The 144,179-nt window shown below is 39.6% G+C and overlaps 4 protein-coding genes and 1 long non-coding RNA gene across 8 annotated transcripts; 2 read left to right on the forward strand and 3 right to left on the reverse strand.

The window, feature by feature from the left end:
* Positions 1-2,982: 2,982 nt before the first annotated feature.
* Positions 2,983-12,576, reverse strand: zgc:113279 (uncharacterized protein LOC553749 homolog). The gene is made up of 11 exons (XM_035384547.1): positions 12,136-12,576; positions 11,554-11,675; positions 11,435-11,465; positions 10,957-11,003; positions 9,805-10,394; positions 8,654-8,759; positions 8,254-8,400; positions 7,163-7,223; positions 6,766-6,929; positions 4,177-4,290; positions 2,983-4,072 (listed from the first exon to the last, which is right to left on the reverse strand). Exons 1-10 carry the CDS (start codon positions 12,320-12,322, stop codon positions 4,192-4,194), a joined length of 1,554 nt encoding a protein of 517 aa, XP_035240438.1. The 5' UTR covers positions 12,323-12,576; the 3' UTR covers positions 2,983-4,072; positions 4,177-4,191.
* Positions 12,577-37,184: 24,608 nt separating this feature from the next.
* LOC118210048 (NF-kappa-B inhibitor delta-like) lies at positions 37,185-75,283 on the forward strand. Of its 3 annotated transcripts, XM_035385873.1 has the most exons (13): positions 40,721-40,909; positions 49,050-49,174; positions 56,435-56,477; positions 57,047-57,318; positions 58,888-59,162; positions 63,612-63,726; positions 66,476-66,622; positions 71,094-71,145; positions 71,294-71,463; positions 71,701-71,817; positions 73,042-73,206; positions 73,534-73,661; positions 74,835-75,283. In XM_035385873.1, the coding sequence occupies exons 1-12, from the start codon at positions 40,894-40,896 to the stop codon at positions 73,621-73,623; spliced, it is 1,587 nt and encodes a 528-aa protein (XP_035241764.1). In that variant the 5' UTR covers positions 40,721-40,893; the 3' UTR covers positions 73,624-73,661; positions 74,835-75,283. The 3 variants fall into 3 exon arrangements, with proteins under 3 accessions (XP_035241765.1, XP_035241764.1, XP_035241763.1); XM_035385874.1 differs by lacking the exons at positions 40,721-40,909; positions 74,835-75,283 and adding an exon at positions 37,185-37,280 and having other exon boundaries at positions 73,534-73,819; XM_035385872.1 differs by lacking the exon at positions 74,835-75,283 and having other exon boundaries at positions 73,534-73,818.
* Positions 75,284-75,475: 192 nt separating this feature from the next.
* Positions 75,476-79,369, reverse strand: colca2 (colorectal cancer associated 2). Its single transcript, XM_035385875.1, has 4 exons — positions 79,172-79,369; positions 77,544-77,592; positions 76,426-76,670; positions 75,476-76,109 (listed from the first exon to the last, which is right to left on the reverse strand). Exons 1-4 carry the CDS (start codon positions 79,367-79,369, stop codon positions 75,774-75,776), a joined length of 828 nt encoding a protein of 275 aa, XP_035241766.1. The 3' UTR covers positions 75,476-75,773.
* Positions 79,370-80,075: 706 nt separating this feature from the next.
* LOC118210032 lies at positions 80,076-82,080 on the forward strand. Its single transcript, XR_004761794.1, has 2 exons — positions 80,076-80,425; positions 81,595-82,080. It is a non-coding gene; the product is annotated as an uncharacterized LOC118210032 (long non-coding RNA).
* Positions 82,081-86,068: 3,988 nt separating this feature from the next.
* Positions 86,069-105,403, reverse strand: LOC118210072 (uncharacterized protein C11orf53 homolog). Of its 2 annotated transcripts, none has more exons than XM_035385921.1 (5): positions 105,320-105,403; positions 95,269-95,369; positions 89,396-89,438; positions 88,113-88,411; positions 86,069-87,030 (listed from the first exon to the last, which is right to left on the reverse strand). In XM_035385921.1, exons 1-5 carry the CDS (start codon positions 105,321-105,323, stop codon positions 86,629-86,631), a joined length of 849 nt encoding a protein of 282 aa, XP_035241812.1. In that variant the 5' UTR covers positions 105,324-105,403; the 3' UTR covers positions 86,069-86,628. The 2 variants fall into 2 exon arrangements, with proteins under 2 accessions (XP_035241812.1, XP_035241811.1); XM_035385920.1 differs by lacking the exon at positions 105,320-105,403 and adding an exon at positions 102,395-102,515.
* Positions 105,404-144,179: the final 38,776 nt, after the last annotated feature.

Genomic DNA, 144,179 nt, shown 5'->3' on the forward strand with positions numbered 1-144,179 from the left:
AAATTACTATAGCACCATAAATTTTGATGTATAGTACTTTAAGTTAGGACCATCCCTTTCAACTGTTTTTTTAAACTTCAGACAAGTTGACATTAAGACATGAGAACATTTCTGTCATTTAAACTGGGGAAAACCTTTACAATGCAAAACTTTGACTGAAACTGATGCAAATTCAAAAGCAATATTCTTTATGTGCGACATCAATGTATTACAATTTACACTTTGTAAAATATATTTGAAAACAGTAACAATTGAGGATTTACGAGTTTGAAATTTGAACAAAAAAGAAACTATGAAGAATATATTAAAAAGAGTGAGAGGCATAAATTAAATATTATGTTGCAAAATGTATGCAAAGATTATTAAAGAAGAAAAGCATAGTTTGTCAGATCTTATCTAGAAAGATGAGTGCAAGTTTTTGTGGTAGCAGAGCATTATGACAGCTGATTTAACTAATTAACTAATCATGGTCTTCAATCAAAACCTTGATAAGTAGAATTTAGTGCCTTAGTGCTGGGCTAAAACAAAAACCAGCACTTACACCAGTCCTTTTCAGATACGACTGGAGACCCCAGGGCTAAAGGTTTGTTGAAATGTAACTGGCTCAAGATACAAAACGTACTGCTAAGTTATTGTTTCTATACTGCCGTAGAAAAAAAAAGCAAAAATAAGAAAGGGGAAAAGTGCATTAACAATAGAGTTTTTTGGTTCAGTAATAAGAAACTTCTTGATGTTTCCACACAGCTGTGGAAAGTGTTTATCAAAATAACTAATAATAATCAATAATTAATCATTTGATTTAGTATAACCAATATAAAGACAACGACAGGAAATAATTGTGTTTGCAAATATAGACGGCAATGCATTTTTTGAAGTTAATCCTTGATTAATTGAAAGGGCAGTGGATAATGCACATTTTAAAAAATACAGATTGTTATTTATTGTGCCAAAAAATATTAGTGCTGTTAAATGTTACTGTCTAATTGTAGTTTGAAGTTGTTTTCTGTTGTCTTTGGGTGTGGTCTAATGGTACATTTCTTGTTCATTCATAGAACATTTTGTTCTTTGTTGAGACGGGAAGAACAAGGAGTATAGACCAAAACTATTTAAAGATAAATTTAAAATTCTAGGGAGTATATAGAGTTATATTGTATGAAGTATATACAGTTCTGTTTTTACATTGAGTTACTGTGAGCTTGACAAGACTATGATCCTTCGGGTGTGGACACAGAGTTAAATTTACTGTAGGCAAAGTGACAAGCCTAGGCAAGCTGAATTGCCAGTTCTTGTCATGAAACTCGTACGCTTGTTATTTTCATGTGATCATATGATCACCTTAAGGATGGAAAACACAGGTTCCCTGTGTCTCATACTTCTCTGTATTTAAAGAATATATATATATATATATATATATATATATATGTTGTGCATGATTGACAAATTCAGCATTGAGTAGTTCGTAGTTGTTAAGATTGACTATTGAAATATTCAACTAACCCCCCTTGCGCACACGCACACACACACACACTCACACACATTCTTCTATAATCTTTGTTCAAAGGAAGATATTAACATTTCTTTAAGTATATGTCAACTATTAACATAATTTGTTTACTTCAACTTGTTTTCTTACTCATGTAAATTGCACGAATTGAAACCGTCTTCAGTTCCGCATGAGTACGATCACTGTAAATTACTAACAAAATATGGGCTTACAGTATGCTAAGAAATGGAATCTGGAAATGAGTAACGCAAATGAGACCATCTGAATTGGCGACATACCAAATAGCTCTCCAGCAATTTGACAGGGTGCATCAAAGCCGCCGGTGAAATAAAAAATTCTGGTTTTGCAAAGAGAATAAGAGATATTTACCTTTTCAGCTTTTCATTACTTAGCTTGCAAGCTAACTTGCTGACACAGCTCTCCAAAAGCCAGGCTTCTGAGGCAGCCACACAGCCTGAAAGCCATGCTTGATGACCATACTTCTGCGGTTCCTTTGATATTCCCCCTTTCCCATTCATTTCTCAAATACGGGTGTTCCAATGCTAAAAAAAAAAGGCCATTGATAGAATTTTAGGCTTTGATTTTTCTTCAGTTAATGGGACATTGTTGTCACCCCCATTTACATCTCGGATACAGAGAAGATACAGATGCAATGCAGCCATAATGAATAACTGAATGACAACTTGGGGCGACATAGCTGAGGAGGTAAGAGCGGTTGTCTGGTAGTCAGAGGGTTGCCGGTTCGAGCCCCCCCGGGCATGTCGAAGTGTCCCTGAGCAAGACACCTAACCCCTAATTGCTCTGGTGTATGAGATGCATCAATTGTAAAGTGCTATATAAATGCCGTCCATTTACCATATACAACTTTGATGAATACTGGGTTAAGCAGCTTATGATATCTGGATATGTCAGATCTTCCTCTCAGGGTTTCTAATGTCTCTTACGTAGTTCAGTGCACCACTGGAATATTCTGATTATTGATCATTATTTTCTTAACATCTGCTTTTACTTAGACTTAACTCTCTTCTAAGACATTTAATACCACAATAAACAAACAAATAATGCAACATTATTTCCACTGTTGCAAACAAAACTCAGCTGAAGGGATCATACTCCCTTCAAATTTACAAGCCTGTGGAAATTTCTAAATTAAAAGCCACACAATGCTCTACAGGAGAGCTTGGACAATGGAGAAGTGGTTTATCAGTCACTGATGACTACTACTAACCCAAGTCTTCCACGCTGCATGGCCCTTGTTATAGCACATGCAATATCTTAATGAAAATTACACATTGCTATAGATATTTCTGGAGAAAAACTGTTCTATTCAATCTTTGTCATCTTTTAAAATGCATGTTTCAGCTCAATAAAAAGAGCCTCAAATGCAACGTACCTTTCCTGAAAAGGGTTTCACAGTTTTTTACAACTGTTGTGACATTTGAGAAGTTGAAACATACTGTGTAACAATAGTTTTCCCAAATAGTCCTTTATTTGATTTACATTTTAATGTAGCATAATAAAGAAACATCAAGTCGCCAATACAAGTACATTTACTGTCAAACAATTCCCAGATAATTCATTTCCCTTTGTTGGAATGCATCACACAAAGTATTAATATGGTAAAGTAACTACTTTTAAGTGCAGTTAACAAATATAAGCTTTTATCTTGTCTGAGACAAAAAATACACATCTTATGTTCATCATCCATTAGTAATGTTTATCACCTTAAAATACAGCAACTTTTAAAAAATGTAATTACTGAATATATATCATGTAAATATGTATGTGTCCAACATGCAAGAACACCATATTACTGAGCATTTTTAACAATAAAACAAAGAAACCAGTATCAGAATCAAATGTTTTACATTTTCCATGTGCTGAGAAGTCAATTCCAGTAATACGCACGTCTGCATCTATAGATGTATGTATGTAAAACCAACACCAGATAGTATAAAGTATATAAACACATCAGCAAACTATTTGCATTATTTATTGCACATCCATTCAAATATTGCAATAACACAAAGGCACATACCTATATTGTGAATTCAACACCCGTACCTGCACTCAAACACATAGACCATTAATTTTCTTCGACTCTAGTATTTACAGAACAACATGCTACATTATTGTAGCAAACTTTGGAAGTTTCATAGAAACCAGCTTATGTGGAACCACTGTCTGAAAGCAGGTCAGTTAGACACAGAGGACATTCCTCTGTGTTTGACCTAGCATAGAACTCTGGTTGTTTTACACAAAGTCTCAACCAGCCCTCTAAAAGAAATGTTTTTGTTTTTTTGTTTGTTTTTTTAAATGTATTATTTATGGATTGGAATATCTCTTTTAGTAGCTGGTGATTTGAGTAAGCTTTAACTTGCAAAAGGCCCTCTGTCCCTGGGTATACATTTAAAATTCCAGGAAGGGACACAATTCCGTAACATTTACTGTCGGTTAACAGGACTGCCTTTTCCAGCAGACACACTTTTGACATCACGAAGCCTGGAGATGGTGAACCACTTGGAGACCAGCCTCTTGGGGGCCAACCACTCAGACCATGTAGCTCACCTGCATAAGAGACCGCTTTTAGTCCAGCATTACACAAATCTTCAGGTAAATCGACACGTCCGTACCGAAGAAAGTCAGGAGACTGAACGGTTAGACTGCCTTACCTCTCTGCGGCTCGCTCAGACGAGCGCTTTGCTCTGTGGGACGCTCGCCACTTCTTCCAAATATGAGCTGCACCCATGGCGAAATACATCCCACATCATCTGAGATTCGTAGCTCTGTCAGAAAGGACAAAAAAAAGCACCCATTTGGTTACGAGGGTTGAACACACAGGCACTCTCCTTCCTTGATTACAGCGTAAAGGGGTGACCACGCTCAGGAAGAGGAGCCGTGAAAAGCAAATAGTCTCTGGAAGGACTGACCTTTACTTAGCTCTCTAAGATTATTTTGTTGAAACCCAGCTAACATGTTTATCACGACAAAGCAGAGATAAACGTTATCCACGAGGCTAAGTACGCTGTGTAATTTTTAATAACCCCTTTTTGTGGAAGTTGAAGCTTCAATGAGATCCGCCTGCAGAAAGATGGCAGCTTCTGTCTACATGTTTCCCGATATGGACTGTAGAAGCCTGCCTCACCCTGCTTTTTTCGTTTCTTTTATGATAGATGGTCCATACACGTCCACGCACATGCACACACACTTCTAAGGGGTCTTACTGGAGGGCCATAACTGGAGGGCCATAACTACTCTATATCATTCAGAAAAGGGAGTTCAGTTCAGCACTGCATTCCTTTCATTTCAGTTCACATATTTTGGTTGCTTATAAAGGACACTTGCATTTATCAGCAAGACGTGAATGACCTAAATTCATTTTTAAAAGATTTGCATTTTCAAAGTGGGTGCGCTTGCGTGACTTCATGATGTGCCGGTTTTAGAATTTTCACATGGAAGAGTCTGAATGCCCATGTTCTCCACACTACTAAAAACTGACATTTTACCACGAAGGGCTCAAATAAAGGAATATTAATTGAGGATTTGTTGTCTGATACAGGGGCTTTTGTGGGTTTGTGATCTAAAGCAAGGACATAAACTTCAAGGAACTCCAAAGCAGCTTGTACCGCAAAATGAAGTTTCCACAAGCAGTACATATGAATGCATTCATTTCATAGTGCTTATGCACATTACAAGCAAAATACCAGTTTTTATATCATGTTGGTACTTCTTTCCTTGAGGGCAAAAGTCTCAGGTAGTCTGTGCCATAGGAAAGATTTGAAACCAAAAAATATTAAACATGACTTAAAAAATAATTTTAAAATAATCGGGTAATATACTCATTGACAACGTCTGCAGACAAAACCTTTCTATACAAGCTGTTTGAGAGTAACCAGAAGTGAATTTTCTTGCTTTAAACCACAAGCCCATAAAACCCATTGTTAAGCAGATTATCAAAAACTTCTGTAAGTAGGTAAAATATCCGTTATCGGACACAAAAACTGTATAGAACAATCAAAAAATTGCCAAAATGTTCCAAAATGTATAGGTTGTTTTTAATCCTTTACTATACACATTTTTTGATAGAATTTTTCCCCTTTTTTCTTTAACTTTTCTATCATTCCCCTACTCTAAGAGCACCTTTGAATGTTTTCAACTATGTGAAACCAGCATTTATGAAGTGGCAGAGTGGTCGCACTAACTCTGGTTCTACGTTACGGAAGCTGAACATTCACCATGTCATTTCTTTGCTTGAACAAGCCTACCCGGATGAATCATAGCAATGCATTTTTTCCACGGTAGTTAAAATGTCAGCATAGTCTTAAAGGCAGTAATCGTGTCTAAAACTGACTGAAAGTGCATTCTGTTATCTTTAATGACACCTAAATGCTTTAGCTTCAGGTATTCTTCTCCAAATCCATAACTTCATCAGTCCTAAATCCTAAATCTACACATGCACGTACAGGAAGGCTCTGGAATTGCGCCTCCAGTTATGCACTCCTTCTCCTGAATAAAAAACTTGAAATTGGCCTCAAACACAAATTGAACTTTACAAAGGCATTAAAATTCCTTGACCTAATCCTTTAACCCCTTATGTATTGCCCCCCTTTTTTAGCACAAGCCTAAAAATAACAGACCCTTCTGACTACAGGCTTAATCCTGGTCTCTTATGAAACATATCCCTTGGGAGTTTTCTAAGAGTCAGAATTACTCTAAATTTTACTGAAACAAAGTAACAGAAGCTCAAACACAGTGTAAGTTTTTTTTCTCAACTAAAAGATGTTTTTCTGAGTGAATGCAGATGCTTGAGGCTTTGCCTGGTGGGCTTAGAAACACATTGCATATACAGGCACAACGCTGGACAAATCCTGATTCAAATTGTAATACCATGACAATACCACCAAAAATGATTTTGCAAAAAAATCTGCATTGTTTCTTTCTGAGCTATGTCTAGGCAGGTTTCCAAAAAGCCATTTGGAGACTCCAAAAGGATACTTGGTAACCAAATGTGCTGGTGGAAGAACCAGTGGCTTGCTTTCTCTCTGCCTGTGACCCTCTCCCTCCCTGCCGCTTTTCTTTCTCCCCCTACCCTCCATCTCCCCCTGGTTCCTCTTGCCTTGCCACCTCTAGCAGCAGCAGGTCTGGAAGATTGTAGATAAATACATTAGCTAGTTTACTGATCCATTGATTGAGGTCCTCTGATTGAAGTTTACGTGAAATACCCCACCCCCATCAACATGGGCACTGGGCGTGCTCGTCACCTGTGCGTGTGACGATTGTCCAGTCAGCAGCAGGCAGTCCAGTGTGTCCAGCAGCTGCTCCTTCCTCAGTGTGTGGAAGTGGACCTCACTGGGGCTGCTGTTCATCTCCAGCTCCTGCACCGTCACCTTCAGGGCCAGCGTGGCACACTGCAGCGCGCTGAAGCCTGTTCCAGACGCGTCAAAAGGCTCTGAGAAACGTACGCTTTCTGTCCTTTCACAATGCATGCGCGTCCGCTGATTTATTCCACTGTACTCCATAAAGCTCACTAACTGCTGAGCGCATGTAATGAACAGCCAGTCCAATTTTATCACGTAAAAAAAAAAAATAAATAAATAAAAAACGGTATGGTCAAGTGCCAGATAACCTTTGCAAAGATAAAATGAAAATCAAGCATACCATTTATGTCTCTTGCCTCTACGTCAACATACATCCCAATGTTCATAAAGTTTTTCAGCACCTGCAATAAAGAAGGGATAACCTGAAGAAGGCTTTACATGCAATGATATTATAAAGTGACACTCTAGCCCCGAACTGTCATAGACAACCTGTTATCATATTTGTTACCAAAGTAAGGTTTTCTATCAAAAACTCACAAACATAGCAGTCTATTTACTTAAAATTTCTGTATTTGATCAGCTATGATTATGTATGTTGTGATCATGCAATAAATGTCTAGCATTGACACAATCCTCTGAGATGTGTTGAACTATGCAAACTTATCTAAGTGTTAGCTAAACAGTTTGTTAGCTTTGTGCTTGCCACAATGTTTTGTGATTTACACAGTCATTATCTGCCCCAGCTCGGCATCCAGACAGAAGATGAGTATATTGTCCATGTTTTGTTTCAAAATATTTTATTTTATTGTAGGGAAACCTTACTATGCAGTCATGGTCTAAAATGACTTGCTTTATGTCACATTGGTGACTGATTATTGACCGACAATAGCAACAACTAGCTTGTTATATCTAGCTAGATAGTTAAACTAACAAACCAGCTAACTAGTTGGCAATAAAATAATGCTGCATGCTTTACTGTACTGTATCTTCCTTCTCTTGGCGTAAAAAAGCTCAGTGTGTGGGGACAAATTTCAATGAAACCTAAAATAATTTGCAAACCAACTTCATGTTTCACTACTGTACAGTATGTAACGTTATGAGACAGCATCGTTTACATGTCGTATTAGTCAGCAAAATGAATATTTGTTTAAAATCATTCAAATACCACATCCGTAAAGAAAATGTAGCTTCCACCAACAGTTTCCGGTCTTAACTGCCATAACCTGTCCTGCAGGTTAGGATGGTGTCACATATGAATGGTCATATCCACTGCAATGAACAAAGTCACTAATTGATATTACTGCCATTTCTTATGAGGACTCCATCCATTAACAAACTTAAGATAAAAATGTTTCCTTAAGCAGGAAACCGTAAATGAGCTTTATGGAGCTACAGATTACAGGTAATTTTGTACAGTTTGTCGGCGTTTACCTCCACCACTCTCACATATCCATTTTCTGCGCTGAGGTGAAGGCACGTCTTGCCAAACCTGTCCCTCTCATTCACCCTGGCACCATGCAAGAGCAGGTCTGCCACCATCAAGTGCTGGTTCCTCTGAGCCGCAAGGTGGAGGGCAGTCTGGGGGAAGAAGGCGAGGAGACGCACCATATTAACACAAAGGGGACAACTGCGTCAAAGCATCCACAGCTTGGCTAACTTGGCCTTAACTCCAAACTAACCATCGATTAACATGACAGAAGCTGGTTACAGCTTCCAAAAGTACACCCTGACTCTGACATCACTCGCTGTTGGTGGCATATCTAAACGCATGCACGACCCAAATGAGATGGAAGCGTCTGCGGGTGCTGCACGGTGTCCAGCGGGACCGTACCTTGCCTTCGGCATCCCTGAGGTGGAGCTGGCCCATGGCAGCCATCCGTTTGGCAATGCTGTAAACCGTGGCCCTCTTGCCCTGGCTCACTGCTCTGTGCAGCAGGCTGTAGAGAGATGTTAGAGGTAAATCCCCTTTCCACTGATACAAAGGCTCACAAAGATGGAGGCAAACTGAGAGAGTTTGGAAAAACTTGCAGTGGAAGGAGAGGTCAATCAGAGGTACAAGTGGCACAGTAAAGCAGCATTTCTGTAAAAAAAAAAATCCTTTTTATGTTCTTCTGATGAACATGACTGAAAACCTGCAGCCCTCCATTCAATATTACTGTAAAACCATGATTTTTCCATCTCAAAGCTCAGCAACTAGATGTGAATGGATTACTGCTGTGTTTTGGATTAATGTCAGATAACTTTCAGTGGAAACATTCAGCTATAGCATTTTATCAATCAGGATCTTAATCGTAAAAACCACAGAAAAAGCCGTTTTATTCATTCTTGAGTTAAGTGAGGCATGTTTGTACGTGTGTGTTTGCACATGCGCCATGTTCGTGACGCACTCAGTCAACACTCAGTGGAAGGATATCGGAATCACCCCTGAGTAATACTTCCTTAGAATATAAACATTCTCAGACTACCCTCTTCCCCAACAGTATACATTTCCAAATAATATTTGCTTTGCTATGCTCTTTGCCTGGAAATCAAAACTTCCCTGGAACAGCATTAATATCGAATCACACGATATCTCAACCAGAGACAATTCAAGGCAGGGAAAACAGCTATATCTTCGTTGTATAATATATATTATTATACAACAAACCACCCAAAACATATCCAAAATCCCATAAAGCAAATTCATAAACAAGAACAATGGAGCAAAAAAAAATGCTTCAATTGTCTCCCCCAAATTAAAAAATCTTGAAATCTTCTCAAAATTGCAAATAACTTCTTACTTTATGAAGTTTCTAGCCATTGAATACTCTCTGTTTCCAATTTTTGTCTATATATATCAATGGCTGTGGAAGGATTATGCATTTTTTTGCCATGTCATGCTGTAATGTGATGTGACTGGACACATCCAATTCAGGCCCATTAATATTAATATAACTGATGTCACAAACAGATCTGATGGTCAAGTCTGACGGGGTCACTCACATCCTCCCACTGCTGTCTGAGGCGAGAAGCTGCTCATCAGAGACGGCACTCAGCAGACTGTTCTCCCTCTGTAGCTGAAACCAGAAGAAGGACATGCCGTTCCAGTACTGCCCCAGCTCCCCGAGCCCCTTCGCATGGCCCTCTTTCTCCGAGAGGGGCAGGGGGCTGCGGAAGTGGAGCTTGGGCGGGGACGGGGCCTCGTATTCAGGGCTGCAGGGGGAGTAGGGTGCCTGGGGATGGGGGCCGTTGAACCTCTCGTCTGCCTCGCTGCTGCGATACGCCCCGTGGCTGTTGGACGGGGTGGAGCTGTGGCTGTGTGGCAGGGCTTGGGGCGAGAAGGCGTAGCTCTCTGGGGAGCCGGTGGGGGACAGCTCGGAGGGGTAACCGTACTCCTGAGGTGGGGGTGTCGCGTGACCTTGGGTGGAACAGGGAACGTCGAGATACCAGGGGGTTCCCTGCCAGTCGGGACAGTACTGAGGTGAAGTGCTGTCCTCGCTTTGGGGCTGTTTGTGGAATTCGCTGGCTTTGAGATCCTCCTCAAGAACCTCCACGATGATTGCCAGGTCCTCCAGACTCGTTTGACGTTTATTCTGGAAGAAATTACGTTTGCTTTTATAATTTTTTTCATTTTCAGGACCTGAATCTATTTTAAAAAGGACTGCAGATGTTTCTTCTTAAAACCCTGCTTTAAAAAATATTGTTATTTCCTCATATTGTAATCAAGAATGAAGTAGAGGGAACTAATATTCTGAAAGAAATTCTGGTTTTCAGTTGAGTACTGTAGTTTAGTGGTAGGGTCGGCTGAACTGGGGGGCTTCTGCATGGCTCAGTCCGAAGCCTCCTGCTGCAACAGAAGGTCAGGCCTTTTGGCCTAGATATCCAAGTTCAGAGTTCAGGTGATTCCAGTAGAAAACCGGAAACCGCAAAATGTAATCAAATGGGTTCCACCACCAAGAAATTTGATGTTTATAAACATATCTTCTAATATTTTAATCCCCATTACAGTGGCCAATTGCAAATTAAAATGTAGCTATAATATTTTTAATTAAATACAATGTTTTAATTTAAAAAAATATATTGAGTCCAGGATAATTGAATATATTCTGCAATAATAAATACAATAAAGATGCATTTTGTTCTTTTTAAACTCACCAGCTTCTTTCTGCGATCTCCACTTGATGTTACTCGTTTTTTCTCTCCTGGAACAAATGTTTTATTCTTTACTTCACAAATGATCCCCTCATACAAAAATATAAATTTCTATACACAGAGATCTCCCCATATACAGTGACAAACGTCACAGAAGTCTTTTTGTGACAATGGAAGACTGTACTGCTATTGCCACCTTCAACGACACACTCCAATGATATCAAGACATTACATTATTGAAATTGTAAATTTGTATCGTTAAATAAATATATGTTAAATATATGGAAATATGCTAAATAATATACCACCATGTTCTGCTTTACTTTTAGCAGAACCAATTGAATAAACCAATGATATGCATTTAGCAAAAATGGCAATGTACCAGAAAATTCATTTGGAATTCCTCAAGATATTAAAATGATTACAATATTTTTTTCAGTACATGGTTATATATTTCAGTACATGCAGTGATCATGTTTACCTGTAGCCCTTGATGATTTTCCCTGAGCTCCCTTGAGGAAAAAAAAATAAATACAAAATCAATAAGGGTAACATGTTATGAGGTCAAGCCGGAGCATTAAGACTGAAGTAAAGATATACCTGTATTGGATTGGGATCCAGACCCTTGGCTATTCGTATTTTCCTGAGCATGTCTCTGACTGGCATTCTAACACGCACTCCCAGGTACCGTTTTTCAGATTGAGGATTTGAGAGTTTAGAACCTTTGAAAGTAACAATAAATAAACCAGTTATGTTTCCACAACCGCGTGGTATTCACAAATCAAACTTTTAAATGACAGTAAATGGGTAATACTATTTGTTCTTAGTTCCTTCAAAAAAAAAAAAAAAAAAAGCATCGAATAAAGCATGCTCTACGATGAAGCCTGCCCATTATGATGAACGCTTAATTGCACAAGCACTACTGTTTTGGCCAAGGTTGACATCTAAAGCACATTAAAGTCCAAATGTTTTTCTTGGTAATGAATAAAAAATGCACCTTTCTCTTTAAAAGTGTATTAATTAATTAAACGCAAACAAACAACAGTACAAATCTAGCAAAAAATATTTTAAATAAAATAAAGCAAGTTGGAGAATAATCCTGTTAAACTTGATTAAAATTCATAATTAAAATGAAGTGACGAGGGCTATGAGCAAAGGTTATTTAAACATTACTGGACTAACCAGTGGAAGCCTTTGGTGTTAGCTGCACGTTCCTTTTTGAGATGTCACCTTCTTCTAAACTCTTCGCCTGTGTGAACCCAGAAACAGGCGAATTTGGTTCATGTTGGGGGCTGGCCAGTTCTCCTGGCAACGGTGATCCACTACTGAAGTTAAATCCATCTTCGCTGCAGTTCCTGCTCCGGAACATTTTTTAATTCCAGACAACGGAACAACGAGCAACAATGATGAGCCACTTTAGTTCAGGGACCCCCCCACCCCGAGACGTCTTCGAAGCCAGGTACACGCAAATCCCTTTCTGTGTGCTGTCGAAGTGCATGCAGACGAGAAGGCGCGACTGTAATAAGCAATGCAAAGCAATGCGATTGTGATCTAAAATGAATTGGTAAACAGCCTGCTAGCAACGTACTGTGTAGACAAATTCATCCTGTTATCCTTAAGCCTGGCAAATGCAACTGTTAGCATTTGCAGGAAAATGCGAATTTATGTAGCCCATTGTCTGTGGGCGTGGATTGAAGGCTAAGTGGTGAAAAAAGAAAAAGTATACCTATCCTGTTTTTCACTTGTACTTGGCTCAGGCGTGGATGAACCCCCTGCCATCGCTTCATTATTAAAAATACACCACAAATTTTGTGAGACGTGTTAGATTTGCATAAAAGTTTCAATCTTTTCTTTCTTGAATTAAACTATAATTAAAAAGTGTTAATTGGTAGTATGGAACGATGTGCTTTGCTGTTTCACTTTCGGAGGATTTCGATTTGATGTAGTCTACATATTGAATGTGTGCATATTCGTTCATATTTAATAAACTACTCATTATAGATAGGCCTATTTGTATACACTATATCAATTCGATTCATATAAACATCACAATAATATTATCATTCCCATACGTGTTTGACAGTAACTAATGTTGCCTATTAGAAATATGTAGCAATAGTTTAGATTAGAATATAGTATTTTAATGGCTCATACCTGTTAAATAGAGAGGATTGTGCATATGGGTGTACATAGGGCAATAAGTTACACAACGTTACTTTCGTGCTCATGACACTATGATTGTATTTACGTCAGCATTCCTATGTTATTCCACACCTTGCTGGCTGAACATTTTCTCTCGTCTATAAGGCCTGATATTAGGAGCTGAGGAGAACTTGAAAAGGCAGTTAAGAGCTTTGGAACATATCCACACGACTGAATTTATTTATTTATTTATTTATTTATTTATTTATTTATTTATTTATTTGTTTGTTTATTTTAGTTTGAAAATGTATTCAGTATCTTTAAGAAAGCTGTATTCCAGAATTGCCGAACCATGTTTCACAACGTGAGAGAGTTTTCCCTATTTATAGCCATATAAGCCAAATAAACTCTCAAGAGTTCCTTGGACGTTTAAAAGAAAAAAGAAAGCTAACAGAAACGTTTAAATCACATAATACTCATTTTGTTATTTTACAAAGCGTTTTACAGCGGTTGTTATAAATACAGCCAACGGTTACTGAATACATCTATCTGATTAATACTAGATTAAACATGTTTGTTCAGACAAATAATTTATGTACTGCTGCTGTTCAATTTGAACACATTTGGTGAATAATAATAGTAGTCTTAATCATGACCATGTAGCCACTGCATGGTCTGGATTTTAAACCACACTGTACAGCCCATCCAGGCAAAATACATTTTTAATATATATATATCTATAGCGCCACCATGTGGTCAATTTGCATAATTTCAAACACTGCAACAACAACATCAACATCAATAATAAGAACAATACTAATAATTACTACTCTCTGGGTTTTTCAGTTCATGGTTCACAAAACTGCTTTACAGGCAATAAAAAAATTTGATATTAAATAAATAAATATGCACAGATAAACATTGACAGAACATTCATGTTGCCTTGCCTTCGCACAGTATTTAAAGGGTATACATTTAAAAATGCATGAAGCTGAGTTCATGTTGGGGGAAAAAACCCAAAATATGTTCAGGGAAGATCTGAACAAATTAAAATTTTATTAACCTTTTTTTGCCCCCACTTTGATTAAGAAAATTGTTTAATAAATTGTGATAACTAAAAGCCTTAAACCTCTTCACATTAATTTTTACCCACTTTCAAGTTCAGGCACCTCCAATGAGATTGTTCTCCTGGTTATGAGGCTTGTAGTTATTGTGTAAATTCCAGATACAAATGGAGTAAAATAACTCATGGAGAACATATTTATTTTACTGCCAGCCAGTTAAAAAGGTGCATGTAAATGATCTTGCCATGAGAGGGCTAGTTGACCTGGATATGCTCCCCCCACAGGTGGTAATGCACATGAAGTGGGATTAAAATGCAACTGTGCATTATAAGACTGAGTGCATTGTTTCCTTCAAATAATGAAAATGAAATTCTACTACAGCTAGCCTAGCTAGCTTGCTACGTGCAAGCAAAGGCACTTTTTAACTGAGATCTTCTCCTTAAAGCCTGTTCTCTGATTCGCTCAACTAGGTTCTGGTGTTCCTACCCATGAGACTCGTTTTTGTGAAGGGTAGGTAACTGGAGTGGTTTTTCACCCCAGACCAGGCAAATAAATCCAGCATCGCTCCCTTGAGATGATAGATGTCTGTCACCACCAACCAGTCTGTGCTCATTTTATTGAATGGTTAAAGGGATAGTTCACTTTCTGGAGTATTTAAATATAATATTAGTTGTAGTGTCTGTTTTTTTATTGGCCCGAACAATTTTCTGTGCGATGAAGGGTATTTTAGCTGCTACGGAAGTTGCACAAGTACACATTCGTAAATTAATAAATACACAACATTGAACTTACACATTGGCCACCCATCTTGTAAACCTACTGCTGATTTGCTGCCTCTCATTGACATTTTTATTTAACAACTTAACTTTCCCATGCTAGATCTGGTGCTAACAATTAGCGACCTCCGATCTGATAATTTGGTGCTGTCTGATCCAGGGGGAGTAGGAGTGATTTTGAACCTGAGGGGCACATGTAAGTGGTAGGGAGTTCCGGGGCCATGCTTCATCGGGTTGAAACTTTTTTAAAAAATAAAGCACTTAAATGTTTTTTTTTTATACATCCTCTGACAAGAAGTGACTTCATAATCGCCTCCATTCCTTTCAATGGGAGCTGCGTTTTTGTGTACACAAGGCATTATATCAGTATATCCATCAAATCCTCCATCGCTATACCCCTGGCCACCCTCTACGCTCTTCTGATTCTGACAAACTCACTGTCTCTTCTACCATTCACTACTCAATGGCTGTCCGGGCCTTTTGCTCTGTGGCCCCCAGGCTCTGGGCCCCTTTGCTGTAGAGATCAGGTATCAGGTCTGCTGACTCTCTACATACCTTCTAAGTGAAACTAAAAGCTCATTATTATTATTATTATTATTATTATTATTATTATTATTATAAATAAGGATTACAATAATAGTATTCGCTATACTTCTGGATTTCAAGAAGCAGTGAGTACTCAATCTTCGGTGGAAGGTGGGAAGTGTCTCTGCTGACACTAAATAAAGTGCCAGATTTGGCACATAGACTACTGCTTGCTGATTCCTGTTCTAGACTATGGCCAGAATAACAAGCCTAGGGGGGCTGAACAGTGAGATTGAATTTTTGAAGGAAATGTGGCCTGTAGGCTAGAATCAAACCAGGATGTGATCTTCAAAAACACATTTTAAATCTCACAGAAGGATGTGAAAATTATAAAAAAATTTTAAGCATATTTTTCAAATATTTTGTCTCTTAATGGCATATTTAGAACATCTGTATGATGTTGAATAAACTGATTCCTTTATACTGGAATAAAGAATGTTAAGATGCAGTTGCTCCATTGAAGCATTTCCCACTTAACTGCACTGCCTGGAGATAAAGAAATCCGTTTGGTTATAATTGTCGTAGTCTTCTCTGCATAAATTAAAAATGCAGAATCGTGTGGGAAAATTATGCTTTTTATACCATAGATGCATGAAGGATCCCCAGAATTTTTAAAATACTTAGAGTTGTTCCCCATTTCCTGTAAAATATTGTACCATTTATATTTGAGTGATGCAAATCTCATATTATCGTGTATTTCATATTAATCAAACACAGTGGAGAGGCCAGAGGATGCCTTCTCTGCATTTCAAGGATTGCTTCTTCATTATAGAGGGGAGAATAGTTTCATCCATATTGCTGTTGAACAGTCATATACGTAATTTCATAGCATGACAAACCAAAGAAATTCTGAACAAAAAGTGAAGGAACACAGGCCTGTTTTTGGCTCTAGCAATGGGAAGGCATGGTTTGCTAATGTCTGAGAACTGGGGTATGGTGAATTCTTTGAGAGGTGGATACAGCCTAATCGCTAGTGTGAGTATTTTTATTGTCCAGTAGGTGGCAGTATTGCCTAAAGGAATTAATCCCCAACCCCCCCCGCCCTTTTTCAGTGAAAATGTTAATATGTACCGTACATGTTATATCATGTCTGTGTTAACAATTTGTCACTTACATTTCAAAATTATTATTTATAATGGACAAATCCTCACAAATGTATTTTAGACTTATGTGTCTTTTACTTCCTTTGTGTAATAAAGGTATACAAAGAAACTTTAGGTTTAATATATCATTGTTCCTCTACTGGAAAATATCCCAAGCTGTACAAGCCCTTTTAAAGTGGAAGATAATCCTTGTTTGAAATAAGCATTTTGTTGTATCTTATCTGAAATAAAGTGGACCAGTAGGGTATTACTCTTTGATCTGGACTACCTGTCAGATGGTTCCAAATGTCTGTAGAATTCAGAAGAAGATGGATTCAGACAGTTAAACGGGTTTGGTCAGTACGAGGGAAAACTGAAAAGCTGTGTCTGTCAAACGTTTGAGAGAGAGAGAGAGAGATATGCAGTGTGACACGGTAGTGAGTCAGTGAGAATCACATTGATGGAATGTGTGTGTGAGCCAACAGTGGTGCGTTTTTGGGTCCGTTTTTTGGACGATTTTGAGGAAACTAAAGTGCTGCACAGGCTGGTCCCTGTGACTCAGACCTGTCCACACATGTTAAGAACAGCATGTTTACTGCTAAATAGCAGTTGTTCCCCATCTGCTTGTTTCTATTGCACTAATATGTACAAAGGGAACATAACACGTGTTCTCCTGTCTGTTACAAAATGTGTTCTTTTTCCATTGGGATGACTAATAATAAAGTAATGTTTGATTCATTGCATTATGCATTGCATGCTAATATTCCAAAACCAGATGATATATTTAGTGATTGTAGTGAGAATATCTGTTTGCAAGTGAAGTTAAACTTGCTATAGAACACAACAATTTAGAATTAAGTTAGGAATCGGAGGCCTGCTGTCAGATCAGATCAGTTAATTACTGTCCCAGCATGCACTGGCCTGATGTCGTTTTCATTTCGAATTACTTTCTATTTTCAAAAGCTTGTAAATTATAGCTACTAGCTTTGTAAAGCTCTGAAAATGTGTAGGCTTGGAGCATGCTGTTGTACATTTACTCATGGAAAGATACATATTTTTATTTGCAGCAAACACAACATATGGGCCATAACAGGTCTAATAAGAACAGAAAACAAAATATTGGCTCATCATTCGGCAGTCTTGGCAGCCAGACAAGTCTTGAATACAGAGTAGAAGGGTCGCTGATTCTACAAGGAGTCCCAGAAAACCATTCAGTGTATCTCAATATGTTAAATATGTATGCCTCCTATTTAGAGAATGATCACATCCCACTCTTTTACACATTGAATGCATGAATACATTAACCTGTCTTGGTTTAACATTTGTTTCTGTCTTCTAAAATATTGATGACCTTGGACTCAGTATTTATGACCAATCAGACACTGCTCCACTAGGGCCACGTGCAGTCATTATAGGGATGGACATGCTGCTTACAATGTTGAGTGTTAAGCCGCTTTTGCACCACATGGTACTGGCTCAACTCGACTCGACTCGACTCGACTCTACTCGCTTTTGGTACCAGGTACTTTGTTTTCCACTGCAGATAGTATGCCCGTCAATGTAGTTGGTCGTCATAGCGACGCCGCATGAAACTCCCGTGACGTCATCTTCAACGCGACACACACAGGAACAATGGAGGATATCGAAGGGATGGTGTTCTTGATTCTCGGTATGTGGCTGTTTGTCACAGCAAGGAGACAAATTTTGTTTCAGAAGAGGCTGAAGGCAGCAAGACAAAAGACTGCTGAAAAAACGGAGAGTTTGGGAAATCCTACATTAGAGCTCAGACGACGAGACGACTCTGGTTGCTCAAAGGCGACGCAAGAGGATAAGTGACGGTTCTATCTGACCTATCAGTGGTCTGCAGTGTTTTCACGTCACCTTTTGGTATCGCCTCAGCTCGCTTGAAACCTCAAAGGAGGTGATACAAAAAAAGTACCAGGTACCAGGTACTATCCACAACTTTTGCCCGATGGAAAACCAAAAAAGTAGAGTAGAGTCGAGTCGAGTTGAGCCAGTACCATGCGGTGGAAAAGCGGCTTTACAGTGATGAGGATGTTTGCCAAATTCATAAACTATTCAAAAACTATACATAAACTATACAAAAAAAAATAGTAATTATTACCGTGGAATCCTCAAAATGCTGGTTTTTGTATTAAATTCATACAGGCTAACCATTTACTCTTTCCTGTCTATCCAGAGTGAGAGTTGAAATGTGCTTCAAACTGTTGCCTGTAGGGGCTCAAATGGATTGCACATTAGTGCATGCACATTAAAAAAATGGCTGTTAAAGGTACACCAAGGCTGCATATTCTGCACTGAGACCTGCCAGTTTGCCACAATGAAAATCACTTTTATATTACCTTTTAAATTCAAATGAAGTAATATGAAGAAAGAAATTATGTTACATCCATATGCACCATTGTTCATTTTCTAAACAAATTTAGTTTACCAAATTTACTAGCAGGAATTTTCATTATGTTCTGGTGCTCATTAGAAACTGACTTCCAATGAAAACCTGTTGTTTAACCTAGATAAGGCGAAAAACCCCTGCCAAGATACAATAGATCTTGTTATTGTTCACCCACAAAAAGAGGAACTTTTTTTTTTCCTGTATTTTTTTTTCCCGCAACAAAATAAGTTGGCAACAAGCACCTTTGATTGTACCAAAAGGTTTTTTACATTAATCTATTTTATTGTGCTCATTTTAAAAAACAAAAATGTAAAGGAGATACTGCATTAACTAATAGCAGAAATATGCATATTTTTATGAATAAAAATGACTCATGGCATTGGTAAAATATTAATGACAGAGATCAAGAGGGCAAGTTTGTCACCTGAAGCTAATGAGCAATTAAAAGATAAAGGTTAGCTCAGGTCAGGTGAATGAGGTATTTTATGCAATTCCTGGCCTGAAAACATCAAGTTCCAAAAATGGTGGGAGTGGTGCTGGGGAGTAGGGCTGTGGGACATTAGCAGTGAAAGAGGTGGGGAATTACCTCGCATTGTGTAAGGGCGGACTGAGGCTGACATGTCTCAGCAGGTTGCCAGCTCAATGTAGGTTTCTGCGCGCGTGGTACGGCAGGCAGGAAAACTCCGCGCTGATACAGCAACTGATCCTTTTTCGGGCTCCTGAGATACGACCGTTGCCTCTCTCTGCACGTAACAGTCAGTGACGGCTCCAACATCTCTAGAATAGAAAACCAGCTCACTCGAATATACTTTTTTCTATATTTCTTGGCAGCATGTGTATTTATTTATTTGCATGCTGCCCATAACATAGAGTAAAAAAAAGAAGGTATATTTGAGGGTGCTGGTGTTCTATTCTGGATTGTGCATTTCTAAACCAGGTGATTTGAGCACTCTGCTTTTTAGTCAGCGACTCCAATAACTCTCCCACCCACGTGGAACACCTACTTAATCACTTCCTAATTAAAAAAAATATCGTTCACGGCTAAAGAATCCGACAAGAATTCCGGCAGAACTGTGCGCAGATGCATAATACTGTACAAATAGACCATCATTTAGGCTTTATCACCAGTAGGGGGAACCATAACACGTGTTTTAGACTGTGCCTCACTAACCAGAGTAGTACTTTAACTTCTCTTGTGTTTCTCAACAGGTGTCCACACGCCATTCAGGACTCAGAATTCTATCAGTTCATCATCTTAGCAAATGCAGTCTGCAATTAGTCTATTAATATATTATTAGTATATACAAATTAATAAAGAACATGTATTAATCAATTAATCTAATAGTACACTATGTGACCAAAAGTATCTGGACACTCCTTGGTCGGGGGCTGTTTTTTTGTGGTTTGGAGTCGGCCCCTTACTTCCAGTGAAGGCTAACCACTGGATGTAATGACATTGTGATTCTGTGCTTCCAACTTTGTAGCAACAATTTGGGGAAGGCCCTTTAGCATGTTTCAGCATGACAATATCCCAGGGCACACAGCAAGGTCCATATAGAAATGGTTTTGGTGAGGTTGGTGTGGAAGAACTTGACTGGCCTGCACATAGCCTCAACCTGAACCCCATCCAACACCTTTGGGGTCAATCGGATAGAGGTCCTCCACTAAAGAGGTGACCCCATGCTATGTATTGGCTCTTCAATCCAGCCAAAATAGGAGACAGCATTAACAAATCTACGATCTTCACCTGCCTGTCTTTCACTAGTAAATCAGGGGTGCACAGAAAAGGCTACTGTTCTTTTCATAGATTTCCTGCCAACTTCTGCTCGTAATTATTTAATTATCCCAATAATTTAGTCATCCTTACATTTTGAAAAAGTTATGAGCTACAGCTACAGAATGCACGAATATGCTTGAAGAAAAGGCGAAATTTGTGATTTTGTATTTACCAATGTGATATAGATGAGTCTGTATTTGACAAGGTAACACAGGTGGGTCTGTTTTTGGCAGAGTGATACAGATGAGTCTGTATTTGGCAAGGTGATGCAGGTGGATCTGTATTTGGCAGCGTGACACATGTGAGTCACTATTTGGCAGGGTGAAACAGGTGGGCCACTATTTGGCAAGGTGATGCAGGTGGATCACTATTTGGCGGGGTGATACAAGTGGATCACTATTTAGCAGGGTGATACAAGTGGGTCACTATTTGGCAGGGTGATACAGGTGGGTCACTATTTGGCAGGGTGATACAGGTGGGTCACTATTTGACAGGGTGATACAAGTGGGCCACTATTTGGCAGGGTGATACAGGTGGGTCAGTATTTTTGCAGGGTAATTCAGATGAGGTATTCTTCAAATGACTGTGCAGTAAAACACAGAGAAAAGTATACATACATCTCATAATTTCAGAGCTGAGGTAGAAAGTCCAGGGGTCAGAAAGTCAAAGTTCTGCCATGCTTTTCTGCCAAGCATTAACTCAGCCGGCTGGAGAATTGAGAATTGTGGTAAGAAGCAAATCCAGGTAACTGGATCAAAATACTGGATTTGGAGTTTCTACCTCTGTTTAAAAGTGTATATGTAAATACCAGATTTTCTAATTTTCCTTTTTTTTCTCCTCTCTCTCCCCTGCCACCAGTGACTGTTCTCCCTCAGGGAGGGACCAGAGACACACAACAGTGCATGACCAGTAATCTGCACTAATAAAATGTGCCTTTTCTTGTTTACCTGAGCATTCTGCCTGAATTATGCTATAAGAGGGGGACACAAGGTGGAAATCTTTTGTGTGTTTTGTGTGCGTACCCCGGTCTGGCTTTCTGTGCTGTGTAAATTTTAGATTAGTGGACTAGGCACTGCCCAGACAATTCATTGAAAGCACCAAAGTACATGCGAGGGAATGAAAGATTCGTAAACAGAGGGTCTTTTGAAAAGGTTCAAACAAAAGATTTTACTCTTTTTTTTAAAGAATATGAACATTTACTCTGTGCTTGTATTTTATGCGCAACGTCCGCCGTTTCACGACTTTCAACTGAATTATTTACATGATGATACAAAGTGGTTTTCTCCACATGCAAATATAGGCAGCAATTGAGACCAAATTTTTTAGTTAGCTACTGTAGTACACACTGAAATGCATTGTTTTGTTTATTATAACAGTTCAAGGTAAGAGGAATGGCTTACTTATTTCAGTGATTGCCAAATTAGCCATCACAAGAGAACTGAGAGTATAAGGTTTTCAGATGAGTTCTGGGTCTCCTTCTGTTCTTGTCCTTCATAAATATTATATATATATACAGTATATATACACTCACCGGCCACTTCATTAGGTACTTGCTAGTACCGGGTGTGGTCTTCTGCTGCTGTAGTCCATCTGCTTCAAGGTTTAATGTGTTGTGCGTTCAGAGATGCTCTTCTGCATACCTCATTGTAACGAGTGGTTATTTGAGTTACTGTTGCCTTTCTATCAGCTCGAACCAGTCTGGCCATTCACCTCTGACCTCTGCCATCAACAAGGCATTTTCGCTCAGAGAACTGCCGCACACTGGATATTTTCTCTTTTTCGGACCATTCTCCGTAAACCCTAGAGATGGTTGTGCTTGAAAATCTTAGCAGTTTCTGAAATACTCAAACCAGTCCGTCTGGCACCAACAACCATGCCATGTTCAAAGTCACTTAAATCACCTTTCTTCCCCATTCTGATGCTTGGTTTGAACTTCAGCAGATTGTCTTGGCCATGTCTACATGCCTAAATGCATTGAGTTGCTGCCACGCGATTGGCTGATTAGATATTTGCGTTAATGAGCAGTTGAACAGGTGTACCTAATGAAGTGGCCGGTGAGTTATGTTGGTTGAAAAACCAACATAAAGTATCTTAGTGAGGTGTTGGGCCACTACCAGAACAGCTTCAATGCACCTTGGCATAGATTCTACAATTCTCTGGAACTCTGGAGGGGTGATTGAAACAGCATTTTCCCAAAAGATGTTCCCTCATTTTGTGTTTTGATGGTGGTGGTGGAGAGTGCTGTCTAACATGCCGGTCCAAAATCTCCCATAGGTGTTCAATTGGGTTGATATCTGGTGACTGCAAAGGTCATAGCATATGATTCACATCATTATCACACTCATCAAACCATTCATTCAAAGGTGATCACTCAGAATAACTTTGCATTGATTTTCAGTGACCCTTCCCTCTGAAAGGACAAGTGGACCCTAGCCATGCCAAGAAAATGCCCCCCACAGCATAACAGAGCCACCAGACCTCCTCGCTGTTGGGATCAAGCATTCAGGCCTGTACCATTTTCTTGATGTACACCACACATGCACTCACCCACTTGTCTAGAATATGGCAAAGGATGACTCATCTGACCATATCACTTTTTTGTTTGCACCTCTGAACTCTTAAAAGTGCATTTGTCTTTGTAATGAGAGGTTTATGCACTGCAACCCTACGATAATATCCCTCTCTATGTAGTTGTTGACGGACTGTTCTTGCTGATACAGTCAGATCACATCCTGCACTGGCATTCTGTCACCTGTTTTTCCTGCGACATATCACAGTAATGCACGAGCATCACGGTCATGTAATGTATGCTTTTGATCACTATTTCTGATATCTTTCTTATAGATCTCTCATAGATTTGCAGATGACACTTTAGTCACTGTTTCTATTGAAACACTAGCCTGTTCAGTCTTTGTGATTGAAGCTCCTGCCACCTGTGCCCCGATGATGAACCCTCTTTCATAGATCTTTTCTTCTTACCATCTTTATCCAAAAGTCAACTGGGCCTGCTCAGAATTTGTATACATGCTACAGAGTATGATAGGATGTTAATTGTTTAATTGCATCATGCAGTACACCTGTATGGAAGTGTCTGCTTTCATTATGTTTCTCCACTCATTTATATATACAGTATATGTTTGTATGTGTGTGTGTGTGTGTGTGTGTGTGTGTGTCTGTATACATTTATTTGTTTTTTTAATTATCTTTTTATGGATGCATTTTATGTGTACACTAATGGGAATAGGGTGATCAATATGTCCATATGTAAAATATGTTTTGAAAAATCCCAAAGATTTCCAACCTGAAGTTGAATGACTATGTTCTTTAAAGTTGCTGCCATAGTTTGAATTTCTGTAGTTATATCAGATTGATACAAATAGACTTGTAATTTGATTAGATTTTTCTTTTTTTTTATTTGTTGGCCCTGGTACACCTATGCTCTCTGTTTTTATTTTTTTAAATATCATATTACCATATAAGTGATCATATGACATTTCAGAAAAACACGTTTTTCTGGTATTCGTCTGAACTATGAGTACATAGTACAAGTGAATTCTAGGAGGTGTGTGAGCATGACTTCTCATTTGATAGACAAATAAAAACCCAGGTGTGATCTCCCCTTCCTGTGGGACTGAGCAGGGGAATTCCGCCTCCTGCTTCTTATGAATTTCTGCCAGTATCAACAGTGTGCCCTTTTCTCCCAGTGGGAAATGCCACCTGATCTACCTCACTGTGTTCCAGGGAAAAGTAAATATTTAACTGTATTTTTTACTGGACTGTACTTCACTTGATTCTTTCAAATTTAAACCATTTTTTGAGTTTATCGTGTACGTATTGGATTTTCTATGCTTTCTATCCCTCTTTTTGTTTGGAAAGCCAAATTGTATTTTTGTTTTTAGATCTCAGAATCTCCTCTACCCTTCTAAGCCTAAATTGAAAAAAGTATTGAAAAATTGTTTCTCTATTATTACACTGTAGTTTGCAAGTTGGGCTTGCACAGATATTGTTCCGAGGACACACTTCTTGAGGTCATCCCAGCCAGCCCTAAATTTCAAAGTGTGGTACTTTATCCCTAAATTACACAGTGTAGTATTTATCCCTAAATTACACAGTGTGGTACTCTCACCCCTAATTTACACAGTGTGATACTTAGCCCTAAATTACGCAGTGTGGTACTTAGCCCTAAATTACATAGTGTGGTAATCTCAGCCCTAAATTACACAGTGTGGTACTTTCTGCCCTAAATTACACAGTGTGGTACTTTCTGCCCTAAATTACACAGGGTGGTACTCATCCCTAAATTACAGTGTGGTACTCACAGCCCTAAGTTACACGGTGTGGTACTCAGCCCAAAGTTACACAGTGTAGTACTCACAGCCTGGTTGGTACAAGCTATGCAATTTGCTGAATATTTCAATCCCATGTACAATCCTGTGGCCTTACATTTACCTTTCAGTTTTGTTTGATTTCAACCACAAATAAAAACGATGCATTAAATAGGTATGTGCTGAGCGTTAGAAGGAAGGCTAGCACTGAGCAATCCTTCAGGGCTATGCTGATATTATCCTTCCTAGTATCAGCACATATTTAACTTTGCCCGGCACTGATGACTGAACCCACACTTCACCCCTGTCCATTTGATTTTAGAGACATCCAGGTTACCCTGGGAAAGCCCAGTCTTCCCCACCCCTTGCCCCTGTTTGATGGGGTCTCTTCATTTTTCAGGTCATTCTTAAAACTGTTTTTGTGTTTTATTTGCCAGATAAAATTTGGGAACTATATCTGAAGTAGGCAGCAGTAGTTACCTATGGGTGCCACTAGAGTGCAGTGATTTGTCAGCAGCTGCCACTCCTCCAATGTCCATAAAATGAGGACAGAACCAGGATCCAGGCTCTTGGCTTTGAGGCAGTACCATTCCTTCATTTCCTTAATGAACGTAATGCAATGTAATAGCTTTGGGACGGTCCCAATCTATGGTTAATTTATGGTTGGGGGACTTTTCATGAACAGTTGAGGGACTGAAGGCTGAGGTAAACTGAAGCAAACTTGTAACGGTGCAGCTGTGATACTGCCTAGCTTGTTTCCAGTTTATTACCTGTTTTGATTACACTGGTTTGATAATTAAATGAAATTTCACGGATGAAAGGGGGCACTCAAAGTTCAGGCCAGGTGGTCTCCACAGCACAGAACGACTACCCTTTCCTGAGAGCCAAATGTTGGTTTTGAATTTGTACTGGATCAATCTAAGGTTCAATATTATTTATACTGTACATCTTTTAGTCTCACTCCACATAGTCTCATCTTTCAGATAGTGCTGTTCCTCTAATGGTTTCTATTTCATTAGTAAATTTCAGTTTGGCTCACTTTTTGTGCATTAAACTACATCTATTCACCCCTGTAAATAGCAAACAGTGCTAGCATATAATATGATCTTGTAAGTCTTCCCATTACATGACAGGGATGCCCCTTATTGCCTGGCAAACAAGCTTCTTTTCAATGCTCTGTGCTGTAATTAGCAAACATAAGGTGTTGACTGGAGGAGTATAGAACAATGTGCCTCCCTTATGCAGATGACCTTGTTCTTTACGTACATGTCAGATGCACTCTATTCACTCCCCAATATTTTGTCTATTTTGGATTAGTATGGCAAATTCTCTTGCCAAACTTAAAAAGTTCACTTTCTTAAAACAAAAAAAAAAGTCAGTTTTAGCTCATGTTTGTGATTGGTCCCGGTTTATGAATGTAAGAATAGTTCTTACAGATGTTTCTGATGACCGGCTGGCTTTAAAATGGCTGGTATAGGGGCATTTCAGGGTTTCTAGTCTGAAGTGGAAAAAAAAAATCCTTCAAGTAACACTGAAGCAGCTTCAATAGCACTACACATGAACGGACAAATTATGTAGCATTTATTCGCAATAATAAACAAAAACGACCAGATTTTATATTGTGCTGGTACTTCTTTCTTTGAGTGCAGAGGGCTCAGGTTGTGTGTACCAAAGAAAAAGATTCATTTTTTTTTCATTCAATTGAAACATGCACTACAACTGGGGAAAAAAAGAGTATTTGCGCTGTCATTTTAAACGACGGCAAATTGATCCCAGTGAATGACCACATGTCAACAGGCTCAGGAGTGACTTGGGAAAAGTGTGGAAAATACTAAATTGCCTCTGAAAGGAGTTTTTGATGGTATCATAACTAATAGGACAGGGACAGGGAACCTGCAGGCAGCCTGGGAACTATTTACGTAAATCTGGCAACTCTCAAAGGGCAAGAAAGAAAAGAAAAGAAAAAAAAATAAAAAAATATATATATATATATACTACATGGCCAAATGTATGTGGACACCTGACATCCAACAGCTCATCCAAAATTATGGACATTAATATGGAGTTGGTCCACCCTTGGCTGTTATAACAATCTCCACTCTTCTGGGAAGGCTTTATACTAGATGTTAGAGCATTACTGTATTGGCCTGGCTCTCGGCTTTTGAATTGATCCCAAAGGTGTTGGATAGTATTGAGGTTGGGGCTCTGTGCTGGCCAGTCAAGTTCTTCCTCACCAATCTCGTCAAAACCATTTCTATGTGGTCCTTGCTGTGTGGCCGGGGGAATTCTCATGCTGAAACAGGTAAAGGCCTTCCCCAAATTGTTGGGGAAGCAGAGATTCATCTAGAACATGATTGTATGCTATACCATTAAGTTTTGCCTTCACTGGAACTAAGAGTGTATATAATAACCAGAGATGCCTCCTGGCCTGCAATCACTTCTCAGCCTCAGAGCCCAAACTCCCTACACTCCTACCCTGATGTGCAATCACTGTAGGCCATGCTGTCCTCTAGGACCAGTGTAGGATGTACCTGGCCTACACTGTAACTGATTATACACTGCTACACTGCAAAAAAGAAAGAAAAAAAACCTAAATAGTTAATCTTAAGAAATGTTTTACTCTCATATTTCAAAATTTCAAAATTTGCCATGGGGGTAAGGTAATTTCACTTGTCAAGCAAAAAGTAACCCCAAACAAGTTATTTCCTACTTGAGAGCAAACATAAAACAATATTTTAAGTCTATGATTTTAAGTCTACACTTGTTAAGACTTAATTTTTTTTTGCAGTGTAGGTTTAATAAAAATTTCAGAACAGCTAGATAGCCTGGAGCTTAGAAATCATTGTGACTGTAGTTAGCTACAGTACGCTTTTAGCCTGCGGGACAACAGTGGTGCTATCACAGCGATCACACCCACTCTGCAGGTGTAGCTACCTTTCCTCAAACAGTGACTACACTCACCTGGTATATGTAGCTACTGTTTCTCAAACAGTGACCCCACCCATCTTGATATTTACCCTGTGATTTGTATTGACTTCACTCTGATATTTACCCTGTGATTTATATTGCCTTCAGTCTTACATTTGTCCATTAATTGGTCTGTTTTTGTTCCCAGCTCAACTGCCAGCTCTTCTCGGCCCAGTGATAATCAGAACAGAGGGTCTCTGTTCTTCATACAGGTGAGGTCCCTTGACCAGTGTGAAAAATGTATACGATGTTATATAAAGATAGCAATGAATATCATGCAATGCCCATACTTAATTTAGCTGGGTCAGTCAGTTTGTTTTCTTTCTGCTTTTTTAGATTTGCTGTAGATAAGAAGTAACTTGTTTGACAGAGGCTTGTTATGACAGATGCAGTCCAACTGAAGAATGTGTCCCAGGTGTACTGTGCCTAAGTGGTATTTGAACCATCAACCCCTGAACTTAAATGGAACCCTGACAGCCCAAATTATGACAACGGATAATTCCCCTGGGTGCCTACCCTTATGACCCAGCAGAAAAACCGATTGAAATTGGTTCCGTGCGTTGCAGATGCACTGTAGCCGTTGAGCTGATGTTGTTCGACATGGTTAAGGCATTCAGTTTGACTGCAAACAGCAGAAGGACTACTTTTCCAGTACTCCAGTGATCATCGTCCATGTGCATTTGGACTTAGGAGGAGGGATGTTCAAACGTGAACTACCTCCTTCCTGGCTGCATGCTTGATATAGTACTTGTAGGTGAGTGCTATTTTGAGTGTATGTGTGTTGATGTGTTGTGCTGCGATGTTAATACTCTCTCTCTCTCTTTATCTATCTCTCACCCAGACACGCACACACATGCACAAGCGCACACACACACACGCATTCACACATACACACAAACGCACACACAAATGCATGTGGGCACAAGCTACACAAAAAGCTTCAGGGTCCAAGCAGCGCATAGAGACTTTCATCCCTTCCCTGCATGCTTTTGTGCCTGGACAGTGCTTACAGCCTTGATACCCTTACCCTACACAAGTGTATGCAGTTACGCCTCGCTTCCTATAATTAATTCCGGGCTAGCTACAGTCAGCACTCTTCCCAACACTCCCAGAATAAGAAACCTGAGTCCTGATCAATCATTAACTGTGCCTGAAACACTTTAGCTTATCAACTGTTTTGCAGTACCCATAGAGCAATGATAATTGTTTCAGGAATGCAGTCTGGAAATTCAATTTTTTTTTTCCTTTTCCATTTCTTGCCCTTCACTTGTCCTGTGCAGTTTTACTGTATCTAATATTTTGTTTAAAAGCAGCTCCTCTTGGATTCAAGATCACTTGATGCTTTCACTGTGCTTGTGTCCAGGTCTTCTGTCCAGCAGGAGGCTCTGTTTCCTTGGCATGTCTTTTAGATACAGTGGGAGCCTGGTATTTACAGCAGTGCTTTGACAATCGTTCATGCCTGTCTTACACCCATAAATCTGTCACCAACACAGCAGTGCAACCAAGTTTGCTCTTTCCAGTACACCATCACAAGTAGTTTGTTCTTGTGCTATTAGAGTTCACTTATACCAAAAGATCAGTGTTAAAAGTTCCCCACTAACCCCTATTAATTCAGGCTCTGCCCTTTGAATTCATTACATTACTGGCATTTAGCAACTTACACAACCTTTGAAAAAATTATTTTTATTTTTTAAACATAGCATGCATTTATACAGCTGGATATATACTGAAGCAGTGCTGGTTAACTAACTTGCTCAAGGGTACAGGCAGCAGTGTGGTATAATGGGTAATGAACTGGTCTTGTGACCTAAAGGTCACAGGTTTGATTCCCGGGTAGGACACTGCCGTTGTACCCTTGAGCAACGTACTTAACCTCCATTGCTTCAGTATACATCCAGCTGTATGAATGGATGCTATGTAAAAAAGAAAAAGTTGTAAGTGGCTCTGGATAAAACCGTCTGCTAAACACCTGTAATGTACAACAGGAATTTTGTACCTGGGAATTGAGCCTGTGGCCTCTAGGTTATAAGATCAGTTCCTTACCCATTTTACTACACTGCTGATCAAATTACTCTGCTTTTCATTTGACTCACTGTAAGGACAGCTGTATTTCAGCTTGCTCAGACACCTTTAACAGCCAAGTAGATTTTTTTTTCTCATTTCCTCCTGTTTTGTTCAACATTGTGCTGCTGAGAAACAAGCTTCAGGGCTACGGTCAAACGTGCGTCATTCCAGTTGGGCAGCAAACCCGGAAGACCAAAGTTCACTTTACATTACATTACATTACATTACAGGCATTTGGCAGACGCTCTTATCCAGAGCGACGTACAACAAAGTGTATAACCATAACCAGGAACAAGTATGACGAAACCCCTAGAGAGAAGTACCGGTCCAAGTACAGGGAACAACCGCATAGTTCAACTTGGACCCTGATGGTTAAACTGATTAATGCTAACAACGAGAACAACGCAATCTATGGAAAAAAAAAAAAAAAAAAAAAATACAAGTAGTCGTTAAGACAGGTGCATGAAATAAGTCACCTATGAACCAGCTGTCTAGTTACAACCCTAAGTTTAGTCATTTACAGGGGGGAAGGGAGGGATGGGGAGAGGTGCAGCCTGAAGAGGTGAGTCTTCAGTCGTCGTTTGAAATGGGTCAGTGTCTCAGCTGTTCTGACCTCCACAGGGAGGTCATTCCACCATCGTGGGGCCAGAACAGACAGGAGACGTGTTCTTTAAAGTGCACTTTCATGGATGAGCCTTTAGAATGTCTGGCTCTTTTTGCCAACACAGGCATTTCATGCAACCTGCATGTGTCTGTCATGCTCAGTGGGGTCACCAGTGATTTTGGCAGTTTGGCGGGTGTTAAACCTGAACTGTGGTTCTAGTAGGCCGAATCCGAAATTGGTCCAAATTAGTGCCGCCTTTGTTTTAAATAGGTTAAGATGTATGGGTCCCCAAATGTGCTTGTATCCATCTGTGACAGCTGAATATCAGCAAATTCTATGATTTCTGAACACGACAGTACTAACATATTGACAACAATATTAACATCAATAATATGTGCTATGATTACTGGACACCAGGCTGGACACTATGTCCTGTACCTGTGTGCAGTGTAATTAAATATGATAATAAAAAATGAAGTGCGCAAAGTGTGATTAGTCTAAGATATTGATTCTGTCAACCGCAATGGTCAAAAGGCCATATTTCCTACATTGAAGTAATTTGGTTTGTTGATTCAAATAAAGTATTAAAATGTACATGTCTGTGTATGTACATGAGTGAGCAGGTGTGCATGTATGTATCTACATGTGTATGCGCTGTGTGTGTACGTTTACAGACATGTGCACAGATGTGTGCATGTGTAACAGGAGAGGTACAGGATCAAACAGCTCAGATGTCATTAGGGCTGGGCTGCCAAACCCTGTTCCTGCAGATCCTCTGTCCTGTTGGTTTTCATTTCACCCCTGAATTTGGCACACCTGATTTTACTAATTAGCAGCTCAAGGAGATCTCCAGCTGTTGAGTGAGGTGTGCTTTGTTGGTGAAAACCAAGATGGTACATCTCAAGGAACAGGGTTGGGCAGCCCTGCATTAGTTGTTATGCCGATTAGCCCTTAGCATTTTGGCTTACTGAAAAAAGCAGGAAAGTTGCCATCGTGTGTCATCTCCACAGGCAACGTGTTTCAGAGGATTTGGCTTCCAGTGAAAAAAGCTGTTTGGGTGAAGGTATTAAAGGTATTATATTTTTTAGGCACTGTGTCATGTCATTAGTGCTGTCATTACAGTCACGTTATTATAGTTTTATCTGATTGATTGTTATGTGGCAGACATGCCAGAACAGCAAGCTAGAATTGTCATAATAAAAAAAAACAATGTCTGTTTCTGATTAAACATTTATGCTTTATGCCAAATTAGTCAGGCTTATTAAAGTTATGTAAACCTTGACTATGTGGAAAATTATTAAGATATTTTTTTTTTATTAGCCATCTTTTTTGTTATTAACTTTTGTATTAATATTATAAAAGGCATTTTAAAGCATCTCAGCAAATTTCAAAATGTTTTTCCTTTCACATGTATTTAAATTGAATTAACTTTTTTCTTTGATAAAGATATACTTACAATTTTAGCTGTTTTTTAAGGAGGCATGTACAGCTTAGCTAGTTAAATACACCCAGATTGTTATCTGCTTGCAGAACATGCATGTTGTAGATATTGAATACTACTGTATTACAGACCAGGATTAGATGTAATTGCTAAGCTCAGGGAATGTATTATTTATTCAGTGGTGTTTCTGAAGTATATTCAGATTCCTATTTCTGAGGTCATTTCATGTATGTTAAAGCTTTAGATGCAGTCATGTGGAGTTTACCATTAAAAACAAAATGGATAACAGTATACTGATTTAAACAGTTCAATGGCAACTTGTTATATATTTCTGCTTAAACTGCCCCAAGCACACCTCCATGACATAACATAATAAATATTTCACTTTCTTAGTTGTAACTGTTTAGACTACTATAGCAACTACTGTTAACAGAACTGGGATGTAGTGAGTCACGGCACGTGTTTAAACAAGCCGCGAACCTCTCGGTGACCGTTTTTGCCCGATACTTCCGTTACGACAGGTACAGTTTCTGCGGAGCCTCCGGTGGTAAAGTTTTGGTAACATTACAGTATCTGTCCCTCCAGGCTTCGGTGAGGAATTCGCCTCTTCAGCAAAATGGCGAACGCCGCCCGCAAGCTCCTCCCCCACCGCAGGCCTCCGGTTAGCAGCGCCATGCGGCCGCGACACAAGGCTCCCGCGTCCCTCCCAGATGGCCGCTGGAGGTAACCACGAGGGATAAGAGGCCTTCATTGGGCCAGGTGATTGGCATGTCAGTACACGGACCGACTGTCAAATTGACTGACACACAAAAATGGCCTTTTCTACCGCTTGAAGCTTGATGCTGGAAGCTCAGTTGTAGCCTTCCTCCTTCCTTTCCGAGCCCCCGGGTGCAGAGAGGGTAGAGACCACAGTCAAGGATCTCATTCATGCTCTCGTGAAAGTGGTTGATTTGTGCTTTTATGAATCTGGATCATTCATGCTTCTATTATATTTACAATAAGGACTAAAGGAAAGGTACACATGGCAAGGATTCAATCAACATTTGTCCATAACATTAATGCAAGCACACATTTTGAAAGATTAGTTATCATAAAATAATTTCAAAACTGTTAGTTAAGAAACTGGCTTTTACTTACATACGTTTTCATTTTTTGTTTGCTTGTTTTGGTAAAATTTAATGAGAACTATTAACAATTTTGGCCATTATCTTTGTGAAAATCAAACTGACTATTATGTTTAGAGTTGAAACTGCTTGCCTGCACTAACCTGTCAATCCCATTGCGTTTGTGATCCTGCAGAGTTGTTTTGAACACAGACACAATTACATGAACCAGCGCCAAATAGTTCCGAATAATCTTATAATTACAGCTGCGTATGTCAGATTCGCATTTCTACTTGTGGGCATGTGTCAGGGTGAAGTAATTTAACTAATAACACACGTAATATGTTGAAGTTCACTGAGGGCGGCTGCTACCATAATATTTTTTCATTGGTTACTGGCAAACTCGTATCGCAAGGTTAGCTTGCAATGGCAAATGTTCTTCAAAATCCAAAAATTACACCGGTCGTAGATCACAGGTGCTGACTGAAGTGGTGAGCCTTCAGGAAACTAGACAAACTACAGTACGGTATATAACTTCCAACATTGCGAATGAGTGCACATGTGCATGAAAAATATTCAAAAATGTGAAAGACACAGTTTATAAAATGCCATAAATATATTTATATTTTAACGCCTATCAATAGAGTATTTTTTGTGTTTCTTAAGCTTTTGTTTGAAGTATTTTGTTATAAAAACATAATTAAATGAATACCTTAAAGGGTACATTAACCAATGTGAAATATGATCAGCGGTGAATGGCTGCCAGCAGACAGGCGCGATATGAGGCTGGCTACTCTTGAGTGATAGCTGGTGTGAAATATTGGATTGTTGTCTTTACATCTTTCACATGAGTGCAACTCCATAATAGGCATAAAGCAACGCTGGGCGGAAATACATTTCAGAGTGTCAAAAGTGTCAGCCAAGGAAAACGTATTGCGGTAAATCACAAGATTCCTTTCCTGTGATATTTATCTATTTATTTTTCTGGCATGTCTGCGCTCGCTCGTTTAAGTGCAAGGCTTTTTTTTCTTATTTATTCATTTTGTTCCGTGCAACGATTTCAGGGACCTTTTTCCAAGAAAGCAAGATTGTTACTTTGAGGGAAATGTGCACAGATAATATATTCTTCCTTTGTACCTCACATATGAACAGTATGAACAGTCACATATGAACAAGTATCTTTGCAAATGTGAACTTCCCATGTAACTGTTGCTTTGGTATTCGTCTTTGGAGCATGCCATACAGTGAGTTACAGTGACACTGTGCTCTGCCCTTTCCCCCTTGCTGACTAAGGTTCATTCCAGGTCTTTCTCCTCCTCTTATGCTCTCTCATACCAAAGTCATGGACCCCACAGTATGCTGAATACTGGTATCCTGTCATTTAAAAAAGTTTTTTTTTTTAAAGAAAAGTAACATGCATGCATTCGAGACTTTGGGTGCTGTGTTTTGCATGTAGTGTTCTTCTCTTTCTACAGATATTTCCTCAACCTTTTTCTGACCTTTAAGGATTGCATTGTGCTGTGTTTGGTATTTCATCAGGTCCCGTATGGGTTATTGTGTGGCTCATTGGGATTCTGTGTCTTAAACCTAAAATAGGACTCAGAGGTACATGGGGCTGACTCCTGTCTGTCAGGAGAGGCAGCTGTGTGGGTACAGAGATCACAGATCAAGCAGCCGTGTCTGAATTATCCCCTGTACAACTTCTGTACAGTTTGCCCTTTAGGTTGTGGCAACTGCTAAAATTTCCAAACTGCATATGTGAAGAAAATTATTTACAATACCATTGACTTGTACATGAGTGGTGAAGACAAATCCTGGATGCTGCTTTAATTAATTATTTAATTTATATCTGAAGCGGCAAGGTTAGGGTGTGGGCCCTATGTTAGTTTTATGACTCACCTGCCATTAATCATTAAACATTACCAAAACTTCAAATCAGACTTATTCATGAATACCAGTTTCTGTCAGTTTTTGTCTATGCTACTGTATGCTTCGAAGATTGTAACAGTTATATTATAAGCTTACTATGGCCATAATTTGGATTGTCTCACAACATGTTTTTCGTTCCCTTGATAAAGTGAGAGTGTGTGCAACCTACCAATGGGGAGGCTGTCATAGTCTAGCAGCCTTCTGATGGGGAGAGAGAAACACTTATTTATGTGGCTATGTGGTTTTTAAAATATTTTTATTCATGGGAGGCGGTACGAAACTTAAAGGCTAAAATGTTTAAAGTGTTTAAAGCAGTGTTTAAAATAGAATCATGTGGTGAAATATGTGGCTAAGTGTGTGCACTGCAAAATAAGCAGTGAGATCTCTTTTTTGCTGTTTTAGCAGAATAATGTGAACAAAAGAGGAAGTGACAACCGCTGAAGTGCCTTCCTGGCTTGGGTACAGAAGCACCTGTATTTTGACTGGATTGATTTTAAAAATGCGCATCATTGTGACAGATTTAACCATATGTATAATTCGCTAACCTGGGTTCAGTAAACTAATCATGTATCAGCTGTCGATATTGCATCAATTGAATGAATAATTGACTCCATGCAACAGTTATGGTTCCATAAATACAGGATTAAATACAGCTTAGACAAAGCTCTCTTAGACAGGACCCCTCTCACACAAGTACACGGGTTACCTCCTGCCTACCCTCCCCTTGGGTTTTCACCATGGGCCCACTGACTTCAGTGCCAGAGGGTTTTACAGATGTGTGTTGTGTGTCAAACAGTGAATGAAGGAGGATGTGAATTCAGCAAATAAAATGCAGGAAGGAATTTAATAAGGGGGGTTTGGCACAGCTGTGGTTGTTGACTGCTTAGGTGAAGTCACTTAATTGCATAGGGGTCTATCATCAGTCTTCTTATAAGCTTCAGTTGAACATGGGATGAAATGTGCCTGCTAGAGTTTTTAAGCTCACTGTGACAGAGGTGGTCTTATTTTAATTCCACTGGTTATTTTATTGATGAAAGGTCGGTGTGCAAATGCCTTGATGTGTTTAAGTGTTTAAGACCCTGGGCAATTTGTACTTGCTTTGGCACAAGCAGATGCCTTTCTCATGATTTTTGTTTTCTTTACTGTCACAAACAAACTGATGGCCCACAGTCACTCACCTCATATGCCTCTTATGACAGAGTAATGACTCTAAAGGTGAGCCAGGTTATCTTGATGGAGCTAATTGTAGAGCACAGAGTTTTATCAATATTTGTGGTCAAGAGAGAGAAAAAAATTTGTTTTAAAGTTGTTGAGGCCGGGATTGAATTAGCCCTTATTCTTATTCTTGACTGACAAATAAATACATGCACTTTTTAGAACAGTCATTCTGAAAGTTTTTTGTGAGAAAAAACAAATGTAAAAAGGCACTTTTTTAACAAAGTTAAAGACTAATGTTGGATGAATCCAGATGTAAATGTGATGATGACATGCTGCTGCTACATCTATACAAAATAACAGACATGTTGTGTTTGCTGGGAGCATTTCTGCTTCAGTAGAACAATGATATTATTGTCAGTGTGGTCACAGCTATTTTCCAATCTAAAACTACAGTTTCAAACTATCCATAGTCACACTTGTTAAATAGAAATGGTGAATTTTGACCTTTGTTCTTACTTTCCTTATTTCAATTCAGTTTTTTTAGGTTGCCTCCTTGCCTCCTTTGTGGAGAGAAGAACAGGGAACAGGCCTCCAGTGGAGTTACATAGAAGTGTAAAGGGTAGAGGGTTGATAAAATGTCTGGCGGTTGAATGAGCCATACTGTAATGTATTGCAAGACACGTACTGCTCCAGTGATCTCGATTTGCACATTTTAACAGCTCCACCAGAACGGGGGACTTTTAAAATCTGCCCGGGTAACAGCTCCTTTGCATCTGCCTAATCAAAGCAACCATAGTTTGCATCAGTCAGTAGAGTTGTTGAGATGCTGTGAGGAGTATGGAGTAGGAGACAGAATATGGAACAGGAGACTATGACTCTGCTTCTTGCCATGAAAGAGTAAGTCCTTTACCTTCTATTCTGGACCGTGCCCCACAGGTGATAGTTGAAAGATCTCTGACAGCCATGCTATCCATGCCTTGCATTCAGTAAGGGGAGTACTGACTTTGAAACAACACCAGTGCTGCTCTTATTAGCACTCAGAGAATGTGCTAGAATTCATTGCTAATGAAATATGGGCTATACTGAAATTTAGATTTATTTTCCCTGAGTAACAATTCAATTGTTATTAAATAACAATTAAATTATTATTTAAGGAAAATGAATAACAAAAAATTCAGAAAATAAGGGTAAGAGGACACATGATAAAGGGTGTATGTGTGTGTGTGTGTGTGTGTGTGTGTGGTAAACATGATTATATGCACCAGTTAAATACGCAATTGGTGATTTTATTGATTGGATTTATATGCAGTATTGACGGGTTGATACAGAATGAATGCAGTGCTCTGATTGATCCTGACATTACATTACAGGCATTTGGCAGACGCTCTTATCCAGAGCGACGTACAACAAAGTGTATAACCATAACCAGGAACAAGTATGACGAAACCCCTAGAGAGAAGTACCGGTCCAAGTACAGGGAACAACCGCATAGTTCAACCTGGACCCTGGTGGTTAAACTGATTAACACTAACAAATGAAGAATATTATGAGCACTGTGAGTTTAGGCAACAAACCGGCAGGGTACGGAGGGGCAGCTCAGATACGGAACCTCGGCACGGTGGCCAGTGAACCTTTAAGCACCTGCAGGTGTTTCCTCTGTCGTTCTGATAAGCTGACTCAGTGCAGTTTCAACTCACAAAGCCGCAGTCTAACTTTGGGCACCACTTTTCTACAGATGTGCCGATCTGCTGTTTGAAGCCATGCCCGAAGCAGAGATGTTTCAGGTTCTGAGAAACAGTGTGAAACCCGTTAGTCCCAAGTGACAAAAATGGCCATTAATGCATTTAGTAAAAGATACAACTACAGCTATGAGTGCTAAAACACATTTGTGAAAAAAGGGGGGAAAAACTAATATGTACTGCAAACCTACTGCAAGCTGTTTTGGACCATACATTTCCCATGACTTTGGAAGAAAAATTTATAAATAAAATAAAGAACAATAAATACATTTTTGCAATACATAATAATTAAAAAAATTAAATGATGGTTTCAAATGTGAGACATTCTATGTTAGGTATTTACTCTTGATTACTCATTATCTTGTTTCTTCTTTAACTCCTTTTTTCCCCATAAAACTGTCTTTTTGCATCAGCAGTATATTTATACTTGCTGCTTGAGAACAGAGGGCACCTGTGTGTTAACCTTGATGCAATGTCACAGCAAGTTTGCTCACATTATCCCATGCAACATGTTTCAGAAAGACTTAAATCTAAATCCCACCTGTGCACAAAGGCGCTGATAAATGACTTGATCCATGGGAGACAAATTTAAAGCACTTTTTTCCCCCCGGAAACCAGAAATACCTGTTTTGGGATGAGGCTGTTCCCAGAGATGCCTGAACCCGGAACATTGGTCTCAAACGATTCGCTAATTCCAGATTATAGTGAATATTATACGAAGCAGTAGGGACAGTTACAGGCACTGAAGTCTCCTGTGTTTGTTTTGTGCTTGTTTTTTTATTTTTATTTTCTGTGAATCATAAGATCAAAAGAAATGGACTTTCTCAATGTTGTCCTGCTGGTTTAGTTATATGGATCTCCACAACAAACCATCACAGACAACAGAGAAACTGTTCAGTTTTTTAAATGTGTGCATGTTTGTACATGCATGTGTGTGCACATATGTGTGTGTCTGTGAGTTTTTCTGTGAACGTGTTCCTGCATCTGTGCCCTCCATAATGTTTGGTACAAAGACTTTTTATTTTATTTATTTGGCTCTGTACTTCGCAATTTCAGATTTGTAATCAAACAATTCACATATGGTTAAAATGCAGATTATATTATTTTATTAAAAGGTATTTTTATGCATTTTCATTTCAGCATGTAGAAATGAAAGCACTTTTTATACATAGGCCCCCCAAAAGATTTCTGGACACCATAATGTTTGGGACAAAAGACTTCACAGGTATTTCTGAAGAGTCACTTGTGTTCAACTGCTTCCTTGGTGTAGGTATAAGAGAGCTTTCAGTATCTAGTTTTGATTCTAGCTTTTTGATTGCCTTTGAAGTCAGTTATTGATGTTTGTCAACATGTGGACCATAGTTGTGGCATTGAAAGTCAAGGAAGCCATTATGAGCCTGAGAAATAATAAGAAGAAAAAACTGTCAGAGACAAGCCAGACCTTAGGTTTACCAAAATCAACTGTCCAGCACATCATTAAGAAGAAAGAGCACTGACAAGCTCAGTAATCGTGAAGGACCTGGCAGGCCAAGGGAGATGTCTACAAGTGATGACCTAAGAATTTTCACCATGATGAAGAAAAACCTTAGAACAGCAGTCCAACAGATCTGAAACACTCTTCGGGAGGCAGGCATAGATGTGCAGTGAGTACTGTCTGCAGACGACTTCACAAACACAACTAACGGAGCTACACTGCAATATACAAACCACAAGTTAGCTGCAAAAACAGCAGTGCCAGGTTACAGGTTGCAGAGCCTGCAGAATTCTGGAAAAAAAGGTCTTTTGAGAAGATTCACTCGTATCGGAGTGATGGAAAGAGCAAAGTGTGGAGGCCGAAAAGGAACTGCTCAAGATCCGAAGCACGCCCCCTCGTCTGTGAAACATGGTGGTCTTCCTTAATGATGCAACAGCAGAACAAATTCCAAAGCGTACTAAAACATCTTATCTGCTCATGCTAATGGCTCCAAACTTCTTGGACAGCACTTTATCTGACAGTGCAGCAAGACATTGATCCAAAACATACTGTTAAAGTAACAAAGGAGGTTTGTGAAAACTGGAAAGAATTTGACGCAGACTTTGCATTCATTTCATGCAAAGGAAATGTGACAAAGTTGTAAACATGACTAATTTTACTTACATGACATGAAATGAAACACTGTGGTGCCCTGAAATGTTGGGTGAGGGGGGCTATGTATAAAAAGTGCTGTCATTTCTATATAGCGAAACCAATTTTTTAAATCTATTTATTTATTTATTTATTTGACAGGGACAATACACATTGATCAACATCACTATTATGTGATGTAAATATGCCAGATTTAGCTAGCTCATTTCCATCTGTTGTCCCTGGGCAGGCTGATGTTAACAAATGATGTTAATCAAAGCTGAGAATCTACACAAACTACAAATCTACAAATCAAATTACAAATCTAGAGTTGTGAAGCACAGAGCCAAATCAAGAAAACAAAATATGTCTTTGCCCCAAACATTATAGATGGCACTGCATGTGCCCTGTGTGTACGTGCACAGGTGCGTGTGTGTGTGTGTGTGTGTGTGTGTCTTAATGTGTGTGTGATACCGTCTGGTGCTGAGCTGGCTACATCAGTGGTGTGTAACAAAGAAACCGAGATGCGGTTGAAAGCGTTGTGACGTCACTGGGGTTTCTGTAGTGGCCTTTTAAGAAGCAGCAGGCATAAGACATCACTGAAATTTTACAACATATACCCGATAATCGAACTTGAAGACACAAGGCCTGAGAAACTATCAGCAGTATGCACTGGGAGAAATGTAAGTACGTGGGATTTCTGAAATTAAGGGTTATTTCTGCAGTGGGCAGCAGGTGCTCAGAGATGGCACAGATGTTCAGTGAGTACGGTTGATCAATGATGCTTAACCATTGAGATCTATGGATTTATAAACACCACTTAAATCATAATACATAAAATTTACAAGGTCTACAATTTAACAAAATCTGCTAAAAGACCCAATGAATACACGCTCTGATCATGTTCCGGTGGTCTTATTTTGGAGAAATTGATTGATAGAAATTGATTCGTTTCTGTACATGATTCTTTGCTGCTTTTAGCTGAAAATGAAATATTTTATTAAATTATTAAGCTGACTGACCCTGATTTAATTGCTCGCTTTATTTCTACTGCTTATCTTGTACTTATATATAAAAACTGAAAACCTTTACTGTGGTATGAAATATGAAATTAAGCTGTTGAAGAATAAATATGTAACATTGCAAGGTTTCTATAAGTTTTCATTGACTAGAATCTCAGAGAACTGAACCTTAGACTCATCATTTATATGGCACCAGAAGCAAAATAAGTGATTACATGTTTAAGTTCATTTTCACTTTATTGTTTAACATGCAAAAAAAGCACGATTTAAATAACACCAAGACAAATCTTGTCTCTGATGAAAACAGAAAAAGAAATCTGAACTTTCAGTTAGACAAAATGACAAAATTACATTTGTATTTCGGCAGTATACTTTATATTTTTACACTACCCCCTTCCTTGTAGATATTTAGAACAATACTTTTTGTTGCTTAATTGGCTAGCAAACATGTCAAATTACAAATGTTTGAGAAGTCAAAAATTAAGATTTTTCTTTCCCAGTTCTGTACTATTTCCACCTGGAGGTAATTAGGACAGTCTTTGACATCTTAAAGTATACACCTTGGAGACACTCATTATACCTGTCAGGCAGAAGTGGTGGAGAGTTTTTCTCCAGAGGATGGTAAAGCAATTGTATGCATTTTTCAGATCAAAGTGTTTTTTTCCCCCTATCAGACAAAAACACTGTGCAGTCAAGCCCTGGCTGTTGAGTTTGATGGAATAATTAACAGAAAAGGCTTAGGGGATAGCTTTGGTGCAAATTGAGAGATATCTGCATTTTTCTCACCAATAAACCGTGAGGATGCAACTTTGCGATGCTTATCAATGCTATTGGCTACTGGGACAAAAAGACCATTTTAAACAATTTACATTCCAAAGTTTTAAACAGTGGAGGGAAAGAGTGCAATACTGGATGTAGTCAGTAGGTTTTTTTTTTTTTGTTTTTTTTTTTGTTATGGACGCTCAGTAATCTTGATATGCAAAACTGTGCAACGGCATTACAGCTGCATTCCACTCCTCTCTGTTTTTAATTTATTTATCCCTCACCTTCCTCTTTTTTAGAGATGACACTACTCATTTGTGTTAGTGTGTGTGTGTGTGTGTGTGTGTACACGTACGTACATCTGGTCATGTGTGTGTGTGTGTGTGTGTCTGTGTTGGAGGGAAGGTGCAAGTGTGTTCATGGACAAGGGTGTGGGTGAGTGTTTTATAGATGTGAGTCATTTGTGTGTGTGTGTGTTTGTTGGAGGGTGCAAGCATGTGTGTTTAGCTATGGAGTGCATGGGTGAGTGTTTTACAGATGTGACTTTTGTGTGTGTGTGTGTGTGTTTGTTGAAGGGTGCAAGCATGTGTGTTTAGATATGGGGGTGTGGGTGAGTGTTTTACAGATGTGACATTTGTGTGTGTGTGTGTGTGTGTGTGTCCGTTGCAGGGTGCAAGCATGTGTGTTTCGATATGGGGGTGTGGGTGACTGTTTTACAGATGTGATTTTTGTGTGTGTGTGTGTGTGTGTGTGTGTGTGTGTGTGTGTGTGTGTGTGTGTGTGTGTGTGTGTGTGCGTGCGTGCGTGCGTGTGCGTGCGTGTGCGCGCACATGTTTATGAATATTTAATGAAAAAGATCAAAGATAATATCTTTGGCCATGTGGCAGACTATACATTCAGACTAGGCTATATATAATGTTTCTGTAACAGGAAGAATACTAACAGCATTATTTATTTTGGACCTTCTCAGTGTGACATTATGCATATGTACAATTATGCAAAATGTCACAATGTGCTTAATAATGCATATGATTTCCCATAGGCTGTGGCTCAAAGGAAAGTGGTGTGAAGACACTAGCTTACATACATTACCATAGAGTGCCAGAGGTGAAATTCATAAAATAAAGTGCATAAATCTTAACACTTTACCATGTATTGGTACATTTCTCTCACATTTAACCAAAATATGTCCTTTATCAGATTTAACTTTAAAATGTCACTTTTGACAATATTTATTATGTTTGAAATGACCGATCTAAATAAGAAATAATCCTAACATTATATCTAAGCCAGGCATACATATTTAAGTGATATTTTAATTTTTATGTCTAGTTTATTAAATGTATTAAATATTTAGTATAAATTTGGTGAATGTAGTGTGTATATTGCCAAATTATATGGCCAATTTAAATTGTGTTTCAAAATAAAATTGTAGCAAGGTTTTGTATTGTATTGTTTAATTGGCTTCTCCTAAAAAACAAAAAGAACAATTATATACAGCCATACCTAGCATTTTTGCAAAAACTTTCCAAAAGGAAATTATAATAGTATTGCATGAATATTTGTGTGAAGGTACTTTCAACACTGTGCTTTGAAAACAGACTCTAAAATAAGAAATTTACTGTTTTGTAACTTTTGCTGTTTCTTGTCATCACATGCACAAAACCATGAAATAATTCGCCTCAACCACCCTTCCAGCTGTTCCCATTCAGCCTAACTGATCAGTGGAATGTTGCAGGTAGTCCAGAAGATGGTGCTTTGATGGAAATGTGGTAGCGAAGGAAGCAGAGTGGGGGGTTATATTTTTCTGTACTATATTTTAGAATTGGGAGGTGGGGTTATGCGTATACAGTGCACATATACATATATGTATGTATTTACATATTCAAATGCAGTGTATATAGTACATGGCTATATTTCATTGTTTTAATATATTTATTATTTTTTATCATTCAATCTAATCGCACTGCACATTGCCCTGTGTGGCCGATAAAAATACGTTTGCATGAGGGTGGGGGAGGGGTGAGAGAAGGCGTGTAGCAAGGAACTAAGCATAAAAGAAGATGTTCACTTCTAAGAACTGATAAATCTGACACTCCCTCTTCTGGTCTTGGCTCTCTATTTAGCATTTCCTGCTTGCAGCAACTGGACTTTTGGCAGCTGCTGTGTCTCAGAAAAAAAGTGGGCCACCTTGTGTGCTGATTAGGAACTCCAAACTGAGCTCTAATTGAGCTCTAGCTCTAACTGTTTTCCCTTCCAGTTAAACACTTGTACTGATAATCTAATTTCTAGCTAAATGATATGTCAGCAGTTGGGCTCTTTATGATAGATGGCTCCTGCTACAGTGGAAAGAGGAATGTTCTGGTCAGCCAGCAACAGACCCACAAGCCAGTTGCTTGAACTACAAGCCAGCTATGCTAATAACCCCAAGGGCCTCATTTTACTGTATGACCATCACTGGTCAAACTCATAAGTAGCCAATCAGGATCCTGACTCTGTGACAGATAAACCAAGCACCCTGTTTATATACTTGGTTGATGAACATTTAGGGACCAAAGACGTTGTTACTGCATTAAAAACAGGTAAAAAGGTCAATGCAAAGTTAAAAGTTTAAAGTCCCCGGATTTCCCACAATTTGTCTTCCACTCCCTTATCATGTTTTCTTGGTTTTCCTGGGAGTTGTCAAGTGAAGCCAATCATTACCAACTGCCTTCTCCCTTTTTATGACTCATATTCCTTCTTTGATAAATCATGTAGTCTCTTTGAAAATAAGAGTATTTGGCTGATTGTACTTTTTAAATATTTGTTTTAGTGACTAATCAGTGACTGGGTTAGAAACATTTCAAAGTGGGTTTGTCATGTGGAGTGATAACCGTCAAATATTAACAGGCACATTCCTGAAATTACCATCCTTGTAAAAACTGTATTTTGTTCCAGGTCATTTGAACCACCATAACGATTTTCTGAATAATATTTCTGATTAATTATGTGTGCAAACTAATTTTAATGAAATAATAAAATATCACATTTGAATACAAAACCATCTGCATCCCTGTCTAAACATGTGAGTGTGAAATTTTCTCAGTAATCCACACTCACTCATGGTGAGAACAGATAGCAGTCATGTGTTGACATGAATTGACAGTGCAAAGAAGATTAATGACAAGAAAATTAGAATTTATCTTTCTTCAAAGTTCTATGTGCTCTAGCCATCATATATTTCATTATTATATACTGGCATTGTGCTCTGGCTATGATCATTAAGCCAGAGAATCCCTTAATGGCAGACTGTTGTTTGGTTATGCAGCTAGAAACCCTTTACATTTAATTTCACAAACAATGAACCTGTCTGAAAATCTTCATTCCCTTTTCTTTCTTTTTTTTTGGGGGGGGGGGGGGGGGGGTGAAATAACTCATGGGACATAATGGGTGACTGTGAGTGTAGACTTAGCAGAAGCAAGAATTAGCTCAAGGGGAAAGGTCTGTCTGCAGGTGTCTTGGGAAACTGAAATTAGAATGAGAACAAAAGGGTGGACACTTGCAACGGGATCATAAGAAAAGACAGTATATTTAATCAAAGAAACATGCCGTTTTTTTTTTTTCTTTGCAGACATCAATTGAATGCTTTCAATTTTTAAAAACATTTTCAACCCATTTTTTATCAACACAGATTACTTTATTACTTCAAGCTTTAGAGAAAGAGAAAGGGAGTGTTTGTGTTGTAAGTCACTCTAGATATGGGTGTCTGTAAATTCCAGTAATGTAAAGACATACATTAGTGAGTTGTTTTTTAGGAATACTATTTAATAAATACTAAGACATATGCAGTCCAATTGCAGTGGGGTTTTTTTTCTTGAGTAAAACATAAATAAAACATGTCATGAATACTCAACCCTTTTGTGCTAATTAGGAATCAACTTATGTTATTGACCTGGACTAAATGAAAACTTCATCCTTAACTTTGACTCGTAGCGTAAATGCATTTTTTTTCTTCTCACAGTTTGGTAACTTCATTTTGGAAATTGATAAACATTCCAAACTATATTTACTATGTCCTGTCCTCAACAAATGTAAAAAGCATCTTGCACTTAAAAGGTCACATGTCACGTGGTTATAGTTACATTTGATTCATGGGTCAGGATAAAAATTACTGGAACAAAGCATAAGCATGAATGTGCAGAGAATAGTAAAAAGACCAGTTTACTGACCATTCATCTGCAGACATAAATGTAACAGTCACTGATTTGATCAAATTGATAACCATGAAAACCACGCCCCTGGATCCCAAAACAGTTAACGGTCCTTCAAAAGGGGAAGCTTTGCAGACACAGAGTCAACAGTCCCATGGTGCATCGCTCCTTTGTTTTTAAAAGCAATAATCAAACATGAGCAAACCAAATCTGAAATATTCTTTATTGTCAATTCTCAGTATTTTGTTTTTAAAAGTTTACAGATGTACTTTTCTGGAAGTCTGTATAAATAGTGTACTGAAATATTTGTAGTTACCTTCTCCCTTGCATAGCTGGTTGCTGCCTCTTAATGTAGTCATCTGGGGCCACAACAATCCCTGGGCTGCACAAGTCAGGTTTTTTCTTTTTTTTTTAAATGTGATTTAGTGATTTATGGTCAAGCACATTGGGGCCCAGCATCATTCTTGCTTAGGGCCACCAAAACCCAAGGGCTAGCTCATGTGGTAGCTTGCATGCAGTTACCCAGGTTATAATCTCAAAACAGCTGTTTAAGTCTTTCTAAAATAGACCACTTAATTTAAGACTGGAGGCCATATTTTCTAGGGATTCGTGAGACTTTTATAGATGCTAATAAGATAAATAGTGTTTGTCCATGTTTACTAAGGTGTTGCATTAGAGGTTAGCGCAGGAAAAATGAGAGAAAAGCAACATTGCTAAAATTAGCGGTTAAATTTGGGTTAATGTATATGTATTTTAGGGCATTCTGATGTTAGACCACAAATATGTGGGAGGGCAGAGTGCGGGGAAATGACCTGCTAAAGCTGATTCATCATGGCTGGTGGCCGTTGCTGCAAAGGTAACTGCGTCTGTTGTTCAACATCCGGGAAAAGCAGGTGTTAGCTTCTTTTCAGATCAGCATGGCCATTCTTAAGAAGTGACATCATCAGAATGTTACAGTTGGGGGTGAGTCGCCATAAAAGTCACGCTTTCTTTTTACTGTTATTTTTAATTATTTAATTATTCTGCACCTCTGTTACAATCACGCTAACTAGGTATGAATGTGACATAAATACCTTGGTTTTAATTGTATCTGACTCGATTAAGTTATGAATGTAATCGATGACTGCTGACATGTCAAAGCTGTTTGAAGTAAAATTTCATAGTGCTAGGCTAAATATTGTCTGGATAAATGAGCAAAATCAGGAAACTGTAACATTTATGGTGGCTGTCCCCTCTGTTTGTGAAAGGGGAGGTGCTTTTTAAATCGAGTATTGCCTTTTGGCATGGCAGAAGAGAATCTGAATAATTTACACCAGTGGTCTCCAACCCTGGTCCTGGAGAGCTACAGGGTCTGCTGGTTTTTTCACCTTAAAATCAGCACCCAATTGTGACCCAAGACACCAGGTGAGTAGAGTTAACTGCGTAATTAACTGCTCTAATTGATTCATAAAGTGCAGAGTCACCATGGAAACCAGCAGACCCTGTAGCTCTCCAGGGCCAGGGTTGGAGACCACTGATCTACACACTCCCAAGTCAAGCCATACTCCACTTATTGGATGGGCTGGGAGATGATCTGGATCCAACTACAAAATGAATCCCTGCCATCCCTGCAGTGACAAAACTGCTGTCCTGCCTTCCGGCTCATTCCAGCGCACAGACAGGACACTACACGGCATTTCGCAGACAACGATTTGAAATAAGCTGCCTCTGGTGCTGAATGCCATGCTGCATCGAATGTCCCATTACATCACATTCCTGAACAATCCAGAGGCCCTTCCGGATACCAAACGGGGATTATATTCCATCGCTAATTTTCCAGATGTGCTAGGTGCAGTTGACTGCACACACGTTCAGCTGATACCCCCATCAGCGAATGAGCATTTGTGCAGAAACAGAAAGCACACACATCCTATCAATGTCCAGGTTGTGTGTTACTACTGGAATGTAAACACAAATGTGCTTGCAAAATACCCGGGGTGCACACATGACTCCTTCATATTTAGGAAGAGTTGCTTGTCAGAGAAGTTGAGATGGTTGGCTATTGGGTACGAAATTAGGCAACTTGAAATATTAGAACTGTGTTCTGAATTTTTTTTTACTAATGAGACATTACATTTAAAGGTGACAGTGCCTATGCATTGCATCCATGGATCCTGACACCTGTCCAAAATCCAACTTCATCAGCACTGGAGGGGTACAACAATGTTGCTTTCCTGCAATGCATTAGACGTGTCTTAAATATCAGCAGTGCATTTAAAGGAACTCACTGCGACTGTGCTCATTTACATAACCAGAAAATGGGCTGACCAGGTTCCGCCTCCATAGCTGCAGTCCTCCTGAGTTGTCTTCCAATTAAGGAGTTTTTTTTTACCTCAGCACTTGAGGTAAAACATTTTTGGGGTTCAATGTTTCTGCACAGTTGTAAACCATCTTTGTTGCAGTGTCTCTTTAAAAACTGTTATACAAATTAAACTGCAATGAACTGAATTGAGTTGAACACCATTGAATGCCGATCGATCAGATCAGCTGTCTGATAAGAGGGAAACAGCCCATAAGCACATAATACACGCCTCGTGGTATTTTGCAACTTATCGTGTGTGATCTCCGGGCAATGTGTTAGTGTTGCTTAATTCCACGTTAGCCCTGTGTGTATAGTGGTGCACAGTGACACCACAGTCAGCCCGTATGTTTTATATCACGCAGTGACATCACAGTAACCCCGTATGTTTTATATCACAGTGACATCACAGTAACCCCGTATGTTTTATATCACAGTGACATCACAGTAACCCCGTATGTTTTATATGACAGTAACATCACAGTAACTCAGCACGTTTTATGTCGCACAGTGCCAGCCCCAGAGCAGCCGTGTCCCCGGCCGTATCAGGGGGTACGAGTCAAGGACCCTGTTAAAGAGCTGCTGCAGCGGAAGAGAAGAGCCAGCCTCAGCAACTGCAAGACACCCACTACTGCGGTGAGGAGAACACACGCACGGATGCACACATACACACACCATGACACACACACACACACACACACACTCACACACAGACACACATACACTCCCTGACACACACACACACACACACAGACACACACGTGCACACACACATGCAGACACACACACATAGACACACGTGCACACACACATATGCAGACACACATGTGCACACAAACACGCAGACACACACTTGCACACACACATGAAGACACACACACTGGTCACCCGGTCTCTCTATCACTCTCCCTCAATTCAGTTTAATTTCTTTTTAAGTGCAGAATAGTAACATACAGTTTATACATTTTGCCAAAGATAATATTGTCAATATTGTGCTTGGTCAAGATCAGTTTATGGTTTGTATCTATAACTTTGAAGGGATGCTCAGACATTGTGTAATAAAAGTGCTTTTTATTTTGGTTATATTGTCCATGTTTTTTGAAGTAGTGGTTTTTGGATAATAATTTGAATAATTTGCTTAGTAAACTTCAGGAACAGTTGACTCAGGGGACCACAAGCTCTTCACTGAACATGTCTGCTCAGCTCTTAACAATGTTCAAATGACTGGAGCCATATTCATAGACTTCAAGGAAGCATTTGATACTGTAAGCCACACACTCCTTCTGAAAAACTATGACATTTTGACATGTCACCTGCTTTTACCACTTTGATTACATCATACCTCCAAAACTGATCCTAGTTTGTAGCCAGAACTCACTGAAACGTATCCACTGCTTTTTTGGAGTCCCGCAAGATTCTAAACTAGGACCCTTGCCTTTTCTCTGGTATGTGAATGATCTCCTGGATGCTTACCCAATCTTACACTGCCTTCTGTATGCTAATGATGTGATTATATACACCTCTGATAAGATCCAGATAACAGATAACTTCAAAACTCAATAGTGACACGAACCTCCTCTACTCCTGGCTCAAGCATAATCATCTGACTTTAAGCATCAAGAAAACTGAATGCATGTTCTTTCATTCTCCATGCAAGCAGTTTTCTACACCTGATCCCATCACCATTGCCTACAAACCCCTAACGGTTATTTATTTATTTATTTAAATACAGTGCACCAGATTTAGCTAAAAGCTTTTTTCCATCTGCTTTCCCTGGGCGGTGGATAGGTTATAGCATTAAAAGCAAGCAAAAATCATATACAGTAACATAATACAAATTATAAATGCCCAAGTGTCAATTCTTGGACATCATAGTGCTTTTATAATCACAGAATCAGCAATTCATAAACTCATTTCAGAATCATAAATTAGTAAGCTACCACATTAAAAACATGTGAATATCCTCGACAAGAAACATGATCAAAATTGTAAACACTAAGCCAATTCATATGTTCTTTCAGAATCATAAGTTCCTAGGTTACAGCAGTGAGAGCAGGTTGCCCATTACTCATCATAGCCCACACTTGCTCTTAATACCCACCTGGCATTCAAACCACATACCAAGAAACCTACAAAACAACTGGCTCAAAATAAATTATTTTAAAGACAATTTTGGCTTTATTATACTCATTCAACCTCATATACCTACCTAAGCTTGATTGTTATTTTCACCATCACTTACTGCATACCATATCTGCAAAAAATACCATCATTCGGTCTTATAATATAGCTTGTGATATACTCTCATCCAACAGGCCATGGACACATCACTGTTCTTCACTGCAGAATTCTCCCTCAGTTTTGGCAATTATTACACCTTATCAGTTATGAAACTACTATCAAATCCAACACAAACTCCTGCCTGAAACAATCTGTACTCTCTTAGCAACTCACTCATCTGACAGGCAGTCATGACTCACCAGATCCATAAGCCTTAACCCAGATCCAAGTTTTGAACAGAGTTGTGGCAAAAAAAAATCAGTCTTCAATCAGAACACACCCTTTCGGAACTCCCTCCCTCTGCCCCTCAGAACATTCACACCCATGAACACTTTTAAACATATGTTATAATACCCGCACCTTTTGCCGAAACCAATCATGCAGCCACTAGTTTTGTCCCTCTAACTTTATTATGTTTTTTCTATTTTATTTTCTCTTTGCCCTTCCCTCACATCTGCTCTTTTTCACTCCCCATCTTGTCTTTTCTTTTTAACTTAATTTTGCAGTATTTTCTCTTTTTCTTTCCTGTAACTAATTCACATTTTCCATTTTCCACACTTTATAGACATGCACTAAAACTGAAATAATATTTAAAACAACTCCATAGACAAAACTGCATTTAACATCTTTGCCCTGGTGATGTTTGGTCCCCATACTTTTCTAGGTCTTAGAAATCTGGCTTTTCTGTCCAATGTACCTTTGTGAGTGGACAAGCTAGTGGCTTTTGATGATTCTTGTATTGCCAATTTTCTTAAATTGAACAAGATATTTCCTTTTTCAAATCTTCTATAGAATTTTCTGATGAACTTTTCAAAGTGTCTTTCCAAATAACTTTCAACCAGTTATTTGACATTGTTGGCTTAAATTATTCCACAGATCTCAGAACTTATTTTTACCAAGAGAGTCATGCATTTTGGTCATTTTGTGTATCCTGTTTTAAGGTGTTTTTAGTTGTTGAGTTCATGAAATTTCAGGCATAATCAGGATTTATGGGGGTTGTGAACTCATAACTGCCTTGCTTTCTCCCAGGTGTTTTAGCATCCATTGTCAAACCCTTGTTCATTAGCATTATTATTTATTTTACATAACATTTATTTTATTCTTATTTTTGTTTCTCAAATGTTTTTTTATTTTTTAACTTTCAGATTCAATCCCGCATTTTCTATTATTAAAACTTTTTAATAGGGTTTGATCAATTTTTTTTATTTTTTTTTGCCCTTTGGAGTTTAAAGCTTATCTATGTGAGAGCTTAATGTTGTGCAGCTTGTTTGACTGTGTGTGTTCAATCTATGTCTTTTTAGATGATTGTGGTCTGAAAGGATGGTTTGCTGTCTGTCAGCTAATGCATTGATATAGGAGAGGACTATGTCAGAGATCACATAATAAACTTCACAGTCCTGACACCAGAACAATATGTGAATCTGATCCCACCTTTATAGATTTTATAGGCCAAAGGCTCAATGGAATTCTCTCTCTATTCAGTTCAGAAAAGTATATTGGTATGACATGGATGATTGTAAGCAGGCTCAGCATACATAATAACATTCATAAGGACGTGGACATCCTGATCATTTTATTTTATCTTTATTTTTTTAGTGTAAGGTGCACAGCCCTTCAAAGTTCCAAGAAAGGGGGATTTTGACCTTATATAATCCAGGGGTTTTTCCATGACAGTTTAAACCATCGCCTTGGATTGCTGCAGGGCCAGGCAAAGAGCCTATGCAAATCAGCCCAGTGCCTTCTGCCAAAGGAGCTCCTGCTGCCAGCATCACACCACATTAATTACACACACATGCCCACGCTCCAGATCCACTCATGCACACTTATCGCATTCACAAAGGGAGGGCTTTTAACAAGCATGACCAGCCAAGTACACACTCAGAAGAGGACTTGAGAGTTTTGAGACGTCAGAAAGCAGCATAGTTTGGAGAACACTCATGACCTGCCAGGGGGAGAGGAGAGGGGGTCAATTACAGAAAACATCCCCTAGGACAGGTTTACTCACAGAACAGTTGCCAGCTCTTTCAGGACACACACACAAAAAAAAAATTACATTTAATGTACTGCAGGATTTCCCCAAACCTGACACATGATACTTTTCTCATATGACACTTTTTATCTTTCCAGTAGTAAATTATGCGCAAAACTCCAGGAAAAAAGAAGGTTAAATGCGCATGAAGAGGGATTAAGGCTTGAATTGAGTTCTCCCCCCATTTAACTGAAGAAAATGCAGCACGGCTTGGCTGTCATTCAGCTGCTACACTGCAGTGCTCCTTCGCATCTGTCAAAGGAAACTGTTCCAGTTTGATACAGAGCAGCACAGGGGTCAATAATCCCTGCCCGTCACCCAGATATCACTAAATCAACCCAGGGTCCCCCCTTCTGTGACCCTCCCCTGATCCCAACACACATTCGCAGCTCCCAAACTCAGCCTCTGGGTTACACCTCCAATGACAGACAGAATACAACATGCCCAGAGCACTAGGGAAGAATGCAGAGATCCAAACAGTGATCTGCTCTGGTGAAAACATACCTGTGACATGTACTGTGAAGTGCTGTTCACCGTTCATATGTGCACTGCCACGGCATACTCACACCTGGAACTTATGCATTATATCGTACCTCTCCACTGTTTCTGTAAATACTGTATATTTACATATAAATATGTCTCAAAGGTGTTAAAGGTTTTGGTGGCAGGTGCCAAAATCCCCCTTTTTTTTAGTGCATTTTGTATCAACATAAATGGATAACCCAAATTGATTTTGAAGGTTCCTGTTCACAATCTGGTTTGGATAGTGCTGGTAATCTGTAGATAGCGCTGATAATCCATTGATAGCACTGATCCCTTCTGGAAGCATATCTGATCACACTCATGAGCCCCTTTCACACATGCACCTTAACCTGTAGATGTTCTGGAAATTTCCTACGTTGGTGTCTTGTGTGAACAGGAGTCGGAGTCAATTTTCCGTGTTATGGGGTTCCTCCAGTTTCCTGGGTCAGGACCTAGTAAGATTTAGGGAAATCTTCCGCCATCGCTATAGTGTGAACAAAAGCAAGAGAATTCCCGAGTAAAGCACCAAAAGGTTACGACGTTCCTACTCACTACACCTTTACGTGGAATGAGCAGGCCAATCACAAGAGATTCAGAGGGTGATGTGTTAAATTCTGCAACATCATCAATTTATGGATTTGTTTGTGCATTCATTTCTTTCCCAGCCTTTTTGTTGCCGAACACAAGTAATGCTGTAAATGCAGACTTCTTTAACCGCGTATAACGTGTCCATCTTTGGAGCCTAGCTGCATTGCTTCTCTTTACTTTTCTTCAGTTTTTCATCCAAGCTTCTACTAATATTTCCCAGGCATCTGTGAATCGAGTACAAAAACATCACCAGTTTAGAAAATGTGTTTTCATACATTATGTAACATTATACATTATATGTAACATCCAATCTTGCCTAATCTGGAACTAGAATGATCATGTCATGTGTGAACAGACTCAAGGCATTTTTCTATATAGGAAACCTATGTGTGAACACGAAAAACCACTACCTAACCCAAATAATTAAACCTGGCAATGTTGTGGGTTCCATGTGTGAAAGGGACTATAGACATACACACACATCACACTATATCTGACACACACACACACACACACACACACACAATTAGGGCAGCATACATACTAAGGCATAATAGCAGGTCAAGGGCTCAGTACCTGGGTAAAACTATGCTAGTGTACCCTTTCTTAAAGTATCTTGCCTGCATTTCTCTGTGTAATCACATTGTTAAATAAACAACGTCATAAGTTGTAGACATACTGTACCTATGTACATGAACACACAAAGGTCCAATAATGAAAAAAAGTAATAGTTTACATCATTCATTGATTAAACAGCTTGAGGGAAAGAAAGACTATTGATGCCTTTTAGTCTGGCTCTGGGGCTGTGCAAAGTGTTTCAGTTTATGGAGACTGTAGTGGTTTTCTTGGACAGTGAAAGAAACAAGCAACAGACCGGGCTTGTCAGGCAACCCACTTTGGAATTCCTTTTTTCTGCTTCCTTTCTCCTCTCCTCCAAGCAGTGTGGCGGTAGTGTGGCGGATGTCTGTCCTATGATTCCGTAGCATCTTCTCTGCCTGCATTCAAGGTCTCTAGCAAGGTGCTTTGGGATTCCAGCCCATGCCAGGTATATTTGGAGTGAGACAGTGAAGGGAAGCCTTGCATGTTCAGTCACGCTCCAGTAATGAAAACCTTGGCTGGGCTTGCTTGAACATAAACCTGCCATGATTCTTCCATGTCAGCCCTGAGCTGGGCTGTACACCTAGGACTTTAAAAACTTCCACTGTGTCTGATGACTGTTAATTGAGTGGGACATTAGGAGGGATGGGCTTGTTTGGTGGCTTATTGAAACAAATTACCATGTCTTTAGTTTTTGTTGCATTTACTGACAGGCAAAAGATCTGCCTCACAGTTGGTAACCGCATTGACCGTGGCTTGCATTTCAGCTGGGAGAGAGCAGCTCAGAAAGGGTCAGATCATCAGCATATTTAATGGGTTCAGCACTTGAAGGCAAATTGCGGTCCATTGTATTCATGCAGATGATGAACAGCAGTGGAGAAGAAACCCCGTCTTGTGGACCTCTGCCAGTGTGGACTGGGCATTTGAGTAGTGATTGCCCCAATTTCATATGGCCAGCCAGATGTGTTTGGATATGCAAAGTGGGGATGGGGTCACTAAGAGCTGGCCATGATCTTTTGTGTCAAATGCCCGTGAGAAATCTGTGAAGGTATAGCATGTACATCAGGATTGGACTGGCCACGTTATGCTACTCTTGTACAGCATTGAGTTGAGAAGAAACATGAAATCCCTTCTTCATGAATCCCAGTTGTGTGCCATAGATTGCGGGTTCTGTTCCCAGTGGAAGAATGTGCTTCAGAATACCCTTGTTATACCTTGCCTATGCAACTCAACAAGGAGATTTGGCAATAGTCCTGTGGGAACTGAAGTCTACTTCTCATTGTCACTGCACAGGCTGCAGAGCCCTTCCATTGAGTAAGGATTATATTATAGGTGTTGTAAGATAGTATTGTTTGTCCAGGCAGGAGTTAAAGTGGGTTAACACTGGTGCTAATTCCTTATCGTATGTTCTCAGGACACAGGCAAGGATGCCTTGATGCTTTCCTCCCATTCTGGCTTTAGGGTCACTCGTAAATAGTTCCATTGACTGAAGGTGTGAACGGGGCCATTTACAAGTTTATTTGGCTAATCTCCAAGCTTGGGGTGGCAATGTTAAGGCCCCTCCAAACAGATGAAAAGTGAGGACTCAGGGTTTCACAGTCCTCTGGCCTTCAGCAGCATCCTGGTTCCCTGCAGCAACCATTAGCTTCTTGACTGACCTGTACCAGTTACCACTCACTGAAGTTCTAAGATCATCTTCATAATATTTCTTCTTTAAGTGGCTACAGAGGCGGGCGTGAGGGCTTATGAATTGTTTACATAGAAGAAAATATAGAACATCTTACATGCATGTTTCAACATTTGATATTTCTCAATCAAGGTACCTCTTAGTAGATCACATATTTTCCAGATTTCCTTTTAACAATTTTAATCTCTTGTAGGTTGTGGTCCCAAACACTGTGTTGTCTTCATATCCTCAAGTTGGTGAGTTCTTTGATATAATCATCCTCGTTAAGAATGACTAAAATATTAGTATATGTAATTTATATTTAAAAATATTTCAATTGTTATTTTAAGTACTTAATACCTCAAGCAAGAGAATGAAAGATTACAGTTATTACTGTTATTTTGCGCTACTATTGCCAGGGTGTAGAACATATATATGATGATGCCCTAGGATTTTGGTGGCCCTAAGCAAATCTGTTCAGGCGGTGGGGGGGGGGGGGGGGGTGCTGTTGGATTCTGTCGAGCGGGGGATGGGGGGGTGCTGCTGGGGGTTTGCTTGGTAAAATTCTTCTTACATTACATTCTTATGAAATGTTCGGTTGCCATTCCATTTAAAATTTATACCGCTAGTTCCGCGATAGGGGATGAATAACGAAATTGCGAAAATAACGTTATTTACCTCAGATAAACATTGGATCGTGTGGCCCCCCTAGCGGTTGTGGCCCTAAACAACCGCATAGACCGTTTATACCACGGGCCAGCCCTGATGAGACACTGTATGCAGGTGGGTGTCTGTCTCTGTCTGATTGTCCTGTCTCTTGCTTTAGGGGCCTCTGGTGTTTTTGAGATGGGAGGGGGTGTTTCAGATGTGCCAGCTGTTGAAAATGGGGCGTTCTGCACAGGATGGATTGCCCAGGCTGCACCTGCAGCCTTCCAACCTTTGGCACAGTGGCCATGCCAGGAGCCCCTGACCCATGACCCCTCTGGCCCCGCCCACACCACGGACATGTATGTGCAACCCATGTGTCCCAGCTACACTGTGGTGGGGCCGTCCTCCATGCTGACGTACACGCACACGCCCATCTTCGCTAACTTTGGGGTAAGCCACTCTGCTGACACCCCAATAATAAACTTAGCAACAGGTTTCTCTGTATTATACTTGCTATGATCAAAAGTATGTGTACACCCCTTGGTCTGGGGCTGCTTCTCATTGTTTGGGCTAGGCCCCTTAGTTCCAGCGAAGGCAAATCTTAATGCTACAGCATACAGTCACATTCTAGATGATTCTGTGCTTCCCTAACAGTCTGGCAAAGCCCTTTCCTGTCTCAGCATGACTAGGCCCCTGGGCACACAGCGAGGTTCACATAGAAATGGTTTAGTTAAGAATGGTTTGGAAGAACTTGCACAGAGCCCAGGACCTAAACCCCATCTAACACCTTTGGGATCAGTTGGAAATAAAAATGCACGGAGGCCCACACTCCAGTTAATCAAGCAAGAGATTACAAATTATTTATCTTTATATTCAAGGCAGACATGTTTCGGCTAATGCCGTCTTCAACGCCTTTCAAGATAATGAACAAAAACAGGTGCTATTTGAGGTGTTCACCTCCCATCTCACTTGACAGATATATCAGTTATCCAACTGCACACAAACAATTAATTACATTTCATGAACTTCCCTGCACCATAATATGCAGAGGCAGAAAAAAGTTTCTAAACATTCTGATAAACATTTGAATATATTGCAGACATGGGACATAATCGGGATAATTATTACAATAAAGCTTATTTTTAAAAAGCTAATGGAAAAATAGAAATTTGACTTCTTTAGTTATCTAACAAACAGCAAGCTCCAGCGGATTGCTGGCATGGCAGAGAAAAAAATTGTATAAATAATTTATTTTCCCCATTTCATATAATAAAGAAATGTGAAGACAATTCAAAGGAGACTATTTAGATCATTTGTGAGAAGGTTACAGTGCACTGCTATATTTATCTAACAGAACAGGTTTGAGGCTGAATTCATCATTCTTCATTCCCAACTGGTGCCATAGTGCCCAGAGTATGTATACAAAATGGTTCTCGTTTAAGGATCTTTGTTCTTAATGTCCACCCCTCTTCTTCCAAGATGGACCGATTCAAAGCCTATAAGTTTAAGAGCTTGAATGTTATGGTTTGTTCTAATAAAATGTTTGGATGCAGGTGAATTGAGATCCTTCCTTCCAATGCAGCTCGTATGTTCTGACAGTCTGTTTTTAATGGTCTGGATGTCTGTCAAGCATATTCCATTGAACATGGTCAGAAAAGAAAAGAAATTCTGTTCTTTGAATTATATGTGATACAAATCTTAATTTGGTATCTTTTGCCAGTTCTTGGGTGTGTAAATTATTGCATTCTGCACACTGAAGGCAGGGGGAACAGCCAGATGTAACTGAAAGTGTTGGCTATTTCTTAGATTAACAATCAGCCTGAACAAGTCTTTTTAAGATTGCGGGTAGGCCTATATGAAAAAAGAGGTGGGTTACAGATGACTTGTGTAGTTCTCATAGTCTTTTTCCCAGGTTGCTGACTGCTTCATTCTGTAGCTGTGCAGTTTTTTATGACTCTTTCCGTGATATAATTAGAAGAGTCTCAGTGAAGTAAGTGGAGTTTCCCTACTGCCCTCCAGGCCAGAACTGCGACCTCCACGTCACTGCCCCAGGTGGACCTGCCTGCAGACACCTCAGTGACGTACATCCCCTGGACACAGCCCCTCGCCACTGTCTCCCCCCCAGGGGTGCAGTGCGCCCCTGGGACTGCTCCCTTCTCCGGCCCCCAGCTGGTGTCCCTGCCAGTGCCTCTGCCCTTTCCAGAGCCTGACCCCCTGCAGCTGGAGCAGGCTCGTGCCACGGTGGCACATCTGCCGTTGGAGCGGCTCCTGGAGGAGGACGACGACGGAGACACGTATGTGCCTGGCCCCTCCCTCTTTGACCAGAGCTCCTGACTGCTTTCAGCTCTGCCCCTGGCCCCTCCTACTTTACCCAGGGCTCCTGACTGCTTTCAGCTCCGCCCCTGGCCCCTCCCACTTTACCCAGGGCTCCTGACTGCTTTCAGCTCCGACCATGGCCCCTCCCACTTTACCCAGAGCTCCTGACTGCTTTCCACCCCTGGCCCCTCCCACTTTGCCCAGAGCTCCTGACTGCTTTCAGCTCCGCCCCTGGCCCCTCCTTCTTTACTCAGAACTCCTGACAGCTTTAAGCTCCGCCCCTGGCCCCTCCCACTTTACCCATAGTGCCTGATGGTCTTCAGCCTCAGCCCCTCAGCCCACTTCTCCCCTTTCAGCTTTCAGCCCCACCCATGTGTTGCTCTCGTCCTAATGCCCAGACTTGAAACTCTTGTAAAATTTGAATGTGACTGCAGTAGAGTATTTATAATTATATGTATTTTAGCATTCCAAAAGTTTCTTTGAAGTTCATGAAGCATACAGCAGGCAGAATTATGAAACTTTCATTTGGATGTTTTTCAATCAAAATTATGATATACATTTGAATGTGCCAATTGAATATTGCAGTTTTGGTAAAAGAGGAGAAAGCATTTGAATTCCATTTATGACAGTGTGCCAGTCATGCTCTCATTTTGGTAGAGACAAAGATAAAATCAGAAGTCCACCTAACTTCCAATAAATTTGACTGTGGAAAAAAACATCAAAGATGAAAATTTGCCATCTTCCTCGAGGGCTTTTTTACACAATCGCTTCCTGTGATCTTTGCTCTCACGGTCCAAGCCCAGCTGGCTTGCACTCGGAGCAGCGTTTAGTCAGCCTCCTCTCTCCGCCACGTGTGAGCAAGCTCATCTCCCACACTGGCGCTGCGCCCCAGGCCTGGCTCTTTGACACTGTACCCCTGTAGCCCCACGAAGAGAACTGATACTGCCTGGGGGACCAGAGGTCCAGCACTGCACCTGCTGCTGGTCGAACGCCCCCCACCCGCTTCAGTTACCTGTCTGGGCCTGGGGCACAGTCAACATTAATCCCCAAATGAGCCAGTCTAACCCTGTAGTTTAGAGAAAGAGATTAAAGAGAAAGGAAGAAGGAATTTTTTCAGAGCATGTAAGTTTTTTTTAAATTATTTTTTTTTTACATTTGTCAGTGTTCATATTTCTACTGTTCATAACATCCAAAATTATGAAAACAGAAAAAAGCCCCCAGAATTATTCATAAAAGGTGGACAATCACTTTCATAAAAGGTTATCAATCTGTAAAAATAATTCTGCCTGCCGTTGCAAATGATTATATTTCAGTCAGGATGTTTAGCATAATAGGGAGGGACATAGGGGTGCATGGAGAGGGTATGCAGGTGACTTGCCTTTGTCCCATTATTTGGAAAACAAAATACCTGGATTATAATGAATTATATGTCATGACTGGAGTTGTATGATATTCTGCGCATACTGTACATGTTTTTTCATGATTTTTTTCTGTTTTTCTTCTTTGAAGCCCAGTTTGACTCCACAGCAAATTATGAAATATAGAAAAACAACCTGTCATAATCTAGTGAGGCAATAGTGTCTTTTTGCTGAAAAGTCTAATGGCTATTTGATTGTGGGTTGCTCTGGAAAAATATATATATACATATATTTAGGTATGTGAATAAAATAAAGTGAATGCATGAACATTACATGAGTGTTGGATTTATTTTAGTGTCCTGGTTGATCTTAATATTACATCCCGTGTTGCGGAGACATTCAGAATTATGTCACTTAGGCATGTGGCGCAGGGTTGAGTTTTTGCGTCTGAAAGTTATCTATCTGCCCCATGTGATCTGTGAGCTGTTGGAGAACTGCCTATCCATCCCCAGTGATCTCTGTGAGCGCTATGAATGCTCATCACTCCCTGCCATGCTCCTTCTATAAACTCACGGCCTCCTTCAATCTGCCCAGTTCAGCCTGGGGATCTTGCAAATCCATATATATACTTTTAAATGTTGCTTTTAATTTAAATAAATAAATACATTATTAATAATAATAATAATAATAATAATAATAATAATAATAATAATAATAATGCAACACAATCATTTTTACACAGTTTTACCCTCTGTCTAAATAGAAAAATTGCTACGATATTCTAATGGAAATATAACTATTAACTCTGTATCCATTTCACAGATGTTGGAGCCTAACTACATTTGCATGGAATATAGCTTATAGATGCCCATAAGCAGAAATATATGCTAACAGTGCTTATTTTTATTCTAAAGGATATTGCACAGTAGGGAATTTATTGTTACATCAGGACATATTTGTGATCTTACACCTTAAAGGGTTAAATGAATGACCCATAAACTGATAAACATATTTTAATGTCAGGGTATTCATTATCACATATATCTCGATGAAAGTAGAAAATGTGGTTCTAAAATAGAATGTTTTTCCCCTGCTGTTGCATTAATTAGAATAACAAACATGTTATATTGTATGATGGATGATATTTATGTATGATACTGAACTCACCAAACCATGTTTCAGCTGTGGTTTGTCCATATTTAAAAACATTTATTCATTTAGCCGCAGCTCTTGCACAGAATAATTGCAAAATTATGACGAAGGAGTGGAGGGCACAGCTTTTATTCAGCAATGTGAGATGCTAACTGTCATTCCAAGCATGAGACATCATCCCAAATTCCTCTCAAGAAGTACTTCTTTGCCTTTGAAAAGGCAAAGAAAGCTGATGATTTGGGTTGATAAAACAGGGTGTGTTGCTTTTATTGCCGTAACATCAACTTCCACTCTTGTCCTACTTGTCTGGACAAGTCAATTTAGGATTGGGGCAAAATGACCATGAGGAGAAAGCTGTTTCACATTTGCACAGTAGCAACAGCTCTCTGTTGAGAGTGAACAGTAATAAGCTACATATCCAGAGCTTATGGAAGTTCCATAAAGAGCAAAAATGTAAAGGGTCATGTATGCAAATTCCAGGCAGGCCTACTTGCCTGCATTCATGAGGAAACTTGAAAGACTCTGACTCTGAAAGAGGGGTGATTGTTGGGGTGCATTTGTGGGGAGCTTCCGTGACCAAGCAGCTCAACCTGTTTTATGAGCAATGTTGTCCGAGATGATGATGTCAGCATGGAACTCTGAGGGGAAAACATCATCAGCGATGGGCAACAGTACAGCACATGTGCAGGATTATGGCGTCTGTGCATTAAGTCATAGCACAAATCATAACAGGCATAACATCATAAATCATTTTACCAGTAATTTCAACCCGGGGCAAGAGCAGCCAGGTTTATTAAAAACAGCACCCTACTGAGTAACTTTGCATTTGTGATTCTTTTTTTTGTTCACTTCCTATACTCGAGTTTCCATGCTTTCAGACTTTGAAGCTTCCTACCCTCTAGGTAGTCTGCACACTTGCATTTCAGAAAACACAGCTGCTTTAACTGCAGTTTGTAGTTGAGCCAGAGGCTAGAAAATGTTTCCAGAACAAATCACAGAGGTACAGATCCTGAACACATCCCCCTCAAAGTAAACAGTATTTTAAAATCATCAATGCACAATTAAAAAAAATAAAATAAATATGTGAAAAAACGGTTCAATAAACATGTGCTTATATTTCACGGCAATAAAATATGTATGTGGCTACCCCCTTAAGTTTGCTGTATACATATCTATACCAATTAAAACATTTACTGAAATATAACTTTTATCACAGGGTTCTAGGACTAAAGTTGAGTAGTTAGACAATTTATTAAGTTTCAGCTTCACCCAAACTCCTATCCTGGAACAGCCTTGGTCTTTTCTTGTTAATGGAATTTGAGCAAGGTCTGTGCTGGCAAACCTGTAGAACAACCAGAAAGAGTTTGACATGGCCTACATTTTTATTCACTGATAACTCTGTCATCTGGGACAATTGAAAATTTCTGTGTAATTCTGTGTAGATATGTGACGGTCACCCAGAGGTTACTATTTGTTATAGTGATAATGGTAGGGATTTAACTCAATTAACTTAATTTAAGGCAATTACTCCAAAAGGTGAAAAATGCATTTGAAATAGAAATGGATGGCGCACTTGATTCAGCACTTTGGGGTAAATCTGTCAGTAGGCCTAAGTGAATCTTTGCCTCTACAGTGTTATTTAAAATGTGACTAATTCTACCACCAGCAGAGATAATGATGTCAGCTCATTTCTATATCTCATCAGTCCAAATCATTTGATTTTAAATAGACAGCTTTTTTCAACACTGTTACAATTGTGTTTTATTGTTTTTTTAAAGCTGTTATGCTATGAAGTTATTTGCATGCCATCAGGGGATTACATTTGGAAGGCCAGCGCAGGGATAGGTTGTCACGGGGCTTTTCGGTTGCGTAGAACACGTGAGTGGAGCTGTCAGCGAGTCTTCTCTCACCCCGTAGGATCCTGCACATCTACGCTGCGAAAGAGATGCGCGAGCACGTCCGCGCAGTCGCTGAGAGGCTGCGGAGGCTGCACAGAGTGTGCAAGATTGACGCCAGGGAACATCGAGGAAAGGTAAGCGATAGATCCTCTCATCCCTCTATTTCTTTCTCTCTCTTCTTCCCTTCTTTTCCCCTCTCAGACTCCCTCTTGTACTTGTGGATGGGCCGCTCTTTCTCCCACCTGATGAGGAGATTAAATTGTGCCCATTTGAAATGCACTGAAATTACTTTGCTTAATTCATCTGGCACACGCACACAGCTAGGCTGGGCCTGAGTTTTTAGGATAGGTGAATACTTGTCAATCTCTTGTTAAGGCATATTCTTTTGGCTCCAAGTTGAAATATTAAATACCAGAGTGGCATGTTTTCTACGTATCTGACAACCTACTATTAATTACAATACTTGTTTTACAACAAGAGAAATACTTCTTATTTGGAAATACTTCTCAGACATTTTATTTGCCTTGGAGCAATGTTTTCTAGTCTTAAGGCCCATTTCCAACATAAACAATAACCATAACAATAATGATCACAATACAATAGTAAAGCCTGCTCAAATTAAGTTGAATGGAAGTGCCATCAGTAATGATGACTATAAAAATGAATAGAACACTTAACAAAAAATAAGACTTAACAAGTGGTTAATGTCTTAACAAGTGATTTAGTCTCGTAATGAGAATTTTGCAATGAGAAATTTTATTTTTATTACTTTCTCTATAATATGACATTTTTCTTAAAGTTACTTTTTACTTAACAAGGTAAATTGCCTTAACACATTGGCAATGTTTTTGTCTTATTTAGCAAAAAATAACAGAAATATATGTCTGAATATAAGACTGCAATACTTATTTTTTGGTTTTTGCTGTATAGAATGAAAATGATTTATTAAAGTAATTTGCAATGGTATTTAATCACTCACTGCACACTCTCTGTGCCCACAGGCAACTGTTCTAGAAATACACTACATGGCCTAAAGTATGTGGACACCTGACATCCAACATCTCATCAAAATTATGGGGATTAAAATGGAGTTGGTCCACCCTTTGCTGCTATAACAACCCCCAATGTTCTGTGAAGGCTTTATACGTAATTTTGTTGCGTTGCTACATGGATTTTCTTCCATTTAGCTAGAAAAGTGAGGTCGGGCACTTATTGGGCGATTAGGCCTGGCTTACAGCTGGCTTTCCAATCGATCCCAAAGGGCTTGGATGTGATTGCGGTCAGGTCTCTGTGCAGGCCAATCAAGTTCTTACACACCAATCTCAACAAACCATTTCTATATGGACCTTGCTGTGTGCCTGGGGGCATTCTCATGCTGAAACAGGAAAGGGCCTTCTCCAAACTGTTGGGGAAGCAAAGAATCATCTAGAATGTGATTTTATGCTGTAGCGTTACGATTTGCCTTCACTGGAACTAAGGGGCCTAGCCTAAAACACGAACAGCCTCAAACTAAGAGGTTTTCAGATACTTTTGGTCAAATAGTGTATTTTTAAATGAGAAGCATTGCCTTATGTTTGGGAGTGCCTCACAATATTGATTAAAGTCAGACAATGTCCGGAACTGTGCCAGTGTCTTTCAGTTAGCATTTGAGGAGTGTCTGTTTTCTGATGATTCATTTTTATGTTTGTTCACCATAAAACCACTTCTGATACAGAGCCAGATTTATCAAGGCCTTGTTGAGCTGCACAGCTAACTATTGCCATCTGTCAGACTGCAGCATTGGTATCTACTAAGCTTGCGCAACTACCTTTTGTGTTGGCGAAATGGGTGAAAAGTGACATTGTTCGTTTTGTGCTCATTTGTCTTAATCCAGATGTAGGTTCAAGATAAAGGGCTGCAAAAACATGGGAGAATAGAATGTAAAATGTACGCATGAGCCATTAGACATGATTTATAAGACTTTGTAAGAATTTCGTCTTCACTGACCATTACTTCATGCCTGGAGAAACCATTCAAGCACTTTGATGTGGCAGCTGTTATTGGTGTTCGAAGAAGCAATTATCTTATAGTATGGCTGTGGGAATGACTGTCTGCGGCATGCATAACAATTATTGACATGCCTGAGGCAGCATGTGCGTTGGAAGTGAAAGTCCTTTGGAAATCTGAAAGGTGTGTAACTTTGAACATGATGTCAAAGTGCTTTCAGTGATATTAATACTTTATTCATTTAAATTATTAGTTATATTACTGTGGCCTCATTTTTCAAGCAGGCTACTCGCATTTTGTAGCTATAGGTTTTTAACCAAGAATTTAACCAAAAATTGAACCTGTGGTAATAGAGTTCTCATTAGACCATGCATTATACAATTTTTTTATTCTTGGGCTTTCCAGAGCCCATATCCCCAAAACCCACATCTGCTTTTCAGTGATCATCAACAGCAGTACACTGCCCTATTTGTTGAGAGACATTGGCTGTGAGGACATCTAATCGATACTGTAATTGCTCTGGAGCTTGAAGCTTACCATGTCAAATTGCAGTTTCCTCACACTTGAAACATCCAGTAAATACAGTAATGCCACTATTCAAATGAATGAGTTGCGGCTGTATTCATTTTCATAGTTCTGTCAGCAAATATGCTGCAATTTTTTTTAACCCTACTTGGCAAATCCTTAGTAAATCTGCCCCCAAATGTCTAGAAATCAATAATAGCTTGTATTACGAGTTTATTTTTATCCAGTCAGTCTTAGGTAAACATTTAAATGCTTTGTTCCAAAGACCCTAACCCTCTAATAAAACATGAAGGAGGCCTTGTTTGGAGGACCACAATGACATTCATGCCTGTTAGTGGTTTTCCTCTTGTAATGCGATGGTTTGGTTTCTAGACACCCCTGTTGGTAGCAGTGACCACCAACCAACCGCACATTGCTTGTGACCTCATCAGGCTGGGGGCTGACGTGAATGCAGCTGACAACCGAGGCCAAACCGCTCTGCACATAGCTGCAAAATATGGCTATCCAGAGGTGATGCAGGTAATACAGCACTGACATTGTCACAGTCACAATAACCCCATCACTGACTGATTATTATTATTATTATTATTATTATTATTATTATTATTATTATTATTATTATTAGTATTATTATTGTTGTTGTTGTTGTTGTTATTATTATTATTATTATTCTGCATCCATACTGTGGAGAGACTGGGGCATCTGTTTTAACAAGCCCCACCATGTCTGGCATGCATGTGTGCTGCTTGGCTGATGCTTTTGATGTTTTTCTGGAAGACTGAAAATGCACCAGCCCTTCACTGAAAGCAAAGAGAAAAAGTAAAAGTAGCTCTAGATGAATGGAGCAGCTAAGTCCCCTTCACTGCAGTCTGTTGTTAGCTGGTTGGCGATCTCAGATAAATCCATCAGCACCGCATGGTTTCATACACAGGCTTGGCTACCCTCATCTTATCTTCTGGGAACCAGCCTGAGGGAGGAAACACACTTAATGTGAAAGTTTCATCTAAAAAACCCAGATACCATTTTTGTTTTGATAGAACACAGAGATATGTCTGTTTTTCAGGATTCCCCTTGTACATTATTCTGTAAAGGAACTTTTCTAGATGACATTGCAGCACAAATTTTTATAAATGCCTAACCCATTCTGGATATTATGCTGAGCTCATAATACTGGACAAGTAACGAGTTCCCAACTAATCTGAGCTGCTCATCAACTGCATAATTTAAATTTACTGAAATACGGAAACTGAAAAAATTGTGTGAATAATAGAACATCCATGTGCATTTATTTTTAAGCCAAAATTATGGATGAATATTGACTGAATCCAGGCCAAAGAATATATTTTATTTATTTTTGTTGTGAGTATAAATGAAAGCATTGGCATGATTTAACCAGAGATGTGGGTACTTACTTTGGTAGAAAAAGAAAATAACTTGGAAAAATTCCAAGCTGCAGTCTACCAGATAATGTAGATGTTTTGCATACAACACATTTTATTACATTGAAGTGCTGACTATTAAAAGTGTGACATTGACTGATGCCTTTCAGTTCACGAATGTTTATTTTATTTTATTTTGGATATCTGATAGCAGTTACAGAAAGAGGAAATGGACAGGAAAAAAAGTGATCCGACATTACTACTGCTAGCATGAGTTTGTACATTGGCCACGCAAAATGTAGAATCTGTAATAATGGCTTGACAAAAAGAATTACAACTCTGACATATCTGACTCATGCAAAACAGATGGACAGGTTCAGACCAATCCAAGCTGAAAAAGTATTTGTGAGAAAAATGTAGCATCCACTTTAGTCTGAGTAATGTAATATCCGTGAGTCCAGGTCACGCTGAGACATGTCATATTTATCAGTTTTTCTCTGATATGGGCTTAGAGTTTTTGTCTTTTCTTGTCTCTGCGTAGGTTTTACACCCAGGTCTTTCAGGAAAACATGCTTCTGAAATAAACACTGAGCTCTAAATTCTTCTGCCACCTCCTCCCCTCCCGAAAAAATAGCAACAAGAAAAAAAATGGTCTTGTGATACCATTTTGTACATCTTTGACAAACGGTATGTTTCTCCATACAGCAGGCCCTGGCCTCGTTATCTGGGAAAAACTCAATCTCACATGAAACCATTACACTCTCCCTCACTGCCTGTGGCACTAGATAAGTTGACAGCCACAGCATTTTTGGCCATACATTTAAATTAAGTTGACAATGTAGACACAAATCTTTCATTCTTAAAAATAATTGATGCTGAAATATGATGTGTCTATTTTATCTTTCAGTTGAGTGAATTGTGCTGCCATTTACCAAGTCTTAAGATAAAGCACTGAATTTTGGTTCATAAGCTAGAAATTCTCATTCTTAAATAAATGTCGTGTTACCAAAATCTTAGACAGATGCTTAAAATTGGTACAAGGTATTACAGTAACAGACTAAATCCCTATCAACAGCTTTCTGGGCAAGATCTGAGCCCTGATCTGGGGACATATAAGATACTAAAGCAATTTTGAACCATTTATTATCATTATTGTTCTATGTATGAATAAAATATATGCATTGCATGTGCATCCCCTCTAGTGATTAGCTGGTTGGCTGCAGGCCGACAGTTACCTTCTGTGAGAGACTCACCTCCTCTCTGATGTGTGCTAGCTTTCTCAAGTCCCTTCAGAAGGAAGTGTCCTTTTCTCCAGAAAAGGCCACTCCCAGTGTCAACAAAACGTGAACAATGAAGCACATTGTGAATGCGTCCTTTGTAGGTCATTGTTTGTGTAATCAATAATGGAAGATTACTTCCAGTATTAGGAGTTGGCATTGTACATAATACATGATGTTCTGTCATGCTAGCAGACTGCTGTAGTGCCTGTTAGTTCCAATATACTTGTGCTCAGCTGTGCCAACAGTTTTTTTTTTCTGGCAGGAATTTATGCCCCCTTTTTCTGTTGCCACTTTCGCCGATGTGATTTTAAGTGTAGTTTCAATTCAATGGAAATGCGTGAAGAGTTTTTGAAGAGAAGGTACTGAAGAAACTCAAGTTTTGAAGATAATCCACCAGTTTCAGGAGACTAAGGGGTATTTTGGCATCGTGTATCGCTTCTTTGTTGATATGGTAGTCTTTCCTTCCCTGTTTTGCTGTTTGTTCCCTTCTGAGACATGTTTGGATATCAATCTGTCATGGTGGCATTCCCAATAGTACCACGTGTACCAGCCTCCTAGGAACAACCTGTATTTATTTAAGCACTCTCAGCTTGAACAAGTAAACACTTGGTTGTATGGAAATGCAAACACAATGCAAGGAAATAGTGCCAAATGAGGGCAGCGTTTGCCCAGTGACTAAACATGTGCAATGGATGTGAATGGACATGCTTGGCACAATCTGTACTTCAGCAATTTGCCCTTAGCAATGTGTTAGTTTTAGATGTGCATAGCGCATGTGAAAGTCTTCATTTCTATTACTGGCTGTTGCTGATAAAATTATTTAAGGGAAGTTCAATCTGAAGACAAACCCAGTTCATCCAGTTTGCTCGGTACATATACCCCTGAATTAAAAAATCTATGCATGTGTGATATGTATGTAACCCCACAGTGTTAGAGCAGGTCTGCCCAACCCTGTTCCTGGAGATCTACTGTCTGCCAGGTTTTCACTCCAACTTTAATTTGGCCCACCCGATTCTACTAATTAGCAGCACAATGAGATGTCTAGCTGTTGAATGAAGTGTGGCTTTGTTAGGGTCGGAGTGAAAACTTACAGGACTGTAGATCTCCAGGAACAGGGTTGGTGGGCAGCCCTGTGTAAGAGAGAAGGAAAGTGAGTGTATGTGTGTGTGTGTGTGTGTGTGTGTGTGGGCATGTTTTACTATCTTTGTGAGAAGCAAATGTCCCCACAAGGATAGAAAGATGAGGAAAACTACGCAAGGTGGGGACTTTTTGCTGGTCCCCACAAGTTCAAGAGGCTGTTTTAGGGTTAGGACTTAGGGTTAGGGTTAGGGTTACAATTAGGTTAAGGTTAGGGTTAAGGTTAGGCATGTAGTGGTTGGGGTTAGGGTTAGGGTTAGAGGTTACGGAATGAATGTAAGTCAATGGGAAGTCCTCACAAGTATAGCAATACAAACATGTGTGTGTGTGTGTGTGTGTTTGCGTGTGTTTGTGTGTGTGTGTGTGTGTGTGTGTGTGTGCGTGTGTGTGTGTGTGTGTCTGTGTGTGTTTGTGTGTGTCTATGATCAGTGAGTTCAGATTGAATAATTAACTCTGACTGATCATTCAGATTGATTTAGTCCACTTCCCTTCTGAATCACTGATTCAAAATGGGTCACACAATCCAGCCTCTGAATATGTATTTAGTGTGCCATGTATTTAGAACAGCCATTCCTGCTTTTCTACCAAAAGCAGGAATGGAATCTGGTTTGTTAAATTTATCTCATGACGAGGTATCTGGGGGGTGGGGGGTATCTGGGGGGGGGGGGGCAAATGTGCACAGCCCACATGAGTGCCTGAAAGGAAGCCCCCATCCATCTGTCATCAGTACTGAAGGCCCCAGGGATCAAAGCCATGAATCAGATGCACTTTATGTGATGTGATGATAATATGTTCACAGTTCCACAGATGTGCTCTCCATTTATATGGTTGGATTGTACATTTATCAGCTGGTATAAAATGCTTTGCTCTAGGTCCGGGGTCTGCAACCCTGGTCCTGAAGAGCCACAGACTTTGTTGGTTTTCATTGTTACTCTGCACTTAATTAATCAATTAGAGCGGTTGAATATACAGTTAACACTTCACCAGGTTACTTGGGTCTGAATTGGGTGCTGACTTTAAGGTGAAACCAAAAAACGAGCAGCCCTTGTGGCTCTCCAGGACCAGGGTTGCAGACCGTTGCTCTTGGTCATAATAGCCATGTGCCCGACCAGAAACATTGATCTAGTACACACTGGAAGGCTGAAACCCTGTTGTCACAACGAAAATACAAATACCTTCCCTGTTGTTTCATAGGTGTTGGTGTCCACATCATCGACGCTGGATTTGCAAGCATTTGACTTTGAAGGTAAATTTTTAAAGACTGGATTCACACTTGGCAGTAGGCATGCAGTACCGTACGTGGGAAGCACATCCACAATGAAACAACTCTTTTTTTGTCAGCTTTGTTAAATGATGTTTAATTCTATTTATTTTCCTGGATGGTGATATCTAAGGCCACAGTCCACTTCACTGTGCCGTTCTGTCCCACAATCGACTACATCGCGAAACGCAGCGAAACCTCAAAGCGCACGTGAAAGGCTCGGAAGAGCTGGAGATGGGGAAATTTAAGGTGATGAACTGCATCATGCTGCTGCTGCAAGCAGGATCTTGCCTCTCCGCCCAGGTGAGGACAGCGCACACGCGGAGTCGCTAGCGTGAGCAGGAGCTTGGCCTCGTTCCGCAGGTCCAAGCAAACACCGTAATCTCATCTGAATGTACTCGCCCCGGTAGAGCATTTACATGTAGATGCAGGGCTGACAGTAGAAGTATTAATGATGCTGTGAGTAATGTGTGTGTGTGTTGGGGAGTAGGTGGGGGTGGGAGTAATGAGTCATTATACCGAAGCCCTCTCTCTTTGCAGGATATAAAGAGCAGTAAGTCTGTATTGCATCTCGCAGTTCAGGCTGGGAACTGCAGCCTGCTCAGGTTCTTCCTGGAAGTGAACGCTGGCGCTCTTCCAGACTTCATTAACATGAAGGTAACTGATTTACAGCAGGGCACAGTAACCTGTTTACCTTAACGTTCTCCTGCTGTCAAGCGTTACCCTCTCATATCACAGTGGACCAATGGGCATCAGCCTGGCCAGGTTTTCCCCTGCATCCTGCATTTCACAGGGACTTTCCAAAAACATGCACCACACCAGGATCTGGTTACTTAGTTATGATTTTTCCATTTGCTGACTAGACTGTATTGGAACCGAAGGGAAAATGGGGGTGGATGGTATGGAGGAAGTCCTATTAAAGAGTACCATGCTGCATCTGTCTGCCTTCCCAGAACCCTCCTCCTGCTTGTCACATGGAGAGCAATGACACAGTGCGCTCTAATTCTGTAGGGACTGTACTGGGGACACAAGTCAATGTGTCCTCACAAATACAGCAAAGTCCACATGTATGCATGTATTCAGGAACACATGCATGCATACACACGTACATACACTGCATGGTCAAAAGTATGTGGACACCTGACATGCAACATCTTATCCAGAATTATGGGCATTAATATGGAGTTGGTCCACCCTTTGCTGCTATAAGAACCTCCGCTCTTCTGGAAAGGCGTTATACTAGATGTTGGAGCATTGCTACGGGGAATTTCTTCCATTCATCCTGAAGAGCATTAATGAGGTTGGGCACTGATTGGGGAGATTAGGCCTGGCTTGCAGTTGGCTGTCCAATTGATCCCAAAGATGCTGGGTAGGGTTGAGATCAGGGCTCTGTGCTGGACAGTCAAGTTCTTCCACTCCACTCTCGACAAAACCATTTCTATGTGGACCTCTATGTGTTTTCAGGGGCATTGTCATGGTGAAACGAATCATCTATAATGTGATTGCACACTCTCACATTAAGATTTACCTTCACAGGAACTAAGGGGCCTATACCAAACCATGAAAAGCCTCAGACCAAGGGGTGTCCAGATACTTTTGGTCATATAGTGTACATGTACATACACTACCACACATATTCTTTTTCTCAAACACACAGATACACACAAACTTGCTCATACGCACACACATGCACACAAATGCGTGTACGCATACATACACATGTGCATGTACAACCACACGCATGCACACATGCACACACGCACACACACACACGTACACACACACACACACACACAGTTAGTCTTACGCAGAACTACATTAGCCAGCATGCTGGTGCAGCATTGCCCCAGAGGTATGCTCATGACGTGTGTTTGTCCCCAGGCCCACGGGAACACGGCCCTGCACATGGCAGCCGCACTGCATGGCGAGAGCCAGCAGGAGGCAATTGTGAGTCTGCTGCTGGCTCACGGGGCAGATCCCAGCCTCCGGAACCTGGACAATGAGCAGCCTGCCCACCTGCTCCCTCCTGGGGCAGCGGGAGAGACGGTACCACTCCCTTACTGGTTTGCCTTCCTCCTGTCCGTGTTGATTCATGTGCCTGCCAGGGTAGCCTGCTATGGTGCCGTCCTGTACCAAGTATTCCCTCTGCATTGTATAGTGCAGTCATTAAAGCACTTATAAATGCATGCCTTTTCATGTTCAGCCCCTTACATAGACTGGTGGAGGGTATATTAGTGGAGAGTATATTATCCAATAAAGGCTATTAGCCAACGAAGCATACCACATGCCTATATAATTAGCAGCCTTCTAAGAAGATGGCCATGCTGATATGTGAGATGTGGTGATAATATGCTTCTTTCTGATCATTTCCAGATAAGGGGGCTGCTCAGAAGGGCCAAAGGCATGGCGCCAGCCGTCCATCCCTCTTCACACCGAAGCACCAGGCAGAACCAGGACCGATGATTCCCCACATTCAGAGTCCAAGATGGGCGGTGCTTTACGTGAGTCACATGCATGGGTCGTCTCAAAAGGACTGATATGCATTTATAGGTTTCAAACAACTGGAAAAGAAGCGCTGCATGGGTCTAGGAATGACGGGTGCTCATTGGTAAGGCAGGTAGACAAACGTTGAACAACAGTCCTTGAAGAAGACACCGCCTCTGGAAGGTGAATGAACTTTAAAAAGTGCTGTACCAAGGACAAAAGGCCAAGGCACTCTGTCTCCCAGTGAAAAAATTGATTAAAAGCCTTTGGATTTAAAAGCCGTGTGACCCTGATGAAGATCTAGTGTTGATAAGCGTTGGGCTGTTTAATTGCCTTGTTCTAGCTCATTTAATTTAAGGCTTTTTGTCCATTTTGTTTTAATGGGAGACAGAGTGCGTTGGCCTTTTCCTTGGTACCACATTTTTTAAAGTTTATTCACTTTCCAGAGGCAGAGTCTTCTTTAAGGAATATTGTTCAATGCATTCATTGCTATTTGCAACTTCCTCTGCATTGCCAGATCATACTCATCATGTTTTATCTATCTATTTCAATGCCCAAACGTTGATTGCGTGTGTGTCTTTCTTTTGTTCTTTTTTATTTGAGATGGTTTTGTTGTTGTTAATTTACACACTATATGACTAGAAGTATCTGGACACCACTTGGTCTGGGGCTGTTTTTCATGGTTTGGGCTAGGCCCCTTCGTTTCAGTGATGGAAAATCTTAATACAATGACATTCTAGACAATTCTGTGCTTCCAACTTTGTGGCAACAGTTTGGGGAAGGCCCTTTCCTGTTTCGGCATGACAATGCCCCCGGGCACACAGCAAGATCCACAGAGAAATGGTTTTGTCGAGATCAGTGTGGAAGAACTTGATGGCCAGCACAGAGCCCTGATCTCATCCCCACCCAACACCTTTGGGAGTAATTTGAAAGCCAACTGCAAGCCAGACCTAATCGCCAAATCAGTGCCAGCTCTCACAAATGCTTTTCTGGCGACATGGAAGCAAATCCCTGCATCAATTCTCCAACATCTAGTGTACAGCCTTCCCAGAAGAGTGGTGGTTGTTATTGCAGCAAAGCGTAGACCAACCTTTTATTCATTTCCATAATTTTATATGAACCTTTAGATGTCAGGTGTCCACATACTTTTGGTCATGTAGTGTATCTAAATTTCCTTCTCTCTTTTATAGTGCCATCTACCCTCCTGTACTGTAATGAGAGAACAAGGCCAATCATCATGTTTGCCAATCATTACCTAAAATATTGATTTTTCTATCTCAGACTTATTTGTGCTTATCAAGTAATAGTTTGTTCATGCGCACTTCATGCATTCATAGAAATATTTTACAACATTTGCATAAATGTATGAGATATATATTTATATGTTTTGTACACTAAATGTACACTAAATTTGTTAAATGCATGGAATGTGTACTTAAAAAATTTTTTTACATATTGTGGGAAACCACCAGATAAAACAAGCAGCTTAAATGTATTTTTTCATTATGAAATATAATTTATATTATAATATAATCTAAGATATATACTAGCATATTTATTATTTAGACCTGACATTCCAAACCTACTAAATATAGGAATGGATGTACACGTGTACGTTGTAATGTAAGATAAAAGGTTATGTTTTGATCAAATATATGTGTTTTATGTCACATTCAGCATCTCACAATCAAGAGTGTTCTATAAATTTGTCCCCATGCCACAATGATACATAACATAATTTACCAGTGGAAATGAGAAGTAGCTGAATCCATATAAAAAATATTTTGTCAAAATACTCTTTTTATCTGAGACTAATAAAATGCCACATTATTTACAAATATATATTTTTATTTTTTAAAGAAATCTATGCTTGTGTTTTGTTCAAAATTGGAAATATCCACAATGTTTTCAATCATTTGGTGAAAAAATATCAATAAGTCAACAAAAGCCAGAATATTATACAAGTGCATTGCATTCATTTGTTCAATCCAGAGGCAGGTCAACAAAACTTCTGAGAGGACCTCAAAAAATTCAAATTTGATTTAAAAAAAAATGTTTCAACAACAACTCCTCGAACAGATTGGTTTATAGACACAACAAAAATATGGAATGTGACAGGTAAAAATGTCTTAAAGGTAACACATCTCAGAGCTGGACAATGGCCTGTCCCTTCTGAAGTAGCTCTCTTCTACTGCTGACGTGAAGGCAGAGTCTGGTGTCCCATAATTCGTGTATTCGAGATTTGTGAAGTCTTCCTGGGGACCTAGCCAATGTGACACACAGTAGCAGTGCTGTGGGCTGCAGTGCTGGTAATGATAACACTCGGGGACCAAACTGTAACTGGAGTCCATTCGCGTGGGAGAGCTGTAGCACGAGGAGGAAGAGGAGTAGCTTTGAGGAGGGGAATAGCTGTTGTAATCTATTGGACTGGTGATGTTCATGGAATCTGAGGGAGAGCTGGAAGCCTGAAAGAACAATGACAAAAAGTTAAGACAACAAATGCAATATTGTCCAAAATGTTCATTTTATACATACTGTCTGATAGCACTAGGTACCTACTACACATGCCTTTGACATCCTCGCGGATTTGATATGTAGACTTCTACATCATGTATATTATATATGTATATACACACACACACACACACACACACATAGACAGAGAGAGAAAGAGAAAGAGAGAGGGAGATTTCTCCATATATAACTGTTCATTGTTCTGACATTCTGCAATTCAGAAATAAATATGTCACATAGGTAAATATATAGTAAATAAGCCCATACCATTCCTTGGTTGTAGTAGTCAGAGTTCGACGGAAAATGTCCGTGAGTCCAATACTGCGCGGAAGACGCCGCTGGAAGTGAGCTGTTGCTGAAATTCTCTGGCGGCAGCATCATATTAATGAACTGCTGATTGTCGAACGGACTGGTCTCTAAAGGGATATTACAAATGTTGTCTGTGTATTGTTGCGGCTGGAAACTGTTGCTGTCTGGCATGGAGTTCCCAGGGCAAACGTCAAAGTGATAGGCTAGGAGAGTGAAGAAGAAGAGGATGGTAAATACGCTGAAGAACACGAACACATTTAAATTAGTAAAGACTTCAGAGATGATGTCATACGAGCATCAGCCAACAGTTAAATCACATTTAAATGCACGTTTATAAAAGGAGCCGAATGCTGTAAGCCGAGGGGAGCAGTGCGTTGCCAATCGTTTTTTGACTTTCAATTTAACCAGAGTATTCTGCCCGAAGGTCGTTGGCATTAAATGTAAGTTTCTTTGGAGACATAATTTTGTTTTAAGTTAATTTACGATTACCATTTTTCGATTAGTATTTTATTTACATGAACACTAACAAGCTACTGAAGTATTTTTTTTTATTTCATATGTCCTTTTCAATGTTATGTAATTTCTGCTTCATGATTTATGCATACTTTTACATTACAAAATGTAATTTCTAATTAGCTGCAATATATTATGTAACTATAAATGCTTTGCATTTGTGAACTGTTATAAAATGACCCTATGTTTGAACAAATCTGTATCTGAAGTTGAATAGTAGCCTATATTTTTTGAGACAAGTACAGATTTGTGTACTTTGGACTCGTAATACTTATATAGCCTACATGCATCACATGCGGAAAAAACAAACACTCGCACAGTTGCGCCAGTGTGTCATTAAGTTAGTTGTTTTCGCAGTAATTTTGATATCGTTAAAAGGTTTCCAAAGCAAAAATGCATTTGACTATGTATATTTTTTGCATTGCTCATTTGTTAAATTATATGAACCAAGGTTATGTAAATAAATGCAGATCTATACTTAAATCTGTAAAATGCATGAATTATGTGCAATGGAGATCTTGATGAAGCTGTAATAATCTCTCTACTGTGTATTGCAAACCTACCAGGAAATGATGGGGAATGAAAGTCTTGAGTCGCCGGACTTTGAGATACCTATATCAGGGATAAAAGAAAAGGGGGGGGGGGGGGGAGAGAGAAGATTAAACACCAATCGCAGATCAAGAAAGTGTTTTCATCGCTCAGGTTCCCTCGAATTTGTGTGTAATTTTCATAAAATGTCAATGTCAAAACAGATAATTAATACAAATAGGATAACCAGAACAACATGGATGCCCAGTGTATGAGTATTCTATGGTAAATATTTTCACCACAGACCGACTAGAGGCAGGCTTTTAAAAACTGACATCTGCACAAACCAGCTATTTTATTTATTTATTTATTTATTTATTTATTTATTTATTTGTGTGTGTTCACGTGTTACAGTTTCTTAACCAACATATCTTACTTGTTTGCTTAAACGGTCCATTTCCACTCCTTGGACTTTCAATATGCAATGCACTGGCACAACTGTGTTTTTGCACTGTCATACATTTAAAATCACTCTGGACGAAAGCGAGTAACGTCATTAACCGATTTTATCCAGTAAACACGCTATTGTCATAAAAATGGCTTTTACTCGTCTTGGTATTATCAACTTTTGAACACACACAGACGCGCGCGCGCGCGCGCACACAGAGAGAGGGAGAGAGAGAGAGATGCGTTTTTGCCCTAGTCAATCCACTTGACCTACAGTGTATTATACATTTGTGTATAATAAGTGCCTTGCCTTAGAATTCATGGATTCAATAAATAAATAAATAAATAAATAAATAAAACCCCATCACGTGAATACGATTAAGAGAAAGAAATCAGGCCGACTGAGTTCAAATACATTTTGTAATGAAGCCACGGTGAGAAAATGCTACGTGTGCATGCGAGCGTGTTCCTAGTGTACAATTTTGATATCTCTGGAGCCTGTGGCGAAGGCGATGTTGGTTCCTGCAAAAGCCTGTGTGAAATGGAGGTTTCGAAAGCAGGTGTGGAGTTGCGAAATAACTAATTGCCAAGCAGGTCTCTTTTTTGACATGCAAACGTAATTTTATTTTCATTTGTTGTTATCAGTACTGGTGTAGAGTTCGACTTGAACTACGACTTTGTGGAAATATGTAATAAATACAAATAATTTGCTTTGTGTCGTTCAATTCTGTGATTTCAAGACATCCTGATGTTCAGAGTGATTCCAAGAGACATGCTTAAAAGTTTTTTCCCCCTCTTTCTCTATTTTTGACAATTTTTAAATGATCATTGGATGACAACATGGGCTTTCATTTGGAAAAGCAACTTCTAGCAGGGAATTATTTTGCTTTTGTTTTCTCCATGTGCAATTGTGAGGGATGTTTTTTATTTGGGATTTTAACATTGGATTAAGGATCTGTGAGAAAGCTGTTGATGGTGTAAATCAATAAAATATGTATTATGGAAGATAACTAAAAACATTTTTTTACGGTGTGGTCTTGGTTTTTAAATCTACAGACAAAAAAGTGTTCCACCACATTCACTGGTGTGTGCGTGTGAGTGTGTGTGCTTATGCGCAGAACGCGCCAGTGCACGCATGTCTGAGCGTGCGCGCGCTTGTGTTTTCTCGCCCACGAGAATGCAACTGTCTTCCTTTTGCTCTGAGATTGTTTCTTACCTTTGTGGTTTTTATTGCCGCCTCAAGCGCTCTCCGCTTCTGCAGAAGCTCTTTGACCGTTGCCTTCACTCTCACACCCTGATACACCTTGGGTTTATCTGCTGAAATAAATACAACTGTTAGTGTAAATAAATAAATACATAAATAAATAAATACAATTCGGGCTTTAGTGCAGTTTTCTGTGTAAAGGTAAATCATACATGGCTATCCCTGTGCAAACGACCGCTGGGGTTATTTAGGACTGTGTCGAAGTCCCACCCACTTCCCGAGTCCCATTACTGCCTTAGAAAAAGAAACTCCCTAATGTGTTCCACGTAAATTCTCGAATCCGAGTGTAAGAGTTTCTAAACGAAAAGTATACCAAAGTTAATCGGTGTGTAACCTAGGTATTTGGCGTAGGCTATACTAAAATTTCTCTATGTTCAGGTAAGTATATAGCACCTGTAGAACATGATGACGTGTTAGTATACATTGGATTAGCCTATAAACACTTACAGATGAGACGGGAACATTAGTGTTTATTTATCCCGACCACGAATGGTCCATATTATGGCTGAATAGTGACATGTTGCTTCTTATACTGAAATAATGACATAACCCAAAATTAGCCGGTACGCTAATATAATATAAGCCTAGTTCATGACAAATTTAGGTTGTTAAATTTAGGCTGTAGACCGCCGCACCACAAACACACAATCACAGTCTACGCAAACAGACATGCATAAATATTGTATGCACATAAACGCCGTAGTTTCTTACAATGTTTGAGGCGATAGACGTTTCAATTAAAACATAAATTTGGTGAATAAGTTGCATTAAAAGACATCAATTTATGATAACTGCATTGCTGTCGCAGACATTTTTACGACAACGAGCGGGTTACCGTTTCGAATTACAGTCGTAGATGGCGAATTACAGTGGGCAGTCAGCGAGCTCATTGTCAGCCATTTCAGAATGAGGTGGAAGCAGTGATTGATAAAGGTAAACCTGATCAAACGTAGGTTTAAAAATAAAAGAATGCAAAATGAATGTCAAAATCACTAAGTGATAGTAGCTATTAGCATATATGCTGAATTCCAAAAAAATACTAAGCCTAGCAAAAGTATTGCAAATAGGCAAAAAAAAGTAGCGTAGGCTAGTGATAAGACACAAAGAAGCCCGTGGACGGTCAGCTCAAAGAAATTCCCGAACGGGAAAGAAAAGTAGGCTAACGCGTTAGCATTTGTGAGTTGTGACATTCGTCCGATTATTCAAGTAAGTAGTCTAATTTTCATATTTAATTTAGTAGGTCTATGTTTTTTAATCATAGCAGTCAATTAAATTAGCTCTTTAAGCCGGTAGTAGGCTATTTGTCTGGAGTTTCTTGGGCGTTAAACAGTTTCAGATTGTTTGAACACTAGGCTATAGCCCATAACAACTTGAACCTATTTTCGCGTCAAACGAGAAGGGATACTTTAAAAGAATTTAACCGTGTTTACGTGCATTTATATGATTCTTAAATAAATTCCGAACAGTGAAAATTGTGCAATATGTAATTCGCCATCATGAAGTAAAACCAAGGGTTTAGCTAATATGTGAAAATAATACCCATTGTTTAGCCGTTTCATAATATTTGGACTATTCCGTCTGCAATAGTGCCAAATAGACTTACAGATAAATAACATTCTTGAATAAAACGCAAGTGTGCACAAGAAACAACGCCACATATTGGTTAAGCTTGCTAAAGACACCCATGTAAGCTCAAATTGTGTCGGGAGCGGAAAATCGGCACTAAAAGTGATGCGATAACACTTCAGAGGAAGAATGCGTAAGCTAAATGTGCCAGACCCATCCTGATAAATATTCATGTATTAAGATCCTGCTCACTTTTTGTCTTAATATGGCAAATAGTAGGCTACATGAGGTAGATACGCCCTATTCCAATCGTCACAATTTCTAATTTTTTATGCTAAGGCTTATTCATGCTTTTTATTCATGGCAAAACATTTTTTCATTGCCGGTGAAAGACCTAAAAAAACACCCAAAGCCAGATAATGCAACGTTCCCAACGTTCGCTGCATTTGCGGCTGCTAATTTAAAACCGAGGAGTCAAAACTTGTAGTGTTACTAAAACGCTTAAAACTGCTATAATGAAAACACTTCTACAAAGCCTTTTCTCACTGCAAACGCAGCACACGTGGTGACGCATCTATACCACTCGAGTTCCTTTAAAGTGTCATAACACGTTTGCAATAGGTAGTCTGATCATTTATTTCATAAAGATATACTCTTGGCCAATACCAACTGAAATATACGTACATATATTTTAATGAACTTGGAAAAATGTTGCTTCTGCACTCGATTTTCAAAAAGCTTCAATTGTTATGTTTTATATGTTTCCAAGATAATTTTCGGTTACTGATCTACCTTTCTATATTTTTCAGGCACAGTAATAAAAAGACTGAAAACAGAAGAAGAAGAAGAACTGAAATTGTATAAAAACTCACCAGACATGTTGGCTGAAAGAAGTCAAAAAACGCTGGAAGAGAAGTTGCTATGGAAGTCTTCTGCCTATCTGCTCTTGGCTCAATTATATGGGCTAGAACGAAATATTTACAAAAGTAACAAAAAGTCTCAACACAAACCTCTGACACAAGGTTGAGGACATGCAATAATATTGTAATATAGCTAGGGAAATATTAGTTTGAGTTTTTCTCTCCCCATGCCTACTATTTAAAACCTCTAGAACTCAATGATTTGACAATCAATGATTGCGCGATACTTTCAATTTGAATATTCAAAGGCTTCATAAAAAGAGTCAGATTTTAGTAGTCCCCAATATATTAATACCTGAATTAAGATGCCCTTTAATAGAAATTGATGTGATTGTACACCTAGATCAAAAATAAAGTGATATTTTTGACATTTTATCCACCTTTTGATACCAATGGTTGCAGTCCCCTCTATGAAGCCCAATTGCACTGCAAAAGTCGGATGCTACGTCTTATTGACTCCAAGTTCTACACATGACACCTGCGACATATTTTAAAACACACTTTTAAGTCGATCAACTCATTTCACATATTGCGGGCATAAGTTTATACATGAATTGTTCATACGAATGAAGTTGTGGGCGTGGCATGCAGTAGCAGCCATGATAAACATCACTGCCATGGGAAGCATCTTCCTCACATCAAGCTGTATTCTTCAGTGGTCAAGAAACTTCTTACAAAATCCTCCCAGAAAATGTAAACTACTGAAACAAAATTTAGGAATGAAAGTTGTTGTTTTTTTCGTGACCATTGCCTAAATTGTATCACATCATGCTTGCCCCGCCCACTCATACACCTGTCTTCATGGTTCCTGCTAGCCATAGAAGTCTCAGTATATTTGCTGTCCAAAAGATTTCAAATGCCGTACATAAACGAAACATCTTTATTTAGGGGCTTTCAGTTATTTATGGCTTTTTGAAATGTGGTTTAATGAAATATCCACAACCTCCAATTAGAAAATAAAATGTAAAGCGAATAGATAATCGCACGTTATTTATATATTGTTTATTTAGCATGAGGGTGAATGGGGATTGTGTACATTTATTGTGAATAACGAATAATTTTTTTGTGGTTATTATGAACGCATTGTTCTGAAGTTCTTAAGCGTCTGGATACATGGTCATTTCCTCTCTCTCTCTCTCTCTCTCTCTCTCTCTCTCACACACACACACACACACACACACGTATATATATATATATATATATATATATATATATATATATATAATCTGGCAATAATAATCAACATTGTCCAGATTATGACTAGGCCTAACTGTCTTCACCCGGACAATGAATCAGGTATTATCAAAGATATACAGCCAAGTCAAGCAGACTATTCACACGTAGCGCAAAGGCTGTGATCTTCAGTATGCATATCGATATATTTATTAACAATACTTAATATTAATGACAAATATAATGAGATCCCCAAGCTAGCAGGTCTATACAACCTACATTCAGAATAGTTTTCCTGAGCCTACAGGGCAGAGCATAAGCCTACATTGCATAGGTATGCCCTCCTCCTGTGAACGTACGTTTTTTAATGGGAATTAGGTTTCCATGAAAGTGTAACACAGAGAAACGTGTGTTATCTCCTTGTTATTTTCATACTGCATTGCACACTCTTATTTATTAGTATATCTATGCTCACTCTGGCAGCCCCCGTGTGTAATCAATTTTGAGGTTACATATAAAATATTCTGGTTATTTAAAATACATTTTTTTAAAATAATATAAATATGTTTAAGGCAGAAATCTTCATGATGTAAATATCTGCTCTTAATTAGTCTAGAGTTTCTCCTATTGATGCAGCAATGTTATGCCGGCTAATTGGGAGGCGTTCCGCAGTATTGGTTTGTCTCAGATTTCAGATCATATGATAGGCTGCTACACCTGCTTGGGAAAATAGCTTATCTTAGACGTAGTTGGGAAAGGGTGAGAATTCATCGATTTTGAGAGTGAAAAGCGACCGTGAGACATTGTCAAAATTTAGATACTTGCCATCTATTTGAAATGTCCCTAATGTTACAGTCATATCAACATAAATAAGAGTGCATTCGGGTAAGTTACCAACGGCTGAAAACGAAGCCAATTGTTTTATTTCATGAACTTCGGGAATGTAATTTTTCTCACCACTGGCAATTCTGCCAGACTTGCCACTGTAACCTATAACAACCTATTTTTACCCATAAAACTTTGTTCTCTAAATTGACACGTTTAAGAAGGAGGCATACATATCTACACAATTTTCTTTCACCATATTCTATGAATTATATTATACCTTGCCCATTAGCTAAAGAAAACTAAACGATTGCGTCACATGGGAAGTTGCTGCTACATAGTTTTTTTAAAATATATAGTTCCTTGAGGCTTTTTACAGTTGATAACATTTTGTGTAATGGATTTCTGTAAAATACTATAAAATAATAACAAACATAGTTTTGCATAATCACATTGCCTAGCCTCAAGACCAAATCTAGAGAGGTAAAGTCTGCAGTCTAATTGTAGACTTCCCTATAGAAAATCTATAGGCAAAGTCAAAGAAAGCAAAGAAAGTCTATACCTCTTTGATTTGTGTGCGGTTTTATATATCGCAAGAATTATGTATATGGTGGCATTTCATTTATGGACGTACAATCATGTTTGGGTGTTAATTTGGCTATTATGTGTCCCATATTAGATATATAATATATTAAATATATGTTAAACACACGATTGTACCTACTTTAACCCGGTTTACACGGCGGGGTTTTTTAAATTTATATATGTATTTTTTTTAAGGTTTTACAAACAACTACAAAATTATGCATTTATTAACAATTGCTTCCTGCAATTATGGGGAAGAAAATGAAAGGTCGTACAACGTGAGTGTGCTGAGCATTTGCCACCGCGTAATTGTATAGAATATAAATATAGCTTTTATATAACATATAAATAAGCCTTTACGCAGGTTTGTGATTATGGAGAAATTACCGGTCGTTTATATAAAATCTATATTTCGCGTAAGGAATACCTGTGATCCTCGTGTTACGCAATGAGTTGTCGTGGTATAACATCGCCATCTAGTGTATTAACCTGAGCTCATTTATCACGCGTCTCAAAGTAAAAGCGCCGGTGCACTAGGGTGAGACCCGGTCTACATCCTAACCGTGTACAACTAAAAGGCAAATCTAATCCTAGATTGGCACTTCTGCAGTGTCAGCGCTAAAGTTATATTGTGCGCGCGCGCGCGCGCGCGTGTGTGTGTGTGTGTGCGCGTGTGTGGAGGGGGAGGGGTATGAATTTGTTTAGAGTATGAATTTGTCACCTCATTTTAGTGAAACAGAAAGCAATGAGAGGAGGCAATGCAGTTCACTGTGATTAATTTGTACATAGTGGCATTTTAATGCAGGTTTTTTTTTGGCTTTTTGTTTTATCAGATATACAACATTTATTTGGGGGGTGAATAATTGTGAAACTTTTTAGACAGATATGTATTAGTTTTTGACTAAACATCTGAGTAAATATGTTCATTTTAAATAATATGATTTGTCCATTTTTGAGCAAAAAATATAGCTCATGGTCCGGACTTTCTTTGCTTTCTTTTCTTTATCAAGGGTGTAAATGATTTTAGAGGGCAGTGTACATAAGTATTCCCAGTCTTTGTCTTCTCAGTGAGCTAGACAATTTAAGCACAATTCACAAAAGTCAAGCCACCTCTGAATATATATATATATATATATATATATAATTTTATTTATTTTTTAAAATCTAAATAATTCACTTTCGTTTAGACTGTGTGTGTGTGGCCTACTCTCAACCAAAGTATGAATCCTCCTGTATGGCTGGCAGGTCAGTTCCCTACCATAGTGCTTCATGCTCCATAATCCAATATCTACCTGTGATCCGATCTGAATAAAGAAGGAAAAAATACACCAGGCAGACTGTCTACTCTCCTAAATAAAGAAATAAAGAAATACTTTTTTGGAATAAACTTTTTATAGTAAGCTAAAGAGGTGTACATGGCAATATTTACTGAAGCAGTTATCTGCGTATGTGCATTTCCTCTTGTTTATTTCTCCTTTGTGAGATACAGTCCAGTGATCTGAGGGAAAAATAGTTTTTAGGTGGTGATGCTGACAGCCTTGCATATGTCACTGTTATTTATGAAGCACGGGGAAGCTCCAGAGGAATTTATTGTATCACGGGTCTTTTTAAAAATGTATTTCACTCACGATTAAGTTCCACATCAAAAGCATCCTGCCCGTTAAGTTGTGTACATTGTGTAGTCACCCTGCAGTGACCTCCCCAGGGGCTACAAAAACAACAATTATAAAAAACACAGAAATGTCCTGGAAAATAAAGAACAAATTCGCCACACAGAAAATTCCATTCAAATTGTTTAATTCTGGAAAGAATTTAAAGAAATGTTTTTGTTCCAAAACACCAATGTAGTTCTCATAAGAAGCCATCCCTACATATTTATTTAAAATGGGTTCTGAATGCATATGTCAATGTGACTCATGAAAACCTTTTCTTTTTCCTCATTCTTGTTTCTTTTTTGTTCTGAGTTCTGAAATCTGAGTAGATTTTTTTTTGTTTGTTAATTTTCTGCCCCTGACTCACTAGAGAAATGACCTACAGCCTGTTGTGAAATGCACCTAGAAGACCATTAATTCAATAACTGCAATAACTCCCTCTACCACATACATATATGTACAATACTTCTACACTTCAGCAGTGTTGTTGTTGCATTGCTACAGAAAGAAAAAAAAAAAGAAAAAGCAAGACTCCTTCAATTTTTAAAGCCAAGACTTGGGCATGAAATGCGAGGGTAATTATGTTGTGTTGTTTAGGGGTACAGTCCTGCGCCTCGGGCTTTTGGAGAGGCAGAGAGGCGGGGCTTTGTCCAGCAGAAGTAGCACTGTGTCCACTGCCAGTAGTCCCTCAGTAGGTCCTCCGAATGTCATACGGAGACCACGTGCTGGTGCCGTCGTCCTTCTGCCAGGGCGTGGGGTCGCTGAGCGTCGCCGGGGCGCTGTCCGACTCCTCCCCCGACAGTGTGGGCATTTTGGAGGGCAGGTCGCTGGGGACAGTCATGTAAGGGGAGCAGGCATAGCCTGAGGTGCTGGCGTAAGGGGCGGAGTAGTGCACCTCCTCCAGCGGGTGGAAGGGGTAGTTCTGAGAGGAGGAGAGGCTGGAGCCTCGGTTGGACCCCCTGTACGGCGAGGGGCTCCCGGAGTCCGGCCCGGCGACGGAGGCGGGGGCTTGCACGTTGGCCAGGCTGTCGGCACACAGCCCCTCCCCCGGGCTCACGCTGTCCGCGGCGGGCTGGTCCCAGGAGTCCCTCTGCGGGAAGAGGGAGGAAATGGAGGTCTGTAATGGAGGCGTGTAGCAGCGCGGCGCGTGCACTGACAGGGCGGTGCTGGCAGTGTGGAGCGTTTCGCAGCAGGGAGGGAAGGGCGTGGCAATCGGTGTGGATGTGGCAGGGAGACAGGCATGATGTAACAGCACCTTGCCTCTGAATAATCTTTTTTTAAATAATACATTTTAAAATTAAGTTTTTTAATTACTTTCATTACATTGATGCTCCAGATAACCAGGCTTCTGCACAGTATATAAAGCTGCATGCATATAAAATGATGTTCACTTCAGAGTGGCACAATGCTTATGAGTCTTACTTAAATAAGCCAATATCTAGGAACACAGGCATTCTTATCCAAAACAACCTTAACCTTAACAAATAAACCTCTTCTTAAAAGGTTAAACCATTAAGACAGCTGGATATTTATTGGGAGTATTGCTGAACTCTCAAATTATTGAACAAATTATTGAGATAAGTACCTCGTGTTAGGCAGGCAACCATTGACTTACATCAACATGTCCCTAACATTATACTGTACTGACACCTGGTGGGGGCAGTGCACCAGAATTCACAGGTATGATTTCGGGTGTACCAGGAAGAAATGTGTTTTGCGGGGGGGGAATATTTCCGAACCTCCCCCTCACTACCCATCTTCCGCCGTGGCCTGAAGACTCATCTCTTCAGACTATACCTAGACTAACCACCACCACGCTGTATATTTCACTCTTTTAGAAAAAAAAAAAAAAAAAACCTTTTTCATGACACTTGTTACACCCCAGCACTTTTTTGGTAATTTGTATTTGTCCTAATACTGTAGCTTATTCTTCTGCCTAGTTGGCTTTGCAGAGGTTGGGTCAGAATAGTGTTCACTGTGTGAACTGTGTTCTTGGCTAGAAATAGCTGTACAAAATAAGTATTGTACCTTACTGAACCTGTGTTTAGCAGTTGTCTATGACCATGAAATGCACTTTTTGTACGTCGCTTTGGATAAAAGCGTCTGCCAAGTAAATGTAATGTAATGTAACGTAATGGGGGGGGGGGGGGGGGGGGGGGGGGGGCTTTATACCAGGATGAAGTGTGAGTCTCCAGAGAAGGGGGGCAGCAGGGAGGAGAGCGCCGAGGGTGGGAAGATGGAGCTCCCTCCGCTGGGGAAGGCGGTGTTGCGGTAATCTCCGAAGGACTCGGGGTAGTAGCTTTCAGTCAGGGAGGAGTAGCCAGCCACCAAGGAGGCGTCGGTGGGGAGCCCCTTGCACCCCAGCGACGAGGCGTACACCTCCGCCTGGAACTGCTTGCCGGGGTGGCAGAACTCGGAGTCTGAGATGAAGGGTCGCCTCATGCCGTAGTAACCAGGAAGCATGTGGGATCCTGCAGGAGGAAACAGGAACTGCGCATTGTTTTTCTTTCCCCCCCTCTCTCGCAGGCAGACATTTCTGCAGGGCTCGGGCACACGTTCAGGGTTAGATAAGATCAGGCACAGGCTGTTCCAGGCCCGGAGACACGCAGGGGTCCACTCGTCTTCTGCCTCGTCACATAATTGTTTCATTAAAAGTGCTCTTTGTGCTGGAATATTTCTCAGCTGACGTGCCTGGTGGTTGTCAGTGCACGATCCACAAAATGACACTAAACCCCTGCATGACTCCCACCCTCCAGGACTGTGATTGTCCTTTTGTGAATTTGATGCTTAGGGGAGCTAATTCAATTAGGCGTCTTCCTTTGAAGTTTTTTAAATATTTTAATTGGGTGACAATAAGATCATAAAAATATTTAAGAAGAGAGACTTGGCCAAAAAGTCAGCATTCAAACATTGAAAATAGAAAAAATAACATGAAGTTTTTACAGTACAAGTGGTTATGACATACAATAGTGAATCACATTTTAGACAATAAATAAAGCAAATTAAAAAAGCAGAAACAAATAGCTGTGTATATAGAAATTACAACGTGAACAAAGTATTGAATCATACTCAGATTATTAGTTTTAAATTCGAATTCCTCTAGTGTGGCAAGGTTAAAAATCATAACTTTGTACCAACAAATGACTGCCTGATAAAATTGAAATTTTTACTGATTCTTAGTCTTGGAACAACCAAATAAAATCATCTTTAATCTCTTATTTTTTATGTTTTTAAGTGCATTGTAAACAATATTGTAACAGAGTTACAGAGAGTGATGTTCTTAACATTTCCTGACATCCACTGTTTTCTCTTGACATCTTGGAAGTATGATTATTATAACCGTCACTAGTACAAATTTCTTTTCCTGAAACATGACTGCCAAGGCAGTCATTATTTCTTAAAGAATAATGCGATTAAAGTGAAACGGCAGTAAAATGTTAGAGGTGTGGACTCACCTGGCATTTGGACAAATCCCGGCTGAGAAGGACTCGATCCTCCCTGCAAAACAACCAAGAGATTACAGCTCTGCTCCTTGTGTTTATCCCTTGTGTTTGGGGCATTGCCCAGTGTCAGAACACTGAAGCTTCACAGGGTTTACACTTTCTGGCATTACACTTGCAAGAATTACAACGGAGCTGTTATTTCCAGTGGGATTAACCTCACACCCAGAAGTGACATCCCCTGGGTTAATAGGGAATATACTCTCAGTGTACACATAGACAATGGTATACTCTCATTGCCACCTTTGAACCTTCCTGAATTTAAAATGCACCTGCATTGTCTTAAAAATGAGTATAATTTCCAAATGAGTGCCATGAATTGCAACAGTAGGAGAAACAATTCTAACCACACCACACAATCTAGCTCAGCCGTGTTCTCCATTGAACCAGTAGCTATGTGACCAATCACATGCCTGTGTCTCAGCAGTCGGCCTACTGAGAGAACCCCACAGTGGAGCAAACACACTGCTCTCTCCTGGCCTGATAGAACCGTACTGGGCAGCACATAATGCTGTGGAACATGATTATCTGTGGCTGAAGATGCAAATTATTGCCACAGACGAAATGCACCTGTTCCTGTCGTAGAGTTGGCGCTGAGCCCTGGCTGTATTTAAGGGCTAAACACAACATGCAATTATAATCACCAAGCTTTCACAACTCTGTCATCAAGCAACACTTACAAATAAAGAAGGGCTTACCTACTTATCTTTTATTACACTACACTCTACTTATAAGAACCTATAAGATTAACCTGTAAAGGGAATTTAATCTCTATTTGCTACACCCCTGCAAATCCAAATTTAGGGGAATGGCGAGATTTATATATGTGTGTTTGAATGATAGAATGTATTAATTGGCTTGCGATATCGTTTAAACTTCCTCTATTAACCTGGCCAATTCACAAGGAGCACAAAGGAGCAGTTCTTTCCAAATTCTGCCAGTCACTTCATCTGACTCTGTGTGCAGCTGCAGCAAGCAGACTGCAGACCCCCACTCAACCAGAGGAGGCCCTCCCCTGTGATGAGATAGGGTTAGATCTGCTTCCTCAAAGAGCAGTATTATATCAAATTATGTGCAACTCTGCTGAGCTGTGTACCACAGTTGGCATTGGCATGGCCATGATCCCATTGCAAACAAAGTGATAGCGCGCGCGCGAGAGAGAGAGAGAGAGAGAGAGAGAGAGAGAGAGAGAGAGAGAGAGAGAGAGATGGCATGCTTTCTTGGGTTTGCATATTGCTAACGTGAAAGAGCTGATATAAAGGTAGGTTTGGCTGGAAGTCAAGCAAATGTTGAGGGCTGCATTTGAATGTGATTTGCCAGTGCCAAGACTTCCCCATGAGGACTGTACATGCCCGAGTGCTCTTCTGCAGGCCACCTATGGAAATCAGTTCAATAGGCTAATGCTTAGAGTGCAGCATGACACAATGAGCTGGAGGAGGCAGACTGGGAGACGGCTTAGCCTGTTCTTCTGTAGTTCTTATCACCTGGAAAAGGACAGCTCTCACTCTCACTCATCCAGGGAACACAGTAAAGTCTGAAGTTTGAATTATTTAACCAAGAATCAAACACACAATGCCTTCCAGCATACACTTGTTAATGTATGTGAATTCTAAATTAACTGTAAATAGTGGAGACAGATATTATAAACAAGGTTTAAGAGAGCCTTCCCATTAGATACTTAATCTGTGGAAATAATCATATGTATTTTATAATCATGTTTATATGTAATGTGTCCTTTCAATAATGCTACATATGATTAAAAAATATCCTTGTTAAAATGTTATATATACACTTTGCCCTGCAGTTCCTGTTGTTATAACATGTAATTATATGGTTTCCTCGTTATACTATACTACATGCAGTAATGGCAGTAAAATGGTCAAGGCACTTTGTTATACACTTGTTATTACACTTTTGTCTTGCTTGATCCCATCAAGATGCTGTTGATTCATAGCTGCAATATCATGTGCAAGGAGTTGACCAGTATACCAGACAACATATAAGTACCATTATGTCAGAGTCAAACTTGTTAATATTGTGTTGCATTTCAACACAAAAATATGATCTTGCAACACCATGCTGCATGCATTACTTTAGGCCCATGCATGAGGTAATTCATTTTCCTGGTAATCATGAATACGCCATTTAGGAGATTTTGGAATTCCAATTCATAATCACATTGGAATGTTTACTATATAAATGGGAGATGGGCATCTTGTATGGATTAGACTTTGAGGTGTCTATCTACACCTCTGTTCGCAACCTTTTACACTTTTACCGTATGAATACCTACTGTATGCAAAATTTGGAGTTTGCATCAAATTCGTTACGCATCAGTTTGTCGATTTTAGATGAAATTATTTCCATGTGTCGCTTTGATAGACCTGTTTTGGTATCATTCTAATGTGATCAAGTTTCAAAAATCAATAAACACAAAAAAGTGTAATTATTGGTATAGAGTCCATTCAATATCTTTTGCAGCCCAGAATGTTACATTGAATGCACAGAGGCAATATGATTCCGGCACCTTGTGGTGTAAACAGTGAAAAAGAACGGCTCTATTATCACATAGAGTGACACAAAACAAAGGTGTAATCATGCAGTCTCAGTATGTCCTCTCAGTGACACCAGCATGTTTCAGCACTGTTGCTATTTCATTACATGTAAGTTAAATGAAAGGCGACGTAAAACTGTCTTCATGAATTAGGACAAGGCTAACCAAGCACAGTAGTTCATGCACGAGCAGTTCAGTCAGATATTATTTATTTATTTATTTATTGTTACAGACTGTGAGTGCTGTTTCAGTACTGATTTGCTTCAGGCCCTTCTGTTTTTAAGTCCAGCATAAAAGTGAGTTGCTGGTTAGATGGATAATTTTCAGGGCAGAGAAGATGCACAAACTTTATCATTATGGTAGATTATGTACAGAAATCTTTGTATAATTCCTATTGTAGGTGTCTTTTCAAAGGCGATCTTTCACCAACTGCAAGCGTCTCTTGGCATTTCTGCATCATGCTCGGAATTGAAAAGAAATGATTTGTGGTCAGTGTCTCCTATTGCAGCTCTTTCAGAGATAAAAGGGGGAAAACTCAAATAAAGGTAAACATCAAACAAAAGCAGCCTGTGATCCAGAGTGCACAAGAGCATTGGATTGTATGGTCTTTGTATGATGTTAGTGCCTGTCTCATTGTAAGACTCACCATAACCTCAGTAACCTCTGCAGCTTACAAAAGAGAACAATCTTTTTTTTAACCAAAACCTCAGCACTACTGGCTTAATGCATTACCGGAGTTAAGTTCATAATAATTTATTTCCATGATAGTTTTAGGCTTTATTTGTATATTTAAAAATAAATGGAATTTGATCCTCAAATTTGGATTAATGGCGTACCTTAACCCTATGATATTGACTTGGTGTTAATGAAACAGATGTCCTGACACAATTTAAACTTGGGGGGAATCAACAAAAGGGTTGCTAAGCTTCTGCATTCTTAATTGCAAGTATCAGAAAAAAAAAACAAAAAAAACATATGACATATGATTCACAAAGCGTCCGCAGTGAGTACACAGGGCACCAAGCCGTACTTCCAGAGAAACAGGGACGCAGTGCACTATCAGAGTCATGCAAATTTAAATTGTGTTATGTGCATAATTATCAGCTCAAAAAGGCCAAAGTTTTATTCAAATGGGGCTCAATATACTGTAGGACATGCCCAATTCACAAAGATGATTTAAAACAATACATAAGCATGGATATTTAAGGCATCCTAAAATGTGGCAACGCATTTAAAAGCCATGCAATGCGGAAGCTTGTCAATGACCACGGCAGGAGCCATAGCCGAATAAGGAAGACACTGCTAACATGCTGGGAACGATCTGCCGTACATTATTTGTCATTGCAAGCTTACTAGAATTTCTTAAAATCTGCACCTGTAATTTGATGTTGGCTATAATTTAAGTGCACTTTTTTCTTGTGAAAAAAAAAAATCCGAATACAAAACCAGGCTTCTACTTTACTCGAGCATTCAGAAATTAACTGACACTAGGAACGGTTTTTGAGTGAAAACAGAAGTGCTCAGCTGACTCAGATTTGCAGTAGCCTCAAATGTAAACTAATGTGGCAAGAAAGATTAAACGTGGTGTGACCCTTACTGAAGGCAACTTATTGCGGCTGATCCGATGGTTGAATCTTCTTAACAATGTAAAACAAACTAAAAACTTGACATATTACTTTACGTGTGAACTGCGGTTCTTAACTTTTTTGGGCGTAGTTGCACAGTTACTTAATTTGCATCAGTATTTTACTGAATCACTGGTTAATATGACATGTGGATAGTGTTCGCAGAAGTTGTGCAATAAGCAAAATAAACTGTTTGGTATTTTTCTTAGTGGAACTATGCCTAGACTGGATGGTATTGGGAAATAATACTGGGGAAATATTTTATAAAGATAATGACAAGGTCTTACATTACATTAAAGGCATTTAGCAGACACTCTTGTCCAAAGTGACTTACAGAACCTTTTTTTTACATTGCATTAATTTATATAGCTTGATATATAGTAAAGCCATGCAGGTTAAGTACCTTACTCAAGGGTAGGCTACAACAACACTGCCCGACCTGGGAATCGAACTTGTGACCTTTAGGTTACATGACCAGCACCTTACCCATTATACTGCACTGCCACCCATGCTGAAAAAATCTTTACTCTGTGCTCATATATTCACACCAGTTGTTGGTTATATATTTTCTGTGATCACAGAAGCTCCCATTTTCTTCATGAATTGAAGCAAAATGTTTTCTAATGCAGGTTTTCTACTTATTATTGGTCTGAATATGAAACAGATAATCTTTTTGCGCTGTGAAGTTTTAATTTGAATATGTTGGGCAATGGAATTTGAAGTTTTAAAGCATTTTCTGAGAATTAAAATGTTGTTACAATGCGTGCATTGCTAGCCTGTTCGTTAACACTAACCATGTTCACTAACAACTGCTCGGCAATTCATAATTCACTGAATACAGCATTTGTGTTCACTGAATGCCAGAGAGCAGGCTATGTGGTTTAGGGTTGAAAATTCTGAAATTGTTTGAGTCTCTCCCCACACAGGTTTTGTCTAAGGCTCAGATCACACAAGCACAGGCGAGGGGGGATTTGCCTGTGCTAACAGAAGGCGAGCTGCCCATGTAAAAAGCGTTGTCGGGGCCCGTGGGTGAAAAGCTCTTCCTGTTTGTGCAGGCAGGGGTCTAAATGCATGGCTTTGCGGCATCTGGGAAAACAATGACCGGCTTGTCTGGGGCCTGTTGGGAGGACAATGCAGTTTGGCAGGTGTGCGTGAGGTTGGCTTTGCATAGCCAATCAGCCTCAACCTTGAGGGCTAGCATGCTGCTCAGACTCCCGAAGTTCATGACCATCCGCATGAGCATCATTGTTACCCATATCATTGTGGTTTTTCCACAGGCCTTTTTAGCTTTTAAGTGCTTTCAGCTTTTACCTGTTTGCCGGTATTTATTAACAGCCTTTAGTGTCTCTTTTAGACAGGAATAAAGGGAGAGAATAGCATCACAGATAGAGGGTCATGACTCATTATAATAATAAAAAAGCAGATAAGCCAGAATGTAAATACTCTGAAAGGCAACATGGTATCATGATTAAACTCCAACTGCCAGACCACATGAGCGTCTCTGTGTATACGACTGGTCGTTGACCACAGTCAGCGTATTTATTTGGTATACAAATGAAAAAAAGAAAGAAAGAAAGAACGAGAGAAAGAAAGATGTGTGAAGGAAACAAATATGAAAGCAAGCTCTAAAAGGGAGAAAAGGAACTTACACTGTAGCGGGGCACATTGGTCTGTCTGGATCGTTTCTCGGCCAAAAGGTCTTTCACTGTATGTTTGACTCGCACCCCTTGGTAGACTCTTTTGGAATACTCTACAAAGAAAAAGTGCTCATGTTACAATTGTTTGTCACACACACACACACACACACACACACACACACACACACACACAAACCAAATAACAATGCTACTTTAAAAAAATAATAAAATCTAGCTGGAACATTTCATAAATATATATGGTACCTCCCAGCCCCACCAAACTCCCTGTCTCAGGGTTGACCAGCTAGAGGCAAAAGGGAAAAAATGAGTATGACTCTTAACAGTAGAACACTCAGCATGTGCATCAATGAAGAACAGAGGTAGTTGTGAAAATTATCTACCTATATAATTATCAGTTATCTATTCTCATTCTGATAATTTGAACAAACTAATTTTAAAATATAAAATGTACTCAAATTAAATAAATAAAAAACCCAATTAAATACAATAGTTATCTAAAAACTGCTAAAATGCAAATATTGCGTAGTGAGCATGTTCTAATACAAAAGGCTAAATCTGTAGCACATTGCAATGTAGACATATCAAGCTTCTACATATATATGACAGGCTTAACCATGCACAAGTGTTTAAGAAAACAAAGCTTACCATAATTATAGAAGAGGGAATGTTAACAGCATATTAAGATAGAGATATTCCAGTGAAAAGCCCATCGCAGATTCTTAATGGAGCCCAGTGTAAGGCTTGGAGTATATACTGGCCTCTCACATATGCACATCCACATTTCAAGCAAAATATTGCAAATAAAACCTCATATACAAATGGGGGCCAATTTGGTTATCATTTTCTGTTAGTCAAAACTTAATTCAGATAGAGGTGCTCCTGAAAGAACTCCCTGGTCAAGAAACACTTTGCAGGAGTTATTTCTGTTTACTTTCATGTACTTAATTCAAGTTTAATGAAACTTTTAATGAAACTCATGTTCCAGCACATTATCTAGCTCCGATATATGGAATTGTGTACTATACAGGCATGGAGTAAGCACAGTTCATGTACTGTAATCATGTGTACATTTGGTTACCATGGGAACATCTCCAAAAAGACTGAAGTATATGGTTCAAGATTATTATTATTATTATTATTATTATTATTATTATTATTATTATTATTATTGTCACAAGTGTATATTGACTGGGTCCAAGCAGCATTGGGCAACTGGGCACCCAACTGCACAGTCTTACATTTTATTTTTCAGGATGTAATGAATGACACAAAACACTTGACTCTGATGAATTTTGGATTTGGAGTGGACACCAGGTGGTAGAGAAGTTTAGAGAGTTATGTGATGCAGAAGTTATACATCACATCCTTTTTACCCATATTCGCCACAAACTTTGAAAATGCATTGTAGCCAACCACTGAGGATTACAAAAATTATTTTGATAACTTTTCATCAGCATACTGCAAAGAGTCAGAATCCTGTGTTATGTGAACATTGGCCCTCCGGTCTCAGAGGAGATCATTTTGGCCATGGAATGCAATATGTTAAATTTTGGAAAACAACACATGGCAGAAATTTAACAACTGTATAAATCTTATTCAGTCCTCTTTACTGAGTCCACAGATACAGTGCCACACCTTTTAATCTAGGCAAAAGACAGTCAGAGCTATGTTCAAAAATGCACGAACTCTGCCTTACCTGAAGGTAGCCCTATAGTGTAATATACAGTGTATAATTGTGGTCAAAATTCCTTGTGGTCATGAGACAAATAGATCTCACATTCAGCATTCAGGAATTACGCCTCACTTCCTGTTTACATGTATTTGCCACAAACTTTGTAAGAGTGGTACGGTGAAAAACTTTGCAGTAAAAAAAATATTTTAGTAACTTTTCATCTTTAGCCTACCAGACTACCAAAAATCATGACAATCATGTATTGAGGAGTACAGGTGATGTAAGAGGAGTACACAGAAATAGTTTTTCCGAAAATTCTAAATGGCAGACAGGAAAAAAGTTACAGAAAGTAAGTACATTTTCAAATTCATTCAGGAGGAGCCAATAATTTTGGAATTCTTCTTCTACACACAAGGAGTTATAGGCGTAATTATAAAAAGGTTGCTGTAACACCTACTATAGGTCATTCATCACAAAATATTAAAGGCTGGTACTTGGGCAGTACTTGCACATATTTGCCAAGTTTCAAGAGGATATGGAATACAAATAAACCTATTCTTGTAGATTCTGGTACAACCTTTGTCCAAGACAGAGCATGCCAGATTTGACTATGATCAGTCAAAGTGTTAAAGGCATACTACGCAGGATATTAACCTTGAAAATATAATAACATAACCACGCTAAAACATGTCTATAATGCACTCTCTGTCTTTACGCACTTTGGCCGAATTCATGCACCTTTACCTGTATTTGTTATTCTAAAATGTGTTTGGGATGTTTCTGGGTGTGGCGCTCCTTTCTGCGTGTGACTGGTGGTTTGGGATCAGATTTCAGTGGAGTTTATAACCAAGATACTGAGAGCAAACAGAAAAGCCGACAAGACTTGTTCAGGAACTAGAGTTGATCTTGAAATTGATTTTCCACGGGGGTGTCAGCGAAAGTTCACAAAGAGGATGAAAAGCAATGTGGATTTGACTTGTTTTTTGTTGTACCTGTAAGTAACGTTACTCGCAGTGTGAAGCTAGTGACAACAAGGACTTTCACGTGGGTTGGAAATGTTTTAAACAAAGGTCCCAACAATAAACCACTATTACATTCAACATAATGGAGTTAATTAAGCTATAATTTAATCTATCTTCTTATTGACGCTCATGGTTGTTAATTTCACGATACTAACATTACCAGTACTAACAATATTTGGTTGAGCACTCGTGGTAAGTGGGCGGGGTTAAAGACAGAGGAAGAGACTTTTTTGATTGTAAACATGGGACCACAGCAAGGATAAAAAATCTTGCACAGAATGACTTTGAGGAGTTATTAGCATTTTTTTAATTGTGCCACCCCCTCTAAGCCAAAATGTTTGAAATTATGCATGCCAATTCAAACCCACTATCTGATGACATGCGCTTCATGAGTTCCATGAGTATCAGACTTGTGGCTCATTATGTCAGATATGTGCTGTACCCTAAAATTGATTTGCCTATAGTAGCCAAACAAAAATTTCAAAGAGTACAAAAATCTTTCAAAGGCATACTATTACACTATTCAGTATTGTTTTGTCCTGCTGTGGTCCTGTGTTTAGAATCAAGACAACTTTCACACCAAACACAACATACAAAGCCTCTGTAGATATCTCAAAAATGCCGTAGGGGCAGACAAAAAGTGAGCAGTTCAGTTCAGTTAAGTTCAGAACATTTGCTTGATTTTTGACAACCAGATAAATATAAAATTAACAATGAGAAGCTAAATATGCTATGCTGGCAGCGTTTTTCATTTAAGTAATTAAATCAGACAACACTGATGGTCCCAGTTGAACAGAATCAAATAATAGGACACACCATACATTACATATTTACTCAGACAATTAATTGCATGGTAAAATGAGAAAAATGCATTTGTGGATCCTTTCTTTCAGAAGAAACAATTGGGGGTGGGGAGGGGTGGCTAGGATGATTCCAAGGGCCCCGACTGACAGTGGCCCACAGAAAATACTAGAACATAGGATTTTTTGGGGTGGAGGGGGCCCAATGTGAAATCTTTTCATGGGGACCTAAATCCCTGGTGGCGCCCCTGGCGATAGCTGATTTAAAAGTGGGCTAGAAAGCCACAGGTCGATTTAATTACAAATTGAACCAGCGAACCAGAGAAGCAGATTGTTTTATTATTATTATTGTTATTATTATTATTTGACACATAGTATTTTGACAAAACATTGCTAGCCAACAATGCACAACTGATGGTGCAAACCTTTTTATGCATCAAAAATGAAGTATATGGTTTTTATGACACCAATGAACATTACTGTAACATTTAAAATACTTTGAAAGAACTTCAACAATTATAACACATTGTGAATGCAGTGCTTACATACTGTATGTCCCATATATTCATATAAATACATTTTGTGGATGTGGAATTTAAAAAACTTTAAAAATGGCAAACTGGGAAAATGTAAAAACTAATTTTAGCTGTCTTGTTTCATTATCCATGAATCAGCATCTAATTTGAATAACGCACATGGAATTGGTCATATAGTTTTGAATCATGATGGAATATACCTTTGTTAGGCTTGTGCAAATAGGAACAAAATTGCTAGGGTCACTCATCTGCTTGTGGAAGTTTCCATAAAAGTATGGTTGGGTTGGTGTGCAGTAAGGGAACAGGACATTTGAATAATTGAGAAGAACCTGAGGGCAGCCTTAGGGTGCACACTCTGAGCAACCCTGACCAATTTATATTTATTTCCCAGAGGGAAAAACACCTAGGGGAACATGCCTGGAGGGAGGTTAAATTTGCCTTTTTCCTCGGAGTTATAACCAGCTTCAAGTTTAGCTGTCGCTGTTGGGTCTCTCCTTCGGGATATATTGTGTAAATCGTGGAAACTCTGTTTCTGGAATCGTCCATTTGAACTACGTTGTGTACCTGTCTTGTTCAAGCCGTTTTCAATAAATCAAGTTTGATTGAAACTGCGTGGTTTTCACACCACATTGGCAGTTATTTATTATTTGCATGAATTATCAGAGCTGTGTTTGTGTGAAGGTATTCCTTGTTTATTTAAAATCTGCTTCTCTCACTACCACAGCTTGCCAATACTAGCTAAGTGACCTTAGTGAACTTCTCTGTGGTTTTAGGCCCACTTCAATTCACCAAATTATGAAAAAACAAATGAACTGAAATCAGCTATGTGGGTGTATTCTGTATTATTTAATTGATGCAGAAATTAACAAACATAGTTTTTTTTTTTTTTATTGTGTTTTAGCAGCATTAATATACATCAGTTTCATAAATGGTTTGCGTCTAGTACCTCACATCACTGAACTTGATACTCAAGATGTAATATCTGCCTTTGAAGACACATTCACATTTAAGCATATAGTAGCCAAGTTATTTAAGGGCCATAATTGATAGTGGCCAGTAATACATAATTTATTTAGCACTTCAACATAAAACATAAAATGAAGTGCTACGCTAGGAGCAACGGGGAGACTGAGAACACAGTGCTTAAAGTAATAAATGTTACTAAGTAGAGTCTGAATAGCCTTGGCAGCATGACCATTGCAATCAAACCTGCTGGCAGAATTCTGGGGATTGTTTTAGACTCTGAAAGTACAATCTGGCTTTTATCAGCTTATTAATTAAAAAATATCTAATATCAGGTCATTTTAAAGATTTAATTCTCAAGTTATTCACAGTTTTAATTTTTCACAACTGGATTACTGTAACAGACTTCAGACAGAGATTAGTCAAACAGCGTGCTGACAGATAGAGCAGAATGCTGCCGCCGTGCCGCTAACTACAACTAAGAAAAGAAAACATCACACCTCTTTTTCTGCTGTCCCTCTCTCCCAGTGACTTTTAGCATGAAGGTTTATAACAAACTTTTCATTTTAGGTTTTTTGTGCAAGACTCATCTGATAATTCCAGGGTTTCAGTTAAAAAAGAAAGGACGGGGCTTTTTCTGTTTGGGTGCCTAAGCCCTAGAACAGCTTCTCTGAAGAGGCTGGGAAATATTGCTTAAAATATCGCTTAAAAACTTATTTTTATAAGGTGGCTCTTTGTTGACATGGTTTGTTCACTGCATTTTTTTGATCTTGCTTTCTTCATCTTCTTCTTCATCTTCTTCTTCTATTATTATTATTAATATTATTATTATTATTATTACTATTATTATTACTATTATTATTATTATTATTATTATGTAACTTACACTTTGAAATAGTCAAAAATCAACCAATAAGTAAAAAATCAATCAATCAGTAATAAGCTGCTTTGTATTTGGTGATTTGTTGTTCAGTAATCAGTCACTTAGTGATTGGTCCATTGGTAATTGGTCACGTTGGTATAATTCCCAGTGCCATTGTTTGATAATCTCTTCTGACACATGTAATGAAATATCAAATAAATATCTCTCATCTTGAAAGAAACAGTTCACAGATTATAGTCATTCACTTACAAATACTCAACTTGAACTTGAAATATAGAGTTTTTAGGCGCAGCAGCACAATATGAACAAGAACCAACTGTCTAATAATAATAATAATAATAATAATAATAATAATAATAATAATAATAATAATATGCTATTTTATTTTATTTTAAATTGCACTCTGAAATACAAATTTTGGAAATTAGTTTGAGATTTTTGAAGAGCTATTTTTGAAATATTTCTTGGAACCATAAATATTACAGGACCAAATGCCATTTGCAACTTAAAATACAATGGGAAATTGCATGCAAAAAAAGTAGCGTTATGTAAAAGACCACAGCTTTATGAATGTGGTTTGCAGATACACAACCTCTCCATACTGCCCAGGATGGGCCCAATGCTTTATTCAGAGCTTTGGAAATTGAACCCCTGAATTTTTGTCAGAAATTCCTGCAGATAAAATGATGTTTACTCCTGGTTAGCTGTGAAATAGCACTGCATCTGAGTCCCCTGGGCATCAGTATATTAGCTGTCCATCACTAAAGTAGTTTTTAGCTCATAAATCTTCAGAGCAGCCTAAATAGTCTTCATAACAGACTAAACCCTGTTAAAAACCCTGTCGCCTTAATGTGTATAAATACAGCAATACTTCTACTTTTATGTATAGGTTTTTGCTCATGTCTTATTCTGTACATTACATTAACTAAATATATATTTTTTATCATTTTTTATCATTTATCTGAAAGGACAGCCATTTTATTTTATTTTACGTTGTTGTACTTTTCTCGTTATTAGTGTCACCGCAATGCACAATTGGGCCAAGACAGGACACATAAGCACATTTGAAGTAAAGTTACACCCATATATTGTTGTTTTGAGGTGTGCTAATTCTTTTTTTATATATAAATCTCTATGAATTATAAAGATTGCAATCTAGTGTATAAGCCATTTTTTGTAAAAGTTTGCTCAAATGTCAATTTCTTTAAAGTTTTGTCTGAGTTAAATGAAGATAATCTTACCTGTTTCCATAGTGCTGATTCTTTAGATCTGCTTGTGCCAAATGTATGAAGTAAAGTCCCCTACAGTGCAGTGCGTGTCAATAAAGTATCTAGTTACGTCCACTGATCAATTTTAGCAATGATCATTATACCAAAGACAGAATCTGACGCTGTCTTTGCGACCTTTTGGCATTATATAGCAGTGATAATGCAGCTTTTGAAGTGACCTTTATCCATTTGTTTAAATGCAAATCCCTGGAAGGACGTTTCTGAGAAATTTGCATTGACATTCTAGATTAGGAGAGGAGAGATGAGGTGCTTCTTTTTCAGCATTTCACCCTTCCTGCCTCACCATCATCATCGTTATTATTATTATTATTATTATTATTATTATTATTATTATATGGATTAAAAATGACACAGCAATATTTTGAAAATGAGTCATAAAATTCTAACATCTCCAGGGCAGCTTGCAAGGTCAAAATATCGCAACACATTGAATGCAGCAAATGCCAAACATGAACAGAAGCAGGAGTGCATTGCATAGTTCCACATGTCAGTCTTCTCACTCTGACTTTGCTGGGACTGAGTGGCAGTTGCAGGACCCATTCTGCAAAGCATGGTAAAGGGTGACAGGTGGGTTTATCATCAGCCCAGGTAGATGGTGACCAGATCTGTGGTATAATGATTTTCATGCTGTTAAATGACAGTATTTTATCATGTTAACCCACAGGAATGTGCATATTCACAATAATAATAATAATAATAATAATAATAATACGGATGAGAATAAAATATGTGAAACTACAATTCCCATATGAAAATGACATGGACAGTAGAGTTTGTTGTATTGCAGTATTGTTTTAATTTCGATAACACTACAAAGTTTAATATCTAGGTGCACCTGCCATGGGTAGACAGTGTTTATTTTATTTTATGCATGAATAAATTCCTGTTAAATCTATCTTCATTTAACTGTCGTTTTCTACTGTTTCTAAAGAAAAACAGAAGCCTCTAACTTAGTACACCTTACATACAGTATTCTTTTTCTTCGGGGTACATACAGTGCAATCCTAATCATGTGTAAAATACCATTGCATTATTCAATGTGAAGTATTGCCCCAGCAATGCTCCTCTCCTGTTCCACAGTTCACAGCTGACCCCCCAAATACTGCTGTGAATTAAAGGCCTCCTTGTGAATAGTGTGCCAGTGCTTGCAACTGCAAGCCAAATGTGTGGGTCTAATGCAATGTGCTGTATAAGCTATCTGCTAACTGCCTGGTAGCAGACTGTGATATACTACTCTTACGCCCCATAATCGGGATGGTGGAACTTTGGCAGAGTGCACTTTTAATTAAAGCATTCCGTATTTATGATAATGCATTGGACTGCATAGTACAGGGGTCATTTTCAGCTCTGCTTAACTACATGCCACTGAGTTTTGTAGTGTTGTGTAAGTATTTGCCAAATTGAAACATTATCATTTTTCCAGTTAAATCCATCTGAGACATGGCTTGTTGACTGAATTCGGTGCGAGGATCAGGTTGTTGCTCAGATCCCACAGCGCTGTGGAATTACAGTTATTTAAAATTGTTCTCTTCAATATTTACATGCGATCAGTGTGTTCAGAGCAATACCCAAATTTTTACACACATCAAAATGATCCCATTTGTATGATTGTCTCGAAGCAATTTATGGAGGATTGTCTGGCCAATGCAATGAATCTGCAGGTGTTGTCGATGGGAAACAAAGCAGGTTGCTCTGGTACATCAACAGTAAAGCCATAAAGGTGAACTTTCGGACAATGCACAAAGGCAAATGCAGATTCTGCATGAGTATCTAGGATCCATGCAGAAAGGCTGCGCAGAGCCTTGGCTTTAGGCTCTATGCATTATAGAAACATCCTGCCTAGCACACAGCCTCGCATTCAGTATGGAACCATATGGCCAAGTAAACTACCTTAAAAGTGCAGCTGGGTGTGTGACCAGAGGTCAAAAACTATGAGGTGAAATGGAATAGCCCACTGAAATTGGAGTAAACCTTAAACTTTTATTTTGACACTCTGATCCCATATAGTGTAATGTCAGAGCTTATACAATAGCATAAACAAAAATCTGACAGCAACATATCAGATATATAATGAAATATATTTTGCACTTTCTGATAGCTTGCTTGGTATAGATTATTGCCATTAGTGCAAGCTGGGCTCTGCAGCATAATCATCACTATTTCAGACATCAGTTTTCCTCAGTAACTCCTCCTCTGATTGGTGTTAGCCCTCCTGTAGTTCTGTGTGCTATGCAGAGTGTAAAATGGGCACACCGAGAAGCATACACACTTCATCTGGATTGCTTCTTAATATGGGTGGAGTAGTAAAGAAGCAAAAAAATCATGATTTAAAATGGGTAAAAATTATGGAAAATTTAAATATAAAAAAATTCCTTAATATTAAAAAAATGTTACAATGTTCTAATATTTTAATATGATATGTCACAACAGTTGCAAGTCATATACAGTATTCCATATATCACTCATTCAATTTCCCAAGACATGATTGTTTAAACCCAGCGTGCATACGAAAAAAGTAATATTTGAGGTCAATTTATATTTGGTTCATACATTACACAAATCATCACATTTATATAATGAAAGATAATAAGGACTTTCACAATAATATTGTCACTATGTCATGGTCCTTACAGGAATGACTATTGACATACAAGTTGACATTTATGAATTATATTTAAAACTAAATTAATTTATTTCTCAGCCATAAATACTGACGATATGAATTTCAAGTTTAGGTAATAACAAAATATTCTTAACTATTTCAATGGCTTTATTTTTGTCAATGTTGATGGTTATTAGATTAATATTAAAAATATATATAATGAGGCATTATTGAATGTCCCCTCTGAACCACAGTGGGACATAATTTTTACTCACCCATGTTGCTGGCAGAGGTGCATAACTGTTTCCCTTCAGGGGGTCGAAACCAGTAGCTCTGGTTTTGGGGGTTCTGGTGATGGGTGACAGTCGTTTGTTAAAGTGCGCCAGAGGCATGGCCTGGAATTTCAGGAAACATTCCAACCGTGTGAGCCTCAAATCAGCTATGCTATACATACAGGTACACAGGCAAGGAAACAAGCAGGTATGGCACATGCTCAAGTACACAGGCAGATATGACACACAGTCAGGTACACAGGTAGATATGACACACACTCAGGTACACAGGTAGATATGACACACACTCAGGTACACAGGTAGATATGACACACACTCAGGTACACAGGCAGATATGACACACAGTCAGGTACACAGGTAGATATGACACACACTCAGGTACACAAGCTGATTTGACACACACTCAGGTACAAACTCAGATGCACCAGTAGATATGACACACGCTCAGGTACACAGGCTGATGTGACACACACTTAGGTACACAGACAGGTACACAGGTAGATACGACACACACTCAGGTACACAGGCTGATGTGACACACACTCAGGTACATAGACAGGTACACAGGTAGATACGACACACACTCAGGTACACAGAAAGGTACACAGTTAGATATGACACACACTCAGGTACACAGGTAGATATTACACACACTCAGGTACACACTCAGATGCAAGGGAGATATGACACACACTCAGGAACACAGACAAGTACACAGTTAGATATTACACTCACTCAGGTAAACACTCAGATACACAGGTAGATATGACACACACTCAGGAACACAGGTAGATATGACATACACTCAGGAACACAGTTAGATATGACACACGCTCAGGCAAACACTCAGGTAAACCAACAGATACATGTACATTACATCAACAAAAGCAGGGATCACTTTTCAATGCCGTCAAAAAAAGGTTGCATAATTTCAAGCTCAGCTAACAAAACAAGACGCTTCATTCCTTTAAAATTCAAGCTGAAATAAGAGCAGTCTGATAGTCCCACTTTAACTATGAAAATATTATATCAGTCTTTAATAACAAAAGTATATAATCACAAATAACAGCGTATTATTTTGTGAATTAGTAATCAGAGCCTGTGAGATTAGCAAGGTGAATTGCTCTGGAAGTTGACACAGAAACATAAACAATGCAAAATCCCTTATCGTGGCCTCAGTTGCATCTAATCTATAGATTTTCAGTGCTCCTGAAGATGAATTTACAGCCCACATCTTTATCTTTCCCTTTTCAAAAGATATATTTCACCATTTCACCATAATATAATTCCTCAGAGCTTCCTGTGCTTTGATAGAGAAAAAAGGAAACTATTTGAACTGTGTTAGGCCCAGTGTTCATCATTTCTGGAATCTTCAAGGTACTTTTCAGAAATATCAGGATGGTTTCAGCTACAAATATTTTGTGAAGTTCTGTTCATTTTTGCTTAAATACATGGGCTAAATTAGGACAATGCAAAGTAAAATAAGACAACACATTTGGTCACCCGTGCTAATAACATATCAAATGATATTGCCCTCCCGGTCTGAACTAGTTCGGTCCATGTTTTGTGTTGCTCTCTCTCCCTCTTTCCCTGGGTGACACTGGGGTTAACTGAGCTGCATTTGGCAGGGCTCCCAGCTGCAGTAAGCAGTGCTAAGGATGAGTGCTTTCAGAAGGAAGCTCCAACTTTTTCTACATTATCCATTTTTAAGAACAAAGCACCACCTTAAGCAAAGATCAGTTTGATTAAAGATCTGTGCGTGATATGGTCTTGCCAAAACACTCCCTGGACAAATCTCTGGCCAATTATGCACTGCCTTGCATGTCTGTCAGCCCCTGGGAAAGCCCCGATGCTAAACTCAACCATGGGTCACTTCACTAGACTGAACGCCTGTGTTTTAGCAGGATGACCTCATTTGGGGTCCCAATGAAAATGTATTGTAAGCAAGCATGTCAGCGGCGTCTAGTGTCCTGGATGTTTTTCTTTTTTTTTTCTTCTATAAAACAGCCTTTTGGTTTTCTGCTACATTCATGATTATAATTTTAAGACTTGCTTGTAAGACAATCTCAAGTCATAGCTTAAGAGCTTAACTGCTTAATCCTTCATTCTCATTCAGAGGTCTACTTCTGCTTCACCCATAAAACCGCCTACTCCACAAGCCACGGCCAGAGTGCAGTTCCAGCCTGCCTTCCTCAGATGATATTGGGGTGTTCCTCTGCAATGGACGGCAGTATAACTCAGATAACCCAATGCCGCCATGGCTGCTGTTACAGTCCTGTAGCGCAGATATTTCCCTTGCAAATGACCCAGGCTCATTCTACATCTTCATTCAGACAACCACGGCTCCTTTGTGATCAAAGCCTTTGTCTCTGGCACAAATCTGTTGTTATTTTTTTGAGCGGGCATGCAGGGTTCCTGTAAAACGAAGCTCGCTGTCTTGCCAGTCGAGGCATTGGGGTTCTTATCGGTGACTCACTGCTCTCAGGAAAATAAGACCTGGTTTACCTCTTCCTTCCACTGCTGACTGAGCGTGGAGAAGAGTTCAGCAATGTGGATCGCTACATGCTTCAGTGTGTAATATGAGCCAGGACAAGTTTTAATCAGACACTTATGAGTTAATTTATTTGCTATGTAGTCATGTAACAGTTCCGCCGCATAATGTAACCAATAAAAAATGAAAAAAGAAGAACATTAGCAATTACCCCTTAAAATATCTCAATTACCTCTTAAAGGTATTGCAAATTCAAATGTTTGTTAAATAAAAATCAGTTTTATTTAAAGCATATGCTTAATCATCAGTTCAAACAACATATAAATAATATTTGACAAAAATGTCTAGACAGATTCTTTGATAATATAAAAAAGTAAAGATATGTCAAAATAAATTACTCTTGTACAGGCATATGCAAATATGTGTGTACTTCACATGTGTACTTCAGGGCATCTGAACTTGGAAATGAACCAAAAAGGAAATGCACTCTGCACCAAAACTGTCTATCCATTCACAAATTTCACATGAATTTCTTAAGTCTGCTTCCTGAAAACAAATGAGGTGCTCATTCTGAGAAATGGATGTTTGTTGTGTCAACGACCTCAAGCACACAGAAACGATAAAGTCAATACTGACACCTAGTGGCAATTAGAGCAATTACATACCCTCACTGCCCTAAGCTCCATAAACTCTAGTTGGAGTGAATGCAAAATGTGACCGTATTTTGACCTGGAATGTGGTAGGCAGACCTGGGTCAAATACAAATACGCATTTGTATTTGAAGTATTTTCAAATACATCTACACAATAAATACTTTGTATTTAATTTATTTAAATGGATAACCAAATATTTTCCCAAATAGGATTTAAAAAATACATTCCTTTAAATAAATACTTTCCTGGGAAACCAAATAGTATTTAGAGTCTTTTAAAAACACATAAAAATACAAATTTTCAATATTCTGAAATATTTCTGTGATAGACAACAGACATGACTGAGCCAGCAACAATGTAGGCTTCATACTGAAGTATCCCAGAGTTCTTTGTACAGTCTTTGTGAGTGGCCCTGGATGTGATGTCAGCGAGTTATAATACTGAGGGCACTCCAGGGGAACTACTAGGAGCTAGGGGTTGAATTGGGATTATGGGAAAAGGTAGCTGACACTGGAAATTTTAAACAACCCATGCACTGCCTCTAACCGACAGTAGCCTAAATGCCCGTACATGTCTTTGCAAACTCTGACTTCTTGATAAGCTACTTACCAGTCTATTTGTACCCATGCAATCTTTATAAAGTTAGTGGCCTTTTACTGTATTTCCTCTTTTTTCTGTTGTCAGAGTGTCCATATGAACAGTTCCACCTTTTACATTTTGTAAGGTTAGACAGTGATAAAATAGAATTCAGCCGTACATATTCACTACAAATTAACAATCGAAATCGGTACAGTTGGACTGTGGCCGATACTGTCCTCTAATTAGACAAAATGCCCATCTTTCAGAGCTGATAAGTTCTCAATATTTAATGCTTTTTAAGTCTTTCAACAGCTTGGTACAATTACGCATGTTGCATCACTGGCCTTATGTTGCGAAAGTATTTTCAAATAATTCCATTAAATCAAACCATTTGTATTTGAAAATTCAGTATTTCCCATATTTATTTAGAAATTATTTACAAATACAGAGCATTTGCATGTATTTGCAATTATTTTAAAATATGCCTCTTTAAAAATAAAAAATAAAAACATTTAAAAGTAATTGAAATACTTAATAAATATTTGACCCAGGCCTGGTAATATGGTCAATACAATATAAACATCAGGTGAGGCATATCGTTATCTTACTTTAGTTTGATTCACAACCCTGTATGATAGCTGGCTATGTCCGTCCGTCCCTCCCCCCCGGTGATAAATAAAGGACACCTGTACATACATGTCAATAAAAAGACTCAAGGAAAAATAGCTCTGTTGCAGTTCTCTTTGAAATCTGTAGAGGGCAGCAAAGCACAGCCAGCTTGGCTCTGGGGGGTGACAGGCCGCATGAATAAAATGACTAACAAAATAAATAAATAAATAAATAAATAACATCTCACATTTTGACTTTCATAGATTACCCTTACCTTAACTCTGATTAATGCTATAACTCTGATCTGATACTATAAACTAGTGGAATAACAATAAGAACAACTGAGATGGCTATATAAAGTTCAATATATTAATTGGGAAGATGTGTTGAATTAAATATAATTTGATCATGGTAAATGGACTGCATTTATATAGCGCTTTTATCCAAAGCGCTTTACAATTTATGCCTCTCATTCGCCAGAGCAGTTAGGGGTTAGGTGTCTTGCTCAAGGACACTTCGACATGCCCAGGGTGGGGTTTGAACCGGCAACCCTCCGACTGCCAGACAATCGGTCTTACCTCCTGAGCTATGTCGCCCCTATGATCATAGGAATTGAGCCTCAAATTATTTAAGAGATGTTTATTGTTTATATGTATATGTGATTGTGTGTGTGTGTGTGTGTGTGTGTGTGCGTGCACACGTGTGTGCATTTTTATATAACATGCAGTAAATAGTGTTCATCAACTTATTACCCCACGGGTTCAATAAAGTTATCTTCTTATTTTTGTGTCTATATTCAGTGCATGCAATGCCCATCTGCTCTGCTTGAGAGAGAGATACAGTGAGAGATTGAGAGAGATAGGGGGAGAAGATTAAGAGAGATACAGTGAGAGTTTGAGAGAGATAGGGGGAGAAGATTAAGAGAGATACAGTGAGAGATTGAGAGAGATAGGGGGAGAAGATTGAGAGAGATACAGTGAGAGATTGAGAGAGATAGGGGGAGAAGATTGGCTCCAGATTCCCCGCTGCTAGCTGCCAGCTCCATTAATGATGGTAGTGAATCATTACCCTGTTTGGCCTTCTCCCAGTGCGGCGGCCATCTTTCTGTTTCGGCCGATCCCGCTCTTCGTCAACAGAGTACAGGCTGTGCACATTCCTCCCCTCCCTGTCTGCATGAGAGATGCTCCTCTGGCAAACCGTTTGACGCACTCCCCCAACTCCCCGTCTCGCTTACATAAGAGCAAAACGTGGGACGCCCGTCCCAAAACCTGGAGACTGACCAACTCCAAGCACCCCACACCCCAGTCACCCTGATCCCCAACCTCCCACCTGGCGATGTGCTAGAAGTTTCATCTCACTTCTGAACGTTTATATCACATTCATGACTGCACAACAGTCAACACAAGTATTGGCATTGGCTTTTACCCTTGGTGTTTACAGATTCAGTTTCAGAGTCTGCATTAAACATTATTTTCAGGCAACAGTAGCACTGTTTTAGGAAACTTTTGACTTACCCAGAATTCAGTACAGTACATGTGAACTTATGCCCGTTCGCTGCTCTGCAAAACACTTTTAAAATTCCAATAACAAGCAATTTATATTCAACGGCATAATAAAATCATACTCTGTTATTTGTTCCCCCTGTCACAATGAGATATAACACGTTTCTTATCACAGCACATTCCATTGGCCCGTCCAATGGAATTTTCCAGAACGCGTCCCCTTGTCTGTGCTGGACGCGTGTTTGGTGGTTCCTGAGCGCATCACGTACATTTGAAGATTATTCACATAAATTCCATCCTGGTAGCACTTAGTATTTATTAAGTTACATCAGTTTATTCACTAAAGGTTATATTGTTCAATTTCAGCGTAATGAACAGTCAATTTTTTTTTTTTTTTTTTTGCAGTCAATAATGGTTTCATGTTATCTTTCCTTGTTTTTGTTTTGGGGAACTGAACATACTAAAAAAAAAAAAGTCTGTTTGAATAAAGCTGCTTTTTTGCATATATCACAAATGAAATCAATTTCATTAGACTGTCCCTTAGCTTAAGAAAATGCACAGTTAATTCTTATTTTGAATTATTCTACTGCATATTATGATGGTGATGATGACTGATGAGGATGATGATGATGATGGGGATGACAATTCAATCAATCAATCAATCAAATTTTATTTATATAGCGTATTTTACAACAGTATCCGTATTGTTACTGTAATCCTCCCCATTGGCTTGACCGAACCACTGCCTGTTGGGTGAGCATTCCTATAAACTCTGAATATTCAGTTATTGAACGTAAAAGTCCACCTGGTGCTGAGAGCTTGATTTGTGCCAATTTCATGATAAAACAGGTGAATCACCTCCGTGTTTTAATCACGGAAGGAGAACAGAGACCGCGCTGGCCCTGTTCCCTGGCCCACAGCCCGCCCCTGCGCAAGGCGCACCAGGAAAGCCTGTTCCTCTAACAATAACGCGATTGACAGAGCCGCAGCTCAGGCCCTCAGCTTACTGAAGACCACGCTGTACGCACACCGATGTTCCCCTGCCCTGCAGAAGCTAAGCTTGGTGAAGACACGCAGTGAGCACAGTATGTCCACAGTGTGCTCTCTTTAGTCTGAGGGATAGAGGCTGTCCTCCTGTAGACCCATGGGATGGGCTATGGAGCTTTATTTCCAACAGGAAGATAACAATATGGGAAAGCACATTGTTTTGTTTGATTAAAAAAAGCACTAACCTGCCCTACAGTAAATTGATTCATATATTTGGTATTAATGCGCTTTAAGATTTCATCTGGGTTTCCTAAATGGAACAGTGTAGATGTATCTGTTTCAACAAATATGGAACAAATACATTTCCAGTGAACTTTTCTTTTTTTTTTTTTTTTACAAAAATGTGGCAAGCTCAAAATGGCTGCTGTGCAACACAGAAGTAGTTGCAGAACACAAGTGGTGATTATGCTGAGCTTACCCCCATTCACTGAACAGTGTTTTGATGATGATGCTGACAATGACTTTTATTATTATTATTATTATTATTATTATAACTGTTCCCCTCAGTCATTAAGGAGGATATGGATCTTTATTGAGCGGTATGGTAGGCATTGTGGGGGTAGGAAGAGGTAGTCCACACGGCCCTTATTTCCTCTGCCTCCCCCCACTGCAGGGTGTCGGGAACAAAGCAGCCTTTGAAGTGTGTCCTGGGGGCGGCCGGTTGAGAACGGGCTGTCAGCGCTCTTAATTACACAGAGGAACTGGGCACCGTTAGCCGCAGCATCCAGCGATGGCTATCGGAGCACACAGGAAACGGGCAGGAGCTGAGTGAAGGAAAGGCCCAGCGCAGCGAGGCCGCTCCCTGGGGCGTCTCATCCACGAGCTGTCTGTGAGAGCATCTGATTACTCATTCAAAAGTAATTACAAACAAAGGAAATAGCACAAATTCAATAATACAAATGCAAAATATGTTTGAGATCATTACAAAAAAAAAATGTTTTCCCAGAAAATATATAACTTTTTATCATAGCTACCCATGTTGCTAGAGAAAATTTTTGTATCATCCAAAATCACAAATAAACTCATGTCCTAAACTTTCTCTAAGCTGCTGAACACAACAGTGAACTTGCCTCAACCCTCAGACTTTTTGTTTTCAAAATCCCAACCCTAACCCTAATTTGAGCCCTAAAACCTAATTGAAACCATAGGTACTTTTGAAAACATCTGATAACTCATTTAAAATTAATGAAAAACAAAGCCAAGATCATGAATTCAATAATACAAACACAAAAGAATATGTTTGAGTTCATTAAAAAAAAATTTTTTCCTTGAAAAAATATACATATATTATATTGTATATCATTTTATGATCATTGGTACACATGCTACTAGACAAAATCTTTTGGATCATCTAAAATTAAAAAGGAACCCATGTCCTAACCTTTCTTCAAGCTGCTATGGAGATGTACAGGAACCCTGAGAATAGGTGAAATGTGTTCTACGCAGTGAAACATATGAGTGCTCATGGGGGTGCCACTGTTCAGTTTGGGGCAGTGATATGTGTAAGTGTTCAGGATGGGAGGAGGGCAGAGAAAGACCTATGGTGAGGGTAAGGGGGAGTGTGTGGGGGGGGGGGGAGTGCGATTTGGACATCGAGAGATATTGGCGCGTCCCCGTTCCCTTGCCCACCCCGATTCCTTTCAGCTGGGAGTGAGAGTGACAGGAGAGGTGTGGGAACCCTGCTGTAACACCCCCCCCCCCACCCCACCCTGCGGGACAGTGTGAGAATGCCACCTCCCCGTAGCAGGCCTCGCTCCTGCTGCTGGCCTTAAGCCATTGAGCCCCTTGCTTTTATGTCTCCCCTTGCCCTAATTAGTGGATTAGGGGAGTGTCTACACGTCTCCCGCACAAATCCCCCCAGAAAGCTATGATCATATTGGTATAAATCTGCCCGCAGTTCACACAGGGGGTAAACGGCTGCCCTGTTTCCCCCGTGTAACGGCTAAACCATGAGCTCCCCAAAGGGCCACAATGAGCACCGCGGAAAGCGGCCAGAATGGCCAGCTTATTTGCATATTTACCAGAGCTGGACCACTAAATTTTAGACCTGCTCTATAAACATCACACCTGTTCTCTGAACATTGAAAGACTTCCCGACATCTTAGACCTGTTTTATGAATGTTAAACCGATTCTATCAATGTCGGACCTGTTCCTTGTATTTTAGACCATTTTATGGGCTGAATCCTTACCTGCCCTTAGGTGCATTTTCAGTGTAACTCACCACTCAAAGAGTGAGAGACTTATGACGAAAAAGCACTTAAAATCTTAACGTCCTAAATGTTAAACCTGTTTATTACATTTTATACCTGTTCTATGAGAGTTAGTGCTGTTTGGTAGACTGCACAGAGAGGTGTTAAATCGCTGATCTGGTTTCTAGTTTCGATCTGGCATTGAGAGGGGCCGTCGCCCTGTCACAATCAAGGATCACTGACGTGCTCAGAGAATAAAAGTGTTTTTTTTTCCACACTGGGTGGTGGAGGACGTCGTTTTGAAGGTTCTGCTCACATCCTGTGAATAATTTCCTCCATCTCTTTCAGTCCCCGCGCACAATGGGCAGCAGATTCCCACCAATGCCAAGGGCCTGACCCCGCCACAGCCCTTTGCTCTCGGTGGTGTCACCACGGTGACCGGAGCTGCCGTTACCTATTCATGTGTGTGTGCGTGTGCGCACGTGCGTGCGTGCACGCTTTCTCATTGCCTCCCTCCATCCTTAATGTGAGAAAGACTGCTGGGTCCATGGGTCTCCAAACACACCAACCCCCACCCCCCCCCCCTACCATGCCCTCCCAGCTAGCCCCCGCCATGGCCCCCCCTGACCCCCCAGGCCTTGTGGGAGGCTTCATTGACAGGTTGGCTCTGGCTGAGTTTTGGGGTGCATTCTTCCCGCCGGCCCTTTGAAGCCTCCCCCATTCACACGTGCGGCCTGGAAGCCTCCGGGCGGGTAATTGGCTGAAAGGCGGCGCATTAATCCCGCCGGGCCACCCAGCGGCTGCTGTTAAGGGCCCTGTGAAAGGGCCGGGCCTGCCCCACAGAGGGGCTTAGACCCCCTCTCCTAATGAATGGTGGGAAAGCACGGACTCTAACAAGCTTCTCTCCCTCTCCTCAGACCCAACGGCAGGCTAAAACAATCCACCCCCCAAGACCCTGGGTTCGTGGGCTGCTTTTATGGACCAATGTGCTTTTAAATGAGTTACAAATTATTGACGCATCAGTAGAAAATGTTTGAGACATCATTATGCACCTCCTTCTCTTGGATTCGGTGTTTTCATTTGTGCTTCCAAATGCGTTTCTATTTCTGTATTTAATTACTGTAGCATTTAACTTACAAACAATTGCAAAGGTTTTTTTTCTTATACAAACAACCCCTGCCCTCACCCCCCCCCCCCCCCCCCCCCCCCAAACTTGAGAACTGTTTTTGTGACTCTTTCGTATAGTGTTGTTTTACAGAGTTTCTCTAAACAAATACATCAGAGCAATTAGTTGTTTTCCTTTATTATATCTTTAAAAGAGTTTTGGTGAAAATTGAATGATTATCAAGGTACAACATACATTTATTTCTCAAAGCAGTTTCTTACCTCATGGAACTGCTACAGTTTGTCATTACACCACATTGTTCATCACATTGTTTATCAGAGAAAAAAAACAAAATGTACAGTATACCAAAGAATGCATTGTGAAATGCTCCAAATGTCCTGTGGACATTCCACTCATCCAAATAGGGGTAATGTAGTTGTAAACAAGCTATGCTAACATAAGACAGGGTGTGGGACCCAAACTGATATTACTGGACAAGTAGCAAGTATTTTAACACTTTATCCAAAACTAATATTACATTACATTTATTCGGCAGACGCTTTTATGCAAAGTGACGTACAATAACTGCATACCGAAGGTCATTGCAACAACAAAACACAAGTCCGATAAGGTACAATACTCATTATGTGACAGTTATGTACAGCCATGAACACAATAAGTCCAGTTCACACAGTAAACATAGGCTAGGTCAGAGAGTAATGTTGAGTCAAACTAGGAGGCAAGACAGCAAGCTACAACATCATCAATGGTAATTAAATGTAATGTAATGTAACATGACCCATTTTATAAAATCATTCTGAGCATTTTTCCACCTGCATTCCTATAGTGTTTTTCTCACTGTCATTAATTTCATCGTTAGCTCTGCACTCATATATTAACCAACGACTTGGCCAGGCCTCTCCTGATAAAGGAGGCGAGTAAAACAATAACCCTTATTAAGTGGTTATTTGTGGCGTGAGGCCAAAATAAGCAGTATTGTACCAGAAAAGAATTTTGTTCTGGATAAAACTTTTTAAGCACAGCAAGAAGGGTCAGAATCCTGGTCTGGGACTGGGCCTGTGTGGAGTTTGCACGTTCTCCCTGTGACTGCATGGGTTTCCTCTGGGTACTCCGGTTTCCTCCCACAGTCCAAAAACATACAGGTAGGCTAATTGGAGACTCTAAATTGCCTATGAGTGTGTGTGAGTGAATGGTGAGAGGATGGTGTGTGTGCCCTGCAATAGATTGGCGACCTGTCTAGGGTGTATTCCTGCCTCTCTCCAAGTGCACACTGGGATAGGCTAAAGCATCCCCCATGATCAGGATAAGCCGGTATAATAAATGGATGAATGGATGGATTGATGGATGGATGGCCAAACCTTTTTGTGATGTACAGGTAAAGAGGGGTCATGGTGTACAGGTAAAGAGGGGTCATGGTGTACAGGTAGAGAGGGGTCATGGTGCACAGGTAAAGAGGGGTCATGGTGTACAGGTAGAGAGCGGTCATGGTGTACAGGTAGAGAGGGGTCATGGTGTACAGGTAGAGAGGGGTTTGATGTACAGGTAAAGAGGGGTCATGGTGTACAGGTAAAGAGGGGTCATGGTGTACAGGTAGAGAGGGGTCATGGTGTACAGGTAGAGAGGGGTCATGGTGTACAGGTAGAGAGGGGTCATGGTGTACAGGTAAAGAGGGGTCATGGTGTACAGGTAGAGAGGGGTCATGGTGTACAGGTAGAGAGGGGTCATGGTGTACAGGTAAAGAGGGGTCATGGTGTACAGGTAAAGAGGGGTCATAGTGTACAGGTAAAGAGGGGTCATGGTGTACAGGTAAAGAGGGGTCATGGTGTACAGGTAAAGAGGGGTCATGGTGTACAGGTAGAGAGGGGTCATGGTGTACAGGTAGAGAGGGGTCATGGTGTACAGGTAGAGAGGGGTCATGGTGTACAGGTAAAGAGGGGTCATGGTGTACAGGTAGAGAGGGGTCATGGTGTACAGGTAGAGAGGGGTTTGATGTACAGGTAAAGAGGAGTTGTGAAGTAAATGCATGGCATTGTTTTCGCCCCCTGGCTTTGTTTACCTACATTAGTGTGTCCATTGTTCAGAGGCAGACAGGCTTAAATGAGCATAATTCAGAACTAGTAATTATGGGTCATATATCTTTCCTGGAAAACGTGTGAGTCTTATGTCCACTTCTAAAAGCCTTTTTGGCTTCTGTCTGCATTTCTAGACCCTTGATTTATGTGTTCTGGCGATGCTGTGTAATTCTACTCATTTATATGACGGGACATGCATACAGCACAGCATTGAGGTAAAGAAGGGGGGTGTTTGAATAAAAAATTATGGCTGCCATTTCATTTTTAAATTATATCTATCAATGAAGAGCTCTGTGCACAGTCACACAACAACCATCACCTGGAAAACAGAGGGACTTCTGTCTCCCAACCACAACAAAGAGACCCAGACCAATGGCTTCTTTGTTCAAACTGGCTCCTTTCCAGTTTGGTGCTAAGCTACTCTTATGAGATACTTAAGTCTTTCCTTGTGAATCAAGCCAGATGAAGTCTGGACCACTGTATCTTTTCAAAGCGGGCTTTTCCCTTTGATTTGATTAATCATCACCGGCTATCCCAATGGGTACTTTCCTTTGATGGATTCTGCTGTTGTTGACATATATGAGGAGATTTGAGATTTGTTTGTCAAAAGTCAGTTTTCTTACTTTTTTTTTCTGAGAAACTCTGAGAACTCGCTATGTCTGAAACATACAGGAAAAAATCTCAGACAAAGCAGATGGCCTAATAATGTTTTTGTCTGGCATGCTCATTTTGTGAAATGTAAAATATTGTTTGACACATTTTCAAAGTAAATCAGTAGATAATGGAGAAATATGATGAATGAAATAATTAAATCCTCAACTAAATAGCCCAAAGTGTACAATATATCTGAAATACTGTCATTTATTAATAATAAAACCCTTCATGTCTGCCCAGAAAGTGGCTGTTTACCTAAACTGCTCAGCTAATGACATATATTTATCATTTTCTTATGTTCCGTTCCACGATTTATGTACAGCACACACGAGAACATTTGGCTTGCATATTTTGTGCCTAAATTACAATGGCTGGATTAGACATTCTGCTGTGATGAGTTAATGATGTTTTTGTAGGAGTGCAATTTCTAAAATGGCCGCTATAAAATAGGATATTTGTCACATCTGATTTAGCATTGTCCTGCCACTGGCAGAGTCCAGTCTTTCTCTTTATTTTTGTTCTGCTGAGGCTAAGTCACTCTCAGGCTGCACTTTTATTCTTGTCCAAATGAAAGCTACCGTACCAACACATTTTGATATTTATTCCGCTGTGGAACAAATGACATTTGTGCAATATCCAGTAACAAGGCAGGTAGATCATGAAATACATTTTTGCATTTTACATCTAAAAAAAACTGGATCAAAATTTTACAATTTTTTATGTTGTCCTTTGCTTGCCCAAACAATATTAAGAATTTAGTTAACACATTTGCATGTGCTTTATTGATTATAACATGGTCTTTATTATCTACAAACAAATGCACATTCTCACATAAACAAAATTACACACATATCTGTGTGAATGTATGTCCAATTACATATGTGTACGCATGTTACAGCAAACGTATTTTAGACTAAAAATGTGTCTGGATTTCTTCCACTGGATTCTTGCTATGATAAAAACACTGACTCTACCAAGATTCATGTCATCGTCCCCAATATTGAAAAAAGTTGTCCCCTGCAATAACTATCAAAAAAAGAAATGTTCACCATGCACTTTTTTTACTATTTTGAAAGGCATGCTGTGGGAGCACAGTCAGTAAGTCCACCCAATACAGCAAATATCGTTCCTTTTAGTGGAGCCAAATCTTAAAAAATCACCCCATTAAAATCCTGCAGTTGGTACCTAATAACTAGTAGGCTCAGTCAATCAGATAATTGAATGTGTACGGTATCAGTCTTTAAAAATAACCCCATTCAAATTGTACACCGCAAGATTTTGTGAGGAATTTTGCAGTCTTATAGGAAAAAAGCAATACTATGCTATTACTATTAACATATTAAAATAAGTTTCTTGCATTGTTCAAATTCTATTATATAGCTATTATAAAGTTATATGTATTGTTCATCTATTTATTTGCTTCCCCAGGTCCCCAGGCATTGACTGTGTGATGTAAAATTATAAGTTTTCCTTCATTTCCGGCAACGCCCTGCTGATCAAGTTTGAGAGGAATGAGTATGAGCAGATTCAGCGTGGTGTATTATTGGTGATGTCATCTGGGGATGGTACAGCTTGTCATGATGTGCCAACACGATGAATTTTTTCCATGCCTAGCACAAGTTTGCTTGAACTTAAATGCATGTTTACCTGTGTTATGTTGCTATGAACTCATAGACCTGCGAACACCACAAAGGATTACCTCAGATAACAGGAACCCTAACGCCTGTGCCACAGCGCTTACCTCATCTGTGCGTGACGGCTACCTCGCTGAACTGCTGCGGCTCGCACGTATTGTGTGTGTCCACACCGCCAGCGCTGCTGCTGCGGCGCTGCTACTGCCAGCCCTATCTTTCTACATTGAGTTTGCCTTTGATAATGGCCATCAATAATAGAATGTTCGATTTCATTTCATTATAAATTTAATTTATATTTAGTTTAGACAGAAAAAGGTTAAGAAGCGTGTGCTCAATTGTAAAAAAAAAATACATATATATTTTTTATTTTATTTTTTTTCATGTCAGTGACATATTCAGATATAGCCTAGACATTGAAACCATAGTGAAACGTGTCAGTTATGTAATGTTGCTGGTATGATGTCAATATGACTTTCAGCAGATCTTTTCACTGTCTATTTTTGCTGAGAACTGCGCGCCTCGAGTGAAAAATAGGCTCCACGCCGAAACCCTAGATGACGCGCTGCAGCAGCGAGGCTCGAGCCGCGCCTCAGACGCGCGTCTCAGGCAGGCTGTGTGGCTGCTCTAACCTGTTACCATGGGCGCCGAAATGAAAAGCAAGAGGTTCCGCGACCGTCACGCACACGCGAGGCAAGCGGTGTGGCACGGGCTTTAGTATGGCAACAGTCATTCTAAAATTTCCATTGGGTGATTTCATTTGGCAGATACGCTAATCATGTCTTATGAGATATGTTATCAATTAATGTGCAAACAGATAGACATTGATCTTGATCAAAAAAGCAAAAAAGCATGTGCAACAATAAAATGGTCAAGAAAATAATTGAGTCAGATATGTCTGAAGCAATTTAAAGCTATATACTGTACATACAGTACATACACTGTGGTCAGAATTTGTGTGAATAGTGGCAATTTAAGGAATTTAAGGATTGCAGAATATCATTTTAATGATAAAACTGTCAGACCAGTCGGAGAGCACTTAGATAGTAGCTTGCTCGCTTACATCACACTTTTCTCAAAGGAATGCCCATCAGTTCTGACCAGCCAGGAAACGCACACTTACATAATGTGTTGTGCAGTGGTTCAGTGTAATTTCACATAATGATATTTAATGACTAATGAGAAGCCTCCCAAACTGCCTTTGAAAGTGTTATTGTTCAAAAAAAGTTTCATCAGTCACTGAAAAGCCTTCCAAGAATGCTGCACATCAATGACATCCCCTGATGGTTATCATTTAGTCCTGAGAAATCTTAATGGAATGTGATAATAAATTAACAACATTCCAAATGAATGGACTGAAATGACAAAAAATTTGCTTAACATTACTGAAATTCCTGATAAACTGAACATGAACAACCATCCAGAATTAAAATTCTTCACAAATGAAATAATATAACTGAGTAATATTCCAAGACTTTTCCTGTCATTTTTCTTGTGGCTCGATGAACTCATACTGTAGCCCAAATGTCCTAATGTTCCGGGAATGTTCTGAGAATTAAATATTAATTTTGTGCAAAATAATACTGAAATCCTGTATTCAAACTCTGAATGACTGCTGAAGAATTACATGAAGTAGCTATAGCTGTGTTATTTAGCTGTATTATAAATCAACCGCACAAGCAATGACATGGCCACAACTGCCCCAACATTTACATTTTATTAGATCTATTTTCTTCTTATTTTTATTTTTATTACTAATGAGTTTTATTTTTTTTTTTCATTTTTACATACGCTAAACCACTACAAGTTGTTATGAATACTTCATGAAGTAGTAATGCATACTTGTATATGTGGACATGTGTGATATGAAAGCATCATGAAGTTACACTTCATATACTGTGTGATACGTTTTATAAAAGGGATAAAGGGAGTATCCTGTTCTACAAGGCCTCACAATGCAGGCAAGTTCATGCGAAAGCTCGATAAGTAAGAGAGTTACCACTGAGTAGAGTCCAGCTCATTGCTTTCTGGCATTGGCATCATGTTCTAATAAATTATAGCAATTATGCTCTGAATTTATAACCCCGTCATTCTTCGAGTAAGCTGAAAGCACGGGGGGCCAATTTAAAGGAACATCAATCAAAGAACACATCCAGCGCCAGCAAATTTAATAACGGCCCGCTCAAAAGAAAATAATGAAAAAGTATATGTCAATGCAAAGACGAATGTAGTGCCAGAGAATTCGGTATTTCTGATGATCTCATTCCAAGCAATTCCGCGCATATTCCAGAGGACATTCCTCTGGAGGGGCCCAAAGATGGACACTAGCGTTTTCCATGGCACGGGCGGCCCTGCGACATAAACACACATCGCCGCGGCCGCCCCGCGCCAGCAGACTCTGCTTCGCTTGGAGGCGCAGCGGCGTGTCAGAGCCGGAGTTGAAACGAGGACACGGAGACAGGGGGGTGGTTTCGCCTCATCTCTCGGGCTCGGGTACGCATCCAGCTCTAAACAGTGGCCGTATTTATTCCCTTCTCCCAATTACAGCCAGGCAATCCCATATCTTTTTTTTTTTTCCGGAGTAGAACGGGCTTTAATTACAGTCGTCTCCAGCGGAATCGGTTTGGGGTTCGGGGGGACTTGCAAAGCTAATTACCCAGCATGCTCTCTGTCCTCTGCGCCACAGCTGGTGCTCTTCTTGTTGGCAGTACACTGGCCTGGAGGCAGCTCTCATCCAGATGGGTCATAAAGCGCTGACTTGTGTATGTTAAGACTGCCTGTAGGACAATGCAGCCGGAAAAAGCATTCTCTTCATTCTAGCTTTTTTTATGTATTTTACCTCCTACGTGCTGTCTCAATAAATTTCCCTGTCCAAATGCAAATGTTTCTCCATCAATGATATGGCACCATGTAATTTATGTTTGAAGCTAATGATTTTTGAAATACATATAGCCATACACATACATTTACAAAAAAAAAAACCCCCAAAAAATAAAATCACAGAGCTGATTCTTTAGTGGTGTAAATATAACTCCTGTGGAGGTGGATCTGAAAAACAAACATAACGTGTTCAGCCTGCGTCAGTACAAGTGATTCTGTCAACCCGATTGATTGAGTGTAAACAGCCAAGTCTCCAAGCGTTCAGAATCACGTCTGAAAGCCAGCAGAGGGAGGAAGTTGGACACACCTGTCTAGACCTGCTGTCTGCTTTCCCCCCAAACAGGTGTTACGGCTGTGGGCATGGGGGCCCAGGCGGTTTCCGTTGACATCATTGATTTGAGCAGAGGCCAAGAGGAAGATGACATCACTGCCCAGCAGGCTTCACTGTGCCTATTCACTGCTTGCCTTTGGCGCTAAAATTCAATTTCCCAAAAAAAGAACAAAGCCATGCTTATTCAGCGCTCAGGGCCGGAGACAGAGCTGGGTTCAGGGCTGGTGGAAAAAGGCCTTTTCTGTATATGTGGCAGATATTCATCATGGCAAGCCCACTAGAGCCAGCGCATGCCAGAAGCAGACTAGTGCATTCATATACAGCTGATGATCCTTTACAACAAAACTTCATAACAAAACTTTACAAATGATACGGGCACAAAATGCTTTCTGTCATCGTGGTTTTTCTGGCAGAAAAGGGATTTTTGATTAAGCTGTTTTGACAAAATTTTGGAGCGGGAATAAGTGGCTGTTAAAGTTTTCAGAGAGGAAATCCATGCAGGTGGGAGTATCATTTTGCCTTTTTTGTTTCCTTCCTTCTGTGGCTGATTTTGAGGTTAGTAACATAAGAAGGTGTCTTATTTATGACGGGAAGGGACTGTACAAGGATTGGTCTCTGAAGAGACAAGGGAAGAAGGGAAAAGGTTTGACCCCTGCTTCGGTTCCATTGATTAAAGTCCAGTTTGTTGAGTCATGATTTGTGTTCATAAAGGTTGAAGGAAGCAACTATATATATATATATATACACACAGTACTTAGTGGCCACTTTATTAGGTACATTTATCTACCTGGTAAGACTCCCTTTTGCCTCCAGAACTGCCTAAATTCTTTGCGGCATGGATTCAAGGTACTGGAAACATTCCTTAGGGATTTTAGTCCATTCTGACTCAATAGCATCATGCCTGGTCCTGCAGATTTGTTTTTGGCCACACATTCATGCTCCCATTCCGCCCAAACTCTGTTGGACCGTGATCTGGCCTGACTGTGCAGGCCATTGGAGTAAACTGGAGTCACTGTAATTTTTGTGGAATCAGCTTGAGATGATGGACGGTTTGTGACACGGTGCATTATCCTGCTGAAAGCATCCATAAAGGGACGCACATGGCGAACAACAGAAATGCTGTGGCATTTAAATGATGCTCATTCGACATTAAGGGACCTTATGTGCGCCAAGAAAACATTCCCACATCATTACATCGCCAACGACAGCCTGCACTGTTGACGCAAGGCAGGATGGATTAACGGGGTTTGTGCCAGATTCTGACCATACCATCTGCACGTTGCAGCAGAAATAAAAATTTGTCGGACCAGGTGACATTTCTCCAAACTTCATTAGTCCACTTTTGGTGATTATGTGACCACCGTAGTGTCACCTTCCTCTTAGCTGATTGATACAGAGCTTAGGAGTGGAACCCGGCATGGCCTTCTGCTGCTGTAGCCCATCCGCTTCAAGGTTCAATGCGTTATGTATTCAGAGATGCCCTTCTTCACAGCTGATGTAAACAGCTGTTTTTTAAGCATTTGCAGCCTTTCTGTTAGCTTTAACAAACGTCTGCCCGTTCTCCTCTGACCTCTCTTATTGACAAGGTGTTTTTGCTCACATCTGAAAAGAGTCTGTAGTGCATGAAAATCCCAGGGGGGCAGCTGTTTCTCAAATTCTGGGTCCACCACATCTGGCACCAACAGTCATATCATGGTCAAAGTTGCTTAGATACATTTCTACTAAAATAATAGCAAAAAAAATAAAATAAAATAACATACAAAAATATGTATTATTAATTATTTCATAATTTATTATTAATAGTATTAATATTATGTTTAAAATATTGTTACGGAATGTTGTATTGTATTGTGGCACTAGGGGAATTTTTAAATTAATAAAATAAATAAATAAATAAATAAAACCCCAAGCATGTGAAGCCTTTTACTGTTTCCAAAATTTTCTGTCCTTGTTTGAGATTTGTTTTGCTGAATCCAACTAATTTAAGTCTTGTTTGACATAACATTTGTTCATACACAGGGTTGTGATTAAAGAAATCTGAAGGTGTCCAGTAAAGATTGCCTGGCTGAGTCTCTACATAGAGACTGGGATAGTAATATAAATCTCATTGTTTAATTTCACTATGGCCCCTTCAGCTTTCATGATTCTTATTTTCAATATGACATAGCTAAGCTCTTACCATATATGGTGCTAGAACTGAATCTGAGATATGAGTCATATGAAATAATTCTTTAAAATGGGCAAGATGATAACTGGACATTTGGCTGGGCGTTAACAATGCATTGTTTCCTACTGATTGCACAACACCAAGACCATTTTTCTATAAACACACTGCTGAGTAGAGTAAGGGAGGAAGGAATGCAGAAAACCTGAAGATAGAATTATGAGAAGATAGAAAAATGAGTTTGGAGCAAAAACTGAATACCTGCGGGATAGTATATAAATATACACAAGGAAATAAAAAAACGCACGTTAGGATTTTCCGCAGTGTATAACGCGAGAGCTCTCAATCAGCTGAAAAACGGATAAGAGGGACTTTGGCAGCGGCAAAATACAGACCTCTCAAGGTTCAAGCAAGGCCTGAACTTTATCTGTTTCTGTCATTTCATTGTTCAGGCAGCGTAAAGCATGACGTCAAAGCCACTGGATCCCCCCTCACATTTCTCCAGGAGGAGGATCTCAGCGTATCGTCCCCCTCACACGGCCGCACGTCATCCCAGACCCTCTCGAAACCCTGCACATTCACTTAACTCCCTCAGTGCCGAGGCTCCGGGGACAAAGGCCAGGCTGAGCTCCCATATAACAGGGGCGGGACACAAGTGTGATCAGCAAAAGGGACTACATCTTACATGTACATCTGAGTAATAAGCCATTATTCACTCTGTGCAGTGCTATTTCTATGTGCCAATCCAAAAGGTTGAAATAGCAGCATTGGAATTACCTTAACCACTACTACAACCGATACTGTTTTGCTGTTTATGGCCTGAAGCTTTAAGCAAACAGGGAAACGTCCATGCCTTTGATTTGCAATTATTTAGAGTGTACTTCTGATTTTATTTGTTGGTTTTGTACAAAGACCGAGGTTTATGGTGAGAAAAAAGACAGACACTTCTTATATATTTTAGGGGACATGTGAAAGCTGATTACTGTCACAAAATGACTTCTGAAGTTAAAATAAAGTAAAAATATTTAAATGATCTGCAGAGACACTAATAGCACACAGAGCTCAGAGGGAAAAAAAGCCAACTGGAAACCACAAATGCAGGACTGTATTTCTACAGATCACTCAAAATCACTAAAACTGAAAACAGCCAAAGTTGTCACATTCCTAGCTGCACGGTTGTACGTCAGAGCTTTGTCGTTAATTAAATATCCAGCTGAATGTTGAAATGTATGACTTTTTAATTTTTTTTAGTGCAACTTATGTTCCAGAATGTTTTCCCAAGTCACTGATCATTTTGATCATTATTTTTCATTTTAAACATCTGCAAAATTCAAACTGAAATTCTGGTTTTCATACCAGTGTACTTCAATTTAATGCCTATAAATTCAGGGACTATTGACTATTTTTGGCTAATGTGGTAACATTACTCAATACAATACAGTATTGCTGAAATGATTCCACTAAACTGTTTTTCATACCTTGTGTGGACAGACATCTTCTATATTCTGCAAATCCAATCTTTCAGTTCACATTTCATGCAACACACTCATTTCATAAGCAATCAAAGTCTTTCTGTCTGATTTGAAGTTTAGAGAAAATACTACATGAGAAAACACAAAGGTAAGTTTATGTACAGTTAAAGAGCTTAAATGATAAACTCACTGAACTAATGTATGCTTAGAAGGATATGTAGATATGGTTTTCAACTTAAATTGCATATACTGTGGAACAAAATGACAGTGGATATATTTATGATGTCAAAAAAATGTATGTTTTGGAGTGTGGATTTGACTTTGGGGGAGGTATTTTACACCTCAGAACAGTGTACATGTAAGTGTAAAGGTATGCATGCCTGTATGTGCTTGTGCGAGTTATTTTCTCTGTATTCTTCATGAATGTACTTGTGTATTTATTCTTGTAATTCTGGATAACAGCATCTGCTAGAGTAATGCTTGTGTGTGTGTGTGCACATGTGTGTGTGCGTGCCTGCATTCCTGTGTGTGTGTGTGTGTGTGTGCATGTGTACATAAACGTGTGTGAGTCTTTTTGTATGCGTGTGTTTTTCCTGAGGTGGTTAAGGAACTGACCCTGTAACTCACTTGTGTGTATGCTGTAACAGCATTAAGTGAAATGTGTGTGCATGTGTTTATGTTTCAGTACTGTACTGAGCCTCAGTGTGAGTGAAAAACACCCACAAGAAAAGAAAAGGTATGACTTTTATAGTGATTTTAATGTTATGTTTCCTCGTTTTTTTTGCCTGCTATTGAGCCTTTTGAGTAAAAATAAGCAGACCATCCTTTTATGGTAACATCAACGCCAGAGGGTTTAACTATCCCTCTCCATACTTACAGTAAGTAATGATTAGAGAAAAGGTCTTTGTCAGTGCTGGGGGGTTACACAAAGCAGACCTGTTTGTGTGAGTTATGGTATATGAGACCGGCTGAATGGAGACTGAGCAGCCCTCCAGCTTCATGGACCTATATATGGTTAACAGTTTGAACAGCCATCAGGAGAATTGATCTCTGTACCAATCGTAAATCTTTGATGTAACTCGTGATTCGTTTAATCCTCAAATTGGAATACCAAAAAGTCCAGTGTATTAGACAACAATGGAGCTGGAGAGTCAGTGGTGTCATAACTTCCATGGGAAAAATGAAGATGCCACGACATGTCACTGGTTTTTCCTTGACAATGTGTTTTCTCCCAAGGACACCAGCATGTGCAGCACTTTTAATGCATGTGGTACTTGGTAGACATATTCCTTCCAACAGTGTGGTTATGAAAATGTTCAAGTAATTGCTGCAAAAATAACAGATACACAAGTTAAAGATTTTCATAAGCGATTGTTAAAAATATTGACAGCGGTGAGTTCAACATTTTGAGCCACAGCAGGAACAGAGGTTTACATATTTGTATGAACGTAACAGTTCGTCCTTGTTATAGTTTGTTAGCTAATTAGAATGTGCCAGAAAAGATAACAAGACACAGGCCTGTATTCAATCAACATTTGTCCTTAACTTGGACTTATGTTTTTCTTCACAAACTTAGTTTGGCAAAAAAGGAAAAGGAAACATTTTGATAAAATTCCAGCCAATGTCTTCATTCTCTTCTCTTAAAGAACCTGCACAGTCACTTTTTAAAACTTGTTTAATGCAAGAAAAGAATTTAATGTCATATGAAAAGAATGTAGTCTACTTACATATTCCAAATTTAAACAGAAAAAAGATTACATTTCCTTTTGATGTAAAGAGAAATATTTCTGAATAGGAGAACTGGAGGACTGACGTGAAGCTTCCCTCTGTGATGAATATTCACAAATTGTCAGTTAAGATTGACAGTGCACTAATGGTGATTAACGTTTTCTGTCAGGGCAGTTAGCTATCTAGGTTAGCAAACTTAAACTTTAGCAATAAAGACCCACATAATAAACTCAACCAAACACCCTCTTGACCCACTCCAATTTGCTTATCGCTCTGAGAGAGGGACAGATGACCCCATTCTCACACTTCTGAACCTCATATACACTCACCTGGAAGGGGCAAAAACACAGGTATTATTTGCAGACTTCTCGTCTGCATTCAGCACTATTCGCCCCCAAATACTGGCTCACAGATTACAGGACTACTTTGGACTTGACACCAAAATGATCACATGGATCACAAACTTCCTGACCGAGAGGCCCAACAAGTGCGTGTTGGTGACACCAACTTCACATCTGTGGGCGCCCCTCAGGGCTCATTGCTGTCCCCACTATTGTACATCCTGCACACGGGCAGCTGCCGCAGGGTGCACCCCATGAGGCACCTGGTGAAATTTGCGGATGACTCGGCTCTGGTGAGTCTCCTGGTGGGGGAGGAGTCTGAACATGGCTCGGTCCTAACAGACTTCACAGCTTGGTGCGAAACATCCCACCTGAAACTGAACACTGCACAAGCTAAGGAGCTCAGGATAGACTTCCGACGCACCATCCCACCACAAAAACGGACGGTGATTGGAGGAGGAAGGATTGAGGTGGTGGAGGAGTATAAGTATCTTGGCCTCATCATTGACCAAAAGCTGTCCCGGGAAAAGTGCCCAGAAGCGATTTTTAAAAAAGTCAACAGAGGATGCATTTCCTCAGAAAGCGAAATTTTTTTAATGTCGATCGCACTATCATGATTTTATTTTACAAAGCTTTTATAGAAAGTATCCTCTGCTAAAGTCTGGTCTGCTGGTATGGTAACTCCAAGGTCATCCAGGGAAACAGACTAGGCAAAATTGTCAAAACATGCAGAAAAATCATTGGTGAGCAGCAAAGCGACCTGTCCCACCTCTACATGGCCAGACTCACCAAAAAAGTCAACAAAATCGCTGTGGACCCATCTCACCCACTGTTCCTGGAATTTGACCCCCTTCCCTCAGGTCACAGGTTCAGATGCCCATTGACCAAAACAGACAGATCCAAAAACTCTTTTATTTCCACAGCGATAAATGCACTAAACAAACTGTGGCAATGATCCCGCACTATTTCACTATAAAGCAACCTGAACTTTACAGACATTGCTACTCATCGCTGTTTTGTAATTTTAAGTGCTTCTTTTTTTTTTACTATTGTGATTGTTGTGATTTTATGTAACTGACGCTGCAAAACGAATTGCCTCTCTGAGGACATTAAAGTTTTCTAATCTAATCTAATCATAATCTAAATTGTTGACATTTAGCAACCTAGTTTGTCATCAAGCCTTCCAACAAGTAGCTATCCAATGTCAAAATGCAATTAAGAAAACCTTCAAGCTAGCTAATTTAATTTCCACCTCATGCTGAAGTTACACCATATCATTGTTTCAAATCACGATAACAATATTTTGTAACTGACACTGTATTGACAGTGTAAATTAGTAAATTGACAAAGTTATTTCATCTGCACAAGCCATGCATTCCTCCCTGCAAATATATTTAATCTCTATATTTTACGTTACACTTAGCCCATGCAATTGCTTATACAACACTCCATGATGCTAATAACGCCCTATAGTAGAGTCAGTTTGTACTGATAAGCACGTGTATAATGAGACATAACCACTGATTGATTAAAAATAATAATTAATAATAATGGTTTTTTTTGCCTTGCTGATGATGTCAGAACTAAGGTCTTCAGCCACCAATATTAAATCCTCCAGCAGTGGGCAGCATAAGAACTTTTTTGTTTCAGGAAAAAAAAAAAATGTTATTTTCATTTGATGTTTATTTCCCGTGAATATGTGTCATCATTTTACATCACACAGTAACTATAAAGTAGAACGCTTGCAGCTACTATTATTCCTATGGAAAAGAACATACCTCACCACCTCATGAAGAAGATCGTCATCACAGATTTACAGGCAGCATCACCTCTGCCCAGTCTTGCGTGAGCACCTCCCCTTCAGCAAAGTCCCACCTCGCACAAGGGCATTATCACATTTTAGCTTAGGACATTTTGTCTCAGTTTAAATGAGCCATATTGCACAGTTTATGTAACGTAAATATTCAGGAACGTTCTGCAGTCTTGTGTATTTGTGTAGTGAACGCAGATGCGGAATTATAGGATTTCTCCAAGAATGGAAAACATCATGTAGAATTAAGAAAACTGGCAAAAGCATCTGATTCACACACAGCATTGTAATTCATAGTGACACTAAACCACGTTCCATGACTGCAATAGCACAATTTTCAATCTTTCCACCAACACCCTTGCCCCAATCCATTTCAGTATATCCAAGAATTATATGGTCTCTTGAATTGGAATTGTTATCCCAGTGCCTGGATTCATTATCTCAAAAATAAAGCGTAAACATCATTTGGGTTCCAGTATATTGCATGGTGTGTTAATGTTCACACATGTGGCACTCAAGTAGAATGATCAACCCCTCTGGCAACAAGGCTATGGTCAGTCTGCCATCTCACCGATCCATTTCCATCAGTGTGTACCACACTGCCCATCCCACCGATCCATTTCCACCAGTGTATACCACACTGCCCATCTCACCGATCCATTTCCACCAGTGTATACCACACTGCCCATCCCACCGATCCATTTCCACCAGTGTATACCACACTGCCCATCCCACCGATCCATTTCCACCAGTGTATACCACACTGCCCATCCCACCGATCCATTTCCACCAGTGTATACCACACTGCCCATCTCACCGATCCATTTCCATCAGTGTATACCACACTGCCCATCCCACTGATCCATTTCCACCAGTGTATACCACACTGCCCATCTCACCGATCTATTTCCACCAGTGTATACCACACTGCCCATCCCACCGATCCATTTCCACCAGTGTATACCACACTGCCCATCCCACCGATCCATTTCCACCAGTGTATACCACACTGCCCATCCCACCGGAACAGATGGACACGTAAACCACAACATCAGTGTTAAATGTACTTACTGGTGTCCATGTTTTGTTGTCTGAAGTACATCGGAACTTATCAGCACATCACAAGAACTGTGAATACAGAAAACCTATCTGTAATGTATTACCTTAACACACCATATTTACATTTTTGTATTTCACAAAATGTGTTTCTCAACAGAAATGAATCACATTCAAAGTCCAGGTAGAAGACGGGCCCGTGTTTTCACAGTAACATTGGGAGAGTGTAGGCAAGCATACTCCTCCATAAAAAATCAGGTAAAGGCCGACATGCATATATGGCCAGCTGACACTTCTTTTCACTCTGCTGTCAGAGATTTTCACCGCACCAATTTTTCCGTCCAATTTGGAATGCCTGATTCAGCTTGTAGATCTGTCTCATTGGTCTTGTCAGTTTGGCAGAGTGCACACATCTTCTTGGAAGCACACGCTGCAGCCACTGTTTATTTCCATTCCACAGCCATTGTACTGGAGAAGTGCCCCTCTCACAGGCAAAGTGCACCTACGTGATTTCCAAGAGGAGGTCTGTACAATGAGATGAGGGCATGCTTTCATCTGAGACTCTTTCTTTCTTTGGCAATACAGCAGCCTCTTATGTGCACCCCTGTAGTAAAAGTTCTTTCAGGATTCCGTTCAAGACTGCGTGAGTATCACTACACATACGAAAGGAATTTTAAAATTAACAATGTAGTCATTTGGCAGACACTTTCAGACAAAGAACCTTACAAAAGTGCTGTTTACATGGTAAGCAAACACCACTAAAGCTAGATATGGAGAAAGAGGGAGCCTGCTGGGTGGATGAGTGTCATCAGCACAGCAATGATATGACATGCTATGACTAGAGATAATTGGACCAAGTGATTTAGTGTAAAGAGAAAAGAGGAAAGGACCAAGCATTGAGCCATGAGGGATACCAGTCAAGAGGGAGCGGGGGGTCGAGACAGATCCCTTGTTGGCACATCGTAGAATCAGTCAGCATGATACAATGCAAGCCATATGAGGGTGGAGTCTGAGATTCCCATCTTCACAGGCGATGAGAGAAGGTGGTTGATGGTGTTGAACATAGCAGACAAATCCAGAAGTATGAGGGTAGAAATGAGTGATGTAGTGACATGTTTCTATTTGTTCCTATTAGTTGCTTCTTGTAACTAATTAATACATTAATACATGCAATTACTACCAGTTGATGAGCGTATCTGCAGTGTTCGATGTGTCCAGATTCCATGAACTACAGTTCTGTCATCTTTTGCACATGTGTCATGCTATTGTTACTGTCTGCTGTGAAATTACCATTTTTATACCCAAGTGAAAACATAGCGAAGGGGCAATTCTGGACAGCACAAATATTTCCCAAAAATTTAAAGTGGATTCAGTTATCTACTCTGTGCTCACCATCCAACTCGACATCAGAAGTCTGATTCTCTAATTACAGTTCTCTGGAAAATATAAAAGGTGTTTTCCAAAAGTTAGACTTGAATAAAACAGTTTCCAACAGATCGGTTCCACATTGCTTTTAGGGAATATAAACTTTAATTGCGAACATTATGAGGCTTGTAAATCAGCTTGTAAATACTTTTCTTACTCCCCAAGAATCCCCCCAACAAAATTCTTCATACACATCTTAAAAGCCCATCCTGAGAGCAGCCATGTCAATTCTCTGTATTTATAATAAGCCAGATCCCAGATCCATAATAAGCATCAACTAAACAAGGTGTGTACATGAGTGTGTGCATGTGTGCGCACGTGCATGCATGCACGCTTGTGCGTGTGTTTACAGGGATGTGCATGCGTGTATGTGTGTGTGTGCGCGTTTGTGTGTCTGTCTAAAGGCCAACTTGTTTCAATTATGAAGTACAGTATAGTGGGTACATTTCAGGATACTGTTATGTATAATAATATTAAGTCCATGATACCTCCCAGAATTGATAAACTTATGAATTATTATGCACTATTGTTATTTTGTGTTTGAAAGATTAGGCAGCATTTGGTTCAATTTCTGAGGTGACAGTGGCTCAGGAGAGGTGCTCTGGCTTTGATGTAAACATTCAGCAAAATATGTTTCTAATGTAGCCTAAATCCATATTCTTCTTTTTGTCCTGCACTGCCAGGATGTGGGACTGAAGATTATGCTCATATTCCTGAAGCAATCTTTCAGCTCAGCAAAATCTGATAATCACATTTCTCCACAGTGTACCAGTATAATAAAAATCAGGCTAACTCTATTACCTTTACCAAAAATCTGATCAAGTTTTCTGGCAATGAAATGAACTTTTCCATTAAACATCTGGAGTTACTTTTCTTATTTTGGTCAAACGTGCTGGTTCTATAAAGACACTTGTTAAAATATTAACCATCGGCTTGAATTACCCTCCTGATGTTAGTTAATGTTTTTTTTGTTTTGTAAATTTTCGCAAATATCTTTGTATACTTTTCCATTTCCCCCTCACAGAAACAAAGTGAAATACATTAAATTCATTATTCGCTTTTCTGATATTTTCCTTGCTTTGACTTTTAAAAAATACCATCCAAGGCTGTACTGCTGAAGTGACTCCCCCCCCCCCCCTCTGAGACAGATTCTGTTCAAGGCTTCTTCCTATTTCCTGCCCGGGAGTGTTCCCTCGCCACTGTCACACTAAGCGTGCCCTTGGCAGGGTTCAGGCCCGAATCTCTGTACAGCTGCTTTGTGACAATGCCCTTTGTAAAAAAAAACACTACGCTAATAAAACTGGATTGAATTGACCACACAATCGGGCGGAACACAGTAGGCCCATATCACTTAGCATTTCACTTCTGGTGTATAGTGTATACAATCCCGCATGCACATAAAAACTTAACAGTAGGAGAACTGACAAGCCCTCCCCCCAAATTTGTATTTCGTCATGACCGGACACATGACAGCTAATTTCACGATTCATTTTGATTTCTGACCTGAAAAAGTAAATGCATCTCATCAACACAGCATTCATTCTCTGAAATACTGCATATGAAGTATGCATTTGTGCAGGGATAACCAGTCAGACATGGCCCATAACGTACAGCTATTCAGCTACATATTCACAGTGCTGTACTGTTCCTGTTGTCCAGAAACATTTTATACTATCCCGCCATTAATATTCCATAATGGTATGAAATGATCATGTTTATTTTTTATTTAATCAAGGGCCTGTTAGCCAGGTGTACCTTGCCTTGGTCCCACCATTATACCGTTTTTACTTTGTGCTAGTGCTTGGAAATCATACTGTGTCTCTGAAGAAATGGGCGTATGTTTTTTTTTTGGTAGTTTTTTTGTGGTTCCTGTAAATCAAGCTAAAGCCAAAGCATGCAGCTGCCGAGACACAATTGGCCACATCTGCTGTCTGACATCAGGGCCACTGGAAAATGTCACAGGTGTCACAGGGTTTTTGCTGTCACTGGTGTCAGGCTGAGATTTCCACTGCTTCCCAGAAATGCAATGGAAAGATTCTGCCATAAAAGGATGGAAAATTTGCTCAGACTTCTGTCATTTTTAAGTCACAGGCTTTCCTTTTTTATCCATCTCCACTGATCCGCTGCCAAGATAACAGCTTAACAGATCGTCCGATCTCAAAGTTTGTCTGTGTTTACTGGCTTCAGGCAATTCAATGATTCTTCAGTTTACTCTGGCCTCCTCCCTTCAGACCTGATTTGTGGGAGCAGAATTGGACATGAACACACTTTTTTGTTTTGTTTGTGATGTGTTTACCAAATTATTATGTTTGAAATTGAAAACCACAGTATTCTGAAACCATTAATTCAAAAGGCCATATAAAAATGAAATTGAAGCTCTATAGTTTTACAAATTATTCCAAGACAATCAAATAGTCTGATTATTTTAAGATGTCAAATTAAAATTGTTCCTCATTTGCTCAAAGAATAAATACAGGTTTTTTCTATGGGCCCTATCACTGTACTCCAGAAAACCTGCTTCAGTTTCCATTCTTATAATTAAAGATTACACCGTGAAAGTGAAGCATCTTTGTGCTTGATTTATCTTGGTTTGATGTCAGACACGTTCCCAGGAGATCACTGTTATCACTTATTCTCATTTCCACCCTATTCCTCTTCATTTCACTCACACCTCACTCTGTCTTTAACACTGGAAATCTCCTCAGCTGTCACAAAGAAATAACTCAGATGATTTGGATTAGAACCTGACGAGTACCACAGAAATATCCCTCTCTTTATTTGCCCCCAGGACAACAGCAGGGAAAAAAAAAGTGTTTGAGAGAGAGCTCTTTTGTCCCGGGCAAATTTAATTCTTTCCATCTTTTAAGAGAACATCCAGAGATAAGGTATCATCCTGTCCAAAAATAAAAAAGTGTTTCCAAGCCAAACTACGCAGACAGCGTCCTTAGCAACAGCAGCAAACAAACCATGTTGCGGAAGCAAGGCCGGTACAGTCAGAGCCGCTGCCAGGTGCTTGCTCCCAATGTTTCCCTGGGAATTAAACATTCTGGGACAGAACTGTGAATGCTCAAGAACTGATTCATCATTTCACCCAGCTCCAGCAATCTGTATAAATCTGTTTAGGCCTCATACTACCAAAACTGTATTTTATCGTGCGTCATGAATTTATTTTAAGTCAAGTCATCGTTTTCTTAAAGTGCATTTCACAGAAGTGTCGTACTGTAAATTTAAAACAAAATGAAAGATAAAAAACACAAATCAGCCAAAAACATAAAAAAACAATAAATATAGCTGCAAGCAGTAATGAAGGGGCCAAGGACTACAGCACGTCCATGAGGCCAATTCTGATGGTTGCCCAATTTGGACCTGGTCGGACTGTAATATTCTGCCCAAAATTTGGTTGAAATATCTGCTTTGGTTTCTGAGTAATTGCCATTCAAACCTTTTTTGGTATAGTACCTCCAAGTGGCCAAATTTCACTAAAATTGGTGTGTGCCCTCCAGGCTTCATGGTAAGCACGGGTAACTGGTTTGATGCCAGTTCAAAAAAGGGTTGCAGATATATGGCCACTCTTGCTTTATGGTGCCATTCACTGCCAAATTTCTTGGTATATTGCAGCCACATCGTCTGAATGAGCTACTATCTTTTAACAGCTCTCAAAAATGTAATACCCAACATTGCAGCTAGAATGGGCAATAGCTCTGCTCCTTTACTGCTGCCATTGTTGTTTTCTGTCCATGTTCCCCATGGTTATCATAACGGCAGAATCGGAATCTGTGTAGACATGTGCCTCTAAATGAGATAAATAGTCACAATGTACTCGTGACTATTGTGCTGCTAATTTAACTGTCACTAAATTTCCTTTGACATCATCATTCGTCTTGTCGAATTTTTAAAAAATGTGTAAAGAAAATGACTTTTTCATACTTCGAAACTTCATATGGTAACCATGTGTCAAATAACTGACTTTGCCAGGGTCAGAAATGCCATGGACTTGGAGTTCTGGCCATGTCTGTAATCTGATAGGAATTGGTTCAGTGAGGTGGAAGAATATTTGTGAAGCAGGAGACTCTGGACGAGTCAGACGCTCGTGCTTAATGGCCTTGGCCTTGGTACTGTATTTTATGATTCCCATATAAACTAGATCCAGTGTTTACAAAGAAAAGGACAGAGCCCACGTAAGGGAATCAGGGTCTTTTTCCAGATACTTCATCAGAAGAAACACACACAGACCAATCAAGTAGGCTTGATGACCAAAGAAACCTAAACCCGAATGAACTAGACATAGGCAGGTCTTGACATGTTGATATAAAAGGTATTTTTTTATAACATATCTCTGTGGACAGCTACTAGTACCCAAGGACCAAATGAAACTCATAAAAAGAGCAAAATAAAATGGTTCATGGCTCAGAGATCTGGCTCTCTCGTCCTGCCATTGTACGACTTCATAATCAGCAGACAGGTGTGGAAACGTTTGTAGCCAGTGGTGTTTTTTCTTTGTGTTCAGGATTATGAAAGCTATTCTCTAGCCTTTTAAAGACCTAGAGGTCTAGGAATGGGATTTGGGGTGTCACTGTGCAAGCTGGTAAAAAGGTGATTTTCATAAAAGCACTCACACCACATATCCCATCATGCCTCTTATGAACCACACCTAGCTCCATGCCACCTCTAATGTACCGCACCTCCCAACATTCCCCTCTTTCATTCACCACACATCCAAACATGCCCCTCTCTCATACACCACAACTCCCAGCATTCCCCTCTCTCTTACACTGCACATGCCTCTCTCACACTACAGCCCACAGTGAGTAGGTGAGTCTCTGATAGCTACTCCTGTTTTGGGGTTTCTAATATCTGACAGTCCCATTGCTCCTGTCACTCCTGCACGCAGTGGGCTGGCTACTGTGGGGCACATGGCCTGGTCCATGTCTGGTCTGGCCAGTACAGGACAAGGATAATAATAAGAACAGCAAATATAATAGGAAAAGGCACAGTGGTGTGAAAGAAATCTCTCTGAATTCACCCCAAATACAGACTTGTTTACTGTGCTCTCCAAATCAGGGGATTTCAGACTAGATCTTGGGGACTTGCTGTGTGTGCTGGCTTTCAATGGACGCTCAAATTGTCAATCTTCCTGTTCTCCGATTGGCTAAAAATGTGTTTCCAATGGCCAAGCAAGGTTCGGGAAGTGACACAGTTAGCTGTGGAATGCTTCTTTTAAGGATGAGAGGGCATAGCTCACCTGGAAAGATTTTCTGGGCTGACTTCCTAGCCAGCTGTAGTCAGCATTTGGTCATGTCTCTACTTGACCAATCACAACCAAAAACTACACATTACACGTGCTAACAGTGTCACGGTGTGAAAAATGATAACTGTGTAGCGCACAGGCTGTGTATTAAGCTAAGCCATTGACCATGCCAAGCACTGCACTGAGATTACATTCCATCTGAGTGGGCCTTTGGCATCCTCGCAGGAGTCCGCCGTCGCTGGAAACAAACAAAGCACACTCCTCAGCTCATTTACACTTCATCCAGTCACATAAACTGTTATCACAATGGAGACAGAGTGTTTGGGAAGAAGGCTGGAGCCTGTGATTATTTGGACGGGGCTCCGGAGTGGAACGGGCGGCATTCCCATTTCTGTTTGTTTGATTTTTGTTTACTTTCCGTATTGACGGTCACAACACGTTAGGCAATCAGGCCGTGTTGGGAGACATTAACCACGACATCGGCATGCGCTCTGACGTCGGACGAGTGGGCACGCCTCCCGCCCGAGCCTCACCATCACGCGCGCGTCTGATTGGAGGCTTCAGCCTAAATGGAATGACACAGTGACAGAGAGTGGTGGACCCTGGAGCTGTAAAACAGGTCTTTATAAAAGCCAGGCCTGTGTTTAAGCACATAGTATAATTCAGGGACTCCCATTACCGGTGCTAAATAACAGGCATCCCGCTGTTTTAATGGGGCTTGCCTTTCATTATCCCACTGTTTAAAAGCACCGTTCACATGGCAGCGAGAATACACCATCTTTCTGCTGACGTAAATAGAGCATACTGAAACGGAGAGAGGTGATGATATAACCTCTCTCCTCCCTGCCTCGAGGTCATGCCCTTATTAATAATGGAGGCTTCTGCTGTGTATGCTTGTGGAGGTGGGCGGGGGGGGGGGGGGGGGGGGGGGAAGAGGTTGAGCAGTGCAAGTTTAACATCACAGCAACTGATAGTCATGTCTACCTGATACATGAACTCACATATGCACAGATGCACATGTACTCAAACATGCTTTTACACACAAAAAATGCGCACTCAAATACACCAACATGTAGCACAGTCAGTGAATGGAAAGGCTGTGGACTTTTACTTATCTCTGTCTTATCTTTTGCCAGAAACATTTGCAGAAAAGAGCCATAAATTACATCCATGGAGAATAAAGCCTTTGAGAATTCCTATTCTGTGCGCTGAAGAGTCAGAATTAGACTGGCTGAAAAGAGTGAGTCATTAAAATGATTGTCATGTGAGTAAGACAGCGTATCAACACAGAACAGTAAAAAAGAGGAAAAAAATAGCCAGTGGCTACAAAAAAACAGTATAAATGTTCCATATGGAATTTACCCTGTATGGATTCAACCAAAGTAAAAATATACGAATGATGTCATGCCAATTGCTCCAGGCAAGGGTGAGCAAGCTGATGATAACTGGTTTCAAAACAATAAGCCATTTAACAGAAGATCTGCTGCTTTGCAGTTTAAGATGTGCCGCACCAGATGCTTTCCTCGGCACAGATGAAGAGTGAAGTATCAAATGCTCATCCCCTGGCAGCCAATAGGAGAATTTGGTTTTACACTTAACTGAGCTGATGTACGTCTCCAGGTCCATCTGCTGAATATATAAAGTACAACTGTACCTGATTATAAGCACCTGATATTAAAGCTCTGATGAACAAGTTATGCAACTGAAGCACAGTCAAAGTTCAACTCACCTCCCTGCTCTACAGATGATACTTGCTGTGACCTCTCTCTGATTTCACTTGCTGCTGAAGTCTAATCTACAGTGCAGTTGCACTGTAGTCCCTGTCATTCACATCTAGCTTGGTCTTCTTACCACTGACTGTGTATTGGCTCTGAGCAATGCACATCTTTTCGCTGGTTTTTTTAATTGTACAACTAGAACCAAGGAAATCAAGATTCAAGAGCTACCTACAGTTTCTGTCACTAAGTAAATAAGAATGTGAAAATGTACTTGAGAACATAATGAGTTCGTTGTATCAAGCCAGTGTTGACTGGGATCTACGGAATATGAAACCTCCAGCCATAATGAGCCCAATGCGCATTGGCAGAATAAAATGCTACTCCACAAAAATCATCATATTCTGTCATCAACACCATGGATTTGCCTAGTTTGCAAGTGAGAAAACAATCACAAACCAAGATGTGATCAGTCTGGCCCTGCTTCCTTTGAGTCCCTCCCTGTGCCATGTCATGGTAGAGCAGAGATGACTTTGATGATCCTGCCACATCATTAAAATTCCCTTGCAACTTTCTACTGGTTTCTCTCACAGTTTAAAAAGTGATGAGCACTCTTCCAGTTCGCAAGGCAACACGCTTGCAGTTTCAAAAGCAATGCTTGCAGTTTTCAGTGCAAGGACAAAATTTGTGACATGCTTTATTTTAGTTAGACAAGCATTCTTGTGGTTTGATCAACTAGGGAGGGCACACAAAGCACCTGTTGAATAATACACAATTTTCTAGGAGTTCTTTGAGGCATAAGAACATGGCTCGTCTCTGTCAGTTGTTCATTCTGGAGTGGTAGGCATAACCCAATAACTTTACTCGTAAGGGCTTTGATCACTTCAAAGCTAATTTGATATTTCTATGATAACTATGTTCATTAAAGTGTCCAGCTGTTTGATTCAATTGAAATGATGTAATCCCATTAGAAAACTGATATCCAGTGGTTGCATAAGGTTTGTAATTTTGCATGTGTTTATTTATTTTACTTAATGAGAAACATTTGACAAAGTATTTGACTTCATCTTTTAAATATGGTGCTGTGACCCATTGGCGTCTAGAATAAGATTGAGAAATGTTGCTATAATTATATCAGTATGCCATAAATGAGACATTTCTAACAGATAGACAAAACAATGTGTAGATTCATGAATGAACAATCGTGTTTTTAATTCATTTGAGTCTCTTGGGCCGATTTCTAGTGGGAAAAGAGAATCACTGCATTTAAGTCACTTAATTAAATTTCAGACCCACTTCCCACAGAGATTTGTGAAACTGTATCTGTCATACCACAAGCATTTTTCAGCTGTAGTGTTGATCAAAACCATGTGCCGTGTAACTGTCTGTTACACAGCGAGATGAGTGTCTCTGTATAGTTTTCAGTGAGATGTGTTACCATACATTCTATACAGTGAGATGGGCCTTACCGAATAGTTTTCAGTGTGACGTGTTACCATATATTCTATACAGTGAGATGGGTGTTGCTGCATAGTCATGTGACGTGTTACCATATATTCTATTCAATGATGTGTCGCTGTTTATGTTGTTTCATACTTAATAAAGCAAAATACCTGACTGTATTACTGGTTTGTTTGAGGGCTCAGCGAAAAATGAATAACTTGCAGAAACAATCACTCTTAGAGTAAACATGCTGCCGGCAACACATTTATCCGAACAGCAAATATTTGCCAAGTGATGTCAAATTCAGAGCAGATTTCAATTACAGCAACAGCTCAAACAAAGTCCTAAACACATTGCCTAGCCTCAGGGCCGAGAAACAATATACAAGAGTATCGTACCCTTAGTGGCTTAAACCTAACCTCCTTAAACCAGTGTTCTCCAGCTGGATTATCTTCCATGCAGCGTCAACTGAGCTGAGCGTTTGGATTCCTCCTATATTCCTTTATTATCTTTTACTGACGCCCCCTCCTCCTCTCAAAGAATCAGGACGGAGTTTCCTACAGTTATCAAGATTTCTGACACACGCTCTCCAGCATGTCCGTACAGAAACGTGACTCATGAAGTGCAGTCATAGTTGTGCAATCAAAACAACAGAAACACCCCAGATGCAGTGGAACTGTGTCATGCTTTTTTTTTTTTTTTAAACGTTTTTAATAAAAGAAAAAGTCTCTCCTGCTATTAAATTCCACACCGAAAAATACAGCCTCAGTTATTGCTCAACAGCAGAGGTCTCAGCCTTGTGAATCCCAGAAGAAGAGGCACAGTTGAAAATGAACAGTTCATCAGACAGTGTGCCTATAAAACTCGGGACTGGAGGGATTGGGAGCCTTATAAGGCAATAATGTGGAGAAGCGCAAAGCCAGGCCCCTGGCAGGTACAGAGAGAGGCCCCTCGGAAGGACTTGGTACATTCACGGTTACAGATACACATCAGGTCAGGGCCATACTTCTGCCTAATTTATGGTTTTATATGCAACTTGTCGATCTGTCCATCATAATTGTGAATACTAATTAACTATTTATGTAATAACAGTACATGTGGCTTTCTGCAACTGTCATACTGATATTGTTTTGTTTTGAATATTTGTATGTGGCATTATAGAATTATTCAACTGATTTTTATACATGATTTCCAATAATGAATTATACATCATCAGTAGTTGTAATAAAGTGAAAGGCATTTCAAATTCAGGGGAGTGGCTTCCTTTTTTTAGAATGCTTCGGATGCATTCTTACAGCCAGGCCAGAGCTGCAGGCTGCAATGCAAGGTCCAGAGGCAATCCCAGGATAGACACCGGGATCGAAGCATTAAAAAAGCCAAATGGGGATGCTGGCGTATATCAAAGAAGGTTATTTGTCTAGTCATATGTTAACAGTATCATATCCAGTTCTGGACGCCACACTGCAAGAGAAACATTAAGGCTGTCAAAAGTGCCATGAAATTGAGTTCGAATATTAGCTTTTGTAATTAGTTAGAGTTCTAATATAATTTGCCTATAAATCACAAAAATAAGCTGCTTATTGTCGGGCGCAATATGCATGTGACGCTCCCTCTAAACTGGCCTGCCCGTTATTTTCCAGAAGCGGGCAGTAGAATAGAGGACATCGGTGAACTTTCATACTAGGTTACTACATCTGGGGCCTCATTTAAAAACGTATTTTATATCAACTTTGTGACGCGTACGTAGAAAATCACGTCAAAGTAGTGATTTATAAAATTTCAACATGACTCGATTTGACCGTGGAAACGGTTGTGGCTCTACGTCAGGTCTTCACTTCGCGTATGCACGCAAGTTCATTTTATAAATGAGCCCCCTGCAGTTTCTATAGCTAATGCGCAAATTAATAAAGCACTTTCTAGTGGATGTAATTTGCCACAACTCGGCATCACAATAATATGGAAATTATTGTTTATAGGAAATCCCTGTTTATTTCTTAACACAAAAACTATTAAAACGGCTAATACCTGTAGCCTAAAACAACATAAATTAGCCTACTTACTCTGTTCAGTTTCTTTAACTTCTTTCATTATCCAATTTTATCAGAATCTTCTGAACAGAAAGGAAACATAGCCTGCCATGGGAACATTATTTAGCCTAAATTATTAGCTGACCAGATCTGTTGAACGAAGTGAAAAAAGAGACTGGCTCACGAGGCTAGCTGACAACGTTTTTTGTTGACAGAGGAAGTAACGTTAGCACAGGAAATGAACTTTGCGTGCATGAACATGATTCGCCGCATGAAATTGCCTGTATATTCATTTTAATTACAAAAAAGCCTGTATATTCATGTTAATTACAAAACGCGGGATCCAAAACTAATATTCGAATGCTCAAATTTAGGTTCGAACTTTAAAAAAAAAAAAAAAAAGACTTTCGAATAGTTTTCAAACTTCGAATATTTTTTGACAGCCCTAAAACACATACTACCACTCAAAAAAGCACCAGCTAGTGGACACATTCTTGAGTTTTGCTTTTTCCAACACTACAACATAAACATAATAAATCAGTCATGACTGTCAATCTAGACCTTGTTGAGCTGAGTCAGGTTTGTTAGAACTGCACTAGCACAAAAGCCCTCACCAGACATTCTCGCATGAAATTAGGATAAACCCCG

The sequence above is a fragment of the Anguilla anguilla genome, chromosome 12 (genome assembly GCF_013347855.1).
Source record: "Anguilla anguilla isolate fAngAng1 chromosome 12, fAngAng1.pri, whole genome shotgun sequence".
NCBI lineage: Eukaryota > Metazoa > Chordata > Actinopteri > Anguilliformes > Anguillidae > Anguilla > Anguilla anguilla.

Bases quoted from the DNA above. Each gene is read 5' to 3' on its own strand.
- zgc:113279 (XM_035384547.1), bottom strand. From the start codon at position 12,322: ATGTTCCGGAGCAGGAACTGCAGCGAAGATGGATTTAACTTCAGTAGT. The intron at 11,004-11,434 runs GTAAACATGATC...CATTTGTTCCAG, and splicing joins AAAATCATCAAGGGCTACAG to GAGAGAAAAAACGAGTAACA. The intron at 7,224-8,253 runs GTAAACGCCGAC...TCTTTATTGCAG, and splicing joins GATATGTGAGAGTGGTGGAG to GTGCTGAAAAACTTTATGAA.
- LOC118210048 (XM_035385873.1), top strand. The intron at 59,163-63,611 runs GTATGTGCCTGG...CTCACCCCGTAG, and splicing joins GAGGACGACGACGGAGACAC to GATCCTGCACATCTACGCTG. The intron at 71,464-71,700 runs GTGAGGACAGCG...CTCTCTTTGCAG, and splicing joins GATCTTGCCTCTCCGCCCAG to GATATAAAGAGCAGTAAGTC.
- colca2 (XM_035385875.1), bottom strand. From the start codon at position 79,369: ATGATTTACCTTTACACAGAAAACTGCACTAAAGCCCGAATTGTATTT. The intron at 76,671-77,543 runs GTAGGTTTGCAA...TCACTCTCCTAG, and splicing joins TCATTCCCCATCATTTCCTG to CCTATCACTTTGACGTTTGC. The intron at 76,110-76,425 runs GTATGGGCTTAT...TTGTTCTTTCAG, and splicing joins ACTACTACAACCAAGGAATG to GCTTCCAGCTCTCCCTCAGA.
- LOC118210072 (XM_035385920.1), bottom strand. The intron at 89,439-95,268 runs GTAAGTTCCTTT...GTTGTTTTGCAG, and splicing joins CCAATGTGCCCCGCTACAGT to GGAGGATCGAGTCCTTCTCA. The intron at 88,412-89,395 runs GTGAGTCCACAC...TTCCTCCTGCAG, and splicing joins GGGATTTGTCCAAATGCCAG to GATCCCACATGCTTCCTGGT.